Source organism: Uloborus diversus, chromosome 2 (assembly GCF_026930045.1).
Source record: "Uloborus diversus isolate 005 chromosome 2, Udiv.v.3.1, whole genome shotgun sequence".
Lineage (NCBI taxonomy): Eukaryota > Metazoa > Arthropoda > Arachnida > Araneae > Uloboridae > Uloborus > Uloborus diversus.
In genome coordinates this window covers 215,604,668-215,743,239 of record NC_072732.1, presented here as the reverse complement: position 1 = coordinate 215,743,239, position 138,572 = coordinate 215,604,668, and the positions used below count along the sequence as shown (strand labels likewise).

The window sequence follows — 138,572 nt, the reverse complement described above, 5'->3', positions numbered from 1 at the left end:
CAGTAAGTTACCGCCCTATAGCCAGGGCTAAGGCAGAATTACATAAATTACACCCCCAGCTCAGTCATTCCATCCGAGGACTGCAGTTTTGTGTTTGTCAGCACTCAACAGCCCGGAATAGGAAGTGACTGAGCAGTCTTCGGATGGAATGACTGAGCTGGCGGTGTATTTTATATAATATAATATTCCTTCTTTTATTTTATATTCATAAAATTATTAGTAATGTAACAATTTTAATTCATATTGAAAGCGCCTAGTTAAATAATAAATGTTGGTCTGAAAAAAAGAAAATGTCTTATGACTTTGCACCATCTAATGCATATCTTTCATTTCTGAATCATTTAACTGTGTATGTAAAACTAGGTAACAAGAAAAATGAGTAAAACAGCTAATGCTAAACTAACTCCATTAAAATTGATAAAAATGTTAAATGAAGTTTTGGATGTAAATAATGAAGGAAACCTTGATTTTAAGTCTACGAATTGAAATAACAATATAAGAAAACATAAGGAGTGATTTGAGGATGCATTCACTATTTTTAAGACTTTAGTTTGTGCTGATTGAAAATATGCGATATATATATATATATATCAAAATATCCAAAATATATCAAACTATAGGATATTTCCAAAAATCCCTGATATTATTAAAATTATATATTCTTTTTTGCATATTCTTGTAGATAACAATGAATAAAGCCCCCTCTGCAAAATCTTATGCTGTAGAGGTCCTTGAATGGTGAAGGAACATCCAGGAGACATACATAATGACAAGCCCACAGAAAGTATAACATTCTATTACAAATGGCTAAGCTAGGATTGCCAGGTGAAAATTTAGGTAAATAGCCAATCTGCTTTGAAATTGGCCAAAAATAGTCAACCTGTAGGAAAATCACTCTCCGCTCTAGATATGGTTGAAATCGTCCACTTCAACCATACTGAAATACTTAAAAGGCATTAATTTCCTGCGTTTTAATGTGCAAGATTTATTGATTCTATTTTTCTATGCTTAAATCTTTTTCTTACAATGTTTAAAAAAATAATTCTTTTAATCGTGTTTTTTAAATCTACTGATCAATAAATTTTAAATTTCTATGGTCTAATTGTATAATGTGTCTATGATAAATATTAAATGAAGTGTAGACTAGTTTGGCTAATTTTTTTTGAATTTTAGCCAAGTCTTATCAGAAGTTGCCTAAATGTGTGATAATAGCCAAACATGGCAACCCTGGGCTAAGCAAATAGTTGGGAAAGGGGACCAGTGCCAGTAGTCTTTGGGCGAACTAAAGGATGTCCCACAGAAGTCTTGCAGGTAAACTAAAACTTAACGATTAACTTTCTCTGTTAACAATAAACCAGGGATGCAGAAAATATCCCAAGCTTAAAGTTTTCCCAAAACGTAAAAGTTTTCCAAAAAATTGCCTCCGAGTGTATTTGCATTGCATTTTATGGCATGGCAGCAGCTTAGCAATCTGATATATTATTCAGCATCAATGTGTTTGATATACCTAATCAATGTCAGTTGCTGAATATCGCATATAAATGCCAACATACAAAAATTAAAAGACTAAACTGGTTATTAAAAAGCAAAAAAATTAATTTCATAGGTTCTATGTTTAAATAAATAAATAAATAAATAAATAGTTAATTAAAGAAATTAATAAAAAGTAATGACATTGGATAATTTATATATTTTCTGTAGAAATTTTCTCTTCAGTGCAAAAGTTTCCCCGGAACCTAGTTCAGGCTGTATGATTACATATTGCTGGGGAGTGATTTTGCTGCTCCTGAGATAAGTGATTTTTTACTGTAATTGTTTATTTTACTACTTTAGTTTCAGTATTTTTATTGTATTTTATCATATAATTAAGTATTCTTGTGCTTTTAAGTCTTTTTTTGATTTACTTGCTTTCTTAAAGAGTTTTTCTATTCTGTGTAGCTAAGCCTAAATTGTGCTGATTTCTTGTTAAGCCTGACTGCTCTGTTTAGGGTGTAACTTGTTTATTTTAATTTACTGCTTGTCTTAGGATTTAGTAATATTTGTATCTTTTACTTCCAATGCTTTCTAATTCTAATAATTAGCATTATTTCTCCAATTTTGTATTTTTGTATTGACTTTTTAAGTGTACCATTTTGAGCTAGAATGGGAATTATATGCATAATGAAGGAGGTTAAAAGTGGTAAAGGGGACAAGTGGATTTCTTGTGACCTATGTCAGATGTTCTGCTTGTTTAAGGGGAAGGATGAGTCTGAGAAGGATTTCATTTGCACAAATTGTGTTGAACTCTCAGAAATCAGAGTTAGGATGCTTACTTTGGAGGGTGAGTTAGCATTAGGCTGTAGGCGTGTAGACGGGGTAAACACTCCAGAGGGAAAGGGGGAAGTTAGCAAAAAGGAGGTTGGCATTAGCTGTGTGTTAGATAGTGGGAATATTCCAGAATTAAAGGAGGAAGTTAGTAAAAAGGATGTGGGATTATGCACCCCCTAGCTCATTACCACCTCTTCCGGTAAGCTGTTCCAAGTGCCCACAACCCTACAAAAGTGGTAGTTTTTCCTTATTTCCAGGTTAGCCTGAGATTTGAATAGCTTAAAACAATGACCCCTTGTCCTGCTTTCCCTGCAAAAATTTAATCCATTAACATCATTCATTTTGATAAATTTGAACAATTGAATCATGTCCCCTCTGATTCTCTTTTTCTCCAGGCTATACGTATTAAACCTATTAAGTCTGGTATCATAATCTAAATCTGAAAGTCCCCTTACTAGTCTAGTTACCCTTCTTTGAACCCTTTCCAATACACAAATATCTTTCCTCAGATAAGGCGATCAAAACTGCGCAGCATACTCCAAACGGGTTCTTTTAATTATGCCTCTTTCTCTTCTCATTAGATGTAGATTGGCACTGGCTCAAATTTTACAATTCGGTAAAATTCAGAACTTCATTCAGTACTCAGAATTCCCCCCCCCCCCCCACCCTCCTGAAAATTTAAGTTCAGGGCACCTTTGACCACTTTGCTAAAGAAAAAGATAAAATCATTGATGATGATTTTAAATGTCCATTAGTTTTGAAGTGTAATTTTAAATGAATAAAAAGTAAGTGAGTGCTGAGGATTAGAAACAAGTCGTGAGAAAAACAAAAAACATGACCTCTTGATTTAGTTGACGATTAATTTTAAACTCATTTGGATTTAAAAAAATATGCATAAAAAAATCAAGAATTGGTAAAAATGAACTGCTTTGTTTCAGTAACTGAATTTTCAAGAGCAGTAAGCTGTTTTCAAAATCGTGTTTGTAAATTAGAGGTTCGTAAAATTAAGAATCAAACTCTTATGATTTTGTTGTTGTTAATTTTTTACATGAAAACTATTTAATTTATTGTAATACATCTTTGTAGCTGTAATATTCTATCTATCAGCCTAGTTTTTTTTTCTTCTCAAGCATAAGGGAGACTAGAGACAGTGGATCCCCTTTTTTTTAGAGCTTATAACTTTTTTTAAAATCAATCAGACTAAAGTTTCACGTTACATATTTAAAGCAGTCTTGAGCTCATCAAAAGGCTATGCCGTTTTTCGAATTTATAACTTAGAATCAAATTTTTTAAAGAAAAGCAAACTATTCAAAAATGATCACGAGTCCTTCATTCAGGGAGCCTTGATCCTGAGGAAGTGTCCTTATAAGTGTTTTAAATACAAATCAAGCATTTACTATTGCTATCTGTTGATTATTTATTCTGTAAAAAACCAAAATCGTTAAAATCAATTTAAAATAAAATGAAACAGGAGCAATAGCTATAAAAATTATGCATTTAAAACAAGCAAAATCATCTCTAAATGAAACATTACATACTAACATTGATAAAAAAAAAAGTTTATCATCAGTCTTGATCAAATGTTCAGTGAAAGGTAAGAAGTAAATTTTTGAAAGACATTGAAATCTTAAAGTATGTGCTATTAGTGACAATTAAAACTTGTGTTTTCACGTCATAAATTACGCAAATATTTTGAAATTGGCACTAATAATGAGCTGAAATTAATAATTTTCAGAAAAGAAATAAAAAATCATTTTCAAAATTTAACAACCAATTAGTTATTCACTTGATAAGCTGACTAGTAGATTCAAAAGTTGGTGTGGATATTTTTTTTAATATGATAACAGAACACTTTACCTATGTCTACTTTTTTAAAGGTTTTGCTATTAAAAGGTGTTTTACTTTATCTGTAGACTTTTTTGTAATGCAACAGCATTTCTGTAAAATAATGAATAGAATAAATAACATATACTAAGGTGTATAATCATATTGAAGGACATTTGATCCCAGGTCAAGTCTCTTTGGTTCAAAATTTTTTCTTATTTCCAAGAATGCTTTTCAAAAATATTTAAAAATCACAGCAAAAGATGCCTCAAATTGATATTTTTCACATTTGTAGCACGTTTTTGAATTTCCTACCATGCCATAAAAACAATGTATGTACTACTTAGTTCTTTCAAAAGAGCTAGTAAACTTTTTAGAATACAATCCATCTTTAGAATTTTAATCTGCAAATTAAAACTATAATTAACATACGCACACACACACAGCTAAGTACAACATAATCCTGATTTAACAATGGGGTTGTTTCCTTCAGTCAAAAGTAGTACTTTTTGTCACTAAAATTGATGGAATAAGCAAAAAAAAAAAAAAAAAAAGAAAAACATGGACTCAGAAAATACTTTCATTTTCCCAACAGTTATTTTTTAATTAATTTTTTAAAATGTCCAATGACGTCACAAATGATGCTCTTTGGAGCATTTTTCTGTCGCGTTTCCACGTTATGATAATCAAGCAGCGAATTAAAATTGTGCTTTATGCTTGCTATCGACCATATCATTGCCATATCATATCATTTGTAATGTCATTGGCAGAAGCATAAACAATGAAAGTGCACCAATTTAAGTAATTTTTTAAGAATATTAAACTTAAACAAATTGTTTAAAAAAGTCAGATCCTATGTTTTTAAGCATGTTCTTTCAGAAGAAAATACTTTTAAAATTTTGGAAACGACCCCATTGTCAAGGGTCTGGAAAAAGTTATTGTTAAATTAAGGATTAAGTTGAATCGAGGAGCATGTACTTTCAACACAGTCAAATCCAGACCAGTGAAATGTATCATTAAACTGAGGAAATTGTTAAAGCAGGCATCATTAAATAGAAGTTATAGTGTACAGTATAACTCAATGCAGTTTAGTCAAGACCAGTGAAATGTATCATAAATTGAGTGAATTATTAAATCGGGTATTTTTAAATCGAAGTCATTTTATGATACCTGGTTTAACGATTTCCTCAATTTATCGTTACATTTCACTAGTCCAAATTTGACTGCATTGAATGTTTATGCTCCTCGGTTTAATGATATCCTTGATTTAACGATGACTTTTTCTAGTCCCTTGACAATCATTAAATCAGGGTTATACTGTATTTGTGTATATTGAAGTAAATCTTATTCTTTTTTTTGCATAAAATTGTTCACTATTATATTTTACTGATCGGTTAATATTTATTCGTAGATACTTGCAAATTTTAAGTAGCTACTCATTGAAATAAATATTTGACCTTTTAAAGGTATGAAATATATTTTTGACTAAACCATTAATGAATAATATCTAGCAATGTAGTTAGAAAAAATACTCAAGGAGATTTTTCTGGGAAATTTGTTTCAAAATTCTGGTAACAAAAATTCTTTAGTTTGCTGCACTTTAATATATTTTCATAATTTTGTAAAAAGTATTATTTTTTGTACAAACTTATTCTGGAATCACCTTAATCAGTATATTCTGAACGATGACTTTGCTAAAACTATTAAATAGAAATCTTTTATAGTTGGTCTTTGTTACAGAACTTATTTTTAGTCTGCATTAGTGAAAAAAAAAAAAAAAACTAGTTTTTTAAAATTATTTTTAGCATGCTCACATTTTGTTTGAGTTAGTATTTAGCCCTTCTATTTGCAATGTGCAAAAATAATGAGTTTTCTTTAAATTTCAACAGTATACATTTGTGAATGTGGTGCAGCTTCGTTTATCTGGACTGGAAGACCAAAGGCAATCCCAACGGTTGAAAATCTGGAAAATGTAAGTAGTATGTGCAGAGTTCAACCCCCCCCCCCATTTTTTTTAAATGAAAAACCCGAACTTTTTCGTTTTTTTTTTTTCAAAAACTATTTTAATTTCAATCTCAATTTGTACCAAACTACTGCTTTACTACTTTTACATTTCATAGAGCTACATATAAATTTCAGCCATGCATCTTTTTTTTACTCAAAAAAAAAAAAAAAAAAACTAAAAAATGTCAAAATTGAAGAAAAAAAATTAATTTAAAAACAGCTCATTACATTTATGCAAAATTCTATCAAAATTCTTTTTCTTGAGTATGGGTAATGAGCAAAACAAATCCTTAAATAAGCAAACTAACTGTTCATTACGTTAAGAAGCTGTGTTTTGTAAGAAAATTACATACAACTGTTCACAAGACATTAAAAAATATCAAAATGTTTTACATCGTTTCTTAACAAAAGATTGGTCTACTACCTGAAATGTATGGGTTTTGAGAAAAAAAACTTGATCACACAAATGGATGATTAATCGCACAAATGCATGATTAATCACACAAATGCATGATATTATTAATAGACCAAACCAGAAAAATTTTTTGCTGTGCATTCTTGCTATTATACTTCAAAATTATCTAAGTGTTCTTAAATTTTTTAAAAGGGCTACAAATTCGTTAGATGAACCAGATAAATGATGTTCTACAGCACTTCAGTTTTTAAAACAGACATTTCTTTCTCAAATAAGAGAAGGACTGAAACTTAAAAAAAAAGATATTGAAGTTTTGTTTCATGAAATCTAAATTTCATTTTACATAAAAAGTTCAATATTATATACAGTTACCATACAATAGTAATACAACATGCTTTTTTTTTGTTTTTTTTTTTTTGTTTTTCCATGTAAGATTGGGTATTTTAAAGTTCAGTTGTTTTTCTTGAAAATGAATGATGTCTATAAAATCACTTTTTGTATTTTTTTTTATACTTTTATGCAAAAAACTTTTAAATAGAAATTTATACTCATTATTTAAAATGTACTGCTGTTTTAAATAAAGAGATCCAGCATTTAAACAGAGTTTGTGATTTTTTTTTATTTAAATCAGATTTTTTTTTTTTTTGAAAAAAAAATCTTCTAAAATTTGTAGATGTTAGTTACTTTATATTTATAAGCATAATATATTTCTTACAATAGATGAATCCATTCAGCTTATTTTTAAAATTAAGATAAGTTCTCTAACTATTCAATACATTTTTAAATATTTATAAATGCGTTAAAATGCTTAGATAAGATGTGATTTTGTTTTATGCTTTGCTTAAAGATAAGGTTTCTATCATCGTGTATGTTTTTAGTGTAAAATAATATGTTGAACAATTACTTTTCTTAACTATATTAGCCATGGTGTATAAGAAAAGCTGCAACTTGCTATTTTGTTCTGAACTGTAATTTTGGAGTAAAAGCAACATTGCAAGAGTGAAAATCTGTTACACGCACAGAAAGAGGGACCTATGTAGTTTTGCCTGTTGAAGTTGGGATAGTATAATGCAGTGTAGTTAAATTTAGAGCAATACATTCAAAAAATGCAAAATTAATTCATAAAAATAGAATCAACTGATTTTAATTAATGATTTTCTTAAAAAAATCACTTAATTCAAATCAATGATTTTTTTTTTTTTTTTTGTAAAATCACTTAATTTAAATCATGATTTTAATCAAGCTGATTTAAATCAATAAACCCTGCAATGTAAACAATTTTCTTTTAAGTGAATGATAATGTTACTCATTCACATCATGTCAATCTTGTAAAAATTTTTATGCTTCCCAGTTTTGCTATATTATTATTTTTTTCCATTTTTCTAACATTTTTTGGTCTTTAGTTTCAGTTGTGATTTATTCGATCCATCATGGCTGTTGATAGCATTCATTGACTGGTTGGTGAAGTGAAGCAGAGAAAACTAATTTGAATAAAGATAGCGGAAGCGATGGAAGTTCATTTGTTTAGCTTTTCCATTTTCTACCCTGCATTATGACAAGAAGAAAAATTGAAAAAGGTCAAATAATTGCATTTTAGCATCTAAGTCTAGTAACAAGCAATATGTGAGTATTATAAAAACTTTTGTTTGCTTTTTTGTGTTTGTGAATAGTTACCCATGAAGACAATGTCAAAAGTGTGTGCTTCAAATGATTTCAAATTAAATAGCAGTTGGCTAAGCTTATTTAACTTCATTTTATTTTCTTGAATGTTATGTATGGTTCTCAAAGAAACGATCATTTTCATGTCCTTGTTATAAGTTACGAGTGTTTTATGACTCAAACATATTTTAAGGGGTTTAAATACTTTTCAGAATATAGTTTAAAAAGATAAATAAAGTGAAATTTTTATATTTCATTTTAACTATAATTTTTGTTAGTCTAAATTACCAAAATGTCAATTCCCTCACTTGCCTATTGTTAGTAAAATTTAACCAAGCAAAAATTACTTCTAAGTAACTGAACAATAAGTTCACATTGTTGTCTTTTTTATTTCAAAATGTTAGTAAAAAAATTTCTTTTAAAACTAAATTTTCGCTAAAAATTAGCTCAGGCAGTAACTTTTGAGTTTTTCGCAGCGGGAAGTGTCATTCCCTCCCAACAGTCAATTTCCATCCTGAAATTGAGACCAATTATTTTGTATAATTAAAAACTGAGCGTAATGTACTTATGTATGTATGTCCGAGTTACTTCTCCCGAACGCCAGTGAACTGACCATCGAACCAGATATCGATGGATTTGTAATCTTCCCGTTTTTATGTTTGGCTATTTAACATAATCCTCCAATAATAATTAGCAGAGATATCAATTTAAAACTATTTATATATTATGACACATAGATTGCGACATAAAATCCCAATTTTTTGAAGACTTCCCCCACTTAAATTATTATTCAGTGCTTCATCTCAACGCTCAGTGCTTATTAAAAGTGGCACACGAGGACTAAATGAAAAATGTTAAAAATTGAAAAATGGTTTATTAACTTTTCTTTGCAGTTTCTGAGGCTATCTAGCACAAGTCCTAATTTTTCCCACTTTTTAGCTGCCATTTCTTTTTGGAAGACGATCGTAAAAGGCTCAATCAAAATGATTGAGCTTTTTACGATGTTCATGTCTTGCAGTTTTGACTATTTATTAAAAAAAGAAAGAAATTGTTGTAATTGTTTTAGTATATATGTGGCCTTTACGGCAACAAAGAAACATTTTTCCTTCTGATTCTTCTTTTGCGACCAAATACCTACTTTATGCATCAGCCAGACATACAATCTATCAGCAGAATTTTATGTAAAAAATGAACGGAGATTTCTTATGTTATTCTTATGCTAATTAGTGTTTATACCTAAATTAGAAATTCTGCCAAGAGAGCAAGTCACTATAATGTGGCAGCTGTGGTGTGTAAAATGTTGTAATATTCCGAAGACATTAAATTATAGTAGTTATTGATCCTACATCACATCCAAGTGTAAGAAAAATACTGAACAATATTTTATGATGGCTGCAATGAACTGATTGCATATGTCAGAAAAATTGAAAGTGGGCAGGAATATAAATTTAATTCTGCAGATAGTGATTCTCTTCCCAAAACATTTATCCAATCCTGGTCAATAGTGACCTGTTACACAAGTAGGTCTAGCGTGGCCATATTTCAGAAAATTATTTTTATGGTTCAAATTCCTTCTGAAATTTTTCAAACCTATTCTAAAAAATACTTTTTATTACCCTTTTTTTTCTGAAAAATATATTACAGTAAAACCTGTCTACAACGATACTGTTGGGACTAAAAAAAATATTGATACAAATTCTGTAAATGTTAGTTATTTTTGTGATTAATTTGTCGTAATCTAGCTAAATTTGGCGTTTATTAAATTATCAGTCATCTAAAATTATTGTAGTAACGTAACCTGTAAATAGTTTCCTGTAATGAATATACAGCCCCTGTACATTCGATTGAAGTATAGGGTCCCCCTATTTTTCATTGATAAGATTCGTCAATGAATAAAAAGAAGCTATGAGAAATGTGTAGAACTTAGTAGGATTTTTTAGAGATTTCTTCGTTCGGTATAAAGCGCCGGGCATCTTGTGAATGAGTCAGTTTCGATTGGGAATTTGTACTGAGAGTGTATTAGCTCTGTTTATTGCGAGGCATTTCGCTGTGTTGTTTTTCGTATTTGGAAGTAAATACGTGTGTAACCGTTGAGTTTACGGTGTTGAGTGATATTTGCTTAATTGCTGATGATTAATTTAGCAGTTGTTGACGATCTTTCCTGTACATAGTGTAAATAAAGCTCCTGTGTTTTTCTCAAAAGCTGTGTCGTCCTTTCAAGAAAGTGGAAGTCACACCGGATCCGTTACAACATTGTTATAGACTGTTTGATTATTCATGCTGATGCTGGAACCAAAGAAAATGTTGTTATAGACAGGTTTATCGTTGTAGGCAGTATCGTTATACACAGGTTTCACTGTTTTTACTATTTTATTTTATTTTTCATATTCTCTTGAAAGGTGATATTATTATCATCAAAGAAGTGTTCAAACTCAGTGCTTTATCTGCAGTATTAATTTTAATTGTAGTTATTGCAAACATCTTTCCTTAAAAAACAATGCCATGTTTTCCTTCAAATTTTGAATACCTGGCAGTAACAAAAACATCAAAATTCTTCAAATTTGAAAGTGTCAAACTCTATGTTATACATATCTTATAACTATCAAAAATATGAATTTAAAAAGCAATGGAATGCATGTGTATGAGTACACACTTTTATTCCTTTGAATTGTTAAAAAGACATTAAATATATAACAGGGGTGAAGTTATGTAATCTATACATCAGATTTGTTTCCTTCATTTAGTAGATCCTTCATTTTTTTGGTTTTCACTTGTTAATGGTACCTCCACATTTAGATAACCTATTGCAACAAAAATCAAATCAAATCAAGTTTTATTGATCACATAAATTTAAAGAAAAATGTATTTGGGTAAAATTTTCCCCAAAAAATAAGTCTGGTTATGGCCTTGGATCAAGTATCATTAATTTAGAAAGTTCCCAAAATGTTGTATCAATTCATTACTTTTTTCTGCGTCACTTTGATAACCATAAGTTTGATCAATTTAAAAGAATTTCGCTGTATTGCTTTACTTATATTCGATGTATATCATGTAAAAAGGTTTAGTTTTCACAAGTTTTTAAGCATCCTGAAATTGATATCTTCCTATGTTTATAAAATTATCTTTTTCATAAGTTTGTTATATGTCAGGAATTAGAGCTGCCGTTGCTGTCCTAAAAGATCTAACTTTTTAAAACTCTTAAAGTATCCTAGATTTTAATTTTTCTCCTAACTATCATAAAATTTTCATTATTTCGTTTCAAAATTTAAAAATGAAATCAGTTTTACTCTACTTTGAGTACTGACTTCATTGTATGTAGTACATTTAACTTATAAATTTTAAAAAAAGTCATTTTTTTTGCTTGAAATTTTTTCTGCATTTGCCTTATTAATCAGTGTTACACACTAGACCAAAACTATTAATCACTTTATTGTTTCGTAATTATTTAAATTTTGATCCGACACAAACCAGCAAATGATTAATGGAAATGCTCTGCGTATAGAGCTCCTTAAAAATTGATACGTTTCTAATTGTATGCAAGGAGGAATATTTATTTTTCAAATGAACAGTAAATTATAAGTAGATTACAAGCTGTATTTGCACTGCTGTAATTTTAGGATTTTCTCTTTAGTTTAAAGTATAACCAGCTGCATTGCCCAGCTTTGCACGGTGTACCTCGAAAATAATAGTTATGTCTAGTGACGCGTGTTCAACACTCAGTCTTGAACCAAAAAAATAAATAAAGAAATAAATAAATAAAATTTAGCGGCAGATTACAGAAAAATAACCACAACGTAAACATTTTAAATCCCCCGATGACAGGAAAAGCCTTTAGAATAAAAGCATCAATTTTATTTGTTCATATTCGAGAATTATTGGCAACAGTTCTTTGGTCTCAATGGTTTTCTTCACACTACAAATTTTAATAAAAGCGTTGTTACGGGCAGTTGAGATGAAGCACTGAATAATAATTTGAATGGAGGAAGGCCTTCAAAAAATAGGGATTTTAAGTTGAAATCTAAGTTATAATTAATAGCTGTTAATTGATATCTCTGCTAATTATTATCGGAGGACTACGTCAAATAGTCAAACATGTAAACGGGAAAATTAGGGATCTACAGTGGCTCCCTAAAGTTTTCGTACACCTACGACTTTCAGCGAAATAGGATCCCAATCCATTGGTTAGAATTAATATTTCGGAATAGGTATTTAATTATAAGATCTATGATCATTTTTTAACAAGACTACATGAAAAATTTTTAAAAAATATTAAAACTAAATTTTTTAAAAATCAAAAACCAAAAAGTGCCGGAAATTTTATCTCTCAAAAGTCTTCGTACACTTTATAAAATGTTTATATATTATTGAATAATCTAACTTTTGATTAAGTTATTAATTAGTAGAATATCATATAGTATTCATAACACCTTTTAAACGTCTAGGAATAGATTTCTCCTTTTTTTTTTCTTTTTTTGCGTAATTTCTGAATAAGTGCTCAACCACCACTTCGAGTCTTACTGTTTCTAGCTCTATTTTCGTTTTAAAGCCCTATTTTCATAATGTAGCCTCCAGATCTCTCTAAATACGTTACATTAAGTTAAAATCTGGAGATTGAGGTGATATTTTCTAAACTTTAGGAGAATTTTCGAGGCACTAGACGCAAACGTTGAAAACCGTGTGCTTCTTATCATTGTCTTGATAAAAAACAAAGTTGTTTCCAATAACCAAATTTTTCACTAAGAGTTCAAAATTGGTTTTTAAAATATTTAAAGGAACAGCATGATTCATTATTTTATCAAAAATTCCTAACTACCAAGTCCTGATGCTCATATGCACCCTCACACTAGAACACCTCCATCGTCCTGATTATCTGATCCAAATAAGTTCTTAAGATTAAGTTCCTAATTTTTTTTCTTCTACTTAAAGTTATACAACAATTTAACCAAAAATGTTGAATTATTTTTTATCTGTAAGTAAGACGTGATTCTAAAACGTTTTTAGCTTATTTATCATTGATTTTGCGACGAAAAGCGTAAGCTTTCTGTTTTTCGCACGACCAAGAAAATTTCTGCTTTAAGAGGACCCATGTAATTCAGCTAATCAGATAGCTTGACAAACAATTTTAGGTGAAAATTAAATGTAAAATGTTTCATTTAACTCTGCAGAAACTTTTACAGCACTCAAATGTGTATTTTTCATAAATTTTTTAGCTTGAAATCTCCGATCACGTTTTGTCAACTTTGCCGGTTGACCTTTTCTTACCTTGTTTTAGGTGCAATTCCTTTCTTTAAAGCATTTTATCAAGCACTTTACAATAGAATGAAATAAATTAACTAATTTAGAGACATTTCAAACCAATTTACCACTACTGTGGGAAAAAAATTCAATTTTTGAATGGTGTTTGCGTTTTTTTACGAATACCAGCCATTTTACAGTAATAAGCACAATATTAAGGAATAAATAAACAAAATACTAAAGCCAAATGACTTATAAGGGTCAACACAATGCAAAAATATAAATAAAACGGCATATGATAATTTTAATCATGAACTTATTCGAAAATATTTGAGTGTACGATGACTTTTGTGGCGTGTTATTTCTCTGTCTCTTCGTTTTCTGACCCATTTCAAAAATAAGATCCATCAATATTTTGAAAAAATCAATGGGTTGTATTTAGAATGACATAGGAATCATGTGAAAAAATATTGGACTTCATATTCGAATTCAGTTTCGAGTTGTTTTGGTTTTACTAAAAAATTTCAAAGTGTACGAACACTTTTGGGAGCCACTGTATCAATACCTGGCTCGATGGTCAGTTCACTGGCATTCGGGAGAAATAACTTGGACATACGTACATGCATAGATACATACACTGAGTTTTTAATTATATAAGATAAGAAATGGTGTTTTTATCTAATGCATTTGAGACAGAGAGAAGCAAAAGGATGTAAGTCCCAAAATTAAAAAATCAGAAATAACCAGTGCAAATGGTTGGTGAACCTCTCCTCTGGTTTGGAGCAAGAGATAGTACTAGTAGCCCTAGTAAGTGCTGCCATTCAGCATGATTTAGAAAAATAATCCAATGAAAGCCAACCTATGACCGGAACTGTAAACTTATTTTACTCAAAACTTGAAAATGTGCTCTTACATCCCTTTGCTTCTCACTGACTCATTTTTTGATTTAAAGGGATATTTTAGAAGAATGTAGATATTACAATTTATATAAATAATATTTTTATTCCTTTTTATGACATATTTTCTACTCACAGTACAAAAAGAACACACATGCAGTACATATCGTTGTGCAAATATTGTGAAAATTAATTTGCTTGAATCATTTATGTACATATGAAAAATAATTGCGCAGATAATCAGGGGTTCAGTTTATTTGTATTTAAATAATAATTTTGTTTAAGCATAAACATTTATGTGACAGTGTATGATATGTATACATGATGAATGAAACATTTTAATGTAAACTTAACTGATTTTGAAAGTAAATACCCAAAGTCAGCTTCCTATCAAGTTCAGCAGTGTGCGAATTGATGTGAACACGACAAAAATTACACAATTTTGTTTTTGTCTCGTAATTGGCTACACTTTTAAGTCAATACAGCCGCCATTTTGTTTTTTCAATGTGTCAGTCAGTTAGTGATACGACATGTCACGCTACGGACGCTGTGCATTTTTTTTTGTGCAAACTATTGGTTTTTGTGACATTAATCTTCACAGATGCATTATAACTTACTTTTGAAAATGGATATTGCTCCAAAAAAGCGTACTAAGATCGTTACTTTGCATGAACTTACATCCATGACTCAAAGAGACATTGCCAAGGAGTGTAATGTGAGTTTGGGAGCCGTCAATAAAATTTTAATGCAAAAAAAAGATATTGGGACGATTGAGGTGAACAGAAAAGGAAAATGTGGGAGAAATAGAAAAACAACAGCAAGAAATGAAGCTTTTTTGATAAGGGAAAGTAAATTAAACCCTAAGAAAACCAGCCAGGAACTTCAAGATTTAGCACGATTGAGGTTAACAGAAAAGGAAAATGTGGGAGAAATAGAAAAACAACAGCAAGAAATGAAGCTTTTTTGATAAGGGAAAGTAAATTAAACCCTAAGAAAACCAGCCAGGAACTTCAGCAAGATTTAGCACACGCTAGAGTTGTTTTTCACGATTCAACCATAAGAAAACGTCTCATTGAAGGTGGAAGAATATCAATTAGACCTTAAGATAAGCAGTTATTGGCAGCTGCTATGATGAAAAAGCGATTTGCTTGGGTAAAAAAATATGTTAGCTGGACTGTTGACGACTGGAGGAAAGTTTTATTTTCAGATGAGAGCAATTTTTTGGCACAAGGGCAATGATCTTGTTACGTCAGAAGTGTCAACGAAGAACTCACAGCGGCACATGTTGATCAAACAGTTAAACATCCGTCAAAGATGTTTTGGGGCTGTTTTTCTTTTAAAGGTACCGGATGCCTTGTGCAAATCGAAGGTATGATGATTTCCCAAAAATATAGAGACTTGTTAGACCAGAGATAGAAATTGGAACTCGAAAAAGTTGATGTAAGCAATGAAGCAATTTTTCAGCAAGACTCGGCTCTGTGTCACGTGTCCTAGATCATGCGGAAATTTTTCAAGGAGAAAAAAATTTCATGCCTAGAATGGCCAGGAAATTCACTGGATATTAATCCTATAGAAAATTTGTGGGCTATAGTGAAAGCTAGGCTTTGCAAAATTGATTGCACCCTCACAAACAAAAGTGATAGAAGCTGTTATCCAGATATGATTTCGAGATCAGCAAATATCAGAAAACTGCAAGAAATTTGTTGATTCCATGCCAAAACGTGTTTAAGATATTATTAAAGTCAAGGGAGGACACATTTCATACTAAAATAATAAATATGTAATATTTTTTGATTAAAGAAATATATAAACAATAAATGCGTTTTTTCATTTGTGTTCACAATAATTCGCACTCTACTGTATCATAAAGATTTTGGTTTTACCTCAAAGAAAATGTGCCCTTAATAAACATTTTAAGTTAAAATTTTCAGTTGATGTTTTCAAAAGTATTACCACTACATTACACATGATTATTACTACATTACAAAGGATTGCCACTACATTACACATGTAGTGGCTACAAATTTCCACTACATTGCACATGATTTTAGAGTTGAATCAGCTGCTCATTTAGCCCTTTAAATACTATGGGACATATTTGTGTCCCCTGAGCTCAGAACTGATTTTATAATTTTTTGGATACACATCCATGTTATTAAACTATCTTAATCCTACTATATTTGCAAAAAAAAAAAAAAATGGATATCGGTTTAAAAACATACTGTTTTTTTTTTTTTCTGTAAAGAGATATAACAATTGAAATACATTACATCTGCATTCATACTGCTACTTCTACTCGTTACTTAGTACTTAGATTACTTCTTAGTTGAAGATTAAATGTAGATAATGTTATTAATTATCCACACCTTCCTGAGCTATATAATAAAATAATGAAACTTTGAAAAATATTTGTAGCTTTGCTTTTCTAATGAACCATACGATACAGACAGACTTGTCTCATCAATTTGCCCAAAATCTACTGAACCAACTTTCATGTGGTGAATGAGCATGACATACACGTTGTTTACTAGCCCCTTAATTGTTTTTGTGACAGAAAAGTTGCCACAGTCTACCACAAAGCTTATGGGCCTTAAAAGATTTAATTGGATTGCTAATCTTGAAAAATTCTGTCCCCTATTCTTCCATTTGGTTATTACTGTCCTTTACATGGGCTCTGATGTAGATTGTATTGTCTGCTGCTTCTCCTTCTCCCTCGTTATCCGTGCCCTCTGGACACACTGTGGGGTCCGTGATCTTCCATCCGATGAACTAATTCCGATTCTGTTCCTTGAGCCACTTGTAGAGTGGCTCAAAGTACTCAAGCAGAGGACCTGCGCTCAGCTCGTCTGTCTCACCCTTCGTCACTATGGCCAGGGCCTCTGTCCAGGGCACCGAGCTCCCCAGGCTCAACATTTTGCTGGAACGAAATAAGTCACGATCAGTACAACCTCAGTAATCCGGAATTTTAAGGCACAGGAATTTCTAAAATACGAATATGTTTCTTTTTTCTGTGTTTCTTTTGAAACAAAAGGTAGAGAGGAAATCTGCAAATATTTATTTTGAAATTTATGAAAATGAAATAATTTTCAAAGAGAAAAGTATATTTCTCGTAATAATCCTATGTAATAGTCGTTCATTTGTGTGATCGTGATAATTATGACTGATAAGTTTTGCGATTTCAATATTTGTTAGTTGTTACTTCTATTTTCAAATCTGAAGTAATAATGACAAAATGGGTTCTTTAGTTTTAATAGTCTTATCACATTGAATATTTTTTAATGTGACCTAATTTTCACACGCTCAGAAATCTTTCAGATTCGCATGTGACAGAATTCTATGTGATTCGCGCATTTTCAAAGCAGTAGAGCTTTTGCTGTATTGCGTCCAACATGATTGCTAAAAGAATGGACGATGTCAAAGAACAAATGAAGCAGTGAGAAGCAAAGGGGTGTAAGTGGCAAAATTGAAAATTTGGAGATAATCAGTGCAAATGGTAGGAGAACCTCTCTGTCTTGGGGCAAGCGATGGTACTAGTAGCTCTGGTGGGTGCTGCTATACAGCTTGATGCAGAAAGAAAATTCAATGAAACTCTACCAAGGAACTAAACTTTAAATGTGTTTTACTTCAAAGTCCACTTACATTTCTTTGCTTCTCAATGCCTCAAACGGTTCAACTACGAACAAGAACCGCAACCAAAGGGAGGTGCACTTGTGCACAGTTAGACGTTTTACTGTCTGACCACGGATTGTATGGAAAGACAAATATCCGTTTTACAGCCGGAAATGGATGAATCTATTATTTTTTGGGGGTGTCAGCGTTTGCAGAAGCAAAGTCTCATTCAAATGAACGGAATATGCGCATCAAATTTTTACTTTTCCCCCTCATTCAGATAGATTCGTCTTATCTGGACGTTTGAAAATTCCATGCAATCCGTGGTTGGAGGGTACAGGTCTTACTAACGAAAGGTCAAATTCGTTTTTGAGATAAAAGGTACATATTGTAAGTATACACTACATACTTTTGGATGTCACTACAAAACTTCTCAAAGTTGAGTCGGAGATGGACAGATTGAAAAAAAAAAAAAAAAACTGGTGACCATTAATTCACGGGTGATTAAAATTTAATTATAGATTGATGTTTTAGTGGCTAAACCTTTTGTAGATTCAATGCTTCCTTTACTTTGTACAAAGTAGTGAAAATAATGGTTGAAGAGGTGCAGAAAAAATATTTTGAAAGCGCTTCACTTTTCAGTATTGAAAAGTAACTTGCTGAATTTCGTCTTTTTTACTTGGAAGGGCACATTTAAGGCTAAATGCCAAGGGCGGTTTCAGAAATGTTTCAAGGAGAATGCCGTTGAATTTAATTAAGTACCTTTACTATGTATCTGATTTAGACATGCATGAAGGCTCCCACAGCCTTTTTTAAAATCAAATAAATGGAGTGATGTAGCAAAGAAAGGGGGGGGGGGAAGGAGAGTTCCTCTACCACATTGTCTCTCTTTTCAACATCTACTAAAGTATTCGAAAATTGCGTTTTAAAACTTCAATTTAAGAAAAATTCCAGGGAAGTGTTCCGAAATCCCCTTACCCTAATACCATCGAGGATCGTCTAAAATTTCATTTTAAAACTAGTTTCGAAAAATTATTGGAGGTACACGTTCCTGGAACAGATTCTTTTCCCTAACTTAAGTTAAACAGGTCTAAATTTGCATCTGTGCGACTACAAAATTTGAAAAATATCCAGAGGATGGCCTCCAAACGTCTCTTCCTCCTGACATCACCAAAAGCCGTCTGAAATAGTCTATTTGAGAATTCAATATCGAAAAATATCCGAGAGGAGTTTCCGAAACCCATTTCTTCCTCTAATCTCATCAAAGAAGGAATCTTGTTGTGTTTTTGGATTTCATATCCGAAACATTGCCGGTACAGAGTCACTCAAGGGAGAGGCGATCGTCCCCCCCCCCGCATTGCCCCTCCCTTCTGCGCTTGTTCGATGCAAAATAACTCAATTTCATCATCTGACTTGGAAATTAGTGACGTATGTCAAAACGTATCTCAAGGCTCTGCGGGATAGAAATTAGTTTGATGTCAATAGTTTTATGCGATTGACTGCGTAATATATGTGAAAAAAAAAGAAAAGAACTTGGAGAGTACCTGAACAACTTGCCAGCCTTCTTGCTTTGGTAGATATCGCACGTGTGCAGGGGTCCTTGGTGTCCTGCCTCCTTGCACAAAGCCTTATGGAACTGAAACTGAAGCAAAAAACCCCAAAAGTACCTGAAGAAGAAACGAATATCGGATCAAACTAAAAGTACTTCTTTACATCCCTTATATATAAATGGTACTACGATTCTTGTACTGAAAGAAAACTATTTTACTGAGGTTTTTGGCTGCACCAGAAAGAGCTTGAATTTTATTTTTAAACGTCGCGCTTTGAGGCTTTGTGTACTTTGAAAGTCAATGTTGTTTTTGAAAATATTTGAAGTTTAACTTTCAATAGGTTGGACATGTTGCGATTTCCAAAGAAAGCTACGTGTCAGGATTTCCTATAACACATTTTGACTAAAATCACCACCTTTGATTAAAACTTCGAAAAAAAAAATAAGTAAATAAAAATAAAATAAACATTGAAAAAAGAGTTATTTTATTAAACAAAATATTTTTTTTTATAAAATTGTTCGAGCTTACGGCGCTATTTCTTCACCCCATCTTGAAAAAAAAAAAAAACCGTCAGAGCATATTTTGCTGGGAAAATGCTTGCGAAAGTACTACGTACCTGACATATGCCGCATCGGTGGGCACATGATACTTAGCAAGCGGATCCAAATCATCATCTGTCCTTCTGACTGGTGGGCAGAGGCCTTCGTATTCACTCCTGTAAAAGTTATTAGTCTGTAAAATGTTTGTTAATTTTAATGTCATTTGGCGAATTAAGATTTTTGCTGAAAGCACAAATGCTTTATTTTCAAAATTGTATTTTTTTTTTTAACGGTAGCCAAAGAATGTGACATGTATAGAATTTGATAGAACAACTGCTGCATTAGTAAACTTGACTTTTCAAATATTCGTTTTAATATAGCAAAAAATATTGCAGTGGCATATCATTAGCGGAAGCAGAATGTTTTTCGGTGGTCTGCGACGGAGATATAAAAAACCCGAAAGTAGTCTGCAAGGTAGACGAGAATTTGATTAGTCAAAACACTTACCAAATCAGCAAAATGGGATGATGGAAAATCAAGTGCTGAATAAAAAAGTTATCAGTAAAACGAAGACTGAAGACCTTCAAAATAGAATCGAAAACTGAGGCACAGGTGACTTTGGGGTCAAGTTCCTTTGACCTCTTAATATTCAGGACTCCTAAACTGATTTAGTGGCTTTTTTTATGTTTTAACTTTTTTTCCTATTTCACTTTGGACTATATTATGTCTGCCATAAATCTGAGAAATTTGCTCTAAAAGCGAAGAAAAAATAATCTTTTTAAGTCAGAAATAGTCTGCAGACATTTTCAAAAGTATGTGAGGGGCGGCACAGCGTTACGCTGTTTTTGCTGCCGGAGCGGACGACAAAAATAAATTTTACCAAGAAAGGCAACGAGCCACGGAGAGCTGGCGATGAACTAGAAGCAGAAACAGAGCACTTTATTTTGTAATAGGTAAGATCAGTGAGAACACCCGAACAGTAAAAACGTTCCTTTTTGCTCATGTTTGCTGAGCCTACCTATTACAAAATGAAAGGGTCTATTTCCTCTTCCAGCTAATCCACCTACTTTCCGTGGTGATGCCTTAGAAATGAGCTGAGATATCGTTAAATATTAGGAGAATTATCTTCAAGGGAAGAAAATAAAAAAAAGGCTAAAATTTTTTTTTTATTATCGAATAGTTTCGTTAGAGCAGGAGTTAAAATGGAGAAAGCAAGTCGAATCATTGGCTTAACAAAAGCTGAACCAAAGACCACAAGTCACATGATTCAACAACGAGGAATGGTTAGCATGTTTTGCGTGAAACAAGCAAAAGAAACCTGATTTCTTCCAATGCTTTGCTTTAAAACCTATCACGTGACTTGGTTTCATGAATGAAAGTCTTCACTCCCTCCAATGATAGTAATGCATCATATTTATTTAAGGATCCAACTGAACATGCATCAGTCACATAGTGGTTCAGACCGAGATTCAAAAAATTAACTCATAAATACCTCATCTTCCACCAGTGCGTGTTCATCTCTTTTTGGGGAATTTCTCCGCTGAATATTTTCCATCGCCACAAGTCATAAATGTAGGACGATGGCACAAAAACGACTTTATCGAGCGCCATCTTCAGGAGAAAAATGACGTCTGAATCTAAGAGGAATAGAAAATATAATGAGAATGTTATTGGAACTTACTCTAAAACTAGTTTGTGATTTTTTTTTCATCATTCTGTTGCACTATTCTCTTTAACTGTGATTTCACGTTGGCCTAATTTCCCTTCGTCTTTAAGATTTTCTCTTTTGTTTAGTAAAGACATTTTTTTGTATTATTCATCAGTGATGTATCCTTTTTCATTAGAAATGTTTACTTAGATTTTTAGGATTTTTTTTTACTGAATGAACTATAAGCATTGAATCACTCATTAAAATTAAAATTTTTGTTCCTAGAATTTTTAAAAAAAAATTCCTGATAACTGTATTATTAGTCACAAGCACTATAGCACAACCAGAATATAACTACTCGGTAAAAGGGGGGGGGGAGGGTTTAGTCATATCCATTCTTGCATGTATTTAACTACCGTACTGGGATTGGCATTGTGTGTGAAAACACCAAGGGGGTACTCGAACCACCGTCAGTGAACACGGGAGGGAACGATTAAGGTGACGATACGGTTTTGGTTTTGGCTATTTTCAAAACTTTTCAAATATAAATACAAATGTGACAACCAGCAACAGGCTCTTGGCCCAGCTAGGTGGCTCCTAGTCAGTTTATTAGTCCCCAATGAAGATCAATGGCCCTCTTAAAGTTATCCACCCCCTTGCTCATTACCGCCTCTTCCGGTAAGCTGTTCCAAGTGTCCACAACCCTACTAAAGTAGTAGTTTTTCCTTATTTCCAGGTTAGCCTGAGATTTGAATAGCTCAAAACAATGACCCCTCGTCCAGCTTTCGGTGCACAAATTTAATCCATTAACCTATTCATTTTGATAAATTTAAACAACTGAATCATGTCCTTTCTGATACTCCATTGCTCCACGCTATACATATTAAATCTATTAAAGTCTGGTATCATAATCTAACTCTGAAAGTCCCCTTACTACTATAGTTACCCTTCTTTGAACCCTTTCCAATACACAAATATCTTTCCTCAGATAAGGCGATCAAAACCGCACAGCATCTGACAACCCTGGTCTGAGAGACGGAAATCGAAAACTAAGTCTTCTTAAATGTGTCTAATTGAAATCTAAGGTACCATTCTTCTTTTTAATCAGTTCATTTACTTTATAAAAGCACAGACACAAAATAAAAGTTTTTTTTTTTTTATTGATAAATATTAAGCATGCTTTGCCAAAAATTCTAAAGCGTCCCGTTTTGAAAAAGAAAATTTCTGGTCACTTTAGGTATGATACAAAATTTTCTAGTCAGTGAACAGGAGGGTTTTGATTTTAAACCAAAGTTTCAAAGAGCTTCTTAATATTCTGTATGTTTTTTTAAGTACTGTATAACTTCTATTTAACGTGATACGCGATATAACGATTTCCTCAATTTAATGATTCATTTCCCTGGTCTGGATTTGAATGCACTGAATATATTTGCTCCTCGATTTAACGATAACCTTTTCCAGTCTCTTGACAATTGTTAAATCGAGGTTATACTATATATTCCTTTTTATTTTATATACTGCGCATATTACTGTCGTGTGCGGATAAACGGCAGTATCTGCAGAAATGAGTTTTCGAGGTATATGAAGAAATGTACGTAGGATTCAATGTTAACCATCTTGAAATTACACGTTTTTTTCGCGCATTTTTTACAGCGGAAACCAAATAAGCAAGCTTGTACAATAAATTTAACGTACAATAGATGGCAAAAATGCAAAAAAATTAATAACGAAAAATTTGCAGTTACTGCCCTTTACCTGCACACGGCAGATTACCCTTCGCTTGTTTTCATTTCTTTGTGCATGGTTATTTTTTGTTCACTGCACTTGTTAAATGCTTTTTTTTTTTTTCTGTGTGATGGATTCTATCTCTTTACTATTTTAAGTTTTTTTTTTAGAGTTGCATAGAACGATATTTGTGTTGCCCGTTCAGCTGAAAAAACTTTTGAAACCTAATTTTTTAACCAAAATGATTAACTTTTTTCACTAGGGTGTGTTTATTTTCTGGTTTTACTACCCTAAACTAAGTAATATTTATAAGTCCTCAGATGCTATTGGGATTGTTTTAACATTAGAATTTAACAAAAAGGTAAATAAACCAAGATTTTGCGAGTTCTATAAAGTTCAATGGTAAGCAAGCAGGAAAGTAAGAAAAGGTACTGTCTTACTAGAATCGTTTGGAAAATTCTTGAGAAGTTTGAGTTTTTCCAAATGCGTAGGTGTGGAAACTGATAAAGCCATGGCGTCTCCAACAGCTTCGTGGAAACCTGAAAAGGACAGATCACTGAGAACAAAAATCACACTTGAATCGACGACTTTAAAAATTGCTTAGTTATGATGATCTAATTGAACTTCCACCTTTCTTAATACATAAATTCGCTTAGGGTATATTAAGCTCTCAAAATCGACAGATCTGCTAAAATGTAATTTGATTTTTATTATTAGCTTAAAGTTTCTTCAGCTCAAAACTTTATAATGTCTGAGACATTATGGCAATGGCCGATTGCACATAGATAGTTTGAGCCAGTGGTGCTCAATCTAAGGTCCGCATCACTGATTAATGTGGCCAGTTGTTATCATTCTCAATGTAACCAACGGAAAACTATGTTATGTAACCCTCGAAAACGACCGGTTTTCTTAATCCAGAAATTGCATTCTGGGACCAAAAAAGTTCCTTACAAGCAGGTGGAAACTTCGTGTAATGATAACAATAATATTTGGTTTGAAATTTTCTTTAATTTTCCAGCAGACGTCAAAACAATTCAGCTCAGTTAGCTTGTAATTAAAAATAAAAATCTTATATTACGTATTTTGCACTTCGTTGTTGTTTTTAATAGCTGATTAGTACTTTTTAGAACTTATTTTTTCACTGGCACATTTTGAGTTACTTCTGATTATTGAACTGAAACAATGCTGACTGAGAAGAGTTTAACTAAAATCGTGTTGGTCTGAACATGTTGTTGAAGGAGTGTAAAAATATTCTTTGATTTATTTTTATTTATTTTCATTGTAAAACTTTCGTAAGCAGAAATATTTATTTTGCATAATGCTCACCATAATGTGGAGCTCGCAATAATCCTAATAGCATTTAAATGTCTGTAGCATGTTTGGTTATGCTACACAAGACCTGTTCGCTTAATAGGACTAGCCGGTTATTAGAACCAAAATGATCTCGTCCCTATTTGGTCTGATTGATGTGAATCAACTGTACATAACTTTTATATGTGTTCTGGATCTTCATTTTAATATAAAATGCGGCCCACTGATTAAATTAGGTTGTGCACAGCTACTGTCTTACACATTTGGTTGATGGCAAAAACTCACCAGGATTAGCTCCTTGTTGAAATACCGCCGGCAAATGCGAGTACTGCAGATAGTACTGGATGTGCCCCATCTCGTGATGAACAGTGACAAATTCCCTCATGTTCACCTGAGTACACATCTTTATCCTGCAAGAGAAACAGGACATGCATTAACTCTTTGACTGCTAGCTGTTCGGAATGTTCAAGCTATTCGAGTGATCGGCATGTGATGACCGACAGTACGATCGTTGAGGACTGAATACTTTTTCGCGCAATATAGATTTTGTTTCAGTAAAGATGGGCTTCCATCATTGCTATCTAAATTCCTTTAAGGAACTTAGGGGATCCTTTACTTCTACGGCACTACAGCCTAGGGCAGGCCAAGATCGTCTCAATCAGTTTCCTCCATCCCGCCCTGTCAGAAACAGATTTCCTCCATCCACTGAGGCCAACAGTTTTTAAGTCTTTTTCGGCACAATCGAGCCATCTGGTTGGTGGGCGGCCCCTCTTGCGCGCACCATCTGGAATTGTGAAGGTGACTTTATGGGTTGGGTCCCTACTACCTAGTCTAAAGAGGTGCCCCTGCCATCAGATGCGATTGGCTTTAATAAAGTGGATAATATCTGGCTGTTTATAGATTTTTTTTTATATCTCAAAATTATAGAGAGTGCGCCATCTGTTGTTTTCCTGGGCAGCACCAAAAATTCTTCTTAAAATTTTCCTTTCGAAAACCATCAATCTCTCTTCTTCTGCTTTAGTTAAAGCCCAACACTCACTTCCCTAAGTTAGGACTGGTCTTAACAGGGTCTTGTATAAGTGTCATCACTAGAAACAATGATATTAGCGTTGAAATCAATTGCCGCCTAACTATTGCAAACAAATGCTACTTTGGTTTGAAAAGCCAATTAAAAAGTAAACTTCTTCGCCAAAGTGGATCCTTTAAGGAATTGAAAAAAACCTAAATTCCTTTAAAGAATCTAGATTCCTTTAAAGAATCTAGGTAACTTTCAAAGTCTAGGACGCAATGCTGCAGCTTCATCAATGGAGCGAAATAGTTGTCCATGTTGTTTGGAAATGAAGTGCTTTTAAAAAGAAATCCTTGAGTTTTTCTCGGGTGAAATACCGGCCATGGGACGAAGGTAGGAAATCCAACTGCCTTAAAATAAAGAAAAGGAAATCAATACCGCGTGCCGCTTTCATAATTTCAAAACGTATTTGCAATCCTTGATTGCAGAAATTTTAATTCGTAAAAAAAACAAATGAAGTGCTTTTTTTTTGAACAATTTACGAGTAGGTCAATATTTTCTGCTTTATTTAGATTAACTGGAAAATGAACTGAGATATTTAACCTGATTTAGGTTAACTAACTGTGTACCTGAAATCTTTTCCGTCGTAGAAGTTCCAAGCCGAAGCGTGGCACACCATTTCCTTGTTCTTTGGCTTCTCGATGACGCTGTTCTGCCAGAAGAGTTTCGTCATCGGGTGCATTCCCAAGGAAATGAAGAATTCCTCAGCTATTTTAAACATTTCGATTGGTTTCATTTTCTTGATAGACGGAGAACATGAAAAAAAAAAAGATGATTATAAACATTTTCTTCGTAAAGTTCTTCCTCATTAAAGGATTAATTTCAAGTTAACAGAACTATATTTAAGCGATTACAAACACCAAAAGATATTTTACCAATTTGATCCTGTTTCTTGGCAAAATGAAGAAAGCTAATTAAAATTAAAAGAAATTGCAAATACGATAAAAGTTGTCAATGTGACGTGTAAAAGAGGTGTTAAGTGTGGGGAAGAATTTAACCACCAGTTTGCCAAAGATGTCAAAAAAGTGATTGATCTTTTATACTGTGCAAGATCATCGGAAGAAATATCGAAGACATAATTGAGAGACTCTTAGAAAAAACTAACGTACAGTTTCCAAAGTCTTATTCTATTATTATTTGATGCAACTTTTTTAGGATATAAAGTTGTTAACAAGTTCGGTTTTAATTTTAAATATCTTTATTGCTTTGAATTAGTGATAAATATGTTTTTCAAAAAAAAAAAAAAAAAAACTTTTCATCATCTCTGCTGAAATGCTACTGTTTGATAATAGTGGATTGATCGAATATTTCTGCTACAATTGAATTCATATATAGCTAACCATGCTAGTGTAGATCGTTACAAAGTAACTCGAAAATCTCTTTAAGACATAGGCTTCAAAAGTGGGAAAATGTGCACTTGAAAGAATGAAAAGTATTTTTGACCTAGAACCACCCTTCTTTTATGTCCAAGAACAAACAAACGAAACAATAAATAATAATAAACACCGACCGGTTAAGAGTGAAACTGATGTGCACACATCATTATTTTAATTACAGTTCCATTGGAATTAGTACATGTAAGTGCTTTAAAAATAAATTCTTTCAAAAATAAAGAGTTTTAAGAAGCTTCCTAAATAGTTTCAGGTACACTGTAAAAACGATTTAGAAACGTTCCTGGAAAATAATAGGCAGCTGATGTGCCCAATTTCTACCAGTAACATGTCTCGCAAAAAACAGGAACGTGTCCTGCTAAAATTCAGTAACCTTCCTGAAAAATCCTGAAATCTTCCCGTTTAAAAACAGTCGTGTCTCTGGAACTTGAGTAATCTTAAGTAGGGATAATATAACAGCTTGGCACCTTCCTGATTTATCAAAACATTTCTAAACGAAGTATTGCAAAAACATGGCCAAAGCTAAGCCAGAATTTCAAGTAAGTATCAAGCGTCTCACTTGATTGCAATTCTTGCAAAGCTACATAGTCCAGACTTATTTGCTCCCTTTGGGAGTTTAATCAGCATGGACGAGCCTTAGTTGATCTGAAGCCGATACACCTTATAAATACTCTTAGTTCATCTTTAAACTGGGTGCTAAAAATATTTCTTACATAAGAGAGGTATTTGCATTCGGAAAACTTGTCGCGATTCAGGAAACTTTTTGACAATGATACTTGATATTTCCAAGAAGTGGATAAAAACCATTTTAATCCTGAAACGTTACATGGGAATACTCAGTAACGTTTTGGAATTTTTTTAGAGTGTACAAGACTTTTATTTACCTATGGCCAGTGAGTTTTTCTTCCTTTTATAAGTAAATTCTCATGTTTATATAAGCGACCAGAGCCGACTACAGCCCATGTCAGCCTAGTCGGAAAGTAGGGGCCCGGTCCTAGGGAGGGCCTGACTCGGAATCGGAGTCGTATAAATTTAATTAGTTTTATGGAAGGAGTGGCCCCGGCGACAATACCGACAAGGAGCCCGCCTTAGCTCTCGACGTGTCTATAGGTGACGCAATTATCTTGAAAAGTGAAAATAATAATGTGGTTTGTTGTTATTGAGTCAGTTGGAAGATCCAAACGACTTTTTGCGTGTCGAGTAGGTACTACACAGAAGGAAGTGGCTTCTGTCAAAGAAAAGTTCAATTTTGGCAGACGGCAGCACCGGCCAACTCAATGTATGCAGAATTCTGAAGGGGAAGGAAAAATGTCACCCGTCATTTAACAACTAACTACATTTATAATGTCGCAACCGTCAAATTAAATTCAGAGTTTGGTTGACATGGCAGTACCACTCACCCTTCTCTGCAGTTCTGCAGTCACATCGGGAGAAGGTGTCTCAGGAAAAGGATTCAGAATATCGAATATCTGGGTCCACGATTGAGAAAACATGTGACCTAGATTAAAAAAAAAAAAGAAAACAAATTACTACATACTGCGATAGGTTGACAACTGTGACCTTTTGCATTCCATGTCATAAAATAAGCAACAAACAATAAAGTTACCGTACCTCGTGAAGGAGAATGGTTACAGCAACAAAACTTGCATCTGCAGCTTGCAGTGAACTGCAATAAATAGTTCCCCAACAAGTTAGATTTCGTATTTTTTAGCGACTTTTCTTTTTAGCTTCAAACTTTTCTTATCCTAATTCAGCACCTCATTTTGACCATTTTTGAAACCGGGCGTATGTACGAGGGCAAATCAAATACAACCGGAATTTGAGTCTTTGGCTGTTGTTAGTAATCAATCTGAGGTGGCATCAATATGTTGGTGAGGATGTCTCAAGAAGGGTTTTTGTGTTCGAGCACACATTGGAGATCTGGGCTGCTTCAGTATGCCATGAATGTATGTTGCCCAACGCATCATAACTAAATTTCTCGCAAAAGAGGATGCAAAACCCTCTGAAATTTTGAGCCAGCTTCACGCAGTTTGCCGAAGAAACATTTCGCACAGTAGAGTGCTTAAGCATTTTACAAAAAAATAAGGCAGGAAGAGAATTTGTAGGAAACTAACCTGATGAAAGGAGACCTCTGACAACCATAACTGTAGACCACATTGTTGCCATTCGTGACATCATTGAAGAAGGACAACTAATGAAGGCTTTTACTGTTACCTTTCGGATGAAGCACAAGCTAAGGCTCCTATAGTGGGGGAGCCGACGCATCCGCTATTTTGGAGCAAACTTGATCCAGTGCTTCGCAGCGGTAACATTGCTGCTGATGTTTACGTATTTTTAGCATGTGTTAAGTTGAGTCAAGAGGGTGGCTGTTCGGATGTTAATTGTGCAAACAGTTCCAAGAAAGGATCTCAGCTCTTCTGATTTCCAGCAGATGCAAAAGGAAAAAAGAAATGAATAATTAATAGCCGACGAAGTGACTGGCAGCCTGAAAATGGAGCTCGCTTGTGTGAGGTTAATATCAATTTATTTCTCATGATTCTATCATCATTACGTTATAAATGCTCTGTAATTTTTACTATTATGTTGCAGTGTTCTACGGAATGTCTTTCATTCTGTATTTCCCTGTCGTGCGATAAGTACGCTTGCTCCCGCTTGCTCCAACATGGCGGATGCTTCGGCCTCTCCAGTTATAGGGGTTCTAGCACAAGCCGCTTGCCGCAACACGTGACGTCACTCTTCTTCATGAAAATGCAAGGCCACATACTGCCGTTTTAAAGCGGGAAAAATTGGAGGAATTTCATTGGACACCTCTAGAAATCCCACCCTGCAGTCCAGATTTATTGCCCTGTGATTACCATTTGTTTGGAACACTCAAAAAAGACCTAGGAGGATAACAATTTGATGATGAGGCAAGTGTCGCAATCGGCTCTGCACATGTACCTCTTCTTTCCATCACGATGGCGATGGCATCAACAACTAGGTATTCTGGTAGATGAAATGTGTATTGAAAAAATAACACTATTTAGAAGAGGATCACTTATGCATTTTTTTTTTTTTTTTTGTTGACTCAAATATATATATTTTTTAAATTTGGGTTATATTTGATCTACCCTCGTTTCTAGGAGTAACAGTTCCAAAAATAGAGGTCTTGCTGGTTAAACATGGTTGACCTGCAGATTGGGTTAGCTGGCAGGTTAAACGGCATCTTATTAGTGTATTGTTGTATTTTATGGTTGAAACTACGTATAATAAAAAACATTTACTTAAAAATTCAGTTCAGTAGGGGTCAAAAAGTTAAACGTATCAAGACCACTTGCCTAGTATGTGCGCTGGAATGGGTCCATCTGGTCTGATATATTTCGAGCCGTACTGTTGAATCAGCCTTCGCCGTGTGAACGCGTGAATCTGCTTGAAGAGGGGTTTCACTTGTTCCCATAGTCTTTCGAAGTCATCTTCCATGTTCTTTACTCCCTCCTGTGTTTGCAGCATGTCACCATAATCTTCGAAACCTGACCGAAAAAAAAAATGTTTTTCGGAGTTTCCTTTTAGGTGATGAACACTTAAGTAGAAATCACGTAAAGAAAACTTAAAGAACGTTCTTAGGAATCCGGAAAATCGTTGCAAAATTATTACTCTTTTCTAAGTTCTATTGTCTGGTTTTTTTCGTTATGAAACTTTATTAATTTTTCTTTCTTTTTCTTCTTCTTCTTCTTCTTCTTCTTCAAAAAAAAAGGGGGGGGGAAAGGAAAAAAAATTAAAAAAAAAACAAAAAAACTTTGTACTCTATGTCATTTTTCTCTTCTTTTCAATTTATTTTTTATTTATTTGCTTATTAATTATTTTTGAAATTATATTTATTTTTTTTAAAAGTTTTTTTGAAGAATACCTCTTTTAATTACAAAATTCTTTTCCTATTCCAGTGGGCTAGTGCCTGATAACCTGATAACCTCATTTATCGACTTGTTTCAGATTATTTGTAAACTTGCTTTTATCGTCTTATCGTTTACTATTCTGGTCTAGCAGAACACCGATATAGATCTATATATTGCACTTAAAATTGCATTACATGATAGTGGTAAGTTCAGTGGCAGTGGTAGTCAGTGGGAGCAGTAGCGGGACCACCGTGACAAAGCGCGCGCTCCATTCGTCGCCGCGCGTTCTTTTTACCCGGGCCCGGAACACAGTTGAGTGAGTCACGCTAAGCGATCGAACGTTTTGCTTCGTTCGCTGACAATATACTCGATTGCAAGCTTTTTTTCATTGAAAGAGCAAATTAAATTTTCTTAAAATGTGTTTACCCATGAATTGTTTTCCACAGATTAAAGTAAAAAGAAAAAAATAACAACAAATAATTTTGAAGCAAAATATTTTCTCAACAAAAAGTAAAATGGTGAAAATCTTTAAAATAAATTTTCTTGAAAACGTTGCTAAAAGCCTGATGATCCAAAAAAAAAAAAAAAATTTTCAACAGAAACAAATTATTAATTGCATATCATACATGACAATACTATGAAAATGTGTTTACCAATAAATAGACAAGGTATTTTTTTATTGTTATCATTATTATCTTGTAATTTAAAAATCAATATACATTCCATCAAACGTTTAAGATAATATCGATACGTTTTCGAGCCTTTTAGTGGCAACTCTTAATTTCATTAAAATATGTAATATAAAATTAAAAAACAGAAACAAAGAAAAGTTGAAAATGATGTCATTTTTTGATAGGTCTTAAGATAAAAATATTTCTGTGTACAATTATTTTGCACTGAAAACAAATCCCAACTAAGCAAGATTGAGTTGAATGGTTTTTCAAGAATATATATACTAAAGCATATTTATAAATTCAATAGATAGGTCAAATTTAGAGTTAAGACTTCCTTTTGAAAGACACATGAAAGATTCTCATATATCTTTCTCTATAACACAGTACTTATTAGAACAATTATTATTGTAAAATAACCACCATTAGTTCAAAAAGTAAAAATAGTAGGTTAAATAGAGAAAAACATAGAAAACGTTATATACTCATGCATATAACCAAAATAAATAAATTAAATAATTGAATATTTTACTAAGGAAATAAGAGAAAAATTTAGCACTTTAAATTCATTCTCCTATAATTTAAACCAAATGTGCAGCTAAACTTTTAAAAAATATTTTTTTTTCTAAATATTCATTAAACATTGATAATCAATTGCAGATGCACCGAATATTCAGTTGATATTTGGATTGGTATTACATTTTTACTTCCAAAATACCAATTAAATATTTTAAACTTATGAAATTACTTTTATTCACTTGTTTATCCATTCTAGAAAGATGGCATTTTAGAAAGTAATTAACATTAAAGTTATTCATGTAAAACTGAAAGATATTTGATGTTGTAGGTATAGCACTAGATTGTAAATTGAAGACACTATATAACTTGCAATATGCTGTCTGAGATTCAGCAATCGAATTCTTAACTTTCCTTTTAAATCGTTGCACAGATTTTTTAACTTAATAAAAACAATGATAATCTGAACGTTTTTACTAATCTTTAATGCAAGTGCAAATCTGAATTTAAAAGATCGGAAGGATTCCTTTAAAAAAGCAATAGAGAGACTAACAACAAATTCAACCTGTAAGAAGTGTGAAACAACTGTCTTACGCAAACATTAAAACATAACCTTAATAAAGGTTACTAAATCATTTGAAGTAACATTTCAGATCACTTACCTTTATTTCTGTTAATCATCAATTCATTGCTTACAGAAAGGTGAAAGGTCAAGCATTTTCAGTAACGGTCGTTGGAAAACGTAAAGCAAAACATTGGATTGTTGATTTGAATCTCAATCGCTTAGACTGTAGCACCACCTAGGTTTTTCTAAGTTGTTCCGGGCCCGGAAGGACCGAAGAAAGCGCGCATTTTTGTCACGGTGGTCCCGGCAGTAGGCTTTACGTTGTACTGCCTCGGGGCCCCAAACAACGAATAGACCACAAAACTTTTTAAAAAACAAATGTGGTCAAATGAAGACTACGGGATTTAAGACGAAAAACATCGCTGGCAAGCCAAAGCATGTAGTATGCTCTTAAGAGTTGTGAAAAAATATTAATAAATTTTGTGGTACAAATTTAAGGATTCCAGATGCATTTTAAGTTGGTCTCACGACCACTACACTGGTCAGAAATTCCGGTTTTTGCCTTGACTGTTAAAAAATGAGTGACGCGGTTCGCCCACATAGTCCTCGCTTTAGATGTCTCTTTAACGCAATGGCTGGATTACCCTCTATTGACTTTAAAAAAAAAAAAGAATCATGAGGACTTGTTTGTCCAGCAAATAGTTATGAATGAAAAAAGGGAAAAATAATCAAGTGGCATGAACATGCGAATTCGAGCTTGATGTTTTCGAAAAATTTATCTTTTTGTTAAAACAAAAATATTTTTAGAATAGATACGTTAGAGAAGATGTTATGACTTTGATGTTATTTCGATGTTGACGTTCCATAATTAAACCAAAAATACCATTAGGAAATTGATTATGTTTATAAAATATAGTTATAATGAAAGCTACTTCATTAATTAGTGTTTGTCACTTCCATCCCATTGGAAATTTCCATCTAGTTAGCTGTCTAAAGCAGTAGACTTATGTTAGAAATGTTAGCAATCGTTTTATCCAGCTCACTGTTAATTGCAATATTGAGCGTTACTTCCCTCAGTATATATATAAACTTTTATGTCCTCCAATATTTTTTTGATGTCAATACTTAAATTCTAATTTGACATGAAATACGTGGCATAATTAAAGATAAAATTACAGCATTAAAATGCACACATTAAGAGAAAACTACAGGCCCGTGTTTTGGAGTCACAATGAAACCCCTTTACAATGCAGGAAAAGTGAGATTAAGCATCAAAAAACATCAGACTGAAGTGACTTTTGTCGGATATATTTTCATTCATCAACTCTTTTCTTTTGCATTGAAAAAGGTGTACTTTTTAAGCCCGAAACACATGCCGGTAGTTTCCTGTAAATTTGAGCATTTTATCGTTGTACTGTCTGACCACGGATTGTATGGAAAGACAAACATCCGTTTTACAGCCGGAAATAGACGAATCTATTATTTTTTAGGGATGTAAGCTTTTGCGGAAGCAAAGTCTCATTCAAATGAGCGGAATACACGCATCAAATTTTTACTTTCCCCCCTCATTCAGATAGATTTGTCTTATCTGGGCGTTTGTCTTCCATACAATTCGTGGTTAGACAGTATTTTTATAGTTTACTCTGTTGCACAATGTTTATTTTTGTAAGATAGTGATAGAGATAGAGGTCTCTTACCGTCACTCCGGGCCATTTCATTGCTGAGCTTCATGTATTGAAGGTACATTTTTTTCAATTTCCTGTTTGTGGCGTTCCTCCATTCTCTCCAAATGTATTTCAGTTCATCGTAGTTACGAGAGGTGTACAAGACCTTCGCCAGATCTGGAATTTCACACATAAGCTGTAAGACATTTATTTACCTGTGTGCTCCAGCTTTATATCAAATGTATCACTTTTAAAGTGTAAATTTTTAGTAGAGGAGTGTGGGGCAAAGTAAAATAGCGGGGCAAAGGGAAATTGTAAAATATTGACTCTGATTTTAGTGCCACCTTTCTAGCAATATTTTGACTATCTAATAACGCATATAGTCTGCTCCAGTCAAGAAAAAAATACTTTTAAAAATCAAAGAATATGATAATACAAGCAATTTTCAAAAATTGATACTCATGCCATTTTAATGGAACATATTCCCCAAAATGCAATGTGGGGGAATTAGGGACCGTGTAGAAAGTTAATTTTTGTATTTTGTTCACTTATTTTTCGTTTTCGCTCTATACTTTCAATATCTTAACTCTGCACCTTCTTTTGAAAATTTTTGCAACTGGAGGCATCTATCTAGGTCGCGAAAATAGAGCTCTTGCAGGTTAAACGCTAACGCGCTGTATATTTACATATTTACTGTTTATACGCGCAATTACAGGATATGTTTTACAGTTTGCTTTTAAATATTACACTGCATTTGATAGCTGTTTCAAAAAAAGCTTTTTTTTTTTTTTTTAATTTATAATATCACGCTTTAAATGTTTTTAGAAAATAAATATTTTGTAATTTCGAACAACCGAAGTACAAGAACCAGTAAGGGTTTTTACTTGAATTTTATTTTAGATTTCTTTTGAGGAGAGATAGCAACAAAACTATTTTCAAATTACCTGTTTCATATCCCAAGTCACATTTCTTCTTAGATCTATACGCACATATTTTGGCTTTGCTGTATGTTAATTCCATATCCGATTTTATTTTATTTAACTAGAGGAAGGGAAAAAAATACATTTATTAGTAGGCAGTTTTTTTTACCAAAGAAGAACCGTTCCGTAAACCGGGGTTACTTTAGACTGACGGGGTAACTTTATAAAAACCTGTTTTTTATTTTTGAACCGTTCTGGCGGGCTTAATGTTACAATTGGCGACCCCCTGCTGGTCTCAGGGTTTCAAGAAACGCTTTTCAGAGTGCGCTGACATCGCCAATTGATTGAAACAGTAAAATGGTTTCGGCAACACTGATTTATGTGGGGATGGGGTAACTTTATTACAAACCACCGAAACAGTCGTTTTAGATGGAGAAAACACGTTGTTACAAAGTAACCCCGGATGATGGGGTAACATTAATTAAAAAAATGACCCCCCTCCCTCCTTATTCAATATATCGAAGAATTTCAAACGGAAATTTAAAGCTAAGATGGTAAGCTATCGTTTGGTTCAAGAATTATTGAAATATCTTGAAAAATTAGGGTGCTACAATACAAAATATGCGAAACCTGTATCAAAGTAACCCCGGTTTACGGTAGTCAAATGTGTAAAACGACTATGGAGTGTTTGACATCTTTTGAAGTTGTGCCATAATTCTAAAAAGCCTTATTACTTAAAAATTTCCCAAAACCATTAGGGCAATTCCACGGTGTCGGACGTAAAAAATGAAGAAAAATTTCTCAGTTTTAATTCCATTTACCAAATATAAACTGTTCCAAAATGATCAAATTTATTTACAAGATACTTACTACATCCCACTGAATAAAAAAAATCATGTTAGTTTTTCAAAATGGATCCCTAAAGTATAAATTAAAAAAATTTAAAGAGTTGGTATCGAACATAAACATACAAATACTAAAATTGATGGTTTACTTAAAAAGTATTAAAAGTCTGTGAATTGGCTTACATTTTAATTTTAGAAGCAGCATAATTCTAAAGTATACTTATGATTGAAGCATATTTCACAGTTTTTAAGTGATACTATAAGGAATAAAATTATTTAAAAAATATTTTTAGCTTGGTGTCGGACGTAAATTTTCGGTGTCGGACGTAAATCGTTCAAATTGGGTGTAAACTATTCTCTTAAATGTAAATACATAACAATAATTACAGTTATAAATATGTAAATTATAGGTTACATATACTGAAACAAAATTTACCAAGTAAAATCAAAAGTAGGGTTGATTGGGGGAAGTGGGACACTGGGGTAAGTGGGTCACTCCAAAAAACTGAAATATCCATATGGTTTTTATACTTTTTTACATTGATCATGTCATGGTTCATCACAGTGATAAGTTTTGCATATATTTGGGTTATGTGGAATTTTTTTTTTTTTCTAGGTGGTCAGAGAACTTAGTCAAAAAAAAAAAAAAAATCCGAAAAATATTTTTTGACGACTTTAAGCAGCATTTTTCAAAGTTGTGTTTCCCGGTTAGCATTTATTTTTTTTTTATGATCATTAAACATTCAAGTACAGTTTAACTTAAAGTGCATACTGCAATCAGAATTTTTGAGTAGAATATTATTAAAAACTTTTAGAGGAGGGGCCCCACTTACCACGCAAAATTACGCTATAAGAAGACCCCACACTATGGAGTAAGTGGTTCCCCCCATAACAGTGATGATTTGAAAATCAAAAGCAACTCTGATGAAATATTTGTATTAGTGAAATACAAGACAACTATGATGACTTAGTAGAAATTGATAGTTCAGCTACAAAAGCTGGTGATTAGTTATTTGTGAAACTTACCTGAAAGAAAACCATCAAGATTTATATGGGGTAAATGTTGATAATGGTTCTTCCTTAGCCCAACTTTACATAGACGCAGTTATTTAGTGTTTCCAATTTCTTTTTCCACTTATAGTTTTGGCAAATTTGCCAAAATTGATCTTAATCAACTGTATTACGTTCATTCAACACACCTTTTCTCAAAAGGGGTCCTACTTACCCCTATCAACCCTAAATGTATATACAATAAATTCATTAAGTTGTTTTTTATGCATATTTCACTTTAACTTTGAAATTAAAGGCAAAAATAGGAGAAACACAGTTAAAAACACATGCTGTTTAAAGGAATGTAACAGTGTCGGACGTAAATGGTGTCGGACGTAAAAAATTTTTTACGTCCGACGCCTAGATTTTAATAAAAAATATTCTCTTGTTACAAAATTAAAATAGGTTACATCAATGAGATTGAAAATCTTGCTTTGTACCCAAAAATACATGTATGTAGCTTTAAAATTATTGGCTCAGCATAATTAATTGTACATTTTGGTGTCGGACGTAAAGCACTTAATGTACCCAGAGGAATTCTTTTACAAATAAAAATGAATTATATTTTAATACATTTTTGCAACATCACCAGTAACACATTGTATCTTTAAATGGTTATTCAACTCAATTCGTAATATTAATATATATTTTTAGGAAAAAACAGAACTTCTTTGAGAGTCACCAAATATGGTTTGAAAATACTCAAGATGTTGACCTTAGTTTAACCTCCTGTAACTTATTTATAACTGAAGTGATCAAATTTTAGACAGGCATTTCAAAATATACAACTCTTTACCTTTAAAATGACATCTCATTTGTTTAGAAATTTTAATTTTGAAAATTTGATCATCTGGTTGACCTTATCATGGAATTGCCCATTAGTAAAGTATGGCGAATTCATAATTTCGTAAGAACCTCGTTTCTCCAAAGTTAGCTGAAAATTTGGAAACAAATCTTGTAGAGTCCCCCTTCCCCCAGTAAAGTAAACGTTGTTGCTATATATTTGCTTAAATAAGCCTTCCAAACCTCGAGAAAATTGTCACAGCATGTACAGTTCTAATTGGTGTGAGTATTTTGCTCATGGCGCGAGTTCTAGAGGGTTAAAGACAAGCTTTGCAAAAACATCTCACGTACCTCTTCTAACTTTTCAGACGGGAACGCGCTTGATCCCGACTTGGAGAGTGTTCTGAACCAAGCGAAGATGAAATCGTTCTTGTCCTCAAATTCTTTCCAGTTGAATTCGTTCGCTTTCTTCGTCGTCTCTTTCATGAACTCAGAAAACTCCTTTTTCATTTTTAGCTGTTACGAAAGTAGATATACGTATTAAACGAGATTATCACAATTTCTTTATTCTATAAAACAACATTCTCATTTGCATCGAAAATTACATTCACTGTTAATTAAAACATCGTTAGACATACCTGAGAACCTCTCTTTACAAAAATGTGAAGGATTTTACAAAAGGTGCTGATAAAACAGTAAGTAACAAATGTCGGGGTTTTCTTTTTTTTTTTTTTTTTTTTTTTTTTTTTTTTCACGGAAAAAAAGTAAACACTCAAGCCAATGGCATATAATAAACAGTAAGCCATTCGGCAAAATGGTTTAGCTTCTGCAAGCGACGGAAGATGGCCCTTGCAAGCAGTCTAAAAGACTTAGCCATGGCGGTTTTGTTTTTGCTTCTCTTGTAAAATTTACGTCTTGTGACTTACTGTCTTCCCCATGTAAGCTCCTCTCACCAAGCAACCACTTCACTTTGAAAAGTTACCCGCCAAACAAGATAAACAATTTAAAAATCTATCCATATTTCTGAGGAGTTGAAGGTGGGAAGAGGTTCTAATGGAAGTAGCTGTGATGAGAAAGGAGGAGAGGGAGGATGATTGTTTGGCAGATACTTGGCGGGCAAACTAGATATCATAATTTTTTATGGCTGATGGTTTTTGGGTTTAATATGCAGGTTTTCTTTTTTGTGCGGAAAAGTTAAAGGTTTTCTTGGTGGGGAAATTTTTACAACAGGGTTGTTTTTGTTGAGATACTGGAGGTTGACATCATAATGACCAAGTTTGGCTAATATTCGCTAATTTGACAATTTTTGATGGCACTTGACTTGAAAAAATTCAAAAGCACTAGCAAAATCGATGTCCGTCTGCTTTTCAGTTAAACCGTTGATTGACTTTTTAACCATTAATTGTTTTTACAAATAGGTTCATGTAATTTTTAAAGCGAGCATCTATATTTTACCTAATGTTCAACATACATGGGAAAATTAACGCCCCAAAATCAAATAAAAATGGTCAAATTAAAGCCTCAAATTTTGAACCATTTACTTTAGGAGTTGCCTAATGAAGCTGGTTTTCAAAGTGTATACTGAGTTGTTTAAGATGCCAGAGTTAATTGCTTATTGGCGAGATTCTTCATATTGGGAAAAAGTTTCACAACTCTGAAATCAAAATTCTCTCACAAGCAAAATATCGAAAGTCATACATTTTGCTCTTTGCTTTTAATTTTCATAGTTTTGTTCCTTTATGCTCTTATGAGTTTTATTAAGCTTAGTAATATGAAAAAGAGTATTATTCTCCGAAAAATTCCAAAGTATCTAGAAGAGAGGGTAAATTTTGTACAAGTAAACTATTTTTGGCTAATTTCACGATGCTGTTTGGATATTTTCCTGAATTTTCCCCTGGTAAACCTGGTCGACAGGCCGCACTCTGATTACTTAATTTAAAAAGTATTACTTCTAACGCGTACATCAGTAAACTCAACCATTATTTTGAGTTCAAACTTACATTAGTTATACTTGGTCTTCAAAGAAGTATGGGGGGATATTTCGATAATTGGGAATCTGGCGCGGTCGTTTCATTTTTTCGCGTAAATAATTTTTTTTGGTAACCCTGCTGATTTACAGTAACCCTATGTGAATGTCTCTTTGTTTAGATTTGCGAAGAAAAATAACTCTCGTGCAGGCGCTAGAGCCAAAAATTGACGCCAATAAGGAAAAGTCGCCAGATTCCCAATTATCGAAATATCCCCAAGTATGGGGTCCACCTAGACATCATTTTGTTTTTGCTTAAAATGCCACTTACAACTTTTTCACCATGTTGAGTGACCAAGTCACTACTCTCTACTTATCGTGAGAACTACTTAAAATCCTTATATATTATTTCTGTAGCCTGTTTTTGGTTTCTACGCGAGATTTTCCTCAATTCTTGATCGATTTCTTTGATTTACACCTTATTTTATAACTTATCGTGCAGGCTACTGACGAAAAATAGACCCACGGTCTAAAAATTGTTTTTTCGGGAAAAAAAACCAGTTTTAAAGAACCAGAATGAGGTTTTCGGTTAAATTTATAACTTTAACTTGCAGTGTTACCGACAGAGCTGAATAGCTTGATCGGCAGAGCGTTCGACTGGTAACCAGGAGAATGCGTGTTCGGGCCCGCGTCCGGACAATCTGCATCAAAAAATTAGAAAAATATCGCGCATTACAAGAACAATGAATAACAAATATGAGGGAATACATGAGATAGAAACGCTCCTAGCTGTTATGAAAACTTGATGCAACACAGAGCTAAATTGATACTCAATTGTAAGGGTTTTTTTTTTTTTTTTTTAAAGCTTTGGCTCCGATAAGAAAATTAAAGCATAATGTAAGCGAAAATATAAGTATCAGATTTAAGATTTCAGACTACAATGGAATTATTTTTTGTTCAGTAAAATATAATAAATCGTATGTTGAAATATAGATTCTTCTAATGAGTTATTGACTCTTTGTACAAATAAAAAAAATACTACCTCAATTAAAAGGGCAATATATATATTTTTCTTCTTTTTGCAAAAAAAAAAAAAAATAGCGTATCACATTTTTACTACATTTGAAAAGCTACGTTTTAAAAAGAACTTAGTTCAAATTATTTTGTATTTTAACCAGGGGCGGCATTTCAGCATTTCGTTTGGGGGGGTCGAGTTTCTTGAACATGAATTTCCTCAGAACGGTATAAAATACATATTGGTTACCAAGAACTGATAATTAAATGGTTTTAATGTTAAGAATAATTAGGTTTGTAAAGAACAATTAAAATTTTTTCGACCGAAGCTTTAAATTTATTTTGTTATAATTTATCTCACAAAATATCTCGGTACTAGTTTTTATTTTTTAGTAAAGTTTTAATCTGCTATTTTTGGAGTCAGGAAGAACAGAAAATTTTGTAACTATAGTTAATCAATATCCAATGACTTAATTTATTGCCAGTATAGCTAAAGTGAAAGGTCTTGCTTTGCCTCATTGCGCTTCGAAGGCAATTCTCTAACCTCCTGAGACACGAAAGTCAAAATTGGTTGACGTTCAGTTCTCCTACAACTTTCTGGTTGTGTGCGTAGTTTTTTACACCGATGAAGAGGCTCCATTATTGTAGCCTTGAAATAGCTATATGCTGTATTTTCGTGTAAATTTGTGCTTTATTTACGTCGGTTTTTCAATTTAATCACGAGAGTCATCTTTCAAATGACTGACCTGATTGAAAGTCAAAAAACAATGGAAGCAAGAAAGTTATGTCAAAAAAAGCACATTTCCTTTAGATTCCTCTCTTTAAAATAACCAAGAAAGCTTTTTAAATAGGCTAGTATTTATTTTGTGTCATTAAAAAGTATAGTCACAATTCACAAAACAATTCCTCTTTCCTCATGCTATTACTTATAAGTGTAATATTTTCTTTTTCGCTTTCTATAACAGACCTACATAATATTGAAGTTAAGACCAATACTAAATATATCTCATTAAATCCTGTCTCACTTTCTTGAGAAACTGAATTGATCAGTTTATTCAAAATATTGATTTAATATTTTGACTAAAACTATCTGGGTTTTGTCACCTCTTCCACATTGGCATACATTAAAAACTGTTACGAAAAGTTCTGTCACAAAGTTCCACACGTGGTTCAAGTATGCATTAATGCGAAAATTACTAAGAGTTTTAATTGTCAATCCAAGAATTAAGATTAGCGAATTAAAATTTTTATGATAGAGTGTAGCATTTATCAAAAAAAAAAAACGCTCCGCAGTATAAATAAAGTAAACAAAAAATTCAGACAAAGGCATACATATTAAAATGACATCAAATTTTTTATCAATGAAAAGGTCGCTTTCCAGTAATTCTTACATGGGGCTTTTATAACTCTTGAAGACCATATTTTGTCACTCAGAGATTGTCAAGTAAAGAGCCTCAAGATACATTTGTTGATGTGAAAGTATTTTTTGATGTGAGATGTTTTTCAAAAATAGCATATCTTTACAAAAAGTTTCCATGAAAGCATATGATACACCGAGTCGCTAAAATGTGTTTCTAGTACACTCAATGAACACTTACTAGCTGAACATAAAGTTATGATATGAACATAAAAATTTATGTAAAATGACATGGAATTTACGCGTAAAAATTGCACTGTCTCTACACTGTACGGGTATCTCATACAAGATGCACCATCATAACATAGATTACTCAATTTTGAAATATTTAACTCATATGAGGAGATTACTTCTTTAGTTAAGGCAAACACTTATCCTCATCAGTTTTTTCTGTTCTGAAAATTCAGGCAAATGATTTTCTAAGTTATCTAAATTGAATTTTACCATTTTATATTATTCTTAGTGAAAAATTTGGGGGTGCAACCGCCCCCTCTCGCACCCCCTATTTGCCGCCCCTGATTTTAACAGTGCTGTTAAATGATGAACACGTGCTGCCATCTAAGCCATAACGGTTCAAACAGCCTTCGATAACAGATTGTAAAAATTTTCAGAAATAAAAACACTTCTAGGCAAGAAAAAAAATTTTAAATTAACCTGTGGGGTTTTTTTTTCCGGTAGAGCGTTCGGCTATAAACCGTCTGAACTTTGGGCCAGTTCGGGCTGTCCGACATAATAGCAAATTTACATTAATATTACGCATTATATGTACTCATAACATACAACAGATAACACACGTAATAAAATAAATGCAGTGGGAATGCTATTTGGTGTTTCGACTCCTTTATGCAGGCTACAGTTATCATTCAGATAAGTTGACTGCTAATCGAAGGGTGTCCTTTCCTTTTTTGAATCCGTCCAGACCACTGAGCATAATGTAAGCATAAAAAAGAGTAGATATACCTCAAGGGAATCCTTTTTGTGCAGAAAAACATTTTCATTGTATGCTGAAATGTAGATTTTTCTAATAGCAGTGTTTGAAATTTGTACAAATGAAAAAATACTACGCCAAATTAAAACTACGAGTTTCATAATCTTTAATTATTTATTCGAATACGATAGAAAACATTAAAATTATTATCAACTTCATTAGTAAGAAATCATTTTCTACTCCTCTGCTTTCGGCTGAAAAAAAAAGCATTTTGTCTACGTTCGAAAAATTACACTTAAAAAACGGACTCAGTTCAACTGGTTTTGGTTTTGAATTTTAAGTGTTCGATTAAAAGAAAAACAAGTGCAGGCATTTAAGCCGTATAGGTTAAAGAAGCCTGCTATGGGAAATAGTTGAATGTTCAAAAATAAAAACACTTATTTTTTCAATCGAATTTATTACTTCTCTAGAATGTTTGTTTCAATCGCTACGTGAGATCTTCCTCATTCTTTAATAAAATTCCATGTTTTCCGAATAATTTTAAAATCGTGTCATGCTGGCTAATGACAAAAAATAGACGCATGATCTTATATTTTTTTCGGCAAAAAGCTTTTTTTACTGTGTTTTATTACGCATTCCTTCAATGAATAGCATTCGAAAAGGAAGGCGCAGTTGCTAGATTTGTTGGAGCGTCGTACTGTTAATCAGAATGGCACCAGTTCGAATCCGTGCCATTAAATATCTCTTTAATGTTTCTTTTTTTTTTTCCGTCGGATGCTTACATGGGCAGGACTATATTTGCCACAACCTGTTTTTTTACATGCAAAATTACTGATTTTTCACGTGTCACTCAGCCACACTTTTAATGATATTTATATTTGCATTGAAAATACGTACAACCAAAAGGGGAGCGATGATCATATTATCACAAGGTTGTATTTAACGAGGTTTTGTTACTGATGTCTTCAAATTACATGCCTTCTCTTGTGCGCTTACTTTTTTCGGTTTTTCTTCATAATATTCTTTCTTTGAAATTTTTAAAGAGCGAAATGCCTTATGAAACGATTCGAAGTACAGTGCGGAGTTCCACACGGGTAGACTAGTTAGTCTTACTAGAGCTTAATTATCTTACTAGAGCTTGCCTGTTTTCCTCCGTCAGATCCGTCTGATATTTAAAATCCTGCGATTGAGCATAGTGTAGCCAACGTCGATATCTGCAGTTATGCAGCCTCAGGTACCTCTTGGCGTCGCTCAAGCTATTTGGGTCGTAGTTAGGGTTTTTCTCCGGACACTTCCGCTCGATTATGGTCTTCATGTCTTCTCTTTCGCCATTCGCTGAACAAAAACTCAACCCCAGAACCACCAGCCACGCTGCAATCACTATATTTGATGGGATGTTCTTCATTACCTGAGGTTTTCCAATGTTCACGCACTGCAAAAGAAAAAAAAAAGATTCAGAATTAATGTTCTTTCTTTCCAAAGAGGCTGTTCAACTTCCTCAAGCTCAAGACTAACTTTGAACGTTTGAAACGTTCTGGATTAATCGTAACGAATTCTCATCCAATATCTCTTGATGTTTGTTTTTTGGAGCAAGCTCTGTCGATTCATATTTGTTGTTATTTGACGTGCAGTAAGTCGTGAAGTTTTTAAATCAATCATTTTCCTTTTCTCAAATGCTCTAAGTTTAGTATCTAGCGGCATGACTAAAAATTGAATGTGACGCTCCCAATCGCTTTCTAAGCAATTATGTTGTTATGTAATGCAGTGTGCAGAGCAAAAAAGCAAGTAAATTTTGCTTTTTTGAACACACAAATCTTATTGTCCTTATAACTTTGTCCATTTTTACAGGGATGTTTAAATTCAAACTTCATTCAATAGAAACAAAATTCCTACGTATTTTCAATAAAAGTAGTTAAAATGTTCCTTTTACCATTACTTTCCAGTCATTTAATTTGCATAACTCTCCAACCAAATGCAGTCAAGATTTTGGGTAATTTTCTTTTGTCCTTGTAATTTTGGCAACCACTGTAGTATCGTTTCTAGCCAATACTTCCTCATTTATAGTTCAGTAGCAGCAATGTCGAACTGACACTCAAAAGTATGCCCTGCTGATTATGTCAGATTAGTAGGATAATTTTTTGTACATTCTATGCAGGAGTTATACGTTTAATAATAAAAATTAAAAAAAAACATATATTTGGCGTATTCATACTTCTGCTCTTGTTGTCATTATTAAAACTTTTATTTAAGTAACCTATCTTTCTTTACTGTAAAAAATTTTATCCGGATAAACCGGAGATCCGGATAAAAGGGAAACAAACAAACGAGGTTCTACTGTAATTTCCTATTTTTTTTTATTTTTTTTTCAGAAAATGCTCTATTAATTTCCTTATGGACAAACTATGAGTAAAATGTCAATGAAATACCCTTTTTTCAGTACTGTCATGTATCAACAAGAAAATAACCAATACTGAATCGATACATTACATTTGCCTTTTTTTGTAAGTGTTGTTTAGTGTTTCCTCCAGGTGTCGCAGGTATTGAGGAGGTTATGGTTCATCGCCTTTTGCACTCCTATAGTCCAGGATCTGAAGGGGGTTGAGCATGCATGGAAAGGCTGACGCAATATTATTTCTGATTATTGTTACAGGCACGATGGTGATTATGAAACCACATGTCGTCGCCCCCCTGGGTGGTCGACAACCCCGGGAGAGGGGGGAAAGCAGTTGGGGAGCCGTTTTCTAAAACACTCATAACTCGCGAACTATTTGAGATAAAACACTGAAAAATGTGGCAATCGACGCAACAAAACAAGGGCTTCATAAAAGCTAAATATGATTATGGACCTATCTTTGTTGGTTTCTGAGTAAAATTCCATTTTTCGCAAACAAGCAAAATTTTCGAATAAAATGCGCAAAACAAACTTTTTTTTGACCAAAATAAATTCCAAATCAAAATTGTTTGATTTTTTTTCAAATAAAGTCCAAAATATCATTATTCAGTTTGTTAAAATCATTTAAGTACTGTTAACGCGTTGAAAAACAAAATGACAGTAGCAAGCTCGTACACGATTTGCATTATAGTTCAGGATCTGAAGGGGTATTTTGAGCATGCATGGAAGACCTGACGCAAAATTATTTCTGATTAATGTCACAGGCACTATATTGATTATGAAACCACATGTCTTCGCCCCCCTGGATGGTCGACAACCCCAGGGGAGGGGGAAAGCAGTAGGGGGGGAGCCGTTTGCTAAAACACTCATAATTCGCGAACTATTTGAAATAAAACACGGGAAAAAGTGGCAAAAGATGCAACAGAACAAGGGCTTGAAAAACCTAAACATGTTTATCGTCCTATCTTTGTTGGTTTTTAATTAAAATTCCTTTTTTAGCAGCCATGCAAAAATTTTGAATAGAATACGAAAAAGCTTTTTTTTTTTTGAAAGATAAGTTCTTTTTTAAAATTATTTAACCGTTTAGGGAATCAATAAAACCTGAAACTTCATTATTCAGTTTGTTTAAAACTACTTAATTATTACCAACGTGAGCGTTAAAAAGCGGAATAGAAAATGCAAGCACTTGCCTAAGATAGCGCATTGAATAAAACGGTAGTATGCTAAGGAGAAAAAAAAAGCCTTATTATCCTTATGACGAACTATTCATTCTTCAGTTTACAAACTTATTCTAATTGCAAAGTATTCAAAATTTTGTTATATACTGTTTTAAATTTGAGAGGAACTAGGGAACCAGACCCAGAGTAGTTTTAATTCAAATATAATTTTAATTTATATCTATTAATTTATGTTTTCAATTTACACAAAAGAATATTGCGGGTATTGTTTTGCGGATATTGCTTTTTATAATTTACTCAACAAAGGACAATGATACAAGAAATAATATGTACTAAATAAATATAAAAAATGAGAAGCTTGAGTTTTTATGAAAAAGAATATAAATATAAAATTATACACTAGAGTTCTAAAAAAACTAATTAAATAAAATTAGTAAAATAATGCGTATTAAAAAATAATTGTAGAACATCAATATGCATACATAAAGCATTAATATATCAGAAATTCTGAAAGCTGGATCATACTCTTTTTTGTTGACTTATAATTGTTCTATTGAATCGTTCTCTTTGTATTTTGTAGTTTATGGGTTTTTGCTTTAGTCTTAAAAGCACAGTATTTACAGCAAGATGAATTATTAATAAAAAAATTACCAGATTATTTACAGTTCTTGCCTGCGCAGGGTGGAATTAAACTCTCAGGTAACATTGACTGCATCCTAAGGTGCGGGGCTTTATTGTTTTATTTTCATTCAAGTGAAACCCAAACTTGGTTACATCTAACGGCACTGCTAAGGTACAGGGGAATTGATTCAATAGTAGAGTTGAGCAATACTTCTTAGCACATGTTGGAAAGAATTCCAGAAGCATGGTAAAGAGCTGATATTATATTTATTTCTGATGGAAATGACAAGAAATTATTGTGTGTGTGTGTAATGTACTTTTCGGAACTTCTGGTTTTCAAGTTATGAAAACGACAGTGAGATGTACCGATCGTGTTTAAGGTCCACTCTTGTAGTTTGACTATTGGAGAGAAAATTTTATTATTTTTTATTTGGAGACCTGCAAAATCTTTGCTACATTTGAAAGTAGTGTTTGGGACATTATGGACCAGAGTCATTCCATCGATAACTTGAACTTCGTTCTTAAAATAGGGTGCTTCTTCCAGAGTTTTGCTGCAAGAAGTATCATTTTCAATTACTTTCACGAAATCGGACCTAGCGCTTTGCTTCGTGAACCATTCTGATGAACCTAACCTACCATTGGACTTATTGTATGGGAGTGATTTTTAGATGTACTAACATCACTTTTGAGCTAACGTTTCCCAGGTTAAATGTTTTTCTTTAGTTTTCTTTTGCTGTTTTGCAGTCGCTATTGAAGACATTGCCATTGCATGACTTCTCTGGATAAGAGACTATTCACATTTTCTTTAACGTTCCACTGAAATTTTGATGCTGCTTATGTGGCAATAGCCTCGCTCACTATGTTTCATAACTCAGGTGTAAAACCTGCAAAAGGGTTATCCTGATCATTTATCCTTTCCGTAATTACTTCGTACTTGCAAACTTGAATGTTTTAATTTTTAAAAAAGTGCCATTGTGACCCATACTAAGTAGCTAAAATGCGTTAAAGGTTAAGTAATTACTTAACTGGGACATTGTTTTGATAATATTACGAAATAAAACCGCCAAAACAGGAGAGCCACAAAATTTACTTTGGTTTACGTCGAGTCTTCAAGGTACATTCCGCAAACTTGTTTTTTTTTTTTTTTTTCCTTTTGTGAATTACCTCAAATGCTTTTTGAGCTTGCTTTTATTTCACTTTTCAACGCTTTGATAATATTCAAGTAATTTTAAACTAACTGGATAGTGATATTTCAGATTTTATTGGTTCCTTAAAGAGTTAAATAATTTTGATAGTTTGAAAAAAAAAACAATGCGTATTTTATTCAAATTTTTTGCTTGTTTGCGAAAAATAGAATTTTACTCAGAAACCAACAAAGATAGGTCCATAATCATATTTATCTTTTATGAAGCCCTTGTTTTGTTGCGTCGATTGCCACATTTTTCGATGTTTTATTTCAAATAGTTCGCGAGTTATGGGTGTTTTAGCAAACGGCTCCCCCACCCACTGCTTTCCCCCTCCCCCGGGGTTGTCGACCATCCAGGGGGGCGAAGACATGTGGTTTTATAATCACTATAGTGCCTGTGACATTAATCAGAAATAATTTTGCGTCAGGTCTTCCATGCATACTCAAAATACCCCTTCAGATCCTGAACTATAATGCAAATCGTGTTCGAGCTTGCTACTGTCATTTTGTTTTTCAATCCATTAGCAGTACTTAAATGATTTTAACAAACTGAATAATGATATTTTGGACTTTATTTGAAAAAAAATCAAACAATTTTGATTTGGAATTTATTTTGGTCAAAAAAGTTTGTTTTGCGCATTTTATTCAAAAATTTTGCTTGTTTGCGAAAAATGGAATTTTTCTCAGAAACCAACAAAGATAGGTACATAATCATATTTAGCTTTTATGAAGCCCTTGTTTTGTTTCGTCGTTTCCCTTTTTTTTCAATGCTTTATCTCAAATAGTTCGCGAGTTATGAGTGTTTTAGAAAACGGCTCCCCCACTGCTTTCCCCCCTCCCCCGGGGTTGTCGACCAGCCAGGGGGGCGACGACATGTGGTTTCATAATCACCATCGTGCCTGTGACAATAATCAGAAATAATATTGCGTCAGCCTTTCCATGCATGCTCAACCCCCTTCAGATCCCGGTCTACTAGTACGAGCCCCCGATTGGGTATCCGGTATTTCATGTGCCACCATTTAGCCACGGTAGTCAATGGCACTAGATATTTTTGGTGCCACGCTCTTACGATGCGAAATCACGCTAGGTATTTATTTTGACCTAGTGTGTCTTCTTTACTAATAATAAAGCTGATAGTCTCTCTGTCTGGATCTCTCTGACGCGCATAGCACCTAGACCGTTCTGCCGATTTCAATGAAATTTGAGACAAAGTTAGTTTATAGCTTGGGAGTGGGCACCTCGAAGCGTTTTTTCGAAAATTCGATTTTGTTCTTTTTCTATTCCAATTTCAAGAACATTTTTCCAATTTCAAGAGCAAAATTATCATAAGATGGACGAGTAAATTACCAAGTTATCACAACGTGGGACCATAACATGGGCAAGCCAGGTGGCGAGAAATTCACCATACATTATTTGTAAATATACAGGCGAACCAAAAGACCTTTTAATTTTCTACTACGAGCAAAGCCGTGCGTATACCACTAGTCTCTAAATAAACATAAATTAATTTCTTGTCCTGTTTATAAAGAGGAGCTGGCTATGATAATCTTTTGGCAGTCATTAAGAATTTTTCTCTGTAATTCTTGCAGAACATTAACGCATCCTTGTTCACTTGAGTCACTTCTATTATAGAATCTTCCTTCACTAACAAATCAGAAGGATCATTTCTATTGTCTAGGAATGACTCAAAATTTTAATGTAAACGTTTTTGGTTGTTCGTCACCGACGTCGGTATCCTCGTTGGTTTTGGCCTCCTTTGTCACTCCTAAAAAGCTCTTCTTCCAGTGAGTTCTGAATTGTGTGAGTTTAATAACTTTACTTCTGAAAAAAGCTCTGGAACCAATTGCTTAAAATGTCTCCAGTGGCCAAAGCTCGATTATTAGCACGCCAAAATGCAGTTGATTACGCGTAATCTGCAATCTTTAGGAGTATGGATTTTGAAAGAGGAGAAAATTTTATCTGTTTGCCTTGCCGCATCCGCGTAAAACCGAAACTCATCCGCGTAAAATAAAATAAAGGAATCAAATCTTAAACCGCGTATAAGCGAAACCGAGTAAAATAAACCCGCGTAAAACGAGGGTCTACTGTATTATGGAGGGGGGGGGGGGGGGCGTACGAAACTGAAACGAACTGCAAGTTCACTGGGGTGTGCCTGTTTTCTTGTGGATATATTCACGAATTAGCATTATCTTTAGCTGTTGTATTTGCCATGTACAAAGCATTCATCATTTGAATTAAAATTTGTAGTGCAGTGATACCTGTGTATGACAATATTATCTATAACAATAAACCTGTCTATAACGACGTTCTCTTTTGGTTTGGACAAAATTATCATTCACCTAATATGTTTTCAACCTGTCTATAGCAATAATCACATTTCAGGTGCATCTGTCTATAACAATAATATGCACCTGTTTTTAAAACTAATTATCTAATTATCACTGCTTTTTCTATATTAATGTAATAATATCATCTAATGGGGTTGTTTCCTTCAGTCAAAAGTAGTATTTTTTTGTCACTGAACTTGATAGAATAAGCGAAAAAAAAAACATGGACCCAGAAAATACTTTCATTTTCCCAACAGTTATTTTTTAATAATTTTTTTAAAATGTCCGATTTTTGAAACAAGGCGTGATCTTGATGACATCACAAATGATGCACTTTGCCGTCATCTTTCTACCGCGATTCCACGTTATGATAATCGAGCGAAGCGTAGAGCGAATTACAATTGCGCTCTACGCTTGCTATCAACCCTATCGTAGCCAATACACGTGAGTAAAGATGCGAACTAAATATTTTGCTCTGTGAATCGCAACGGTGAATGGCATTTCATCATTTGTGACGTCATCGGACAGAAGCATAAACATTGAAAGCGCGTCGATTTAAGTAATTTTTTAAAAATATTAAACCTATACAAATTATTTTAAAAATGGTCAAATCCTATGTCTTTAAGCATGCTCTTTCAGATAAAAATACTTTTAAAATTTTAGAAACTACCCCATTGATAAAGGACCAAAGCAAGTAAATACAGATGAAAATTTGAGAATTTTTTTCTAAACCATAGGTACACTCTCTTTTTGAAAAAGAAAAAATAGAAGTAGGAAAAAGTAAAGTGTGTGGACACCAAACCAAACGAAAGCAACTGAAAGGTGCCACTAGTGGCAACGTTAACCTAATTTTCATTGCGTAAAGATATTGCTAATGCTGATAGTAACGAAAATATCTTTGTCTAGTATGTAAACACATTTTCAAATTTTATTCATATTAGTCAGGAAAAAAAAATTACTAAAAGATTAAATTACTTATTATTAGATTATTTGAAGCTGTATTTAAATAAAATTAATATTATATATGCACATTAGGGTGGTTCAAAAATACATGTAAAAAAAAAAAAAAATTCTCCCAGATACCAGGACAACCCTCAATATTTTTAGACTTGTGTACAGCAATATACTGGAAGAATTTTAGCTTCCTGTTTCAACTGAAACAGGGTGCTCAACCCCCTCTTCCAAATTTCATTAGTATGGGGAGGGGGGTTAAAAAATACTTCGAAATTTAAAAAAAAACGCTACATATTAAAATATACACGAGTATTATGCATATACATTGCAATAAAATAATCATTTACAAAAAAAGAAAAAAAAAACAGCTGGGGAAATTAAATGTTTCTAAATTAGTGATTTTCTATGATACGGCTAATGTTAAATTGAGGGGTCATTGAGCACCCTCTTTAAATTTAAGTAAGAAGCTAAAACTTTTACAGCACAATAATATTAGTAAGTCTAAAAAAATTAGGGCGTGTCCTGGACTCTAGCTGAAAAAAAGTTTTTTTGAACCATCCTAATGCACATGACATGTAAGGGGTGAAAATATCTAAAGGGCTAATCAATAACCTGTCCATAAAATTTTTTGTTTAGGTCGCAACAGTATCATTGTAGACAAGTTTTACTGTACCAAAATCGTAAAACTTACCTGTTATTGGCATGAAATCATCCACGATCATTATCGAGTATGAATTTCTGAAAACAATCCAGGCAGAAAACATTTCGAGAGAACATCCTTTTCCCCAAGGAATTGCTTTCGTCAGTGTTTGTTATTGATTTTCAGGAAGTATTCGAGTGATTTAAAATCACCAAATCGCCATTGCGTCATTTACTGGAAAAATACAGGTACACAAATTTTGTTTTTAACAGTGAGTTATTAATATCGAAATAATGTAACACTTTTCGTGTGTTTTTTTTTTTTTTTTTTTTTTTTTTTTTTTTTTTTTTTTTTGGCGTTATTTTTATGATTCTACTGCAAGGCGATCAGACGTTTTTTTTTCTTCTTTGGAATCATTTTTTTAAATTCTTCGAGTTTATTTTATGGATACAATAATACGAAAGGATTTTAATATTTTAACCTCTATGAAATATATTCACCTACCGTCGCTTCTTTTCAGTTTAAGAAGCCAAATACTTCTTTGAGTACTAGCTCCTTAAATAAAAGGGAAAGATCTCCTCAAGCACTGGTAGAGTTCGAACTTTGGGGGAAAATGACCGACTCCAATGAAAGATACAAAAAGATAAATCGAAAAAAAATGAAGAAAATCCCTAATAAATAAATACATAAATAAAGTACAAATTAATAAATAATAAAAACGAAAAAAGGAAAAAGTTGCGCCAATATTGAACTGGGCGGATTTCAGAAAGTCACCTTGAATAAGGACATTTTTGTGTATCCGTTAAAATCAGGTTTTTCTTACTTTCCTACAACGCAATTCTCTAATAAATTTTTAAAATTATTAAATGCTCTTTAAATGTCTTGTAACTACGTCATTATTAATTCTTTTATTTTTTTCCTTTTAGGTACTTCAAATAAGAAGACATGAAACGACTCCAGACAAAGTTCCCTATCGAATAACTTGATTGTTGTATTTCATAAAGCTTTCTATAAAGATGATTTTTAAATTTTCTCGATGGATATGGTCTCCTTTTTTTTTTTTTTTTTTGGTGTTGATACAGTGGTTGCACAAGGACAGGCTGATTGTGTAATAAATCCTCTATGACTAAATCTATGTTTAAAATCTGAGAAGAAGATAAATTAAAACCGTAGCACTATGAAAACTGAAATAGGGAGAAAAATGAAATAAAAAATAGTGTCATTCTTTTGATAAGAAAATGAAAAAAAAAAATGAACGAAATTGAACTTATTTATTTATTTATTTTAATTAATACATGGATTTTGCCTTGCTTCACATCGAGTATTACACAGAAAAAATAGCACAAGTTAGACTGGAATTTACATCTCAAAGAGAAGGAAGTATTGTCCGACCATCGATTACATGGAAAGGCTAATATCCGGTTCATAGGCGGAAATGGACGTATCTATTAGTTTATAGGGGTGTTAGTTGGTTTGTTACAGATGTGCACTTTTGCCTCTTTATTATTTAGCCTTAGTTTCGTAAAAATGAAAATTTGCTCTCATTAACATTTTTTTTAAAATCTGAAGTCTATTCAATCATATTCTTACGACAAAAATTAATTGATTTATTTATTCACAACAAAGTTTTGAGCTTACCATTTTGCTTTTACGTTCCTGAACGAAATGAAAATATTTTTTTTTATTTTTGTTGTTTCCATGGTAACTATTTTAGTCTTCCCTTATTTTATTTTAGAGAATGCAATAAATGAGTAAGGCACTAGTGACATTATAAATCGCGTGCATCAAAAGCCCATCGTTATTTTCCCATCTCACCTGCTAGATTAATTCAGATGGAATAGTCTTTACTTGGCAGATTGCCAAATTACATACAATCCGCGGTCAAACAACAACAATCGGGTCACTGAACCAATGGCGTTCTTTTCTGCTCGCAAGCAGCTGTCAGAGCTAGATCGTAGAGCATTAATTTAAATGGAGGGAGTAAGTCCAATCATTGACTTAGCAAAAATTGACCCATAGACCCCAAATCACGTGACTCAACAAACGACGAATGGTTGGCACGTTTTGCGTGAAACTAGCGAAAGAAACCCGATTTCTTCCAATGCTTTGTTTTAAAATCTATCACGTGACGTGGGGTCTTGGTTTCACGAATGAAAATCTTGACTCTTTATATTTTATCTCTTCTCAATGAGTTAGATCTTTTGCGGTTCCTCCACGTAGGCCCCTAACTTTATTTTAAAGCAGAAATTCGCAAAAATATTTCAGACACGTGTTTTGAGATCACAACAAACCCATTTATCAATGCATAAAGATTCAAATGATTTTCACCTGTAAAACAGTTGATACCTTTATGCTGAAGATCTGAAACAAATGTTCGCAACGTTGTTTTGTTTTTGTGCTTGAAAGTAAAGCTGTTTTAAATCTATTTTTGCTTAATTGTCCCCGCAAAAAGGACTTTATGACCGTATACCTGGATAGAGAGGGCAGATAGTTTTTGTGTTAAAGAAATATCCCAACATGCTCTTTCGTTTGCAACCGATTTCAACTTTTTATTTTTGCAGTATTCGTGTGATTCTCTGCTTAGAAAGAACTTTACTGTTTGAAATGAGATGAAAGGATATAGGTTCCAAGGCAAATATATAACTTGCGCGGAAGAGGTCTCAGTGGCCGAGAGGACAGCGATTAGTTGGCCTACATTAGGGGATAGGTTCGACTCCTGTGCTTGCTCTAAAATGTGATTTCCCTCTTTGTTCTGTGAATTCTTTCCTGTATTTTTTTAGTATTTTATATAAGACACTTCACCATTCTCCACATTGAGTACTACAAGGTTTAGGTAGTGTAAGTCTGAGGGAAATTTTCATCACAAAAAGAATTATTAACACTAATGGTGAAGACTGGGTTTGAAACCGCGATCTTCTTTTCTGCGCGCAGGCAGATGTCTGATATGTTGCTTCTGACCTCTCGGTCACGATGGCCCTAGTTCCTGTATTATCTGCAATGTATTTTATTGAATGAAATGGCGAAACAAAAATTGTGGTCCTCATCAAAAAAAAAAAAAAGAAACCGCAGCAGTTAGTTCTTAGAAGAACAAACAAAGCAGCATTGTTTAACTCATTTTAACAAAAATTGAGAAAAGATGAATTAAGAATGTTTATAATTGTTAGCCACTTAATTTCGCTTCAGATTTACAAATTTATTTTGCAGTTTATAATAAGTTTATCCAAAAAATCCCGATCGCGATATGCAGTTATTAAGGCACTTTGAAAGAAATGGTTCCAAGTTAAAAATGATTTGAAGTGAAGCAAAACTCATGTATACATCGCCGACTGAGAAGAGACTCGTTCAAAGGGACCTAGAACTATTTTTTTTTACTACCAGGCGCTTCCATGGTTTTCTCGAGTCTGAAGGCTCAATGAATATTGACGTAGAAACCTAGAATTCGGAAAAACATATTATCCTTCGAAGATTTTAAATTTTAGTCTGCTTTTCAAGCAAACCGGCTGCGACACTAAATGTTTGAATAATTATATAGTAGTAATAATTGTGCAATGTTGTTGCATAGATGAACTCCGGTGGCTTCACGTATTATGTTATCAAATGAATAAGTTAACTCAATTAGACTGAACTTCCTTTGTGAACTCGCCCCCCCCCCCCAGTCTTAATCATCAACTGTTTATTTACCTGCATATGTACCTTAATAGAAAAATCAAAGTGGACTCAGGTAAGTGGATGTCTCTAATGCATCGGATTCAATAGATTTGTCATAGTTTTTAATTAACATGATGGTTTTCTTTTTTATTTAAAATTGCACGAGAAAATATATGTTACATTGTAAAACTTCTGTTATTTCTGGTTATTTTCTACGATACTTAGTGTACCATGTATAGATGTATGAAGTTTAGCTTTTGGTGATTTTGAAATCCTGAAGTTCATCATTGAATTGCTTATACTCTCCAATTATGACATTGAAAAGAAAGATTCTTTGGTTCACGATATGTTTCTTTCATAATTTCATCAAGTCTTTCCATAAAAAATATTATAAACTGTGTATGTGTAATACATATGTATGAAAGAGTTTTACCAATTATTTCATATTTAGATTTTTAAAAAAAATTCCCATTCACTTTTTGCATTTTTTTTTTTTTTTGTAAAATACCCTGTTTTTGGGTATTTACCCAGGCCTTGAGTACCAAAAAAATATTTACCTACCCGCTGGGTATTTACCTGATCCATATCACTAGTTGTGACAGTGAAAATTTTCAGAGCTTTGGAAAGTGATTCAGTATATTTATTTTAAATTATATATATGTCAATAAATAACATTAAGAAATTCGATATTTAAAAAAATCGAAGTTGCAAATCAGTAAATCCCACTTTAAATGAGCTGTTGATTCTGTGAAAGAATAGTTTATTTTAATTAAATCGCTTATCCCTAAAACATTGTCTGCTTTCAACCGTTTGGTTATATTATTCCCTGATATGGACTTTGATATAGATGGGTTCATCTTCCGTATCTTCTCTTCTTTGACTTCTACCTTTACGTTCCGAACTTTTACCCTTCAAGCTTCTATCTTCTGGACTTGTTCTCTCCGGACTTGTACACTCCAAGCTTCCACCTACCGGACTGGTACCTCTGCCCTCCGGACCTTCATCCGTGCCCTTCGGACACACCGTGGGGTCTGAGGTCTTCCATCCGATGTACTCGTTTCGGTTCTGTTCCTTGAGCCAGTTGTGAAGTGGTTCGAAGTACTCCAACAGGGGTGTTGCGCTCAGCTGTTTGAACTCACCGTTCGTTACGATGGACAAGGCCTCCTCCCAGGGCACTGTTTTCCCCAGGCGCAACATTTTCCTAGAACAAAAAGGGTGATGATCGCTATAGTTGGCTTGCTGGCAACAAAATGGGCTCGATTAAAAAAAAAAAAAAAAAAAAAACAGAAACTATTGCATATATTATAGCAAGTCATATGACCCAAGTCAGTGGTGCGCAACCTACGGTCCTAGGACTACATAAAGCCCAAGTCAGTGGTGCGACCTACGAACCTAGGAACATATAGGGCCCAAGTCAGTTTTGTGCGACCTACGGTCCTAGGACCATATAAGACCCAAGTCAGTGGTGCGCAATCTACGGTCCTGGGACTATATAAGGCCCAAATTAGTGGTGCGCAGCCTACGGTCCTAGGACCATATAAGGCCCAAGTCAGTGGTTTCAAACCTACCGTCCTAGGACCATATAAGGTCCAAGTTAATCGTGCGCAACCTACAATGCTAGGACTATATAAATACCGTGAAGCTGATCAATGCGGCTTGTTATATTGTTCAATGTTGCAAATTAAAGCACTGATCTGTAACCTTCCAAAACAAGATTCTCTTCATTTAGTAATTGCCATTCGGGGGCTAAATAGTGAAAAATTAGTTCCTAAAAAGCAAGGGGAAACTTCGTATCAATAAAATAAGCTTCCAATAATGCTAACAACATGTCTTGGTTAGAAAACTTCTTTCTTTTTACGTGTTTTCCCATGCTATGTAGAAATTTTTTAGCATATTTAACTTTTATATGCGTTCTGAACTGCAAGATTCATCTAAAAACGAGATGCGGCCCTCCATGTAAAAATTAAGGGTGAAAGCACTGCAATAAGTGATACATGGATGTAAGGAAAAACAGGGTAAGGCAAACTGCAACAGACATTCATAAGTTTGGATTTAAATAATAAGCCTTTTTGGGGGGTAAAACTGATGTTGCTGTGGCTCATAAACACGGTGAAACCATCTAGTGTTTATCAGAGTGAATTTTATGGACCATCTAGTATTTACAACGCACTGGTGGAAGGTTATGAACAGACACCACGAGGTCAGTTGGTGTTGTATGTTCATTTGAATTTAAAAAAGCTTAAGTTCTAAAAATAAAGAAGTGTTGCACATTTTGAAGAGAAAAAAGGAATTTTTTCCATTACTCATCTTTCCCCATCCGATCTGTTATTGGGTATCATCAGATTTTTCGGCGTCCGTTACTGGGGGGGGGGGGGGGGGGGGTCGGACTTTTTTTCGAAATTGGGCACATAAAAATAGAACAAATTAATTCGGAGGATCCAGAAGCAGCCAAACATTAGATGGGATGCAGTTGCATGAGAGAAAAATAGTTTAAAAAGTACAAATACATTAAAAGGTACACAAAATTGAGATAACCTGAGAGCGATGTCTTAAGCGTGGCTGTGATTGGTGGTGTTACCCTACAGGAAGTTTTCTTTTGTCATTTACAAATGTTTTATATGCGAGCCTTTCGTTATACTACAAGCAACAAATAGTCGTCTGAATGTGCGGTTTAGGGTCATTACACCTCACAGGTTGGAGAATTTTTTATGACATCGTAAAAAAAAGAAAGGGAAAAAAATAGAAAGAAGCACAATGGGGTTGTTTCCTTCAGTGAAAAGTACTAGTTTTAGTCCTGAAAATGATAGAATAAGCAAAAAAAAAAAAAAAAAAAAAAAAACATGGACCCAGAAACTACTTTTATTTTCCCAACAGTTATTTTTCAATTAATTTTTTAAAGTGTCCGATTTTGCAAGCATGGCGTGGTCTTTATGACGTCACAAATGATGCAATTTGGCGCATATGTCTACCGCATTTCCACGTTATGATAATCAACATGCGAATGAAATATTGCGTTCTACGGCTTGTAATTAACCATATCGTTGCTAGTACTCGTGAGTAAAGATGCGAATTAAATATTATGCTCTGTGAATGGCAACACTGAACGGCATTTCATCATTTGTGATGTCATCGGCCGAAGTGTCGTAAACAATGAAAGCGCACCGCTTGAAGTAATTTTTTTAAAAATATTAAACTTAGTCAAACTATTTTTAAAATAGTCAGATTCTATCTTTTTAAACGTACTCTTTCAGAAAAAAATACTTTTTAAATTTTGGAAACGACCCCATTATGTAATCGCTGTATCGTCACAGTAAGAAAAACAAACGTCACGTGAGGTTTTTAATCATTTTAATAAATACAAAGTATACAATAACTTTCATTGCCAGAGTTCAATGTGTGCACCGTTTATGTGTGAGAACCTCATATAAACGGTGCATTGAACTATGGTAATGAAAGTTATTGATTTCTATTTAGAGACTACTTTTAGTCACTAAAATTGATAAAATAAGCAAAAAAAAAAAAGAAAGAAAACAAACATAAAGTCAGAAAAAACTTATGTTCCCAACAGTTTTTTTATCTATTTTTTTTTAATGTCCAATTTTGGAAGCAAAGCGAGGTCTTTATGAAGTCACGAGTGATGTACTTTGGCACGCTACTCCATTGCCGCATTAAATGTTTACGCTTTTCTGTCAACCGCGTTGCCAGGTTAGGAAAATTCGCGCTGTGCGCTAATGGTATCAGTGAATGGCAATTCAACACTTGTGATGTCAAGCGCAGATGCGTAAAAAATAAATTTTAATCTGCGCATCAAATGAAAAAATTGCTAAAAAAATATTAAACTTTGTCAAAATATTTTTGAAATGATTAAATCTGTTTTTAAGCAAGCTTCAGAAAAAAATACTTTTAAAATTCCGGAAACAAACCCATTGTACGTAGGCTGTTCAGTAAATAATAAGACTAATTTTACTGCCGCGAAACCGCTCACCGGAATGTTAATTTCTGTGGCGTTAAAAATGTTTGTTGTCTGCATTAACAAAAACTACCGATAGTTGGCGCGTGCGGACTCATGTTCCTGAGTATCACTTGATTGAATTGAAGCATGTTGGTGAGCGCCTACAAGACACAGCCAGTTTTCAAAACGGAAGCGTCGTTGGAACAAAGTTATGCGATTAAAGTTTGTTTTCGCTTGCAAAAATCAGCATCGGAGATCTTTGATATGATACGTGATGTTTTCAACGATGAAGCAAAGTTTAGCGTCAGTACTTTTTGCTGGCATAAAGCTTTTAGGGAAGGCAAGCAAAATGTGGAAGATATTAAACGTGAGGGACAACCTTCAACGTCCATCACAGAGATAACACTGCTGCTATTATCATCAATGGGAATCAGATTTCTTTTTAAATTATTTTACATCAGTGGTTTCTGGCTGTTTCCTCAAGTTAAGAAACCATTACGACGCAAACATTTTGAAAGTAACAAATCATGTCTAAACTTTGTGGAGGCGGTTTTAAAAAAAACTCTCTCACAAACTTAACGTTTACAAGTTTTTAATAAGTGAACAGAGCGTTGGAATAAATGCATTTAGTCCCGCAAAAGTTATTCTTTTAAAAAAAAGAAAAAACACATAAATTATGAAGATTAAAGCTTTTTTGTATTTGTTATAAATTTAGTCTTATTACTTATTGAACTGCCCTCGTATGAAAATCATTTTGTGCAAGCATATTTAGATGCCCTTCTCCTCCTGTATGTTTAGTTGTCTCTTTCCCTGCGCATTAATAAAATGGAGGTTACCTGAACAAGCTGCCCGCCTTCTTATTTTGGTAGATATCGCACGTGTGCAGCGGTCCTTCGTGTCCTGCTTCTTTGCACAAACCCTTATGGAACTGAAACTGTAGCAAAAAGCCCCAAAAATATCTGAGGAAGAAAGGAATATTAAAACAAAAATTTTAATTTTTACTGTACATCTTGGGCTACCAAGTATGGAAGTACTCGTTTAAATGGAGTTGAAGGGCTCCGGGCAGAAATGTGACAAGCCACAAGGAGTGACTCTTCGATCAAAGTTTCAGTTTCTCATAACTAAAATTGTAATAAACATGACAATGGGTTACGTCATTTGGAGAGAACTGTATCTGGTTTTAGTATTGCAGAATATAGACTGTATAATGCCTTTGAAAAATTCTACAAATATTTTTTATCAGTTGGAAATTGGCCTACTGAAAAATTCACATCGTGTGGCATATATCATTCTTGCCCCGAGTCCTTCAAATCCTTTTGTAAAACATACAAGTATGTTGTTTTAAAATAAGAAATAGTGCTTTATTCAAAATATATTTCGTGGCTAGTTATACATTTCTTCTATCTTTCGTGAAATTTGTAAATACCATGCTAGTAAAAATCTTTATTTTGCTGTGGGGAGAGTGTGCATAAACAGGGCCGGATTAGCAATAGGCAATGTAGGCAGTAGCCTAGGGATCCCGAGATCTTGAGGAGCCCCGGAGAAATATCAAAGTTGCAAATACAGAAAAAAAAGTTATATTTTCTTCAAAAAAAAAAGGGTTGGGGACACTTTTCTTATTTGTACTCAATAAAAATATATGTGCTTGCGCGTTGGATGTGAAAAATTTAGACGCTACAGACCCACGCCCCTGTTTTCTGACCTCGTGATGGCTCTAGGGGGCCCCATCACTTCTAATACCTAAGGGCCTCCGACTCCTTGATCCGGCCCTGTGCATAAACTAACGCCGGGTTCAAAGGGGGAACACAGAGCGAGAAAAGTTGAGAACCCTTGATTTACAGTTCATAGCATCTATCCTATTTTCATAAAACGAATTGTCTCCTTCATCCGACTGCAAGTTAAGTGACCTATTTCTTATGGTTGGTCAAAGCAGTACTAAGGGGCTATTCATTAATTACGGAAGGATCCCGAGGCGGATTCAAAAAATCTCTACATACCCTTACTTCAAGGGGGGGGGGGCAAACCCCTTTCTTACGTAATGTTTTCCAAGTCGATATTTTATATTAGAAATTGCGTGGTCAAGTGGTTTGCAGGGATCATCTTTCATTTGCATCTGGGTGGTAAACAAACGTATTAGTATGAGCTGTTTTTTACTTGTTTTACAAAGAATGAATAGTGTATAATATAATAAAATGATTGGGCTATGTATGATATGTTTTATTATTAATTAGTCTCGCATCATATAATATATTTGAATATAAAAATCTTTGATTTACATCAAACTGGGAGTTTCAGTGTAACTGATGCGTTTCTAACAACATTTTATTATTTTGAAAAACGAAATGGAATCTTACATAATAATAGGGGGGATGGATTTGAAAAATCTTACGTACCCTTACGTGGGAGTAAAGGGGGGGGGGATCGAAAATTGCCAAAATCATCCGTGCGTAATTAATGTAAGATCCTCTGTCTCGCTTGCAAGTTTATAAGTAGCTACCCAAGTAGGTTTTCGCATGTCCTTCTCCTTGATTTAGAGCTGAAATTAATTTTTGAAGAAACAGAATATTTTGCTGAGAAACTGCATGCAGAAATACCAGGGCTGTGGAGTCGGAGTCGGACTGATTTTGGGGTAAAGGAAAAATACACTTAAAATTAATTTTAAAAAATCCGGAGTCGGAGTCGGGTGTTTCAAAATCCAGGAGTCGGGGTCGGAGTCGGCCCTTTTCCTTCCGATTCCGCAGCCCTGAGAAATACTACGTACCTCATGTATGACGTATCTGTAGCCACGTGGTACTTGGCAAGAGGATCCAGGTCTTCCTCTGTCCTTTTGACTGGTGGGCAGAGACCCTCGTACTCATTTCTGTAAAAGTTGTTGGTGTTTAGTTAGTTTAGTTAGTTGGTGAGGTGGGATGCCTTGCACCTCGGAACTGGACTATGAATTTCAAACGTTTAGTAATATTTACATACATGATTTTCTATGTATACAGGTTGTTCCGTTTTAACCTGCGTGACCTTTTTTTTTTTACAATCGTTAGTCCTAGAGTCCTCCAGTTGCAAAAATGTTCATAATCAGATGAAGAGCTAAGATATCGAAAGTTTCAAGTGAAATTAAAAATAAGTCAAAAAATACAAAATTAAACTGTTTAAACGGGTCAAAGGTTCCCTAACTCATACTTAGGGAAATAATCTCTATTGAAAAATAATTTCAACACAAAAAGTTTGAAATAAGTACGACCAATATTAACCGAGATATGAAACGCAACGTTTTGTGACTTACATCATTTTTCACTCGCCGTCAGTAATACCTTTTGGGGGAATATATAATTGTAACAAGAGTTTAAAGTTATTTGTGTGCATAGAGTGGTTTTTCAAATTGATCGAGGTTTTGTAGTGTGCTTTTGCGTATCACGTCATAACATTTGCATTTATTTTTGAATAGCAATGAAAAATGTAAATACTTGGTTTGTTTTTTTTTTACTTCGACAACCTATCATACTTTTAAAAGGGTGATAAGTTCCAATCTCATCTTCCGTATGGTCTCTTAAAACTTTGAACTCGAATATCTCCTTAAGCTTTGGTAGCACAACTGTCTAGTTTTTTGTGTTACTACTATTTTTCAATGAAGATTATTTCTCTAAATATTAATAAGGGGACCTAGGACCCGCATAAAAAGTTAAATTTTGAATTTTTTGACTCATTTTTGTTTTTGTTTCTAACTTTTAACATCTTAACTCTGCATCTGATTTTGAAAATTTTTGTAATTGGGACTAACGGTTGCGAAAATAGATGTCTTGCAAGTTAAACCGAAACACCATGTATATGAAGCTTGCTGAAAATACGTTGACTGACGTCATAAAACAAAATTTACTTTACTTAGAAGTTACATGTCCGGTTGCCGTTCCAAAGTATTCTCCTCCCTGACTCATACACCTACACTAATGGTTTTCAGACTTTTGAAAACAGCTTTTTGAGCTTTTTTGGTGATGCTCTTCAGCTCTTTCATCGCATTTGCCTAAATCTCGGAAAACGTCTCTAATACAAGTGTTAAATAATACGAATGATAAAGTGTGGATCATTGAGAAGAGGTAAAATGGAGGGAGTAAAGACTTTCATTCATGAAAGGAAGATCACAAGTCACGTGATAGATTAAAAAGAAAAGCATTGGAAGAAATCAGGGTTCCTTCGCTAGTTTCACGCAAACCGTGTCAACCATTCGTCGTTGTCGAGTCACGTGACTTGAGCTCTTTGCCCAAGCTTTTGCTTAGCCAATGATTGGACTAGCTCCCTCTATTTTTTTAATTTCTGCTCTGAGGTGTGGATAGCGCAAAAAATCCTATATTTTGTTTCGAAGCATTGTTTTTAAACACTTATATTATACTTGGCATGTTTTTCAAGGAAATTCTGAGACCTACTTTTGCTTACATCTCAGCAACTAGACCACTTAGACTTTTTGCAATTTCACTAAATGATTTGTTTAATCGGTACAACTTAACGCTAAAAAATTTAATTCGAAAATAGAACTGAATCCGTCATTTTGAAAGGAGGTCAACTCCACTTTTTAAACATTCTCAGGTTAAGAAAAAAGTATATTCACCCTATTTTTACTTTCTTCTATATATAATATATAGAAGAAAGTATTGGATTCGTGCAAATTTTCGAATTTCGAATTTTGACGGATTCGAACGTTTTGAGGTGTGCTGAGTCCATTTCGACTATTTTTGGAAAATGTCTGTCTGTCTGTGTGTGTGTGTGTGTATGTGTGTATGTATGTGTGTGTGTGTGTGTATGTGTGTATGTATGTGTGTGTGTGTGTATGTGTGTGTGTGTGTATGTGTGTCACGTCTGTGTGTGACCAGTTTTTTGTGGCCACTCTACAGCAAAAACTACCGCATGAAATCGAACGAAACTTGGTACACATATGCGTCCCTATGTGAACTTGTGCCCATTGGTTTTTGGCGCGAATTCCTCCAAGGGGGGTGGAGCAATGGGACGTTTTTTGAGTTACGCGTGATTGCTATTCCTCAGGAAGTAACTGGCGGAATCAAACAAAATTTGGTCCATATGTTGCCATTAACAGGAGCAGGTGCTGATTCAATTTTGGTGTCAATAACTCAAACGGGGGTTGAGCTATAGAACGTTTTTTGTCGTCAATTGTGACTGCTGTATCTCAAGAAATAATGAACGGAATGAAAGAAAAATTTATCGGCAAGTAGCCCTTAGTAGGTATAAGAGCTGATTTTATTTTGATGTCAACAGCTAAAAAGGGGGTAGTGCAATCGCCCGTTCTTTTTTTCCATTGTGAGTGCCTTATCTCAAGAAGTAATGCTACGTTCTGGTTGAAATTTGGAATATATGTGAATCCATATGTAAACAGGCTTTGGTTCAATTTTGGCACCAATCGCGCCAAGAGGTGCTGATTTATTTTTATTATTATTATTTTTTAGCGAATAAAAATAGTTTTATTAATGCAACAATAAGAAAGATAAATCGTAATAGATTGTCGTCTGCGTATTTCTCGTGATTTTATTTGTATGGAAATGATCGGAAATATTATCTCAATGATTTAAAATTTTTAACTGTTGCCATCTTATGTTTGTTAACAAATAAAATATTTGTAATTAATTCAAGCAAGGCTTTTAAAATAACTTTCAATTTTCGCTCTTTGCTTTGCTTTTGCAATAATTCAGACATTGGGATGGTGGTCAAGTTTTTGCATGTGTAATTTCGTTTTTGTTGGGAATATTGCTTCCTCGTCAAAGCATGGGGAGGGATCAGAAAAAAAAAGAAAAATATAGAAGAAAGTTTCGTGATGGCCACAACATACTAGTTTAAATTTAATTTAACTTTTTTTTCTTTTAAGGCGTGATGAAATTTATATATATTTGAAATAAAAACAATCTCGAAATTTGGAGGTAATAATTGTCTAAAATCGTGTAATTTTTTAACGAGAGATGTCTCGTTTTCAAAATGAACATAGGTTTTTCAAACCAACTGTTACTGCAAAATATTTAACATTGTTTATTCTTACAAAATATTGAATTTTAATGTGAATACTGAAAAGAGAGATTTAAATGACAAAAAAAAAAAAAAAATAATAATAATAATAATAATTAAAATTCTTCAGCTGCTTCTTCGGTTGATGTAGTTTGCCAATTGTAAATTTCCTGGTAGAATTTTTTTTTTTTATGATAGTCTGGTACATATTGATGTAGTTATTTTAAATCCATTTTTTTTTTTTTTCGTTTATTGGAATTTTTCTTCATAAGCGGGATCGTTTGCTGGGTCTGGGATAAAAAGCTTTGACGTTTCTACATTTTTTTTTAATAGTCAAAACCATTCTTCTACTAAGCAATCATTGATGGTTTAGTCCGTGCAACACCAGGCTCAAGATTTGTGAACAAAAGCTCGTAAAAGTGGTTTACAGCAAAAAAAAAACTTTTTGCTCCATGGAAACCCCTTTTCCGTAACTTCTACTCGACAGGACTTTCTTTTTAAAATAATCTGGCCACTAATTGTTATCATCTGCTATAACCAGATGTGTTACGTTCTCTACATTGAACTTTTTAGAATTTGAGGAGGATACGATAAAGTCTTCGTACTGTTGAGGTGTGTAAATTCGATCCTCATGGTTAATTTTCCTTTTAACCGTAGCAAAGTCACGATCACAATCATTAAACGAGTGACCTCATTGAGACAAATGAATTGAAAATTGTTTAAATCGTTTAGTTATTGTGAGCGCAAGTTAAAAGTCGTAACAGCGTATTATTACGGCTCCGGCCTAGGCAACCATCACAGAAAAGATGAAGCTGTTTCAAATCGTTTGTAATGTTTTTTTTTTTTTTTTTTTTTAATATAATCGTTTAAAAAAGAGCATACTTCATTAGACTCTTTGTGGCATACCATTCCTTGATAAGAATAAATTGTAGATTTTTCGGTAATAAAATTATCTTTATACAAAAATCATTGACCCACAGCTGACGGTAACCAGCAAAGACATCGGTAACCAGTTTCTCTGGAAACCACAATGATGGAAAAACGTGGAGAAGTTCATTGTGAAAAAGGGGCATCTCCCAAAGATGATTCCTTTTCAAAATGGCCGCTGGTGGGGGTCTTACACCGAACTACTTCAGAAAAAAAGATTTGAGTCGTTTTCGCTTTGAACCGATGTATTGAAATTAAAGGAGTGGGAAATCGCCATAATGTGAGTTTTGAAAACATATGGAGTTGACCCCTCTTCAAAATGACCGATTCAATTATTCCTTCGGTTAGGATGGAAAACAGTAAATTTCATGTAATTTCTCCATTAAATGATTAAATCTAAAACCCATTGTTAAAAAAAAATTCGTTCTTACAATTCGCAACTCCAACGAACTATAGGGGGCACTGCAGTCACTGTCTAGTGGCCGACTTAAAAACTAAAGCAAACGCATGTGTAACGAAGAAAATGCTAAAAGTGTTGTGATTTTTGTTCGTATGCATGATATTTTTCGCTTTATTCTTTTTAAATTAATTTTCAAAGTCTTGTGGATATTCTGGCCCACGTAGAAAGAAATGAGAATTCAAGAAGCATTACTAAACGTCAAAGATTAATGCAAACTACGTAGTTCGTAGTTCTAAGCAGCTATTTCCACGATGTTGAATTCGATATTTATCAATTCTTGATAAAACTAAATAATAATTGTGGCCTGACAAGAACAGCAATTAATGCTAGAAAATTCAATGTGACATTACAAATTATTATCGAAAGAAGATGATACTTCTTTGCCTTGCTTGGCTAGCGCTTATTGTTTTGCATTTGTTGCTGAGTTATTTCTCTCGAATTCCCGAATCGGTTAATTTAAAATTTTTCTGTTTCGATTTTTCTAATTTCTGAGTTACGATTTAATTATGTCAAGTTATGCAAATCATCTACAGAATTCTTACGGATATATGGTGGTAGTTTTCTTTTCAGTTGATTGACCATTATTTCTTTTTATTTATCGAATTCTGTAATCTTACTACCATTTTATTCCACTCATGATAAAAATTAAAAATGGTTTAACTAAAAACGCGAAATCTCGCCAAGGCTACTTTGCTCGCATAATACTAAAACTATAACCCTAAACAAATTTGGCGAAACCTTTCAGCTGAGAATAAAAGGAATAAAGTAAATTCTTTCTCGGTGAAACATTTTTCATTTTGTTCTACGATAATATATTCAAGAAAATATTTTGCATACCGTCCATTCCAACTAAATGCTGCTGTAAAAGATGGTTAGTTAAATTAATTTAAGAATAAAAAAACTCCTATTCTTACAAATTCATACAAAACAATAAAAAATTTTTACCTTGTATAACGTTATCCAAGTTTGTTAATCCAGTTTTCGCTTTCACCATTTTCAATCAACTCATATTTTAGAAGGAAATAAGGAAAACTAACATTATTTTGAGAAGCTCGAGAATACTACTAAGGGACGAATTAATTTCTGTAGCTGAAAGCAAACTAAGACTCATCGATTGCGTTAATAAATACTCAGAACCAACTGCCTGTGTTTACGTCAACAGACACACGTGGAACGCAACGTGGCAATGTTTTAGTTTCATCGGCAGTTTTGTAAATTACCGCAAGGTAGCGTATTCGAGCGCTGGAGTTCCGAATAGCAATAGTAATAGCAATCACACTGATAATTTTGAATCAAGGCTCCTCTGGAGCAAGCATGAAATTTATCTATATCATTGCACTTGAAGGATATTTATCCTCATTAACCGATTTCAAAAAAGGAGGTTATGATTTCGTATTGCGGCTTTTTATGTGTGTTTTCGAATTATTCCAACACTACTGGACCGATTTGAAAAAAAAATTTTTTTGTTTGTTTGGAAGGGTGTACTTCCCAGATGGTCCCATTGTAATTTGGTCTGGATCTGATAAGGGGTCTGGGAGAAATCCAAGAAACTTTAAATTTCATACGTCATGGTCACGTGGTGTTGCTGTGATCGGTGTATTTTCACACCTTAGTTTTGGCTTTCTCTTGAACGATATTTAATTCTCGCGGCACATGGATGATTAATTTTCTCAACACTGCGCCGCGTGGAAATTTTTTTATTATAGGTGTTATTAAAGTATTTATTACTGCGTAGCAAAGCAGTAAATTAAATATGTTTTGCTACTTTAATAGTTGAATCAATTACCTTAATATTTTATTTACTAATAAATAACTTTATTTAGGCACTAAAATATAAAATTCTTTATTTAATGTTCCAATTTTTAAATATATTTAGTGTTCAATTGAGGAGGAGTTGAATACAGAACACCCCTTCCCCACGATTTAATTTATATTCTTTAATAATAATTATTATAACTGTGTATGATTTCTGAAATTTGACCAATATTCTGGATTTATTATTTCACGATGCCGCCAGTTCAATTTGAAATTAGGGTTATATTAATTAGCAGACTTCAAAAAAAAAGGAGGAGGTTCTGAACTCGTCGGATTTGTTTTACCTTTGTACAATGTTCCATAAATACTCGAAGACACCTTTACACAGGGGTGTGCACACGGAGAGGGGAGGGACACATGTTGACCCGTGCCCGAGCCTGGAGGGGCCCAATGTTTTTGTAACTAACGGTTAAAATATAGGGGTAAACAATATGGAGAGGGGGCCGGAAAAGTAATTTGATGGGCTCCAAAATTTCTGTGCACGCCCCTGCCTGTACCGATAAGGAAAAGTCTTTTTTTGTTTGAAACAGTATAGTTCCTCTGCGGTCTAATGTTAATCAACTTCAGGTTTGATGAAATTGAGGGAACTCTTCAAATATCATATTCACATTTAAATCGATTTATACTTTATTAACTTTGTATATCGTCTTACTTAGTGAACCGGTTTTTATGCTCTTTTTTGTTTAGTCGTGGTTTTGTTTTGGGGTGGTCTAACTTAGGTTTCAAATCTTTGATTTACCCTATTTGTTCTTTAGGGAAAAGTTAAGGGTAAAACAATAAATTTCATGCAATTTTCCTCACAAACGATTAAATATAAAACCCATTGATAAACAAAGGCCGTAAAACAAAGGTTTATACTTTCTTTACCTATAGTTAAAGAAAATACTAAAAATATATATTAAGGATTCTCTGAAGCAAACATAAAATACATTCTAGTGGATTTTTTTTTTTTTTTTTAGTGACTCGTGCATTTGCTTTCGGAAAGCAAACTTTGATCAAGTTGAACAAATGATGAAGACAATTTCTTTTTGTACATAGTTACGCATTTGAAAAAGCCTTTCTTCACAGTCGTCGGAAGTCTCCGAGACGCTCGCCGTGTTATTTACACCACTAAAAAGCAAAAAATAAATTACTTTTAAATAAAAAAAAACCGCCTTCAAAAAATACCCAGGAACTAAAAAGCAAAAAATAACTGCTGAATGAATAGCACTTACATTCTATTTCCTACCCAAACATAGAAATGAAATTTATTTTACAATTCCAGTACAAAAATCAACTAAACTAAACACCGAATCATAAAATAAACACTGATTTAAATTACTATACGGTGAATTATTTTACATACCTAACTAATTATATACGATCTCTTAATTTTTAATAACCTTTTGAAGTCGGGGCCTCCTATAAACTACTACCTAATGTAACGGAGTAGGTTTAGTTTTAAAGACTAATTTCCCGTATAGTTAAATTAGTGTTTAATTCAGGATTCGGTGGGTTGTCAGTTACGTTATGTAGTAGTTTATAGGAGGCCCCGACTTCAAAAGGTTATTAAAAATTAAGAGATCGTATATAATTAGTTAGGTATGTAAAATAATTCACCGTATAGTAATTTAAATCAGTGTTTATTTTATAATTCGGTGTTTAGTTTAGTTGATTTTTGTACTGGAATTGTAAAATAATTTCATTTCTATGTTTGGGTAGGAAATAGAATGTAAGTGTAATCAGTTATTTTTTGCTTTTTAGTTCCTGGGTATTTTTTGAAGGCGTTTTTTTTTTTAATTTAAAAGTAATTTATTTATACCAGTAATAGATAATGGGGATAAGTAAAGAGACATAGCATCTCCATCACGAGTAACGTACATGTTGTTTACCATAAATAAGTTTGAGAAATCTTTAATACTGGAAAATCACCCGTCAAGATATAACCGGTGAAAATTGCTTCTACATTTGAACGAGGCCATTGCCTGTTTCAGGATATTTTGATGGTATGAATTTTAACCTAAACTCCAGTGGATTAAGACATAATTCCAGTAGATAGCGTTCATTGTTGACCAATTTTTCGTTTCTTCATTCTCTTGAAACGAGTCTTACCAGTAAAAAAAAAAAAAAAATGTTACTGGATCGAAATCAGCCTTGTCACAATAAAGCTTTACCCTGCATTTTAAACATTACCAAAACATATTACGAAACTATCATGCAGTGGCGCGAGTTTCATTGTTGATGACTTCAGGAACGTTACTCGATCATTGGCTATTATATGTATGAGGATTTAAATGGTTACAATTAAATTAGCACACAAATAAATCCTGGAGAAAAACGAGGATTAACTTTTAGAGCCAATTGCTTAAAGTTTAGGCACTTATATAGTTTTAGTATGCAGCATTTATATAAAAAAATAAAGTTTTGTGCTGCTAACATCACATTATTTCTGAAATATATTAACAGATTTTTTAAAAAAACACTAAGCACTTTTCAAAATACACTCGAAAGGCAAAATAAGTTTTCTGGGGCAGAAAGGACATTTTAAGTACTCCTGTAGTTTTCTGTTATTCCAAGAAAATGACACCTCAAACGAAGAAAAGTGCGGCTCAGGTCATGTGGAGGATTTCTTATCATTATCTAGCTTTCAATGAAACATTTGAGTGTTGAAACATGAAGATTTTTCTAAGAAAGTTTGCTTTGAAATGACTTGAGCCGTAGTTTTCTTTGTTTGTGGTGTTATTTTCTTGGAACAACTGATGATACAGAAATACTTAAATTGTCAATTCTGCCCCAGAAGAGTTATTTGCTCCTTTTGAGTGCATTTTGAAAAGTGCTTAGTACAAAATTTTTTTTTAAATTGCTGTAAGAAATTAAACGTCTGCGAATTTAAGGATATGTCTTTATTAGTTTTCATGCTACCGGGGTTTTCCGGATTTTTTTTTCGTACGGAATAACTTTGGTCTTGGTTATCCCGGATAATTGAATTTCTACTGTATATTATACTAGTAGCACCCGCACGGCTTTGCCCGTAGTAGAAAATTAAAAGGTATTTTGGTTCGCCTGTACATTTACAAATAACGTATGATGAATTTCTCGTCAATTGGCTTGCCCATGTTACGGTTTCACGTTATGATAACTTGGTCATTTACTCTTCCATCTAATGATAATTTTGCTCGGGGAAATGTTCTTAAAATTGGAACAGAAAAAGAACAAAATCAAATTTTCGAAAAATCACTTCGAGGTGCACACCCCCATGCTACAAACTAACCTTGTGCCAAATTTCATGAAAATCGGCCGAACCGTCTTGGCGCTTTGCGCGCCACAGACATCCAGATATCCAGATAGAGACTTTCAGCTTTATTATTAGTAAAGATAAAGATTACATAGCTAAAAATATTGTTTGAAAATGTCATTATGATTATATACAGGTTGTCTCAGTAAACTGTTTCAGATCTCCTAAGAGGGAAACGATGAATCCTGATGAATCGAAATAATATAGCAATGCGGAGTCGGAAATACTTTCTCTCGAACCGAGAAATTTGAGATATATTTTGGGAGCTTTCCGAACTGTTCGGAGTGCCATGCCCCTAGGATATGAGGTTTGTATTGTAACCTGTTGAAAAAACACTTACTTAGACCCATGTACCTAAAAAGATTCCTGAATTACGGTCTGTTTTCCTGATAGTGTTTCTATGTGCATCACCGCTTCAGGCAAACATTTCCAACCCCGCATTGTTTTATGATGCAGTGAGAAGCAAAGGGATGCAAGTGGACATTTTCGAGTTTTGAGTAAAACGCGTATAAAGATTACGTCCTTGATAGGCTTTCATTGATTTTTTTTCTAAATCATGCTGTACAGCAGCGCCTACCAGGGCTACTAGTACTATCTCTTGCCCCAAGACAGAGGAGGAGTTCACCTACCGTTTGTACGGGTTATCTCCAAATTTTTAATTTTGCCACTTGCATCCCTTTGCTTCAGGTTACCTCACGGGATTTCCAAGTCGTCAGGATGAACCTTACCCTTATTTGAAGTTTTGAACCGTTTAACTGAGCTTTGAATGTTTACTTTTTTTGGGGGGGTAAAAGGGAAGGATAATTGGCGTTAAGATGAGTTTAGTTACTTTCCTCGTAGTTATGCAAAGGTATTCAAACTCAAATCCACTTAAGTTACGCATTACTTTTTCTCCGAGCTCGACAAAAAGAGGTAAACTTAATTAAAGTCATAGCTCAACTTATCAGAGTCACACTATACTATGCATTCTAGTTTTATTATTGTTTTTCTTCGTAAATAAACTTGTTTAAAAGTGGGGCTATATACAGTAGCGTCACTGCAGAGGGTGGTCTGTCCCTGGTGTTACCTATCTAAAAGGGTGACACCATTGAGAAGAGATAAAATGGAGGGAGTGAGGACTTTCATTCGCAAAGCCGCCCGCCCCCCCCCCCAAGTCACGTGATAGATTCTAAAGCAAAGCATTCGAAGAAATTGGGTTCCTATCTCTTGTTTCACGCAAAACGTGCCAACCATTCTTTGTTGTTGTGTCACGGGACTTGCGATCTTTGGGTCAGATTTTGCTAAGCTAATGGTTGTGCCTACTCCCTCCATTTACTAATTCCTGCTCTAAGATAAATACCTCATCTTCCACCAGTGCTTGTTCATCTCTTCTTGGGGAATTTCTCCGCTGAATACTTTCCATCTCCACAAGTCGTAAATGTAGGACGACGGCAGGTACACGACTTTCTCGAGTGCCAATCTCAGTAGGAAGAGGATGTCGGAATCTAACAGGAATGGAGACATAGGGTAAATAATACAGGGTGTCACAAACGGGGGGAGGGTGGATACAAGGAGAGTGATAGTGGTTAGATCCCGCCTAAACCTTTACAATCTATAATATTAAATCCTGTGCACGTTCGTCTGTGTGTGTCTGTAAAGGGCTGTTCACTTAACGGCCGTCCGTCCCGTCCATCCAGTTTTTTGACGTGACGGACTGCAGTAGCACTCACATCGGTCACGTACATCAATCACGTGGCTGAGTTCACCCACTAGAGAGAAGAGCTCGCTGCTTAGCGGAAACCAATGAAATGCTGTTCTACTTTTGACGGCCGTTAGATATCACAATTCTTTTGATCGAAATAGGTCTTGTCTAAAGATGGCTTGCTGTCATGGCACCCAGCGAAGAAAATCTGTTTCGGGCGGAAAAAATCGGGGCGGACGTGACGGCCGGCCGATAACTGAACAACCCTTAATCCTATATCCTCCGGACTGGAAATAATCTACCAGGTCAATACTGGTAAAGTTGAGTACAAGGGAAGCGGTTCCACTCTGTCTCATTCCCTCTAAACATTAACGAGTCGGACATCCAGTGCTGAGGATGTCCTGACACACAGAAAAGCATTAAAATCATCAATGGGGTCGTTTCCAAAATTTTAAAAGTATTTTTTTTTCTGAAAGAGCATGCTTAAAATATAGGATCTGACCATTTTTTAAATAATTTATTTAAGTTTAATATTTTTGAAAAAATACTTAAATCGATGCGCTGTCACTGTTTACACTTCTGTCGTGTAACATCACAAATGATGAAATGCCATTCAATGTTGCCATTCACAGAACAAAATATTTAATTTGCATCTTTACTCACGCGTATTGGCCACGACATGATTGATAGCAAGCGTAGAGCGCAATTTTAATTCGCTGCTTGACTATCATAACTTGGAAATGCGGAAGAAAGATGCGCCAAATTGCATCATTTGTGATGTCATAAAGACCACGCCTTGTTTGAAAAACCGGACATTTTAAAAAATTAATTAAAAAAAAAACTGTTGGGAAAATGAAAGTATTTTCTGGATCCATGTAATTTTTTTGCTCATTCTATCCATTTCAATGACTAAAAGTAGTACTTTTGACTAAAGGAAACCACCCCATTATCACCAGCCGTGAGCCACGAAGGTGGCGATTGAACCGAGCAGGAGGTCGAGCCCCCAAGTGTCGAAGAAATTCTGTCGTAAGGTTTATCGTATCTGAGCAGATAATGCATGGATGCCAGTAGGGTCATATGCAGTGGTACTATTGCATGTAAATCTAAAATAATATAAATATTTTTTAGTTTGTTTTTGTTTTATTATTAATTCTTTGTTTTTTTTTTTAAAAAACTTTGTTTAACTTTTTTTTTGTTTATTGAGCAATCACGAATTGTTTATTATCTTCACTCGACCAAAATTGATGTTGTTCTGACTTTTCAGTTTACCACACGACGGTTGTTTTTAATATTTATTTAGAGAGCGAAATTTTCATTGTCATAGTTACAAACTGTCTGCGGTTTGATTTTATACATATTTTTTTAAGGGATTAAATTGCAGATTTTACACTAAAAATGGTTTTTTTGGGGGGGGGGGGTGAAATTATGTTTTTTCCGGAGAAAACACCAATATAGATGATCTTAAACAGCAAAGCTACATCTAGCTACAAAATTCCCAAATTATTTATGCTAATGGGTCACAAAACTATCTTTATTACCGCATCCTAATCACCATTTCTTCTTTTATAGAAATGTTTCATGTTGCCTATTGTTAAAAATCACCAGTCATATTATGTCGAGAGCAAATTTCGTGGCCATTTGCATTCCATTTGTAGAAATAAGAAGCCTAACCAGTAGGGCCCTATCTCAATTCGTGATTGCGAAAAACAGAACTCGAATTCAAGGCTTCAAAAATCAAATGATTTTTCGATATTTTAATTTTATTATCATTTTTAATCAAGTTTTATTTGTTTATTTATAGTTTATTTTTTACTATTTTGTTTGCCGTAATTAATTTTATTTTTGAAAGCCAAGTGGTTGAAAGTGCACCCTCTGAAGATCGCTTTTGAGCAGAAACATGAGGTTAATAATTTTCTTGATGTATTTTGTAGTTTTAAAAGTATTTTGTAGCTTTTTCCTTTTTAGTTATTTTAAAGTCCAAAAGTAGGGGGGAGGGTGAAAGTGCACCCCAATGCCGGAACTCCTGAACATAAAATGAACATGAGATGACTATTTTCCGATATGCACTTTGTTGTTTTCGTTGCGTGTTTGGCACTTTGTCCTTTGTTTAAAATCAATTTAGTTTTATTTATTTACGGGACTCCACTCCTTGTTTGCTAAAAATCCCCAACCCCCGAAAATTGCTGCGCAACCTTGTTTGGGTCGTTAAGGTTTTTTCGTCTTTTTGGGGGATTAGATTAAAACACATGCTACGATTAAAACAAATTGAAAATCCCACTGTTCCCCCTCGCTTAAAAAGGCCGGACTTAGCCCCGTATGACTTTTACCTATTCCCAGCAGTTAAAAAACTTTCTCAGGGTCTCCGCTTTCATCCATCAGATGAAGTTAAAGCTGCATTGCAGGAAGCCTTACAGGAAGTTGCAAAAAATGGCTTCCAAGAGTGCTTCCAAAAGTTATACGAACATTGGCGGAAGTTCATAGTCGCTCAAGGTGACTATTTTGAAGGTGGATGTGCTTCGTGATGTGAACTATTCATGGTAAGTTTTATACAACTTGTCCTGGATCGTACTACCCTACATATGGTACGTTTACGTGTTTCCCTAACATTGTCTGATGCAAATTAAACGACAGTTAAAGGTTCTTCACGTAAACAGGAAAAATTAAATGCAATAAAAACCTAAACAAACCAGGATTTTGAGAGGTTCATAAATTTCAATGCAAGGTGATAGGGGAAAAAAAAAAGGATAATCTTACTGGAATTGTTTGGATAATTCTCGAGAAGTTTGATTTTTTTCAAGTGCGTGGGAGTACCCACTGATAGAGCCATCGTGTCCCCAACAGCTTCGTGGAAACCTGAAAGAATGGATCATTAAAAACATAAATCACACAAATGTTCAGAAAAGTGTTTATTGTGGACGTGGCAATGATCGATTGCAAATGCAGTTGGTTGACGGCACACAACATTGTTAGCTCCTTGTTGAAACACCACCGGAAGATACAAGTACTCCATTAAAATACTCAGTGTGCCCGATCTTTTGGACATATAGTTGGTTGGCGGCAAATACTCACCAGGGTTTGCTCTTTGTTAAAATGCCACCAGCAGATACGAGTACTCTATAAAGTACTCGATGTGCCCGACCCATTGCATAAACAGTTGGTTAACAGCAAATACTCACCAGGGTTAACCCTTTGTTAAAATGCCACTGGAAAATACGAGTACTCCATTAAGTACTCAATGTGCCCGATCTAGTGCATAAATTTGGTTGATGAAAAATTCTCGCCATTATTAGCTCCTTGTTGAAACGCCACCGGCAGATACAAGTACTCCATTAAAATAATCAATGTGCCCGATCTTTTGCACATAGAGTTGTTTGGCGGGAAATACTCACCAGGGTTTGCTGCTTGTTCAAATGCCGCCAGTAGATGCGAATACTCTATTAAAGTACTCAATGAAGCAGACCTTTTCCACATGCAGTTAATTGATGGGAAATACTCACCAGGATTTGCTCCTTGTTAAAATGCCACCGGCAATTGATCATAAACCACTAGAAGTGAAAGATCTATTGCATCAACTGTTGGTTAATGGAAAATACTCATTAGGGTTAGCTACTTGGTGAAACGAGACCAGCAAATGTGAGTACTCTATAAAGTACTCGATATGCCCGATCTGTTTCATAAACAGTTGGTCCACGACTGATACTCACCAGGGTTAGCTCCTTCTTGAAAAATCACTGGCAAATGCGCGGACTCTTGATAGTATTCAATGTGCCCCATCTCGTGATGAACGGTGACAAATTCCTTCATGTTTATCTGAGTACACATCTTTATCCTGAAAGAGAGACAGGACATTTGAGGCAGTGAGAAGCAAAGGGATGCAAGTGCAACAATTAAAATTTTGTAGTTAACGATAATGAATAGTAGGAGAACCTCTCCTCTGTTTTGGGGCAAGAGGTGGTACTAGTAGCCCTGGTAGGCAGGGCCTGATTAAACTTTTGAATTAGGAAAAGCTTGGTCTAATTTTGAGGCCCCCCGCATTTTGTTTGAGGAAAATTTTCTAAACATTCTATGCACATTGATACAACACTGACTAATGCTAAGTGGCCCAGCAAAATTCAGATTTACGTTAATTCCACCTTATCGACTATGAGAACTTTTGTTTATTATACACATATGTTGCACTTGAATTCTCAGCGAATATGGGAAGACCATGTTGAACTATATTTGACACTTTGCAAGGAAATAAAATGTCATAAAAGTGCATTGTAACTGTTAAATCAAATCCCATATTTGAAAATCCAGCTCGTGGAATCATATTATATAATTACTAGCATTCCCGTACCCAGCATTGTTCGGGTAATGGAATTAGCAGGGGTTAACAGTGCTTGGTTCACCTAGTTTCGAAAATCCCCTATAATAATTACTTATTATCTACTTATAATTTTTTCTAATTTTGGGAGGATCCCGATGCCCCTGGGCTCTTTATATATATGCCCTTCTCCTTAACCGATCTTTAACTGTTATTAACGATCCTTTTAAAGTATTGATTATCTTTGCAAACACAGGCCATCCACATTTTATTGTTATACCTATGTTTAAGCAAGAACTTCTTTGCATAAAACATTTTTAGTTTTTTTTTTTCTGGTGCTAAAATTATTAAGCTGCTTGATGCTACATAAAATTGGTCTTGTGAAAAAAAGTCTTCTCTTAAATAGATCCCAGCTACTTTTAATGTCTGTCCTTGTGACTTATTAACGGTTATTGCAAAGCAAACTTTTACAGGAAACTACTCTTCTAAATTCAAAAGAATAGTCCGCCTGTGATGATGTTCTTAAAAACTTCGTTTCTAGTTTTGAAAAAGTGAGAGCAAAAGACAGAAACATTATGATTTGACTTGAGAAAAGCCTCGAAGAATCACGTGAGAAACAAAAACAATATCAAGTTTAAAATTCGCTATCGACCAAAAGTTGAGATGAAGTACTGAATAATGATTTGAATGGAGGAAAGCCTCCGAAAATAAGGGATTTGAATTTCAATGACAGGTTTTAATTTCACTGAAATTAAAGGGTTTTAATTAATTTCTCCTGAACTAATTGATATTTCGAAAAATCCTTTCTTAGTGGATACTTTCGTAATCATGTGGACATGCCTACCAAATTTAAAGTCTGAGGCTTCAGTGGTATTGGCTGTGCGTTGATATATATATATATATATATCTTAATATATAAAAATCAATGTCCTGAGATAACATATATATATACATATATACATATATATATATATATATATCAACGCACAGCCGAAACCGCTGATACCTCAGACTTGAAATTTGGCAGGCATGTCCGCATGATTACAAAAGTAACCATTAAGAAAGGATTTTTCGAAATCTCAATTAGTTCGGGAGGAATTAATTAAAACCCGTTAATTTCTGCGAAATTAAAACCTGTCATTGAAATTTAAATCCCCATTTGAGAGGCTTTCCTCCATTCAAATCAATATTCAGTACTTCATCTCAACTTTTGGTCGATAGCGAATTTTAAATTTGATATTGTTTTTATTTCTCACGTGATTCTTCGAGGCTTTTCTCAAGTCAAATAATGATGTTTCTGTCTTTTGCTTTCATTTTTTCAAAACTAGAAACGAAGTTTTTAAGAACATCATCATAGGCGGACTATCCTTTTGAATTTAGAAGAGTGCAGTTTCCTGTAAAAGTTTGCTTTGCAATAACCGTTAATAAGTTACAAGGACAGACATTAAAAGTAGCAGGGATCAATTTAAAGAACACTTTTTTTTTTCACATGGCCAATTTTATGTAGCTTGCTCCAAAGTCTGTTCATCAAGCAGCTTAATAATTTTAGCACCAGAAAAAAAACAACCTAAAAATGTGCTTTACAAAGAAGTTCTTGCTTAAACTTAGGTATAACAATAAAATGTGAATGGCCTGTGTTTGCAAAGATAATCAATACTTTAAAAGGATCGTTAATAACAGTTAAAGATCCGTTAAGTACAAGGGCATATACATAAGGAGTCCAGGGGCCCCGGGATCCTCCCAAAATTAGAAAAAATATAGGTAATAAGTAATTATTACAGGGGATTTTCGAAACTAGGTGCCCCAAACACTGTTAACCCTTGCTAATTCCATTACCCGAGCAATGCCGCGTACGGGAATGCTAGTATATATATATATATATATGTTATCTCAGGACATTGATTTTTATATATTAAGATTTAATTCTTTCCTTTAAAAAAATGCAATTAAAAGTAGAAGCTGGAATTGCTAAGCAATTTTAGTGATATTTGGTCCCCTAAAAATTCAGAAGGGAAGCTCAAGCATCCCGAACCTTTTGAGTAATCAGGCCCTGCTAGTAGGTCCCCGTAGATCATACACAGTATGATTTAGAAACTTTTTGCAATGAAAGCCTACTATGGATCTGAAATTAAACGCGTTTTACTGGGAACTTGAAAAAGCCCACTAACATCCCTTTGCTTCTCTCTCATTTGTTTAGTTCACTTGTATCACCAGCGACCTCCCCAACTTCCAAACTCAATATTCAACTTACCACTGAGCGGTGAAAACGCCGGTTATGAACTTATGCATTGAAAATGCAACCATCATCTTATGGCTTTTGCACAATTCGTAAGTTTTTCTATTAACTATAGAGGAGTCGCGGCTCGCTCAAACTTGGACACGTTGGACCGGTCTTAATGATTTTAACACTATTAGCATTATATTTTAGTTTAGTGGACAAGCAACACCTATATTCCTACAAACCTCATAACGTAATCACAGTTCCCTGGTTAGATCAAGTGAACACACCTGTAGTCTTTTCCGTCGTACAAGTTCCAAGCCGAGGGGTGGCACACCATTTCTTTGTCCTTTGGCTTCTCGATGACGCTCTTCTGCCAGAAATCTTCCGTCATTGGCTTCATTCCAATTGAAGTGAAGAATTCTTCTGCAATTTTAAACATGTCGATTGGTTTCATTTTCTAAATAAGACAAAGAATTCGAGTTAGTGCAATGAAGGCAATGGACCTGAGAAATAATTCAAAAATATGTATTGGAAAACGTGAGTTTTAGATTACAATAAAACGGGCACGCCACAGAAAAGCAGACATTGCGTGTGAGTTCTATTGTCAAAGTGAATATGCAGAAATATCAATAGCTTTAAAGATTCAAAAAGTGAAACCAACATTTCATTTTCTCAACATTTGGCTCATTTGCATATTTGGAACGTTAATATTTGTTCTTAGTGAGATAGTGGAACTTAGTCAGATAGTGGGACTCAAAACCAAATAAGTAAGTAATGTGTGGTTGCAAACTGAAGTCGAAGTTTACCCCCTTGCAATCAGTTAAGTATAATGTTCGTATCATACGCGAGATAGTTAAACTGACCCTTCGACTCCCACGCTTGTAATCAGAGAAAAATACACGATTCGTGTAAAAGCTAAACTTATCTATAGTGCAGCTCTGGTTAGTTGAGCTGCGTCCTTGACTATGTTTACCCGTTTTAGGGGAGTTTAGTGAAAAATAAACGTGTTATTGGCTCAGACTTTAGTTGGAATATTTTTGAAAAACTACTAAGAAAGTTTCTCAACTCAACTTAGCACCAATTACCCTTCCCTATTTACTGAAACAGAGGTAAACATTGTCAGAGTCGGAGCTCATTTTCTCAGAGCCTCACAATATCTGTTGCGTTGTTGCGTCATATACGAGCCTTGATTATTTAGTGAACTATAGAAATCGCCTGCGAGACTACGCAGAACAACTCAATTCAGAATAAGAATACAGCGTTGTTTACTTTTAGTTCCTTGTTCGACGACTTGCTTGGAGATTAGTAGTTTGATTTTGGTAGAGCTCCCGTACCAGAGCATTGCTGTCTTAGAAAAGGGTATTGATCCCTTAATTTTAAACAGCGCTATTAGTTAGCTCACACTGATTATTGGAATCATCTTGTATAAATTGTGTAAATACTGTATGAAGAATTTTTCTAAATGCAAACTAGTCTTCATTGAAATCAAAATACAGTCCGCGTAGAATATCGCCGAATCAGTATCGGAACAAGGGACGAAAGTCCCAAATCCCTGAAGTATAAAAGATTCATAACCACATCAAGAGATATATCGAAATTTAGAATTGAAAATCAATCGAAGCAGAACCTGACTTTGGCAAGATCTGAAAGATAAGGAGCGTGGTGTGTTCTGTTCACTTTAATCCAAATGTCGCCTAATTTTTTGACACCAAAAAAATTCTTACTGATGTTTAACGACTTTACCTTCAGATAGAATAAGAGCTCCGATTCTATATGAGTCGACTAAAACAAACTGTGCTGTTCTAATTCAAATCCTACACTTATTCCTGATTTATGTTGCGTACTCTTTTTTTCTTTTCCTTTTATATCTATTCAACCTTTACTTATACTTACAAACAACCTGAACTAAGCAAGTGAGTTTTTTACCCTAATGCTTCAGGTACCGACTGGCTACCTGAATTGGTCGCCAAACTCTTCAATAACGCGAGTGAAGCCACGGATTAAAGCTAGTTTTGTTAAATTTTGGTGTGTAGTTGCGGATATATATGTTTGACCAAACTGTAGTGAAATGTGATCCATCATTATTACTCGACGTTAAATCCCGGTTATCACAAATTTGCCATTTCAACTGCGCTTGCGCACGGACTTTGATTTTTGGGCTTTCTGTTTTAAGATTTCGTGTTGCTTGTTTATATTTAGGTTGTGCTAGAGTCCCAACAAATTAATGAATGCGATTAGAGTATTTTCACAGCGATTTCGGGATACATTATATGAAACTACGGATATTAATAACTGATAGTCTTTATAAAGAAAAGAGAAAAATTACACTTAAATATTGATTGGTTTGGAAATATTTATTTAACCTAAACTTAAAACACGTAATGTACTTCAAAAATGATCGGAATATTACAAATATTCGTCTTTTGCGGATATTTTACGTTAGGCGTAAACAGCTTAGTATTATACATTTGTATTTAGGTTGAGGGTTTCGCTTTGTATTGGAAGTGATGCTGCAGATCGAGTACGCTCTTCTGAGGTTAAAAATTTGGCCCTGAAAAGGGCCTTTGTTTGATAGAAAAATCAGGCTCCGAATCCATTAATAATTAAGACGCCAAACACAATCTTTACAGAGGCGTAAAAACTAAATCAAAGACAGCTTTGTAATTTCTAATTTTTATCTGTTCTTATCTCATATTAACAAATTTAAATGTTTTTCATTAGTTTGAGCAAAAGTTTCGAAATCAGCAAAGTCCGCGCGCAAGCGCAGTTGAAATGGCAAATTTGTGATAACCGGGATTTAACGTCGAGTTCATTATTAGCCAATAACATCATCTTTTGGTGTGCTGGTACCCACCAAAAATGAGTGCGTGACTCACAATTTAATTCACGCAAGTGTATCACTCACCCTTCTCTGCAGCTCTGCAGTAATATCCGGAGATGGTGAATCGGGGAAAGGGTTCAGAATGTCAAATATCTGAGCCCAATTTTGAGAAAACATGTGACCTAGAGAACAAAAATGAAAAAAATTACTATATACAAACTGCGCCACATTTTTTATTTTCATAATTTTCTATCATTGGAATTGACAAATGAAAGTTTTCTCTCAATTTTATACTCGACTCAACATATACATTTGGTGGATTGAAGTTTGGTCTGTCAACAGGCCATCATTCTCTCATAGCAGACTAAAACACAGCATTGCTAACGTTTTCTTTTCTGGATACTTTTAGATAATTTCTTTTTCAGTATTTTTGGGACATAAATTATTATAATTTTGATCGCTGTCGTTACTCATTAGGATTATCAGTTTGCCGTTTATATTTTTGACAATTATTGAAGCTTGTCTTTCTTAATGGGTTCATACAACGGTTTATTTTTCATGATTGAAGAACACTTTCTTACACATGTTTCGAGGACGCAAAAAACTCTTTTATAGTCACGTAATAATATGAACTTCTGAAAGACTATGATTTGAGTAAAGCAACGAGAAAAATACAGATGTAAGCTACATCTTTAACAAAATGGTTGTCTGGACAGCTTATAGAAGGTGTAGGGGGAAATGAACCAATAAGGATCAATGAACAAGCTGGCTCTTCAAGCTGGTTCAACTTATGCTCCACCTACATGATTTTAATCAAAAATTCCACATCGTTATGAATTATGCCATTCCTTAGAATTTTGAAACGCTTGAACGCAGTTTTGTTAGCGGGATTTTGTTATATACAACATTTTTTCCTACATTAACTTTTAACACCGCAATAAGAATTAATTTCGTATTCAGCTGCTAGTCGTTTAGGTTTGTAAGACTGAAATTAGTGGTTAAGAATTCTCCCTCATGCTCCCTTTCTCCCTCCCTTTGCGATTTCTCATTATGTTCTGTAACTTAATTAGTGGTCAAGATTTCTCCTTCATGCTTCCTTTCCCCCCTGCTCTTGCGATTGCTCATTATGCCTTGAAACTTAAGATTTGTGGTTAAGACTATTTCTCATTGCGTCAGGTGACTTAGATTAGTGCTTAAGATTTCTCCCCCATAATCCTTTTAACTACTCCCGTTCCAATTTCTTATTATATCCTGTGACCTAGATTAGTGGTTAAAATTTCTTTTTCATGCTTTCTTTACCTACTTCCATTGCGATTTATCATTATGCCCTGTGACTTAGATTCAGGGGCGCCGACTTGGAAAAATTATTGGGGGGGCCGGATGTCACCGGGGTCTAGGGAGTATCTTAAAGCACGGAGCCCCCCCCCCCACCCGAAAAAAATTCAGATTTTTGTGCCTTGAAAATGCCAACTTACATATTTTCGGTGTGTATAATTTATACAAACAAACATATGTGACAGGGCGTTTTCAAAGTAAAACAATCTAAAAAATTGGTACACAAATTTTCTGCTTCAATTAGATCATGTCACTTGCCTTAAGTGAGGGATAATTTTACAGTTCCATTTTGTAGGGAGACGTGCAGTACCATAGCTAGGCTACGCCACTATACAAGGTAGTGCACTTGAATTGCATGGAAAGGCACTCCCAGTGGCACCGATTCAAAACAACTATTGGGGGGAGGGTACCATAACGGGAGCCTTGCCAGGGTAAATTTTCTAAATTTGAGATAAAAAATAGTGAGTTTTATAGTTTTTTTAGCATTTTAGAGTCATATGATCAACATTAGAACCCCAAAAACTCGACTCTCGGTAAATCGACACTCTGAGAAATTCGACAAGCCGACACATTTCTTGGCTTTGGAAAAAAAAAAGAAAAAATGGTATTTTTGTGAAAAGCTAATTTAATTTACACTAATAATTATACTTTTAGTCTATTAACAGTGAATATATAGCTCTGAAAAGATTGAAATGATATTTAATCAAATCTAAACTATCATTAAAAGAATAAAGCAAAAAAGATTGATGTCGCACTTTGATTACTAAAAGTGAAATAACTAATTTAAGCTTGCTTTGAATAAGGCCCAGAGTTCATTAAATAAAAATAATGTCTTAAAATTAATGCTTTAATAGTGTTAAAAAAGTTAATAAACAGATTACTTCATAAACTCTAATAATTAAAGAAAACTATCACGCCTTCCATTAAATGTATACAAATCAAACCCTGTTATATTCTTCCAGATCAGCAACACTTAGATGAGAGCTCCGCCAGCGAGACTTCATCCGAAGGTTTGCGCACTGGGACAAATTCTATGAGTGCTCTCAGCACCGTAACACTATCCTTATTCACACCACTCGTTTTCAATTAACCTTCTTACTACAGCAATAGTTATTTGTTTTAATTCATTACTAAATGTATTTTACAATGTAACTATCTTCAAACAAGGAAAGTAAAAAATACCAACATAATTTTGTGATTTTAGAAACCATAATATGACAAATTATGTTCTTAAATTATTGAGGGGGCTCTGCCCCCCAAAACAAACTATTGAGGGGGCTCGAGCCCCCTCAAGCCCCATGGAGTCGGCGCCACTGCTTAGATTTGTGGTGAAGATTTCTCCTTCATGCTCCTTTTACCTTCTCCTATTCTAGTTTCTTATTATGTCCTGTGACCTAAATTAGTGGTTAAGATTTTTCCTTCATGCTCCCGTTACCACATTTCATTGCAATTTAACATTTTGCCCTGTGACTTAGATCAGTGGTGAAGATTTCTGCCACATTATCCTTTTATCTCCTCCCATTCCAATTTCTTATGTCCTGTGACCTAGATTAGTGGTTAAAATTTCTTCTTCATGCTCTTTACCTACTTCCATTGCGATTTATCACTATGTCCTGTGACTTAGATTTGTGGTGAAGATTTCTCCTTCATGTTCCTTTTACCTTCTCCTATTATAATTTCTTATTATGTCCTGGGACCAAAATTAGTGGTTAAGACTTCTCCTTCATGCTCCCTTTACCTCCTTCCATTGCGATTTATCATTTTGCCCAGTGACAGATCAATGGTGATGATTTCTCCTTCATACTCCTTTTACCTTCTCCTATTCAAATTTAGTTAGATCCTAGATTTTGTCTGTCCATTATTTATCCGTCTCAATGTTTTTTGTCTTGCACCCACGTCCAAAATTGGTCTTAAACCTTTTCTATTATCTCTAAATTTTCTCGTGATTCACACGTGTGACGTGAACTCAGTTTGCGCTACTTAATCACTTCCAACAATTTCGATTTTGAGCTCAAAATTTAAATTTAAGTTTAAAACGGAAGGGTGAAAGCCTATTAAGTTTAATTTTACGTCTAACTTTTTGCAGTCATTTAATTAATTATAAAAACTAACGGGATAAAATGATTCTTCGTTACTCCAAAGTCTACAGCGCCTTCTATCGGTATTTTTTTAACTTTAAATTTAAAATTTATTTTCAAGAAAATATTGACATAAAGAATAATTTTAGTGAAACAGCGAAAGAATTGACCAAATTTTTCTGTTTCTTATAATAATTTGAAATTTAGAACCCTAAACTGTAATGGCGCCTAGCTCCTTTGGAAGACGTTTGGGGTCTTAAGGTTTTATTTAATATTGTTTGCCTTGATGTGTACTATCGCCAGGGTGTCCCACCTAGGCAGGGGGGGGGGGTTGTGGCGTAGACGGCGCCATTGAAATTTTTAGGGTGTGTCTGTTTTGAGGGGTAATTTTCTCATTTTTAAGGGGGCTCTTGCTTTTGGTGGGTCTTCGTGATATTAGGGGAGGGTGCGCCCTTGATCTTGGGGAGGGGGTCACCCCTACTATCGCCCCCATGAAACCAAGAGTGTTAATTTACTTTGTATATGTTATAATAGTTACAGACATATAAACATACTTGCATACATTTTAAGTATATTATTTCATTTTATAGATAAAAATACGTTAAATAAAAACTTGCAGAACAAATAAAGTTCAGTTAGGAATGAAAGAGGTAACAGTGTCGAAATTACTTGCCTAGTATGTGCGCTGGTATAGGTCCATCCGGCCTGATGTATTTCGAGCCATACTGTTGAATAAGCTTCCTTCGCGTGAAGGCGTGAATCTGCAGGAAGAGAGGCTTCACTTGCTTCCACAGTTTTTCGAGTTCCTCTTCCATGCCTTGTACGGCTTCCTGTGACTTCATCTGATCGCCATAGTCTTTAAACTCTGAGCCGTAAAACAAAAAAATTTCAGTAATCTTTTAGGCTTTGTAGATGAACACGTGTAAGGGAGATTTCAGAAAATCATTTTTGAAATGGAGTTGAGTTCGAATATTCACATAGAGAAAATGATGAGAAAGCTTGACCACGGGGGGAGGTTGCGGGTGAACCGGAAACGAAAACGAACCGCTTTGTTTTGTAGCAGGTAGAATCAAAGAGAACACTCATTCAGTCAAGTCTCACAGATCCGACCTATTACAAAATGAAGTGGTCCGTTTCCGCTGCGAGTACAGTTGTCATTTCTCCGTGATCAAGCTTTTTACTGTCTGTCTTCGTTTTCGGTTGAATTGATAAGCAGACAGCAAGATAAAACTATCTGAATATAGGAGAAGAATAAAATTTTGATGAACTTATTTCGTTCATTTCAATGTGGTGGTGCTATATTCAGAGGCTATAACGCACACTTGCAAAAGCTGGCATTCCTGCAAACTAATAGATGCGTCCGTTTCTACCTGTAAACCGAATGTTCGCCTTCCCATCGTATCGTTGATCAGTCATCGATCGAATCGCGAAGGGTCGTTAGCAAGTTTGCAACATTTGCTAGCAATCGCTCAGTGTGATTCAGGATAAAATCAGAGCATTTGCGAACAATCCCTCACTGTTCGTCACCTATCCAAGAGTTATCGAAATTCGGCTCATTAAGATCGCTGATTCATTAGAAGCCCGAAGAAAAACTGCATACTTTAAGCAGAATACAAAGCTGTATAAGGATCTTTAAGAACATTATTAAGTCAGCCACGCAAACACATTACGACACCTGTAGCGAAAATGAAAACATTGGAGGAAAGGTACATAGTGACATCAAGCCAATCACGTTGCGTTTTTGCATCACGTGATATTTCGTTCATTTTTTTCTCTGCTTTTAAAATTAAATATTAATTCAGAGAAAGCTTTTTTTTTACACGCAAAACCACGTTTTCATTCAGAGTGAATCGGAATTTATCCAAATTATATTAAATATTGCGTTTTCCTGACATGTGCAAATAGCTCATTAGCATACCTCAATAATAGCAATTTAACTCCTGATTGCGATATCTATTGGTAGATTTCGGAACTACATTTTTCCTCTTGCAAAATAAATTCTCATGGCCTCACGACTGTTTAGCTAAACCATCTGATCATTTAGTTTTTGAATTAGAGCATTTCGAAATCGAGTCTTTAGTTCATCACCGTGTACTTTCTTACTACTATTATATATGCGAAAGTTTGTCTGTATGGATGTATGGATGTTTGTTACTGTTTCACGCAAAAAGTACTGAACGGATTTTGATAAAACTTTACAATAATATAGCTTATGCATCAGAATAACACATAGAGTAGTTTTCGTTCCGTTATGGGGGGCAAACCCCCTTAGGGGGCAATTAAATACAATTTTCGTATAAATTCTCTAATATAGGGATGAAAAAATACTTGCATATTTACGTTATATGTCCATCGAAAGCTCTGATTTTTCTGCTGAAGATGGCACCTATTCCAAATTTCTAAGTAGAATAAAAAACGAGTTATGAGCTTTTTAGTTCCATGTTCGAAGGCTTTCCTCAACTCAATACAGTATTTAGTGTATCATCTCAACTCCCTGTCGATAGCGGCAATTGTTGTAGTGTTGACTATCTTTGCTTTCGTGACTGTTCAAGGCTTTTCTCATTTAAATCTTGAAGTAAGATTTTTGCACAAGATTGGTAAATAATACATGATTTCGCTGATCATTTTCTATTCAAACAGAACTTTAATGTAATTAATATTTTTTATTATTATTTATGCTGATTGAACACTTATTCATTATCCAATCAACCAGCAGATCGCCAAAATTTTTGCAGAAAGATTTCCATAGCTGGTGCAGTTGGCAGTTTTTTTCAACGTCTGCCCAAAACGATTCCAGCAAGTTCGGTAAAATCGCACCAAGAGCCCACAATGATTGAAATTTCCCAAAATAACTAAAGCAAGTTCTAGGGGATTACGAGCGCAGCTATATATTTTTTTTAAAAACTTCGTACTTCAATAGCCATAAAGAGAAGGTTTTATACTCCATGTTAAAAAAGAAAGTATCAAGAGATTAATCTTTTTAAACATGAGAATATTAATTTCATGTTTTGGAAATTTGTATATGCTTAAATATAGTGCTTTCGTTTCTAAATCAATACTATTTTGTTATTTGTACTTATTGCTATTTTAGTTTTATGGGTAAGGAAGAAACTCGATTTTTAATCACGTCAAAAAGATGTGTTTTAAATTTTTTCACTTAAAACAGAAAGCAAAAGCAAGTAACGGTTTTTTCTCATAATTATTACTGACCCAGGCAACGCCGGGTATTTTTGCTAGTAAACATATAACATACTCAGTAAATTACCTCCCAATAACCAGGGCTAAAGCAGAAATACATGAAATACACCGCCAGCTCAGTCATTTCCAGCCGAGAACTGCTATATTAGCTACCAGTTTGTTTGGCACTCTTGGCTTCCTTAATAGGTTTCCATCTCCATCTCAGTCACTTTCCTATGCCGGGCTAATAAGAACAAAACTACAGTCCTCTGACTGAGCTGGCGGTGTATTTCATGTATATAACATACTGTTAGAGATTTAGACAGTTTAAGATCTCTTACTGTTCTGCTTGGCCATTTCATTGCTGAGCTGAGCGTAGCTAAGAAACATTTCTCTCATCGGTCTAGCAGAGGCGTCTCTCCATGCTTTCCAAAGGTGAAGAAGTTCGTCCCAGTCGTGAGAGGTGAAAAGTAACGGAGCCAGATCTGAAATTTCACACGACAGTTATTTTTTGCCAGTGTGTTGTTGCACTTTGGAATCAAATCAAACACATTTAAGATAAAGGAGTAGTCCGAAAATAGGCGTACCCCTCTTTTATTTTAAAAACCATGTTAGTTAATACATGAAATACACCGCCAACTCAGTCATTTCCAGCCGAGGACTGCAGTTTCGTGCTTATTAGCACTCATCAGCCCGGCATAGGAAAGTGACTGAGCTGGAGATGGAAAACCTCTTAAGGAAGCCAAAAGTGCCAAACAAACTGGTAGCTAACACAGAATTAGCATTGACTAGACGAGTGACCGAAGCAATGGTTCGGTTCAACTCGAAGATTGAAGGCAAAGCATGGTATCTTCAGTAAATTACCACCCATTAATCAGGGCTAAAGCAGAAATACATGAAATACACCGCCAACTCCACCACCAGTGCTAATAAGCACGAAACTGCAGTACTAGACTGTAAATGACTGAGTTGGAGGTGTATTTCATGTATTTCTGCCTTAGCCCTGGCTAATAAGCGGTAATTTACTGAAGATACATGTTAGTTAATGTTTGTAGTTACCTACAGGTCTTAAGAGTCAATAGCATCGGTAGAATACCATCCATGTCATAACACAGGTGAGGTTTGCGCCATGTTATCGCAGATGTTTTGCGCTGAGTTTTGGGGATTCGGAGTTGTTTTGTTGTCGCCAAACATCAACGAGAACTTGAAGCACACTTCACCTGTGTTACGACATGGCTGATGCTCTAACGGTGTTAATGCCTCTTAAAAATTCACACATGTAAATAGTGCACCATGTTCTCAACTAAGTTTTGCAGCAAAACATTTCCGAATACACGAAACTCCGCAAAACATTAGCGAGAACATGGCGCACATTTCTACTGTGTAACGACATGGATGGTGTTCTACCGATTTTAATGAATTTTAAGATTTCAAGGCACCTGGGTGTAACAATACCTCAAGCATAGGTGACGCGATGTTGAAAATAAAAAAGGAGCACGCCTTCTTTTGGACCACTCTTTACAATTTTGATCGTTTTAGTTGTTTTTTTTTTTTTTTTTTTTCAACATGTTAAGCGTGAAAAATAATGTGAAATATCTTTGAGCAGAAGCAATACAGATTTGTTTGTTTCAATGGGGCTGCGTATTGGTTTCGCACCATTAGCAGACCAAGTACATTTCCCAACAGCTGGCCTCCGTTCTTTCAAGTGGCGCTTGTAACGACGGAAAATCATCACCACGAGAACTTTGACGCCCAGTTTTCCCAGCAGATGGAGTTACTTGGGTTCTCTTTGACGCGAAACTTCTCCAGAAATATTGTTTTGCCTGGAGTGTAAAAAACCAAACGAATAGTCAATTGCGTAGTAAGTTACCGCCCTAAAGCCAGAGCTAAGTTAGAAATACTTAAAATACACCGCCAGCTCAGTTATTCCATCCGAGGACTGCAGTTTTGTGCTTTTTAGCACTCATCAGCCCGGAATAGGAATCACATGAGCCTGAGGCGAAAAATCTCTTAAGGGAGCCAAGAGAGCCAAACAAACTGGTAGCTAATGCAGAGTTAGCAAACCAGATGAGCGACCGAAGCAATGGTGCGGTTCAACTCAAAGATTGATGAATAAATACCTTAAGATGATACCTGATGATGATGATTTAATACCTTAGCTTTGCCATCAATCTTTGAGTTGAACCGCACCATTGCTGCGGTCGCTCATCTGGTTTGCTAATTCTGCATTAGCTACGTTTGTTTGGCTCTCTTGGCTCCCTTAAGAGATTTTTCGCCTCCAGCTCATGTGATTCCTATTCCGGGCTGATGAGTGCTAAAAAGCACAAAACTGCAGTCCTCGGATGGAATAACTGAGTTGGCGGTGTATTTTAAGAATTGTCAATTGATTTTTCCACCTTACGTAGAATCACACGATACATCACACTATCAATGTGAATTATTGAAAATGAACTGACTGTAACCAGGTTTGAGCTTGGTCATCTGGGCGTAAGAAGCTAAAGCAATAACATCTTTATTTCATAACTTTAGGAGATAATCGGGCTTCTGATTCCCGTGTTTCCAGTGTATACAATGAATATTCAGTTTTGAAAATTTTGAGTTTCCAGGCACTGATCAGCAGTCAAAGCATCTGATGTATGATATGAAAATGTTTTTTTTTAATTGTGAAACTCATTTCTTTTGTTGCTTCGAAGACGTGAATGTCATGTTTTGCAGAATTGGGATGCCCTAAAATTTAATTTACCATAACTGTTTCGACAAAAAAGTCAGGAAAACTTTGAATTCTTGCTTACATACGTTCTTTGATTAGATCTTATCAAAAGGCACGTTGAGAACTGCAGGTGCTACATTTAAAACATCGGCACTACTATATGCTGCGTAACTGAAGTTAAAAGGATAGTCGATTTTTGCTTACAATACGTTCTCTGATTAGAGTTTATAAAATTATTAAAGGCATATTGTCAACAGCAGGCACTACATATAACGCATCGGCACTAAAATGCTATTATGTTAATTAGGTTTAAAAATTCGTGTAATTTTCAGGAAACAACTACATTTGTGTCAGAATGAAATGTTAAGTGGGCTAATGTACAAACGACAAATAAAAATGTAGCCCCCCGGAAAATTTTCAAATTTGTAATCTTAAAAATGTATTTTAGCTTCAAAACTTCCAAAAACTTGCAATTCCACTTTGCGTGTCACCCCCCCCCAGATGGGTGACACCCGGAGGGGGGGGGGAGAGCGCCCTCCCACACCTGTAGTGAAGCCACTGTATACAGAAATAGTATTTAGAAATAGCTAAGGTTCACACTAAAAGGGTTTGAATTTTTGACTTCGCGATATTAACAGAAAAAAAAAACCCGTATTTCTGGATTTTTATTTTAAAAATTATTTTTAAAGAAAACTTCAAAAATAAGGAGGCAAAACAAACACTGCTTGACAAAATGTGACCATACACACTCGCCTAAAAAAAGTGTGATTCTGCATAAAGAGCATACTTTGAAAAATAATTCAGTTTTGCAGTAATGTCTGAGATAAATTTCGTTTTGTAGATTTCTTCTAGTTACTTAAAATGCTGATGTTGTACTGATAGTTGTTAAACAAACCAAAATATTAAGAACACGTTATAGATATAACTTTAATCAGAACAGTACTCAATGAAAGCAATGCACAGTAATCTGAATCAAGAAAATGAATATTTAAGCAATTTGGAACAACCAAAGTATAAGCACTACTAAGTATTATTACTTGAAAGTTCTCGATTTTCTTTTGAGGAGTAGTGGAAATATAATTTTGTGCTACTAAATTACCTGTTTCAAGTCCCAAGTTACATTTCTTCTTGGATCTATAGGCACAGATTTTGGTTTTGCTGTATCTGAGTTCCATATTCGATTTGATTTTATTTAACTAGAGGAAGAAAAAGAAAACATTTACTGACAGACAAAAAGGTTACTTTTTATTTAAGTTTTAATCCGTCAACCATTCGTAACTAATGAAATGTTGTTATAATTAAAAAAAAAAAACTCGTCACTCAATGTTTCCTAAAATCCGCAGATAAAGTATGGAGAGTTGCGAAATCACGCCAAGAACCTCTAGTACCAAAAGTATAAGAATGAAGGTTTTCACTGCCGGTGTTAATATTGTTGTCAGATTCCGGCTGTTGGTTAATACTGTTGTAAGAATCCGGCTGTTGTGCCGTGGTCTGAGTGTTGTTACCCCAACCGTTTCGACCGCATCTACGGCGGTCATCTTCAGTGTTAACGTGGTCGAAGCTTAAACGCAAGAGACTTCCTAGCAACTGATACAGATTTCGAAGCGTTGTCCATATTTATGTGAAAAGAGCTAGCTCTCCCTTCGTTTTGGTCCAGGACTGTCTGATGAACGCTCGTCCTTGTTTTTGATTGGCTGAATGAAGAGAGCTGTACTTGCCCCAAAACGAACGAAGAGCAAGCTCTTCTCACACAACCATGGACAACACTGCGATGTCTGCATCAGTTGCTAGGAAGTCACTTTCCTGGAAGTTTCGATCACGTTAACACTGAAAATGACCGGCGCAGATGCGGTAGAAACGTTTGGGGCAACAACACTCAGACCATTGAATAACAGCCCGGAATCTTACAACATTATCTCTTCCCAAATTTCCGCAAAAATGGCTATGAATAGTGTATTGAAATCAGAAATAGCTCCAAAAACCCCGTTATGAGCAGTGGCGGATGCAGCCGGCGGGCAACCGGGCATTTGCCCGATGGACCGGTGATGCTTCGGGCCAATCAATAACAGCAAAGTCTTTCAGGCCTGTCAACTAACAGCAAAATGTAAATTTTGCGCGCATGTGTTTAGAATAACGCTAATTCGCAAAACCCAGCCCCAGCTCCTCCTCACGCATGGACTTAAGCTTGCGGGTGGAGGGAAGCAGGGCCGTCACCAAGAGGAGGGAGGGGGGAATTTCTGAAATGGGGCTGCCCAGGGCCTGATTACCACACAGGCTGACTAGGCCTAGGCCTGGGGCCCCATATTTTTCATAGCATTGAAACGATATGAAAAATACATGTATTTTTAAAAAAATTAAAAAATATGACTTATTAATAGGAACAAAACTTCTTTAAAGGGGAATTTTTTAATCATGCTGCCAGTAACGAATTTACTTGGTCACGATTATGAGGGGGCCCAAAGGGGATTCATAATGGCCCATAAGTGCATTCGTGCTTTAAAAATGTAAATCAAACACTGCATAGTCTTCAGGAGGCCTCCAAATTAATGTGGGCCTAGGGCCTCACTTTTAGATGGTCGGGCCCTGGGGCTGCCAATATATTTTTAGTGGTATAATAAAAAATAAATGAATAAATTTAAAAAAAAGAGGGAAACCTTAGCGGCCGTTAAAAGTTGAAATACTTTTGATATCATTGACCCATTTATTTATTAGTTGACAACTCACAATTGCTGCAAAATGCAACTTACAACAAGGGCCGACGTGAGGTCATATCAGCTTAGTTGGAGAATAGGATTTGCATTGATACATGCAAAAAAATAAGGGACTGCCAAACTCGTACCCTACCCCTCCCACCAGGTTTTTTGACCTCGCATCGAGTCTGGGGGTCGTCAGGGTATGTAAAAAAGGGAAGGGGGCAGTATAAAAAAGGGAATGTTTGTGTCGAGGGACTCATCAGAATCTAAGATGGTCCTAATCTTTCACCATTGAACAACGCTAGATCAGTTTCATATAACAGGGCAATTAAGTTACTTATTATGACTGCAGGAAAGGATATACTAGCCAAGCAGTGTTATCATTATGGAAATATTCAATCAAGTTCCGGGCATTGTAAAAATATTTAAATGGACAATTACAATCACAATTTTCCCCAAAAATATTGTTTAGATAATACTGTATCAATTTGTTCACCATTAAAGCGCAGAAGTGTTCCTATCTGTTAAATTTTGTTTAAATAAAACATATTTAGTTGTTAGGTATCATTTCAAAATATTTAAATGATATCCCAATCGTTAGGTAAAATTTAATACCTATAAGAGCTATGGGGTCGCTACATCTCCTAATGCCAGGGCTGATTTTTTCAACCAATCCGATCCGCCACTGATTATGAGGCAGATTTGGCAGGGTTCATGATTAGGAAAACTATTTAACTTTTATTTTCGCAACTATTGCTGTTAGATATATACAGTAGAAATCTTTATGTGTGGGAGTGTTTATTATGGAGGGAGACGGAATTAATGCGTAAGTGCTTCCCGAAACCGTCAAAATGTGTTCAGAATACCGGGGTGTTCACATTTTTGAGTGTTTAGATATAGAGAGCCCGTTGTATTTCCAATTGCAAAAATTATCAAAATGAGATGAAGAATTAAGATCTATGAAGTTTGAAGCAAAAAAAAAAAAATTTGATTGCAAAAAAAAAAAAAAAAAAATCTAATTTTTTATATGGTCGTTAAGTCTTCCCATTCGTGTTCAGGAAAATCACAAGCTTGAAAAAAAAAAAAAAAAAACAGTTTGAACACACAGAAAATTTAATAGTAGTAAAACCCAATATTCCTCGAAGTATTTCAGTTCAAAATTCTGAGGGACCGTACTAAAAATGAGATTTGAACATGCAGTCGAATTCGCTTCTAAGGAGGGAGAAAGGACCACAATATTTGCACGTTATAAGCTAGTGCTCGTAAAAAACAGATCCTTGAGAAAATATTTAAATTCTTATACACTTGCTTTCTTGTTTTCAATTACTCTATAATGCCAAAGAATTTGGTTAATTGGTTAATTTCTTTGAACTCTATTGTCTCTTTCTTGCGTTCATGATGTTTTTTGAGGAATATTCATTGGCCAAAACATCGTCATTTTCACCTTTGACTTGAAGTTTTTTTGCACCTCAAAAGACATTGAGTATGTTGATAGCACACAGTTCATATTCAAATGTTTCACATTTTTTGTTATCGTTGTCGCTTTCATTGACTGAAGTTTTGCTAAGGTTTTAACTCTCTTTTAATTGCTTTTATTTGCACTTAATATACGTTGTGTCATTTTACTTATTCCACAGTACGAAGTTTTCATCTGTTTTTTACTTCCTTTTACAAAAAAGGAAGTTGTATTCGCGAAAAAAATTTCACTCAAATTTCAGCCTTAATTTCCATTTTGCTCACCCCCGAATGAATGTTGAGTTTATTTTTCAACCCGACCACACGTGAATTGCCTAGGAACGTACATACACCCGAAATATCCAGTTTGACGATGCTCAAGTTAATTACAACGAGTTTTCTCGTGACGTCTGTATGTACGTATGTGTGTATGTATGTCGCATATCTCACAAGAACGGAATGTCCTAGAAAGTTGAAATTTGGTATTTAGACTCCTAGTGGGGTCTAGTTATGCACCTCCCTTTTTGGATGCATTCGGATGCTCTAAAGGGGGTCTTTTGTCCCTTTTGGGGGGGGGGGAATCATTGTTAATTTCGATGCAAACTCAAGTAGTGTTATAATTTAGCGGACACTTGGCGATATATCGCCTATCTTTTGGTCGCCAAGTTTTGTTGCTAACTTGGCGACAAATTTCGAGTTTTTTTTTTTTTTAATTTTTTTTTAAAATCTGGTTTCAATTTGGCCACTGTTGATGATATTTAGGGAGCAAACTATTGAATCACATTAAAACTGCCAATAATGAGCAAATCACATTAAATTGGAATAAAAGGAAGTCATATGGTGCACACATCAGCTCGTTTACGATTTACCATTTAAATCTACTTTTTACAAATTTTGGGAAACCTATTGGACAGTTTAGAGAATTTCGTTGTTGTAGAATGGAATGGTCTCGGGTTTCCAGGGATTGTTGTTGATGTAAAAGAAGGGCGAGCTGTTATTGATTGCGTGGATGCCATCATCAAGTTTTGGAAGTTTGACCAACAATTGAGGGTCTTCAATTTGACAAACGGGTTTTAACGAAATTATTTATCATTCAAAACTATGAAATGGTGACTGTCCTCTGTCGGTAATTTCTGATGCAATAACTAGACATTACTACTAACACATTAAAAACACTTCACTTTTCTTAAAAACAATTATGTGTGACTCAATTTTCCTATAAAATGCATTTTTCTACAAAATTGCTAGATTTTCGTATGAACATAGATCTTTCTTTGGCTCTAGTTAGTTATACGATGATTTTAAGGGAAAACCGCCCATGGTCAAAGTAACCCGAACGCAAGGGTAACATGGGCCAAAATAAAAGAACAAAAAGAGTAATAACATTTTGAAAAAGAGTGATTACTCATAAAAAATTTAATTAAAACTACCCTAGATGTGAAAAGAAAGTTTCCGCTGCTCAGAAAGAAGAATAGTTTCAAAGGTACTGAGAAAAGATGAACCAAGTTCCAAAGTGTGGGCCAAAGTATCCCGTATTCACGGCACTTAGAAACAGGCACTTATGGATAGCCCTCTCGCCATAAAAAATCTTTATAATACAGTGGTGGACAAAATTATAGACTCATTTTTTTTTCTTTTGTTTCAATTATAACATGACTCAGTTTAAATTATTTTCACTGAAGTGAATATGAATAGTTGAAGAATTAGTTCTAAAATTAGTACATCTTATCAATTAAATTAAAAAATTCATGAAATTAGAAATTTTGCAAATTTAATATTTCATCATTACGTGAAACCTGGACAAAAGTAGAAACTCAAAGGTAAAAAATCCAGGATTACGAGAAAGTTTCGTTCGAAAATGTTCTATTCTATTCTATTCAAGAGTCACAACTGACTACAACTGTATTTATGTCGAGGTCTGCATACTAGTGCCTTGCCTCCTTCGAAAATGTTAATTTAACGCCATAGAATGAATAAATGTTGCCATCAGTGATTGCTAAAAGTTTTGTTTTTGGAAATTAATGAGAAACATATAAATGCACCGCTGGACAAAATTATAAACTCAATTTTTTTTTCCATTTTTTCAATCATAATTTAACTCGGTTATTTTTTTTTTTTCAGTCAAGATAAATAACTGACTAAATAGTCCTGAATTCAGTATAACTCATAAACTTCATAAAATAAATAATTTAATTAAAAAAATTCTCAACTTTAATATCTTAATTCGCAACTCCAATAAACAATAGGGGCGCTGCAGTCACTGTCTAATGGCGGATGAAAAAGGTAAAACAAACAGATGCCGTAATTTATAACTTGCTTTGAAGCTTAATGAATGACAGTAATATTTCATCGTGCTTGTGGGAAATTTTCTTTTCGATTCCTCTGAAATTACATTACACCATAAACTGATAAGATGTACTAATTTTAGAACTATTTCGTCAACTATTCATCTTAAATTCAATAAAAATAATTTAAACTGAGTCATGTTATAATTGAAACAAAAGAAAAAAAAATGAGTCTATAATTTTGTCCACCACTGTAGTACAAAATATCATAACGAGAATCATACATAAACTACACAAGGACATACAGGGCCTGTTCGATAAGTATCGGGACTGGTTCGCTGTATCCTCAACGGAACGATAGAGGGCACTCCGACCGGTTGGCATCGGTAGAGAAATCCTCCACCCCTCAGGTACACTTATTTCAGTCGCCTGCGGGCATGAGTTGAGACAGGAGGTGGATTTTTGTGACGTGTGGATTTTTTATGGTGTCATCGCGCCATCTTGGAACGCTGTGAAAGTTTGCTTTAAACTCGAAGAATCCCAATTCTGAGACCCTTGAGCTCATTAAACACGGTTGTAGGGATGATGCTTTAAGCTGCACAAGAGTTTTTAAGTGGCACAAAATGTTTAAAGGAATACTGGGAACTCGTCGAAGACGATCATCGAGTCACTCAAGGTGGCCAAAGTGAAAAGAGTTTTGGACTCTGACAGGCGATTAACCATCATCACCCTTATTAGTGAGGAGACCTTACTAATAAGGGCGACTGGTTTTTCAGTCGGAACCGTCCACACCATTGTAACAAAGGATCTTGCAATGAGGAAAGTGTGCGCAATTCTGGTGCCGAAAGTCTTGAGCGAGAAACAAAAACTGTCGCGGGTGGAAATTTCTCAAGAAATTATGGACAACACAGACCTGCCCCCTACAGCCCAGACATGACTCAACCAGGCTGTTTCTTGTTTCCGTGAATGAAAATGGAACTCAAACGGCATCGGTTCGACTCCATCGAGACGGTTCAAGAGGTGACGACAAAAGTTCTCAACAGTTTTCCGGAAACCGACTTCCAGCGAGCTTTTGACGAATGGCAAACACGCCATACAATCACGCCATAGTATCAATGCAGGAGGAATGTATTTTGAAGATCATTAAGTAATTGTAATGATATCTGCTATAAATTTTGATTTTTGGTACCAGTCCCGATACTTATCGAACATACCCTGTATACAATAAAAAAAAGCGGCAACACTGGTAATTACTCCATTACAGATCACTTTCTCACTTGTTTACATTAATTTTCACAATGATGCATTTCAAAGAGTAACTCACATACCTCGGCTATATTTTCAGGTGAGTTTTCACCTGGTCCTAATTCGGAGAGTGCTTCGAACCACCGGAAGATGGTTTCATTCTTGCTCTTGAATTCTTTCCAGTTGAATTCGCCCGTCCTCTTTGCCGTCTCTTTCTCGAACGCTGATAGTTCGTCTTTCGCTTTCAGCTGTTACGGAGAAAAAATACATATCAAACAAAACGGAACTTCCCGCAAGTTCTTTTTACTTCCTTTTCCAAAAAAGGAAGTATTGTACTCGCGAAAAAATTTTCACTCAAAATTCGCCCTAATTTCCATTTTGCTCACCCGCGAATTAATGTTGAGTTTTTTTTTTTCCCAACCCGACTACACGCGGATAAGTGCCTAAGAACGTATAAACACCCGAAATATCCATTTTGACATTCCCCTAGTTAATTGCAACGACTTTTCTCGTGACGTATGCACGTATGTATGTATGTGCGTATGTATGTCGCATAACTCAAGAACGGTGTGTCCTAGAAAGTTAAAATTTGGTACGTAGACTCTTAGTGGGGTCTAGTTGTGTCCCTCTCCTTTTGGTTGCATTCGGGTGTTTCTAAAGGGGTCTTTCGCCCCTTTTTGGGGGGAAATCATTGTTAATTTCGATGTATACTCAAGTGGTGTTATAATTTGGCGGACACTTGGCGATATATCGCCAGTAATTTGGTCGCCAAGTTTTGTCGCCAACTTGGCGGCAAATTTGGCGATTTTTTTTTTAAATTTGGTTTCAATTTGGCCACTGGTGGTGATATTTAGAGAGTAAACAATTGAATCACATTAAAATTGCCAATAATGGGAAAATTACATTGAAATTGGAGTAAAAGGAAGTTATGTGATGCTCACATCAGCTCGTTTTTTTTTTTAATAACCATCATCACTTAGGATTCTATAATGCCTAAATTTGGTGCATTGGTACTGGCTATATTGACCTTTTCCCGCCTTAAACAGAAGTAAAAAGGTTCTCTATACATCTATATAAAAACATTTGTAAAACGCCTACCAGTTCTGAATGCTCCGAAAGAATCGAAAATATTAATAATAAGCAAATCAAGAGTAGTTATCAAAAATTGGCTTCAAATGTTCAGGCGCCATCGGATGGCAGTGTTTTGTCTAACGGATAGTAAATGCAATAAAACAAGAAAAAAAATGTTTTTTCTGGTGTTGATATGTGATGAACTTCTTTTTAACTCTTCCTAGAGTAAATGTAATTTAAAATATGTTGAAATATCAGAGCTTATATTTTTCAGAAAACTTTTAAATACATTTTGGATGTCACTCTCTAAAGGATTATCACTCGACACCCCCCCCCCCCCCCCACTCGTACTGATGCTAATGCGTTTGATAGATGATATATAATGTAAAATACATCAGAATTTCAATATTCATATTTTTTAGAAACTCTTTACTGCATTTTGAGTGTCATCCCCCGGAAGGTTGTCAGCTTACGCAAATGCCACCCCCTAGTGATATTACTCTGTGGGCAGGATTAAATATTTTTAAACGTTGGGAAAACTTTTTAGAACTCAAGTATCTATATTTCTCATGACCTCTTAAATCGAATTTAGTATCAGTCACCTTCCAGAGAGTGTCTCCCAATGCAAGCCTACCTCTCCCCGTGGTGATGCAACTGCGTTTGATAGATAAAATATAATTTAAAACTAGCTGCGTTGCCCGGTCTATTTTGAAAACAGAAATTGTGTCAATTGACGTATATTCAACAATCAGACATAAATAAAAGAAAAAAAATCATCATGCAAAATTTTAAATCCAAACAATGACGACTGATATTAAAATACTTTTAAGAAATTAAAATAAAATGAGAAAGATGGATTTAAAAAGCGTAACCATGGAAACACAAAATAAAATAAGTTTCAGAATTGAAAATGAGAAAGTTGAAAATAATATTTTAAAAAAGCGTTACCGTGGAAACGCAAAATAAAATGGTTAAAAACTTGAATAGAGAACAGATTTTTGAACTTCATTTAATTCGCTTGTAACTTTTTTTCTAATAGAGATAGAGGGTTAAACTTCCGACCATAGGTCGAGTTAGATCTGGAGTAAAAAAGGTAGCTCTTTCAATGGTGTCAAAAAGAAAACTGTAGGACAATTCCTTCACTTTTTATTAATAAATTTAATGAAGAAAGTAGTGCCGAAATTTCAGCTAAGCCTAAACTAATTCGAGCTAAAAACGTAAATAACTCCCTCCGCAATTAGGTTAGAGCGTTGGAACAAATTGCGTAGAACGCGGAAAATTCTTCTCTTTCCAACGATATATAATATTACTAATTGCGAGTAATTTTTCACCCCCGTATTCGGGAATTATGTGAAAATTGGGCCTAAATTGAAATAAAAAAGGAACTATTCATCTAATTGTTTTCGAACTGGTCTGCAAACCTTCTCAAGACTTAAAGGAATTGTGAAAATTTCAGTGAAATCGGCCGGGTAGTTCTCGAGTTTTGTGAGTTCAAACACACAGACGCTTTTTGGAGACTTCATTTTATACTATGTAGAGATACGTATTGTTGAGTAGCATTTATTGAATTGAAGTATTTTTATTTTTCAAAAACTTGCACTTTGGGTGTTAACCCCCAGACGGGTGACACCGGGGGCGGACCACCCCCTCCGCCCATCTGTAGCGACGCCACTGCTATTATTGTAATGAAAGATGTCTTACTAGTGACTGTCGGTTCTCCTCCGTCAAGTCCGTTTGATATCCCAACTCTTTGCTTTGGAAATTGTGCATCCAGAGGCGATATCTGCAGTTGTTGATCCTCAGGAACCTCTTAGCGTCGTTCAAGCAGTCCGGTTTGTAATTGGTGTTCTTTTCCGGACAACTTCGCTCGATGTCGGACTTCATATCGGCTGCTTCGACCCCCATTGGGCAGGACGTCAACTCCAGAACAACCAGACACACAGCAATCACCACGTTGATATTATTCATCATGTGAGTTTTATGAATATTTATTGGCTGAAAAAGAAACAAAATACACATTAAGCGTAATTCAGACATCCGCCGCACATCACGTTCGCCACGTTAAGCGGACAGACGTACGTTTTCCGAAAAGGGAGAAGCATTCATATATTGCGAACGCGAGTAAAGCGCATGTCCAATACTCTCACCCAATAGCGAGAGCGCGCTCATCTCGTGGAGACCAATGAAATGCGACTCCTAACTCTACGGACGTCAGATATCTAGCTTCTCGTCACGGTGATGGGTCCCGTACACTATACTTTGCACACTTTCTTTTGCACACTTGCATAAGTGTCGAAAAATTTGGTTTATCGAAAAAAAAAAAAAAAAACTCCTGCAGACAAATTGAAATTTTTAATGAAGATTTGAATTTCTACATAACTAGATTAAAATCAGCTGTATATATAAGTTACATACAAATTTATACTTGAATGTTCACATTGAATAAATATATTAAACTATCAGTACCCGCACAGCGGTGCCCGTGCTAAAAATTTAATGGAAGTCCGTTGAATAAAAAAAAATGACGCCCCCTCCTGCTCTGTAAAATGATCATTTTTCTTTGTATAAAATGCGTACACACCTTTTCAAAGAAAAGAAAAAAAATTCTTTTAAAGTTTCTTTGGAATTTAAAACTTTTCGTCAAATCATTAAATTAGATTTACAGTTGCTTTAAAACTCTATTTAGCGAGTGAAGCAGTTTTTACTGCAATTTAAAATATTTCGCCAAATAAACAAAAAAAGACATCAAATAATATCTTTCAAATGTAAAAAAATAGTTCCGCAACTCTATTGTTTATCGCCAAACTCGCCCAGCAACCACGCTCTCATAATCCATCCGTCTAACGAAAAAAAAAAACATCCAGTTGAACATTTAAAAATTATCGTCCGAAAAAAAGAAGAAAATGTCGTACATTTCACTCGGATAAAAACAAATCAAAAGTTTCTTTTCTTCCAAAACAAATCCCCGAAACAATGAATTACATTTACGGTTGCTTTAAAGCAATAATCCTAGACTGAACTTAACTGCTCAGTGCTAACGCGCCAAACGACCACGCTACCGGAACCCAGCCCTTTTGCAAGTGAAGTTTTCTTTGGCAAAGAAAAATGTAAACTATATCACTCATCATGCCTCATTCATTATGCGCTGGGGGGCTTTGTGATAGAAACTCCGCTTCAAATGCTGGTAAACGATGCTCTGAGTGATGTATTTTTTTTCCTTACGCTGAAAATCGTTCTGATAATGTCTTATGTGTGAATAAATAAAGAAGTCCAAAATTTCGAGGCAATGGCTCTTAATGATTCCATGATTATTAATTATGGACGTACGTGGACACGTAAACAACAACAGTAGTGTCATATAAGTTAAAGGCAACAATTTTTAACTTAATTAAAAATATGTTTTTTTTATATTAATGAATGGACTTTAAATGCCACTCCACCGCAGTCATTCCGTCAAAACGCATAAACTTGAATTTGTCAACCAAGTGCACGAAGAATTTTTTAAATTAAGTTTCTTATTGTTACTTCTCTATCAAGAAAGAATTCGTCAGTTAAAAGATTGAATTAATACGCAATTTCACAAAAATATCGTTTTGTTCTAAGAAGGCCAAAAACTTGGTTCAGAAAAGTGTCATTTCATCACGGAGCAGAAAATAGCACGAACATTGAGGAAAAAGAAATAGAATCTTCTTTTTTTTTCTCTGTCTTGTTTTTCATATTTTAACGATGAAGTAAAGAGAAAAAAAAAAGTCATCTGAAATGAAAATAATTTCACTATAATCGCTTAAACCTTAAGAAAAAAAAATCTTTCTGTTACACATGGAATTGCTCTGAACTAAAAGGCATTATTTTCTCTATTGTAATTAAAAGAGCAGGGCTGTGGACATTACCGAACGCTGTGGATCGCTGTAAAATAAAATCCCAACAAAACATAAATGTAAAGAGGAGCCAAGTTCGAGCAAAATGAGGCCCTGGGTAGACGGTGTCACCGATAAAATAGTTCAGATCTAAACGGGTACAAAGTTCCATAGCTGTTCCTCATAGAAGTTGCATTGTCCCATGTTTTTCAATTCATTCAGAAAACATTTTTTTTTATTTTCTTTGATTCTGGATTTTAAACTTGCGGCAAGTTTTGGTCGTCAATAAACAATTTCCAAAACATGTGCCTGCTCCAATTATACAATAGTTTTCCAAGTTTAAATCCGGGATTAAAGAAAGTAAAAAACTGTTTTCAAATTGAATCGAAGAACACGGGGCAGTCCAATTTCTATGAGGAACTGCTATGGAACTTGTTATCCGTTGAGATCTGAATCTTGTCGATGACACCGTCTACCCAGAACCTCATTTCGATCGAACTTGGCTACTTTTCACACTGATATTTCGTTTGGATATCATTAACTTTTGAAAGCTAAATCATAGTAATGTTCTTCTTTAGAATTAAATGTAAAAGCGCTTACAAATTTAACTTCCATCCCCCTGCTTTTACGATGCACTGGTTTCTTTTCATTAGTAATTTCGAAGATATTTCGATAACTGGGAGTTGACCGCTATCGTCAATTATAGGCTATAATCGTTTGCCACTATCAGCAAGGCTATGGCCGAAGTACATTAGCTCTTGGTCTTTGGCGTCCACAATTTTAGTGACAATTGGGAAAATTGCTAAGACTCCTAGTTTTCAAACTCTTCCCGCAACTTCTACATTGTCCGGGAGAATTATCATAACGTAGATCGTAAAATATGCAGAATTGGCGAAAACATTTCCCCATTGCTTATGATTCCGTGGCGCCAAGTTTGTGGACCTTTTAAGAAACTAAAATGAAGCGAAAATAACAGACGTAACCATGGCAATGCGAAACAAAACATCAGTAATTTTAATGGGAATTAGATTTATTCAATCTTGATTTTTAACGGCTTGTAACTTTTTTTCCTTTATTTTTCGACCATAGGTCGAGTTGTTTTTGGAGTAAAAAATGCCGCTTTTTCCAACGGTGTCAAAGAAAAAAAAACTGTGGGACAATTCCTTCACTTTTCATTGGTAGATTTAATGAAGAAAGTAGTGCCTAAATTTCAGCTAAGCCTAAAAAAGTTGGAGCTAAAAACGCAAATTACTCCCGTCGTAATGAAGTTAGATCATCGAAACAAATTGCTTAGAACGCGGAGAATTATACCTTTTTCAACGATATATAATATTAGTATGTGCAAGAACTTTTTCACCCCTTTAATAGCCAATAACAGGCAATTTAGTTGAAATTTGGGCCTAAATTGGAATAAAAAAAACTATTTATCGGATTTTTTTCGAGTTATAGCCTATGTTACGCAGTAAGAAGGCACCTTTCATACAGTGAAAGAATATTTCAAATATTTGCAATGGTTCCAGAAATAACCTCGAACATATAAACACACAAAAATTCGTGCTCTCTCTCTTTATAATATTATAGTATACTAGCTGCGTTGCCCGGCTTCGCCCGGTCTATTTTGAAAACAAAAATTGTGTCAAGTGACGTATATTCAACGATCAGGCATAAATAAAAGAAAAAAAAATCATCATGCAAAATTTTAAATCCAAACAATGACGACTGATATTAAAATACTTTTAAGAAATTAAAAAAAAAATGAGAAAGATGGATTTAAAAAGCGTAACTATGGAAACACAAAATAAAATAAGTTTCAGAGTTGAAAATGAGAAAGATAGAAACAATGGTTCAAAAAGCGTTACCGTGGAAACGCAAAATAAAATGGTTAAAAACTTGAATAGAGAACAGATTTTTGAACTTCATTTAATTCGCTTGTAACTTTTTTTCTAATGGAGGTAGAGGATTAAACTTCCGACCAAAGGTCGAGTTAGATCTGAAGTAAAAAAGGTAGCTCTTTTCAATGGTGTCAAAACGAAAACTGTAGGACAATTCCTTCACTTTTTATTGATGGATTTAATGAAGAAAGTATTGCCTAAATTTCAGCTAAGCCTAAACAAATTCGAGCTAAAAACGTAAATAACTCCCGCCACAATTAAGTCAGAGCGTTGAAACAAATTGCGTAGAACGCGGAAAATTCTACCCTTTCCAACGATGTGTAATATTACTAATTGCGAGTAATTTTTTACACCCATATTCGGGAATTTATGTGAAAATTTGGCCTAAATTGGAATAAAAAAAGAACTATTCATCGAATTTTTTTCGAAGTGGTCTGCAAACCTTCTCAGGAGTTAAAGGAACAAACTGTGAAACTTTCAACGGAATTGCCCTGGTAGTTCTCGAGTTTTGCGAGTTCAAACAAACAGACGCTTTTGGGGGACTTTATTTTATACTATGTAGAGATATTATTTTCGCGCTTTCGAATTTGTGCGCCTTTTTTCCTTTCTTTTGTGCTCTCAAACCGATGCTCCGCTATTTTCTCTCCGTTTTTTGCTCTCAAACTCGTGCGTCTTTTGGGACTCAAGGTTGGCGCCCTCTTGGAGGACCCATTCCGCCCCTGACTGTTAGCAGAGTCCAGTTGCCCGATATGATATCCTGGGACTGCGGTTTCGTCCTTGTCAGTCAGTCTGGAATAGCCAATAGCCGAACTGGTGGCAGCTGTCTTCCCATTGCAGCTCATATTACAAAGAAACTGGTAGTTGAAGTCAGTTCAGCAAGCAAGCGAGAGTCCGCAAACAATGGGGCGGTTCAACTCAAAAAATAAGGGAAAACGAAGTACAAATCAATATGTTTGAAGTGTGATGTAATTTCAGTTTTAATGAGAGGACATTTGCCTTCAGTTCGGTTATTGACTATTCCAGATTGATGAGTCTATAACAAGTACGAAACTGCAGTCTCTGAATGTCACCCGAGCTTTCGGTATTTTCTTGAAAAAAAAAAAAAAAAAAGTTATTACATTTGTATGTGAGCACTTTTAACCGCAAAACTTCAGGATTTTTTTACCAAATGCGTAAAACTTAACTTACCTGTTAGTACAAAATATTTAAAGATCATATTCGTCTATGAATTCCTGAAACTATCCAGGCAGAGAACGTTTTGAGGGAATATTTTTTATTGAAAGCCCCTTGCAATTAACTTGATTCTTTATGACGCAGTTCTTAAACTAAAACCAAATTTTTGCACAACCCAAAGGACGTACGGATAAACCGCAAGCCGAAAAAACCGCGCACGGTTTATCAAGAGTATACTATAGTAAAATAACAGTTTAAAAAACTAAAAAAACACGCTTTCGTAGTAAAATGAACTAAAAAGTGAAAAATAATCTTTGGATGATAGTAGTTGACCAATCACTTAATTTTAATGTAATACAAAAAAAAAGCGTGGGGTGCTGTCTATTTACGTTTTTGCATGGACAACAAATGGAAGAAATTCAAGACAACTGATAAGAAGCCCCCCACGCTTTTTTGTATTACATTAAAATTAAGTGATTGCTCAACTACTATCATCCAAAGATTATTTTTCACTTTTTACTTCATTTTGCTACGAAAGCGTGTTTTTTTAGTTTTTTAAACTGTTGTTTTATTTTCTTCTTTTTAGTTTAACTTGTTTTACGAAAAAATATTCATTTCAACATTGTTCAAAATCTTTTATATTCATGAAATTTGCCCAAAAAAAGCGACTAAAGGTCTCGGGTGGCATTCGAAACGTGGTCTCTCGAACTCCAAAAAGAGCAAACTCTACCCCTTAAAGTGTAATAGCCGAGCTTTAAAAATATTCAACTTCGCTGATTAATTGCCTGTGGAGTAATTGTCTAATCCAGCTAATCCATCTCAGGCATCGATGTGTGCGGAAATCATATCTACATTACTTTGAAAATTTTAGATACATTTGAATAAAAGTTTTGTTCAACAATGGTCTGATCAGCAATGAAAATCCGATTGAAGGCTCACCTAAATTTTGGCATGAAATTAGTTAAAAACAATTATATTTCATGTTTTAATTACCTTGGAACATTGGAACAAATTGTGTATGATGCAGGAAAATTAAAGGTTTTTGTAGATGTTTTTAAAGAATTTTTGAGAGCATTTTTTAATGTATTTTTTTTAGTTTATCCTTTTTCACATTGTTGGATTTATGCCAAAATATTGATTAAGATTGGAGGAAACTAACAATTAAAAGAATTAATTAATTTGATTATAGAATATTGCACTGTCATCGGGTTTGAGGTCGCGTGCCAAATTTCAAAAGAATCCGATCTCAGGAAGTGGGCGAAATTTGAGCTGCAAGATTCCGTTACAAGATACATACATACATACATACATACAGGTGAAGCTAATAAAAGCGTGTTAATAAAAACACAGCCAAACGACCTTACCTGTGCTGCGATACGTGACTTGTGACTTCGCAACGCTTTTTCTCCCTCTCACACTTTGCAAGCTATGGAGGCTTCATGATCGTTTGTTTTATTCTATCAGTAGTATTTCAACCTGTTCAGTTATTCGAACCTGTTCAGTTATTCCTCGTTCAGTTAGGGCAAGGTTCAAAACCTGATAGGAGTTGAAATTTCGTGTCAAATCCAGTTTGAAATTCGGACAGAAGCTCGATGGGTCTTAATATATAGGGCAATAGATGTTGCAATTGCATTATAAAAATACACGATGCAAAATGAGGAGGATGATGTAAGATATAATAAGAGCATGGAAGGAGAATAGTTGTCGAGGGTATAAATTGGTTTGTTTGTGTTGAATGGTTTTTAGTTGAGTGTTGTAACAAATAAAAAATATTTCGGACTCCATCATACTTCAAGGTCTTTCTAACTGAATTGTTCAACTCGTAATAGCAATACGTCAACAGAAAGTTAGGTGACTTTAATGTGGTTTCTATTTTGTAAGAGATATTTTTTTTGTTACAACTTTTTTATGCAATCAAAATGCTCTTTCTTTCAGCTGTAGAATGTAAAATATCACACGAAATTGAATTCATTTTTCATATTTTTTCATTCTCCAATTGTTATTGACAGTTCAATTGAGATATGAATGGAATTTCATGTGTCATCATAATGTGTCGATTCAAATGCCTATGTGTGTTTTTTTTTTGGGGGGGGGGGTAGATATATAGATCATTATTTAAGCGCTATTCGTAATAACCTACTTTTATGAAGAAATAAATAAAGTAAATCCATTTTTATTGTTTCCTTAATTTTCTTTAAAAGTGATCAATTGTATTTTCGTAAACTTTGAGTGCATAATATTAGCATGTTTATTGCATTTTGCGTAATGAAAGAATACAAAGGCTTGCAATACTTTTTATTATTTCAAGGACTATTAAAAAATGTAAAAAAGTTTACTTTGCAAATTTAAGAGGTGAAATTGTTTAAAGTACAAATTGTCTATTCCTAATAAAGTTTCCGGACTTGTTTTAGTTTACTTCTTATCAAAAAGGAAAATGTAGCGCAGCACTTTCAAAAGTAGAGAAATATTGGGCAGAGTGAAATAACGGGACAACGTGAAATGGTGAAATATTTACTGTTTTTCGCGTCACCTTTCTGTTAATAAAAGAGTAATTTAATTAATTTGTTAATTTATGAAAGAAAATACACGAACGAACAAACTACCGAATGAATAAGAAAATAGGTGAGCGAATGAAAAAATGAGTTATTAATTGAAAGTATGTAAATGAATTAATAAATGAAAGCAAGAGTGATTTAATAAATGATTGAATGTGTAAACGAAATAAAGTACTTCTGTTTGCTCCATCCATTTTGACCAGCATGTACTTGACTAATTGTTCAAAACATTTAAAATAAAAATAAACTAAATATTAAACTAGGGGGCGCCGCCTTCTGCTCGCCAGCCTCTTTCGCCAACCGCAGTGGCTCAATGTCCCCTGTGATAGGGGGACAATGTGGTCTTTTCCGAAATTTTAAGGGTTTTTTTTTTTTTTTCTGAAACAGTATGTTTTAAAACATAGGATTTGACCATCTTAAAAATAATTTGACAAAGTTTAACATCTTTAAAAAATATTTTAATCGGTGCGCAGATTCATTTTTTTACCCTTCTGCGCATGACATCACAAGTATTGAAATGCCATTCGCTGATGCCACTATCGCAGAGCGCAATATTTAATCCGTTTCTTTACCCACATGAACTGGCAACGATATGGTTGATATCAAGCGTAAAGTGCAATATTTAATTCGCTTCTTCTGGAAAGGCGGTATACAGCAAATGTAAGCATTCAGTTCACCAGTGGAGTTGCGCGCCAAAGTTCATCCCTTGTGACGTCATAAAGACCACGCCTTAGTTGAAAAGTCTGACATTAAAAAAAGTAATTAAAAATTTAAAAGTTTTGAAAACTAAAGATTTACTTCACTCCACGTTATTTATTTATTTTGCTTATTCTACCAACTTCAGTGACTAAAAGTAGTACTTTTGACTGATGGAAACGACCCAATTGCGTTAAAATCGCATAAAATTTGAAATTTATGTGTTTAATATACAATAATACATACATATTACATACAGTCGGACCCCGATTTAACGAACCTCTGTTTAACGAATTTCGCGAATCAGCGAATTTTTATTTTTTCCCGACTAAAATGAAGGTAAACACCCCTATTCACCGAATAATAGACCCAGAATTAACGAATATTTTAACATCCGGAAAAAAAAATTTTTTTTGTTTATTTGAGTTAGAAAATACTGGATTGTTTTCCAAATCTTTACTAATAATAAAGCTGAAAGTCTCTCTGTCTGGAAGTCTGGATGTCTAGGTGTCTGCATGTCTGTGACGTGCATAGCGCCTAGACCGTTCGGCCGATTTTCATGAAATTTGGCAAAGTTAGTTTGTAGCATGGGGGTGTGCATCTCGAAGCGATTTTTCGAAAATTCGATGTGGTTCTTTTTTTATTCCAATTTTAAGAAAAAAACTATCATAAATTACGAAATTATCATAACGTGGAACCGTAACATGGGCACAAGCCAATTGGCGAGATACGAAATTATCATAACGTGGAACTGTAACGTCGGTACAAGCCAATTGGCGAGAAAATTCACCATACATTATTTGTAAATATACAGGCAAAACAAAAGACCTTTAATTTTTCTATTACGGGCGAAGCCGTGCGGGTGCCACTAGTGATTTTATATAATTAAAAACTGAGCGTATGTACCTATGTATGTATGTCCAAGTTACATCTCCCGAACGACAGTGCACTGACCATCGAACCAAGTATCGATGGATTCGTCATCTTCCCGTCTTTATGTTTGGCTATGTAACATAACCCTCCGATAATAATTAGCAGATATATCAATTAAAAACTATTAATTAAGACACTTAGATTTCGACATAAAAATCCCTATTTTTCTCCATTCAATGCTTCATTTCAACTTTCCGCAACAATGCTTTTGTTAAAATTAATAGCGTGAAGAAAAACTCGACGTTAAATCCCGGTTATCACAAATTTGCCATTTCAACTGCGCTTGCGCGCGGACTTAGCTTTTTGGGCTTTCTGTTTTAAGATTTCGTGTTGCTTGTTTAAATTTAGGCTGAGCGAGAGTCCAACCAAATTAATGAATGCGTTAGAATATTTTCACGGCGATTTCGTGATATATTATATGAAACTACGGAAATGAATAACTGATAATCTTAATAGAAAAGTGACACTTCAATATTTATTAGTTCGGAAATATTTATTTAACATAAATGTAAAACACGTTGTGTACTTCAAAAATGATTGGAATATTAGTACAGAAATCCGTCTTTTGACAATATTTTACGTTAGGCGTAAACAGCTTAGTATTATACATTTTTATTTAGGTTGAGGGTTCGGCTTTGTATTAGAAGTTATGCTGAAATTCTAGTACGCTCTTCTGAGGTTAAAAATTTGGTCCTGAAAAGGGACAGAAAAATCAGACACCGAATCCATTAATAATTAAGAAGCAAAATTCAATCTTTACCGAGGCCTAAAAACTGAATCAGAGAAAACTTTGTGATTTCTAATTTTATTTGTTGCCATCTCATGTTTATTACCAAACATAAAATATTTGTAATTAATTTTAGCAAGATTTTTGAAATCAGCTAAGTCCGCGCCCAAGCGCAGTTGAAATGGCAAATTTGTGATAACCGAGATTTAACGTCAAGTTGAAGAAAATCCTTGAGACGAAATATCTGTTGCTATTTTTTTCTCTCGATTATGAACAAGTAAAATATCTCTATTTGTTTTGAAGGCTTTTCCTGTAATCGGTGGATTTCAAATGCTTACTTTTTGGTTATTTTTCCGCAATCTGCCGCAAAATTTTACTGATTTTTTTTTTTTTTTTTTTTGTTCAAGCAGGAATGTTGACCACGCGTCACTTGGCATAACTTTTATTTTCTAGGTAGACCGAGCAAAGCCAGGCGACGCAGCTAGTGTATGCATATTGTCCGAAGCAGAAAAAAGAACTTTTCTTGGAAGCCATTTTTGGCGGGCGAGGGGGCAACAAATGCATAGTGATTCTGATGCAGAAAGCGATAATAAAACTCCCATCAAGGGGACACTGGACGTTCAAAAAAAAAAAGAAATTTTTGTCTAATTTTTGGGCATTTTTGAAATTTTTATTTTTTGAATATTTTTGAATATGAGGACAATTTTGTGAGTTTTGTTTTATTTATTATAGTATAAAGAATGACTTAAAATAAGTTTCAGTGTTGTGAAATCAAAATAATTACGCAAGAGACTTTTCAAAGTTTTGTTAATTATCGTTAAGGTTATTTACATTTTTTTAAAATAATAGTTCTTCTAATTAAAATTTTTTAATGAAATTTTATAATTAAGCTTGTACCAGTGTTTTAAGTATATGGTTAAAATTTCATGCAAATCCATTAATAATTAAAAAAGTTTGTTTTCAAGGTCCAGTGTCCCTTTAAAAATTACTTTTACAAATGCTTTACATGACTTGGAAACTAAAAACGTATCTCATGCAGAGGCTGTAAATTACACAGTATTTTATTCGCTCCATAAAGTCGATAGAGAACTATTTAGAGTCAAGTATCAAGAAAATTTTAAACATATTACGATTTACTCAGTACTTTTCAAATTAATTTGTGTGTAATAAGTCGCGGAAGGCTGAATAAAAAATGCACACTTTCTAATTATGGATATTTTTGCGTGATTGCTTATTAGAACGATTATATTTTAGGGTTTTGGAACGCGTGACAGCATTTGCATCATTTGCCGGTACCTGATATCGTTAAGAATATTTTCAATTCTCAATATTTTAAAATGTATCAATCTTCCTTCAGATGCTCTGATGCTTGAGAAAGCGCTGCAGTTGATAGTTTATTAGAGTTTTTAGATAAGATAAGTGCAATTTTTTAAATTTTTTTTTCGCACCCCGATATTACGAATAACCACGATTTAACGTATAAAAGTATCGATCCCGATGAATTCGTTAAATCCGGGTCCGGCTGTATTTACGTTTCAAAAGCATTTTGAAAACTCTTTTGAAGTTGAAAGTTTTGAAAGGTTGTTGAATATAATCTTTTATTTCAGCATCCTAAAAATCCGTCTTAGAAATGGTAACTCTGTTTCCACATCACCACAGGGGTAAGAGTTCCGATGCGTTTTTGTTAAGGGGGTATCGCCAGTAGCCCTAGTCCCCCGCCAAGACTATTCGTCTTAACCATAGAACTATTAGGTGAACTATTAGTTGTTGGAAGGTATGACTGCATTTGCTTTCTTTGGAGGGCCCTTATAGTTTTCAAAATGATTGCAAATCTCAATATTTTCAAATGTATCAAAATCTTTCTAGGTGCGGTCGACTGTTTCTTTTTTTTCTGTTTTCTACGAAGCCAGAACAGTTGTTTGACGTATTTTACAACAAGCTGTAACTTCATTAAGTGTTATCATAAGTTCTATTAAAAGCAGGTGATATATTTTAGGGTTTTGGACAATAAAGCCTTTCCCTGCATGTTAATTATTACCAAAACATATTATCAAAATGATCATGCCGTGGTGCGAGTTTCATTGTTGATGACGCCAGGAGCGTTACTCGATCATTGGCTGTTATATATATATATATATATATATATATATATATATATATATATATATATATATATATATATATATAATATATATATAGGGGGGACATGATTCAGTTGTTTAAATTTATTAAAATGAAAGATGTTACGCGGCTGAAGTTTAGCACTGAAAACAGGACAAGGGGTCATTGTTTCAAGCTATTTAAATCTCAGGCTAGCATGGATATTAGGAAAAATTATTATTTCAGCAGGGTAGTGGAACCTTGGGACAGCTTACCGGAAGAGGTGGTAATGAGCAAGGGAGTAGATAGTTTTAAGAGGGCCATTGATCTTCACTGGGGATTATAAATTGACTAGGACCAGTCTAGCTGAGCCCAGAGCCTGTTGCTGGTCGTCACTTTTGTATTTGTATATATCACATGAGGATGTTCGTGAAAACACTAGCACGACTGGACATTTCCCTCTCCAGGGAGAAGAATCGATCGTAACATACCAGAATTTTTTTTTTTCTTGGTTGATTGCTAGTCATTACAATATGTATATCGCTCACCCACAGTAAAGGCATATCCCAAGAAACTGCACCGCAGAAAATGAAGGTTTTACGTAATACTATTTTTTAATCTTTCACCCTATTTAAGAACTACTATGACATTTGAAACTACTGAAATAAGACTTCCGAGTTGCAGTTTAAGTGTTAGCAATTTTTGTTGAATTGAAAATGTTTCAGCTTTGTCGATTGATTAAAAAAAGAAAAAAGTTTTTCCTGTATGATGCAATATTTATCCAGATAGACGATATGAACAGGAGTAGCTATATATAAATCTTAGTCTGAAATTTTTAAGCTGGTTACGAGTATCCCGTTTCATGAACGTTGTAGTTTTTCTATAGTCGTGGCTAGAGATAGGAATGGTCGAGAAACCTGGAAGTTTTGGAAAAATTGAAAATTCTTGAAATTTCGGGTACAAATTTATGTTTTTTGAAATTTATAATGTGGAGGGGGGACTTTTTTTTTGAGAAAATATTTTTTATGTGCAGTATTCCACATTAAAATATTAACTTTACTAATGCAAGTTCTAAGATAACTCATTTTCCCTGTACACCGAAGTATTATTTACTACTTTTCTCAAAAAACCTAAATGTATACACAGAGCAGAAATAGTACCTTCATATGTACAATTACCAAAATCACTGATCTAGTAACGCTCTGAAATCAACAAGAATGAAAATCGTGATAAAATGTATGTACTGATGTCTGTCAACTTTTATCTTATTACGAAACCAAAGGTTATAAATGATTATTTCATTGTTGGAGCACCTAAAATTCGGAAATTTTCTTTTTAAGCGGTAGTATCCCTAAAAACGTCCGTTTAGATCCGTCCGTCCTAGATGCATCCGTTTCCGCTTATAAACCAGATATTAGCCTTCTCATGTCATTGGTGGTCTGAATGTCTGTATAGATTCCTATTTCGCGTTAATCCAGAATAATATAATTTTGTGAAAAGAAAACTTTAAATTTACTGACCAGTTGCATAAGAGCGCTAGTCCCAACCTTCGTATGATGTAAACAGACGTTTTAACGCTCCTCTGAAAAGTAGTGAAAATGTGGGTTACATTAGTCTGACATTGAGGTACAGATATTTATTGGGACTCGACAAATTTAAGGGCCAATCGCTCAAACAAAAAGGCAATTGGCCCCCGCCATATCATGACCGGTTATTTTCTAGTAATTTATAATATTAGTTAGTTGAAATGTTTAGGCACAAAGTTTAATGTATTTTCATTTAATATATGTCTAGGTTAAAAGGGGGCACATGTGTGTACGGGGCAGATGTGTGCTTACTAGGATAACTTCAAGCAAAAATATCTTAAAAAATTATCAAGTTATGGCCGTACCAGTACTACTTCTTGGCTAAACTCTTAGAGCAATGAGCCACGTTATGTTCTTGTGATGCGCAGACTTGTATTAGTAGACGCTGGTATAATTTTATCTCCCTCTTCTTCCCATAAAAACATATTTTAAACTAACTACTAAGCTAAAATTAGTTACTGCAATCCATTATGTAAACATTAAAGTAAATTTATGTCACTGTTTATTATTTTTTTAAAATTAAATTAAGAACTCTTTATTTTTAAAAATTAGTTCTAAGATAGATGACGGAGCATTTCTGAGCACAACATGTTGGGAGACAGTTCCCATATCCTCTCCACAATATAATATTAGTTTAATGTTATTATAAGTTAAAACGAGCTGATGTGTGCATCACATGACATGCTTTTACTCCGATTTAATGTCATTTTCTCATTATTGGCAGTTTTAATATGATTCAATAGTTTGCTCTCTAAATATCAACAACAGTAGCCAAATTAAAACCAAATTAAAAAAAATAAAATAAATCGCCAAATTTGTCGCCAGGTTGGCGACAAAACTTGGCGACCAAAAGACTGGCGATATATTGCCAAGTGTCCGCCAAATTATAACACCACTTGAGTTTACGTCAAAATTGAAAATGATTGCCCACCAAAAAGGGGAGAAAGACCCCCTTTGGAGCATTCAAATGCAACCAAAAAGGAAGGTGCAGAACTAAACCCCACTAGGAGTCTACGTACCAAATTTCAACTTTCTAGGACATTCTGTTCTTGAGTTACGCGACATACATACACACATACATACGTACATACAGACGTCACGAGAAAACTCGTTGTAATTAACTCGGGGATCTTCAAAATGGATATTTTGGGTGTCTGTACGTTCCTAGGCACATATCCACGTGTAGTCGGGTTGAAAAAAAAAAAACTTAACATTCATTCGGGGGTGAGTAAAATGGAAATTAAGGCCGATTTTTGGGTGAAAATTATTTCGCGAATACAACACTTCCTTTTTTGTAAAAGGAAGTAAAAAAATGTAAAGTTATGTACGAAAAAAAACCTTTAACTAAAAACTGAAGTTTGAAATATTTTTACTTCCTTTTACAAAAAAGGAAGTATTGTATTCGCGAAAAAATTTTCACTCAAAAATGGGCCATAATTTCCATTTTGCTCACCCCCGAATGGATGTTAAGGTTATTTTTCAACCCGACCACACGTGGATATATGTCTAGGAACGTACAGACACCAGAAATATCCATTTTGACAACCCCCGAGTTAATTACAACTAGTTTTCTCGTGACGTCTGTATGTACGTATGTATGTGCGTATGTGTGTATGTATGTCGCATAACTCAAGACCGGAATGTCTTAAAAAGTTGAAATTTGGTACGTAGACTCCTAGTGGGGTCTAGTTGTGCACCTTCCCTTTTGGTTCCATTCGGGTGTTTCTAAAGGTGTCTTTTGCTCCTTTTTGGGGGGAAATCATTGTTAATTTCGATGTAAACACAAGTGGTGTTATAATTTGGCGGACACTTGGCGATATATCACCCGTCTTTTGGTCGCCAAGTTTTGTCGCCAGCTTGGCAACACATTTGGCGATTTTTTTATTTTATTTTTTTTTTTTTTTAATCTGATTTCAATTTCGCCACTGTTGGTGATATTTAGAGAGTAAACAATTGAATCACATTAAAACTGCCAAAAATGAGAAATGACATTAAATTAGAGTAAAAGGAAGTCAGGTGATGCACACATCAGCTCGTTTAAATTCAGAAGCGTAGCTAAGGGGGAGGGTTGGGGGACAACCCCCCTCCCGAAATGTTTGTCCCAAAAAAAAAGGAGAGAGAGAGAGAAAGAAAGAAAAGAGAAGAGAAAGAAAAGAGAAGAGAAAAAAAGGAGAAGAGAAAAGAAAAAGAAAAGAAAAAAAAATCAAAAAATTTTTTTCTGAATAACAGTGGTCAAAAATTCACTTCGCTCTCCCCCCCCCCCCTCCAGTGCCATTGAAAATCAGCTCAATGAGTGACCCTCAAGCGTAAAGACGCCTCACTCCTCACTGTGCTGCAACATTTTTTTGATAATTGAGTGAAATTTCACTCTTCTCTTTAGAAATGAGATTAATTTGTTAAATCTACGAATATGTAGCCTTTTTTTGTCATAGATTCTGAAAATTGTTAAGTATGTTTAATTTTATGAGCGGCGCAGTGGGAATATTACATACAGTTGAATCTGTATGTTTCGAATTTCACAGGAAGGAAAAAAATCGAGATAAAGAGGTTTTAAGATACGGGAGCTTTAAAAAAACTTTATAGAAATTTGGAATATGATAGTGAAAATTTGAAATCGATACTATAGAGAACATGGACTCTTGATCAAAATTCCTCTGTATTAGTTTTGTTAGGTCTTTGTTCTATTATTACATTATTATGTGCTTTATTGCCAGTTTAAAGAAACTTTGAGCATATCTTTTTGAAAAAAAAACGTCTTTTATTGCTTTTTGGTGCCTGATTTTTTCTTTCTCTTGTTTTTTGATTAATTATTTACCCTCTTGAGGTTAGCAATTGCTGCAAATCTAACCTGGCCAATATTCTAGGATTTTCCTTTTTTCTTTACTTGAAAAAATCTTAAACTTCCCTCCTATCATCTTGGTTTTCTTTAAGGAATCATAATTTTAAGAAAGAGAGCGATCACAGAACAGTACTAAACCAGATAACAGAGCAAAATGGCTTTTAACTTGAATGACCTTTAACCATGAACTTGAAATACTCATCCATAATGCAACTAATACTCAACCTGTGAATTTCACCCCTTTACTCTTCTTCCAAGAAAGTGCTCGAAACGACTGTCCTTTCGTTAATTTTCCTAAAAAACCTATTCGTGGAACGCATTTCTCCTTTTTTTGCCCCCTCAGCCCTTTCTTTTTCTAGTTGAAGAAAATGCGTTTGCTTGCTACTTTGAAGATCATTGGGCTTCGAATCCGAAAATGATAGCATAGCCGGAATTCGAGACATAAGGTTTTGTTGGCGTTGTGCTGTGATAGTCAAAACGGCCTTTGCTAACCAGAAAATCCACCGCAATCACATCGATTTGTCGAAAATGTCAGCCAGTAATTACTGCGTATTCTTTTAAAAACGTTTAGTCTGAACTATTTAGAATAGTATATTCTAAGTGAACGTTGTTGTATAATGAAGAGAGCAAAACCGATAACAAGCTTTTTAACCCCCCCCCCCCCCCCCCCCAAAAAAAAAATGTAAATGACGAAAATGGTTGCTCTAAAAAGAGAAAGTTAACGTCCTCTGAAGAAAACGAAGTACAGTCTGCTGAAGCAGCATTAATTCTATCGAACCCTTCTGAAGGAAATTTTATTTTAATTTAAAAGAAAAACTGCATAGCATTACAGGAATAAAATGTTTAAAAACGAAATTAATCTAGACTGTTCTGTACTATTTCTGTTAGCTTGGTTCGCATTAAAAAGTAGAAAATAAACAAGACTTCTGTTTATAACACTCGAAAATTGCTGTTGCTCTCTCAAATAGATATTTATATAAATTCTAAAGCAGGTAATAAAATTAAAAATAAAAACTTGAAAGGAGAACAGATGGTATGCAGCTTTGTGCAAATAACTTTCTACCGCCTATATTTCTTCCCTCTTTTTTAATTCAAATTTTATTAACTGCTTTAGAACTAGCATAAATGTAAATACATATAAAAAGCAACATATAAATATAACGATATGAAAAGTCATTTCATTTTTTGCAGGTTATAATCAAGAAGTCTTTTTTTATTTTATTTCATGCTTTTAGTGCGAACCAAGTTAGTAAAAATAGTCTGACCACTGATGAGATTGAAAGTCAAACATCCAGTTTACAGGCGGAAATGGATCCATCTATTAGCTTTCAGGGATGCCAGCTTTTGTAGATGTGTGTTAGCCTCTAAATTAAGCAGTCACACTGAAATGAACGGAACACGCTCATCAGATATTTGATTTTCCCCCTGATTTGGATAGACTGGTTTTGACTAGACCTGTTGCCAGAAAATTTCACTTTAAATTAAATGGAGAAAAAGGAAGAAAAAGTTAAATTTTCCAAAACATTACAAAAAATAAATTAAAAAAAAATCTTTGATTTTGTTTTGTTTGACACAAGTATCGAACTTGGGGCACCCCATTCCAAAGTATGTAAAAGTTCACACACACACACACACACATATATATATATATATATATATATATATATATATATATATATATATATATATATATATATATATATATAAAATAAAAAAAGTAACCCCCCCCCCCCCCGAAAGTCGGGTCTAGCTACGCCTCTGTTTAAATTCATCATCATATCCTGTTTAAAGCTTAAAAGCATTAAATAACAACAGCAAAAATAAACTATTCACAATAATTTATCCATTGCATTGTTTAGTCTCATACGTTTTTTCATGCCATTCCAGTGATTTATGTTTAAAAGAAAAAAGTTACATGGAATGCATGTGTTTTTTACGGCTTCATCATTTTTTTTTTACGTTTCCTAAAGAAATATAGCTATTAAATGCTTTTTCATTCGCAAAAAAATCAAATGTTCCATTTTTTTCAGAAAAACCTCGGATTTTTTTCCCCACTCCCTCAAAATTTCCGTCAATTTTACATCTGTTGGTGGAGACGAACTAACTTGGCAGCGTAGTAATTCTGTGATTACTATCTGCGTAATTATTAAACGCAGTTAGCGCAGCTATCTGGAGAAGTTTGAAATAGAGAAATTACCGGCTCAGGGTCACCCTGACTGCTCTGCTCTTAGAAATTAAAAGTAAAATGAGAGAAATAAAAAAGTGAAATAAGTTATTTTATGCGAGACAATGTAAGATGTAGATAAATAGTTTTGAAGAATGCAAATACTACAATTTGAATAGATTTCATTCAATTTTTATTACGTATGCAGAAAAATATAAGCAGTTCACAGTAGGGGAGACCGGGGCAAGATGACGAGCCGGGCAAGATGACGAATGCTTCAATTTTTCCGTTCTAAACTAGGTAACGGTATCAACTGCATGCTACTGGCTCTCCTATCCGATGTTCGTTCAGCAATAGTATAGAGACGCTGAAATCGCCATATTTGTGTTAGTTCTGAAGCTCTGATTGTTTACCGTTGCCACGGTATAACTTTTATGCATGTGTAAATAAGCTCTACTGCATTTACATATAGTATATATCGTGTCTCTTGAGTATTTATGAGTAACTTAGTTTAAATACTACCTATTACCATGAATAAATGTCAATTTATCGCCTTTTTTATGGCAGTGGTGAAGAATCCGTTCAAATAGGCAGTCTGGGGCAAGATGACGGGCAGCAACGCGGGACAAGATGACGAGCTTGCCTATTGCCCGTGTTTCGAAATTTATTAAACTAACTATATTGTCCACTTTATTAAATTCCTGTAAACGCTGTGTATTTGTCCACGCGACCTTGCGCTTCTCCTCTGGGGCTGAAGGACGCAATTGAATCAAGGGAGGTATTAGTACAGTAAAAATAGGGGTCGGACCCAAACATCCAAAAAAAAAAAGCTAAACCTGGTGCAAATTGTTTATTACCCTCCCAATAAGAACAGGTAAAAAGTCCCACCCCATTGTGCGTCGGGTTTTGGAATGGGGGGCATCTAAAAATTGCTGTTTTGGGTATTTTTCCTTAATTTTTAGAGCAAATTTAAAGTGAGAATATTATGTTTTACTAAATTTAAAAGCATGAAATTAGAGGTGTTTGACTCCCAAGAAGGATGACAAAACCCACCAATGCTACAGAGCCCCCCTATCCCCGTAAAGCGAAACAGTACCCCCGAACCCCCCTCCATACATTTCATATGGAAACATTATTTTATGCTAAGTTAAAGTTAGAAATCGAGTGTGTCCATCTTCCAAGACCGATGGTGCACCTCCTCTTAAAGCTACAGCATCCCCCCCCCTCCGCCAAATAAAATAAATCCTCCCCCCCCCTTTATTTCAAGTGGAAGTATTATTTCATGCAAATCAAAAATGCATTAAATCGGGACTGTCCACCCCATAAGAACAGTAGCTCACCTCCCAAAACGAAATTATGTACTAAAATATTATCTTTCCCCCTCACCCCCTCTAATGGTGCACATTTGATTAAATGGCGAGAAAATTTACGCTGAACTGTTTTTTGCTTTCAAATGATTTCTCCTAAGCTTCTAACAAAAAGTTTTCGTTATCAAGATGTTTTTTTGAATCTAGATCCTCAGCAAAAATCGTTATTGTTGCAGCTATGTCTAACACAGTTTGTGCACATAATTGAGCACTTCAGTCCACTTTCAGACTTTTCAAACATTCACAACATCCAATGAGCTCCTCAGAGCAAGCACAAGATTTGAGACGCAGAAAGTCTTCTAGAGCAGAAGGCTTGGCTGTTTTAATAGGACGCAGATTATATTTCTGTGGTGCTTTCTTTGCACCCATCAAAAATGACACTAGCTTTCCCATACTTACAAATTACCTATACACTGAATTGCTGACATATTTCCTTGAAGCTTACAGATCATTACCAAAAATATGATCAAGCAGGTATCTTCCATCTATTACATATGAGGCAGTGAGAAACAAAGGGATGCAAGTGGCAAAATTAAAAATTTGAAGATAACCAGTACAAATGGTTGGTGAACCTCTCCTCTATTTTGAGGCAAGAGATGGTACTAGTAGACCTGGTAGTTGCTTCTGTACAGCGTGATTTAGAAAAGAAAATTGATGAAAGCCTACCTAGGATCTTATCTTTAAACGCGTTTTATTCAAAGCTTGAAAATGTTCACTTACATCCCTTTGCTTCTCACTGCCTCATCTATGACACCAGCTGCTCGTTCTGTGATGGTGGATGAACCTTGTTTCAGATAATAGCACTTTAACGATACAAGATTTCTTTCCTTCTGAAACCAGATTCATCGAATACTGATGGAGGATCAGCGCATAACTCGTACCAGAAGTTTTTAACAATTTGTTATTCCATCTTTACTGTTCATACCATTAGGTGTAAAAGATGGTTTGGGCTTACACATCTTTACAGATAGTAACTACTCTCGTAACAGAAGCTAAAGACATAACTGCTTACCTCCTTTACAAAGAAATGCCACAAAATTGTTTGCCTTTCAATATCCTTTGATGTTACTACCCGAACGTTAAAGGTCTCATCGCAACTCACCTTATCATCAGCGAGCAATACCACTACCAACTTAAGAGGGAAGAAACTTCTGGGGGCTTTAGAAACGGATTGGGATTTCCAAACTGAGAGACAAAAAGGTGTAAATATTTAGCATTCTATTGTTGTATTGCTCATTGCTCTCATCAAGACTTGTTGTATCGTTGAATCACTACAGGTTCTAGACCACCTGAATTTGTCACTGCGTTAGATCGTTGGATAGCTGATGTTTTAGCTGATGTCATCAAATTTTTTTATCGCATAATGTACTCAAAAATTTGAGATAGTGTTGAAAGTATATGTCTGCATATTTAGCATAATTCACATAACCAGCTGCGTAAAAGAGAGGTATCTCGGTGTTTGCAAATGAGAACCCCCACCGACTTAGAGGGTGCAGAATTGCAGCAATGCCCGTTTCACTGTTGGCAATTTCGGTTTGTCCCCCCTTACGGTGATGGCAAAAGATTGTAGAATAGTTGAAGTTTGTTAATCAAGAAGTCGGGAAACTTTGGTCAATTTGGACTTTTTTTTATGCTGCACAGGAATTTTGTTTTCCAGCGCTCTAAACAGTTTAATAACGCCAGTCACAAATAGTCATTTGGTTACTGAGCTCGCTTAGATCTTTTAGAATTATCATTCTGATATTACCATATCATTGTGTGGCATTTTGTACTTCGAAAAAGTTTAAATCAGGGAAACTTTTTCGTGAACTTCACTGCAATTGTTGATTTTAGAATGTAAATTCAGGGTCCCCCCCCCCAAAAAAAAAGCGATGGCGCACCCCTTAAGTGTGACGGAGTATCCATCCAGAATAAAAGCCCTCAAAAAAGAAAGGAATACCCCTTCGAAAAACTGCCTTAAAAATTCAAATGACGCAAAGCTGCTCCATGAACCCCCCCCCCATCCCCCCGGCCTGTGCACCCCTGTTAATTAGAATTTTTTTTTTTTTTTTTTTTTTTTTTGAGGGTTTATTATTTTACTATTATAGAGTGGTTTCTGCGAGGTTTGAGAATTTTTAAGTAATAGAAATTATTTTTACTTAAACAGAGGATTATTTCGTCCCCCCCCCCTTCCCCCCAAAACCCGACGCGCAAAGTGCTGGGACTTTTTACCCCTTCTTGCTGGAAGGGTAAGAAGTAATTTGCAACAGGTTTCATCTTTTTTTTGGATGTTTGGGTTTGGCCATTTTTTGGCCTAATTTTACTGTACTATATCATTCGAAAGCGGATGACCAGAGGCTATTTATAAACTAGTTGACCAAATGACCAGTTGAATGAATTAAACCAAGCAAAGAACCTCCTGCTCTGCTGACTATTGACAATCATAAATCTCACATAGTTTTGCAGGCTATCTTATATTGCAGTGAAAAAACATTATCATGGTTGGTTGCCATTTCAAACATCGCATCGTCTCTAGCTCCTGATGCGTCATTTTTCTGCCTATTAAAAACCTGCTATAGCCAAGCATGTAATAACTTTATGGTCATTCATCAAGGACAAACTATCACAGAAAAAAAATATTGGTGAACTTTTGAGCACCGCTTACTTCAAAGCAGCTACAATTGGAAATGCATACATAAAGGATTTAAAGAATGAAGTATCGAGTCTCATAATTTTCTTGTTTTTAGCGGACTATGACGTTGTTGGCTCTGAAATGAGAATAATAGGCCCTATTCCTCATACCTTGGGAGTAGAAAACCAACATATAAACACTCCAGACGAAGCAGAAGTTATGGCAAATGCTGATTCCGATACACCAAAGAAGCATGTTAGTGTTTTTGATTTCAATGCATTGCCTAAAGCAACACAATGCGAGAAAACAAAAACTGAAGCTCAAACATTCTTACAAGCACACCCATCAAAGAAATGTCAGAACATGTAGTAAAGCGGAAGAAAAAAAAAAGAATTATTTAAAAAACAGGGAAAATAAGCTCGTGAAGCTAAAAAAGGAGTAAAAAAAACTCAAAGTTCCTGTAAACCCAAGTCTATTTCTGTGGGCCCGTATTCATGCCAAGCAACAAGCAATGCAGTTGCATCAAATTCAAAGAATTATGTTCTAAGATGCCTTGCTTGGGAAAGTGGAATTTTGTGACCCTCCAACAGAAGAATGGATCTAGAGCTGTAAAAGCCAAGAGTGGTGGCATGATAAATGTTCCAATTATGAAAATGGCATTTTTATTTGTGTCTATTGTTAGCTGCACAACTTAACACTTGAACGTTACGCTACAATATATTACGCTTAATTTGATACTTAGTAAGATGTAAAAACACAGTTATCATTTGTAAAACTAGGTAAAATATTCAAAACATAAAATATGTTCAACCTTTTTCAACTTTGTCATCTTGCCCCAATGGTAATATATTTAACACTACAAAGGACTACTCTGACGGTTCACGTAAAATTAATTTTACTACCCTTAAAAATAAGTTAATAAACTACGAAAGTTGTTAGCATGGTCGTCTTGCCCCGGTCTCCCCTACTTTATACAAGGAGTATATGTACAGAACATATTTCTACGAAAATATGAAAATTAATTAGCACTGGTAAAATCAGGGGTACCCCTTATAGTGATAGTTTTATTTTGTTTGAAAATCTTTATATGTTAATACGTGAGGGGTTTCTATCGGTACCATTTTCTCCTCTGTCTGACGATTTTCTTCATTTTTTTTCAGGAGCTATTGCTGAGTTTTAGTGTCAAGCAATAAACTTTTTTGAAATTAGACACTAATTAACGGTGATATTAATTTAAAACGCACTTTTGCTCTAAATGGCTCTTTCTGCGCGATTGGATCGTACGATTTTTTAGAGTTTTGTGCGGTTGAAAAGCTCTTAGAAAATACTCCAAACGAAGTTTTTCACAAAGCGTTGAAGGTCCAGTAACCTAGTCTCAAGAGTCGGAGAGTCGGCCTTTTTCCCTCAAACTCCGTAGCCCTAGGCTCCGCAATACTAGCGTCACGCCTGACTTTTGTTTTCACTGCGAACTAAGTCATATGGTTAAGAAAACTGTTTTACAGAAAACGACGGAACGAAGATTAACTTCGTTCGGATTAGAAATTCTTAGCTTTAAAAACACGCTCTACGGAAAATGATAATAATACAGAATAATTATAATAAAAACTTAAGTTCGTTTTTGACGAATTAAAATTTTTGCAGTCGAGAATTTCAGTCAGGTGGTTTCTTCGTATTTTTAAAACTTGTAATTTTGCTGAAATTTTTGCTTACCATTTTAGCTTTTTTTAATTTCACTTCAGGTTAAACACTTTATCAGGTCCTGAATTGTCAGAAGCCTTTATATATTTTTCACAAAAGTTTATCACGTTAATGTGACGCAATCGATTTACTCGCGTGATTTATAGGTGCCTTAGTGTGATTCGTATTCTTGGGGAAAAAAGAAACGATATTACTGTATATTCGCAACTCCAGAGCTCGAATATGCTACCTTGCGGCGATTAACAATACTACCGAAAGAGGTAAAACAGTCTATTCCACGTGTTTTCTTTGGGGTAAACAACAGGCTTCAGACAGTTTGTGGTGTAATGTAATTTCAGTAGAACAGAAAAGAAAGCTTCCCACAAACACGATAAAAAATTACTGTCATTCACAAAGCGTCAAAGCAAGTTATAAGTTACGGCATTTGTTTGTTTTACCTTTTTCATCCGCCATTAGACAGTGGTTGCAGCGCCCCTTATAATTTATTGGAGTTGCGAATATTAATACGTGAAGGGAATTATTTCAGCAACTCTTTCTCCTCTGTTCGTCAGGCGATTTCCTTCGTTCTATTTTTGTTCAGTAGATGTCACCGAGTTTTAGTGGTATCAATAAACATTTTTGTAAAAAGACGCTAATCAACAAGATATTATTTAAAAACGCATCTTCGCTCAAAAGGGCTCTTTCTACGCGAATATTTTCGAGTTTGATATGGCAGGAAAATCTTTAAACAAAACCCCCCTTTTTAGTTTTTTAATAAAGCGTCAACAGTTCAACAACCCAAATTCACTGGGAAAAAGTTATAAGCTTTTCTTACTTAGCGAAGTTCTTAATTTTCAAATTTGATTATTTTTATTGTTTACTTGAGCTATAAGTAGCGTGAAAATTTATAATTTAACTGATTTTTTAAATTGTTCTTTCTACACGAAAAAATCGTTCTAGTTCTTTTTAAGTAACCACGGGCGTTTAAAGTACTTCCGTTTTGATTTTTCTTTGTGAATTCATTATCATTATTATTATTTTTTGTGTGTGGAGGGAGGACTTTTACTTTCAATTAGGTTAAAGACAAGTAATAACTACATTTGCTGTTTCAATAAAAAAAAAACAACAAGGTTAAACTTGTGATGAAATCGGCGGATTATTGCGATGTCTAGGTGCTTTCATATAAAAAACTATATGTTGCTGCAAGTTGAGTTCGTTCTTTTGATCAAATGATTATTATGCTTCTAATTGTAAAAGCAAAGCCATCTTAGTCAATGATAGTTGACTTTTGACAAAGAATATTGTTTGTACATAAGTTTTACGTATAATCTGATTTTTACTTCCTTTTACAAAAGGAAGTACTGTATTCGCGAAAAAATTTTCCCTCAAAAATCGGCCTTAATTTCCATTTTTCTCACCCCCGAATGAATGTTGAGTTTTTTTTCGACCCGATCACACGTGGATATATGCCTAGGAGCGTACAGACACCCGAAATATCCATTTTGATGACCCCAGGGTTAATTACAACGAATTCTCTCGTGACGTCCGTATGTACGTATGTATGTGCGCATGTGTGTATGTATCTCACATAACTCAAAAACGGTATGTCATAGAAAGTTGAAATTTGGTACGTAGACTCCTAGTGGGATCTAGTTGTGCACCTTTCCTTTGGTTGCATTCGGATGTTCTTAAGGGGGGTCTTTTGCCCCTTTTAAGGGGGAAATTATTGTTAATTTCGATGTAAACTCAAGTTGTGTTATAATTTGTCGGATACTTGGCGATATACCGCCAATCTTTTGGTCGCGAAGTTTTGTCGCCAACTTGGCGACAAATTTAGCGATTTATTTATTTTTTTAATTTGATTTCAATTTGTCTACTGTTGGTGATATTTAGAGAGTCAACAGTTGAATCACATTAAAATTGCCAATAATGAGGAAATGACATTAAATTGGAGTAAAAGGAAGTCATGTGATGCACACATCATTTCGTTTTGCTTTATCATTCCAGTAGGGAAGATTTTGAAAATTACGAAATTGGTGATCTTTATCCATTGGTGTCAAATATTTAACACTAATGCTTGCGTGAGAAATGTTTTTCTTTTGTATACTTAAAAAAGAGTCTGGAAATATCCATTTGCATTGGGTTACCACAAAGCAACAGGGTTATAAAAATAAAAATATTCGTTCTAACAAATTGACGACTGCATCAGTTTATTAATTATCGAAATTCCCCCTTACGTTCATTTTGAGAATTACTTAAAAAAGCAAACTTGTGATAAATCATTAGTTTTGTATTGCAAGTACATATAAAGTTATATGTTCCCAGAAGTGCAATGAACAAATGTAATAATATTAAAAACAAAAATCAATGGAAAGAGGAAAATTTATATATGTTTTATTCAAATTTTCTGTAATGATAGTGGCCTAATTTCGATCACTAAGCGAACACCAGTAAATAATAATGAAACAATATATCGTCGCCTCAGAGCAAAAAATCCCAAGAATAACAGTAAGATATCGTACCGTTTCTCTGAGGCGACGATATGTAATATATATACATGAGAAACTTACACCTAGAGTATTCTCGATTTCGGAAGCAAATGATTAAAATCGTCTTCTTCTAATTAACTCTTATCATATGGATTTTGATTTTCCCTTAAAGAACACAACAGGTGTTCTTGGATGGTTCAAAAATACATGTAAAAAAAAAAGTTTCTCCTAGATACCGGTACACCCCTCAATATTTTTAGACTTGTAGATAGCAATATACTGAAAGAGTTTTAGCTTCCTATTTCAACTGAAAGAAGGTGCTCAACCCTTCTCCTCCAAACTTCATCAGTGTGGGGAGAGGGGTTAAAAAATACATCGAACTGAAAAAAAAAATGCTGCATATTATAATATACACTAGAAATATGCATATACATTGCAACAAAATAATTATTTGCAGAATACAGCTGGGGAAATTAAATATTTCTCAAATTGTAGCATTTCTATGATACGGCTAATATTAAATGAAGGGGTCATTGAGCACTGTCTTAAAAATTAAGTAACAAGTCAAAACTTCAACAGCATAATACTATAAGTAAGTGTAAAAAAAAAAAAAAATAGGAGGTGTCCTGGACTTTAGCTGAAAAACCATTTTTTTTTTTTTTTTGATCCACCCTAAGGTGTTCTGTGCAATAAACAACTCAAGTTGTTAATGTTCAGAAGTCATTTTCTCCCTTAATTTGATATTTTTACTACGCGATTTGGGGGAATATTCATCTCGATTGTGTTCGATTCGATCAAATTCTGTTTACCAGTAAAGCAGCAAGAAATTTCCTTCTGGGTGGTGCAAAGGTAATTTTTGATGGTTGACATTGGTAGACAGAATTAGATAAAATTGAATTCAAATAATAGTGCTAGTGTTGAATATGCCTCTTGAAGCGCAATCAGCTTATACAGGTAAAAAACTGCTTCAAAAAAAGTTTTCTATAAAAAAAACTCAGCTCGTGTTTTTTTTTTTTTTGTCTTTCTTGTAAAATTTTAAATGTAGGTTAATCTGGTTTTAATAATAAACGCTTTACATCTAATGAATAAATTTTAGTTGGTGCAACTCAAAGGACTTGAAAATGGCATCTAGGGTCACACAAGACCTTAAAAACGCTTACTGAGTACCATGACACCATAGGTTTTTGAATTTAAGAGCATTTCAAATTCTGAATTTTCAGATGTTGTTTCCAAAACTATTAAGTTACAAAATTCGTTTCTGTTTTACATGATTTCAGATTTAAATCAGAGACTTCAATCTTTCGTGATGGGTTTCAGCCGTGACAAAGAAAATTTTCATTAGTTGTGGAATTGTTTTGTTTTGAATTCCACATACATTTTTTAGTTTAAGTTATGTATTTCCTAAATTGAATGGCATTGAGAAATCCCATATAAAGTAATCCGAATCAGGAAACCAACAAATCCCAATTTAAATGAGCTGTTGGTTCAATGGATCAATTTCTCATTTTAATTGAATTCTTTTTCTTGAAACACTTCATTCCGCTATTCATCGGTTTGGTCATCTTCTTCCTCGATATTGGCTTTGATATATATCGGTTCGTCTGCTGAACCTTCCGCGTCGAACTCTTCTTCTGCCGTATCTCCTGCATCGAATTCCTCTTCTTTACCATCACTCTCCAGTTTTCTACTTCTACCCACCGGACCTCCACCCTCTGGACTTCTTCCTCTGCCCTCTTGACCCGTGGCCTTCGGGCACACCGTGGGGTCCGAGTTCTTCCATCCAATGTACTCGTTCCGGTTCTGTTCCTTGAGCCACTTGTGTAGTGGCTCGAAGTATTCGAGCAGGGGTGTTGCGCTCAGCTGTTTTGACTCGCCCTTCGTTATGACGGACAGGGCCTCCTCCCAGGGCACTGATCTCCCTAGGCGCAGCATTTTTCTGGAACAAAAAGAGTGATGATCGTTATAAAATAAGAAATAACAACGTCAAAAGCACAAATTGCCGATTACTGCAGACTAGGGGTGCCACGTCGATGTTTTAAAAACATCGATGTTTTTAACATCGATGTTTTACCTTCGATGTTTTTGGACCATCGATGTTTTGGTTTCGCTGTTGATGCTTTTACATTTTAATTGAAAATTATCATAAATGTACTTCAATTTTCTCGCCAGGTAATTAAGTTTACTTATGGAGTTGCCAAAAAAAAAATCATTTTTTTGCACCCATTTTATAAGATCAATTTTTCTGTGTAGAGAATGATTTTTGGGAAGATCACTACAAGATAGTAGATTAACTAGAGAGTGAGGAAGAGGTCAAAGCTATTGGAAGAACCTGACACTAGTAGTCTAGTGCCAGAACTTGCAGTCTATTTCAAGGCTCCAGTTCTTAATCTAAAGGAAAATCCTATACGTTACTACGGTGAATATTATAACTTTAAAAATTTAGAGCTGGTAAAAGTTGCTTTAAAGTATTTGATAGTGATGGCAACTTCTGTTCCATCCGAAAGAGATGTTTCTCTGACTGGTGGGAAAGTCTGCGAAAGCAGAAATGTGCTTCTGGGGAAACAAAGTAAACAAACTTCTTTTTCTCCAAACTGTCAACACCAATAGTCGGGGTTACTAATCGACTTCCCCCAACATGTCGTCCCTCTATTACTTACAATTTGTGTTTAATTATTAACTAAGAGTTCAACTCAAATTTCTTGCTCTTAAAAATAATTGCTAGAACTAATTTTGTATTTTTAAAATAATTAGCACATCTTTTTCTCATCATTCAACTGACGGTAAGTGCTATGATACATTTTTTCTTAGATTCTTTGCTGATGTAAATTTACTTTTAGTTTTATTTTGTTTGAAAATATTTCCTTGTGACTATAACTTGTTTGTATTAATCGGTGCTTGTCTTGTTATCAATTTTTGTCGTACTATAATACTAAGATGTTGCGAAATTATTCTTATTAAATTATATTCATGATTTGAGGTTCAGTATTTTCAATACATTCGTCGGGTACGTATTCTTTTGCATTGTTTAAATTAGTGTAGTACATTCAAAAATGTATGTTATACATTGACCAAAAGATCGATATTCTAAAACATCGATGCTTTTTGGTCGATGTATCAGTACCATCGATGTTTTAATTTCTAACATCGATGTTTTGGCATCGATGTCGCACCTCTACTGCAGACACGTGTTTCGGCGTTACAAGGAACGTCTTTTTCATTCATCCATAAGATCATTTCTTTTGCATCGAAAAAGGCGTTTCTTGTATCGCCGAAACACGAGTCTGCATTAATCTGCAGTAAGTGCTTTTTGATGCTGTTATTTCTTATTTTACTTTAGAGCAGAATGGTATTTTTTCAACTTAATGATCGTTATAGCTGGCCAGTTAATACAATTGGTACCACCAAATGATATAGGCGCAAATGCAAATTTCTGTAATTTTTTAAGGATCACACAGGAGCACTGTGCTCCCTCTTCCACCCAAAGAAAGTTCTTAAATATGCTTCTTGCACTATTCTTGCTGTTTCTTACATAAAACGGCCCAGTGATTCCAAATATAGTCACCTTTTACCCCCCCCCCCATCACACCCTACTTGTTAGAGATTGCTAATTTTATTTATTTATTTTTTCAGTTTTTTACAACTTCTTAAAGCGGAAAACCATTATTTGTAACAAGAATACCATGTACCGTTTGTCGCAAATACACCCAAACCTGTTTTTATGCGGTGTATAGGGACCGCATAAAAAAATCGCATAAAATAAATTGTTCGAAACTTCACGAGTGGCTATAAAAAGTTGTTTTCGCAACACAGTTTAAAAGGTTTTTTTTCTTTTTTTTTTCATGCGGTGAATAGGGACCGCATAAAAAAATTCTCACGTAGAAAATATCCCAAAATGTTATATTAAAGCGAAATCAAAATAAATGAAATGATGATAATTTTACCGACTCCCGAAAAATTTCCCGAATGAGGAAATTTTTGAGAAGTCACGGTGACTTCCCATCACGATGCCCCTGTCGTCACTTGAAGAAACTTCCTCACACTCGTTTTATAAATGATTTCAGCTCGTTTTAGAAATAATTTTCATATACCGCACAAAAAAGAAAAAAAAATCGCACAAAAAAAGACCGCACAGAAACAGGTTTGGGTGTACTTTATCATTCACAGCTCAGCTGCATTGTTGTCGGACTGAAATTCCAAAATACGCTATGTTGTTTGTTAAATTAGCATAACACTTTATTGTATGTTCTACACAGGAATGCGTACGTTGACCTAAAACAAAAACCGAATATTTGGAATAATATTTATGGTTACATTCTTAAATCACAATTTTAAATTATAATTTAAGCAAATATAATTTACTTTTTAAATCCTCAATTCTGATCTGGATAAATCGCAGACTCGGATAAACGAGCGCCGGTAAACAAGGTTCCATTGTACAGCTCAGCCACAAGACAATTTTAAGAAAAACCTTCTCAACCAGGCCAAAATCTGCCATTGAAGTCCCATTTTACTTAATCAACTAGAAGTACCAGTACGGCTTTGCCCGTAGTTGAAAATTAAAAAGGCATTTGGTTCGTCTGTATATTTACAAATAATGGATGACGAATTTTTCGTCAACTTGCTATGTTCATTTGCTCGCTCATGTTACGGTTTCAAGTTATGATAATATCGTAATTTACTCTTCCACGTTGTGATATTTTGCTAGGTACAATTTTCTTAAAAATAGAACAGAAAAAGAACAGAATCGAATTTTTGAAAAATCGCTTCAAGGTGCACACCCCCGTGCTACAAACAAACTTTGTAATAAATTTCATGGAAATCGGAAGAACGGTTTAGGTGCGCATCACAGAGATCCAGACAGAAAGACTTTGAGCTTTATCATTAGTAAATATTAATTAAAATCAATCCATACTTTTACCATACAATACATTTACAAAACAAAAATGAAGTCGTACACCAAATGTTTTTCAAACGAAAAAAAAAATCTTTTGAGAAATTGAAATGGACAGGAGATAAAATGTTTTTTGTCTCTTCTGTTAAATTGGTAAAAACCGACTGAGCTAGTTCTCATTCTATAGTTGCAGGAAACTTAACCTGGAAGAATTGTGGAGGCTACGCAATCCTAATTTCGCCAGATTAAGTTTCCCCAACTATAAACGTATATGTAGCAGAGAAGAAAATAAAAGTTTTGAGTACCTGAGCAATCTGCCAGCCTTCTTATTTTGGTAGATGTCGCACCTGTGCAGAGGTCCTCGGTGTCCTGACTCCTTGCACAAAGCCTTATGGAATTGAAACTGCAGCAAAAAGCCCCAGAAATATCTAAGGAACAAACGAATGTTAGAATAAAATTAAAATACAGTGGAGCCTTGCTATCCGTACAGAAATCGTTCCAGAAAGTAGTTTGACTGGAGAGTCGCAACTCCACAAACTATAGTGGACGCTGCAGTCACTGTCTAATGGCGGATGAAAAAACTAAAACAAACGCACACCGTAACGTATAAATTGCTTCTAAACTTAGGAAATGACAGAAATTTTTGTTCGCATGTATGGTTTTTTGTTCTTTATTCATTTGAAAAGATTTTTCAAAGTCTTTTGGTTATTCTGACCCATGTAGAAAAAGATTAGAAATCAAAAAGTATTACGAAATTAAAAAATTAATGCAGAACACACAGTAAGTTGTTCTGAAGCAGCCATTTTCCCGATGTTGAATTCGGTATTCATAAATTTTTGGTTCGCTCCGAAAGGCATTTTCATTTTGTACTGTTTTTTCTATACATTAGTACATATTATGTCCAATTTCGTGACATTTCCGGCATTTGTTGACATTTTTGTCACATAGTGCACATGCCTGACAGATCGTCAAGAGTAACATTTAACGCTATATAATTTATTTCAATGACCATATAATTGGACATCAAAAGAAATCATCATGCATTTAATTCATTCGTCATGGAAATGATTTAACTCATACGCGAAATCTCGTCAAGATACATTCATTCGTTATGGAAATGATTTAACTGATATGCGAAATCTTGTCAAGATACATTATTCTTTCACACAATACTAAAACCATAACCCTATAAGCAGTTTTTTTGGCGAAACTCTTCTACCGATAATGACAGCTTTTGCAAAACAATAAAATAAAGTTCGCGTGATATTTTAGTGATTAAAAATTCCAAGATTTTATTTTTTATTGTTCAAATTCTTAACGTTCTTTTTGGATTTTTCAATCTGTTCTGCGATAAATATTTTCAAGAAAATTTATTTACATACTGTCCATTTCAGTTGGATGCTATAGTAACAAAGTTATTTAAATCATTTATGTGGAATTAGGTTAAGGAAAAGCAGTAATTGTTCAGCATCGCCCTAGTGTCCAGTCAATCTTGCTAAGTCCGCTTTCTTTCATCGAATTGAAAAACTGATATTTATTCAAATTCACTCAGAATAAGATAAATAAAATGTGTACTCACAGTTTATATCAAATATTTTTGATGTTACGCTGTTGCGAATGATGGTTTCAAATGATGAATTACGCAAATAAAAAAAAAATACACAAAACAAATTGTTTGTTTTGCCCAAAATGAACACGTGGAACGCAATGTTTTAGTTTTTTCGGCAGTTTTGTAAATCACCGCAAGGTAGCGTATTCGAGCTCTGGAGAGGCGAATTAAATCATTTTTGCGTTTAGATACAATTGAAATTGGATTAATCTGCTCCACACCACCGATGATTGCTTGTTTAAACCTTTGAAAAACAATAAATGTACAGTACTGTGCATGAAACACTTAAAAATAACATAAGTGGAATGTGAAGAGGTAGAAAAAGACGTTCATATTAGGGTAGACCGGGGCACATTTACGAGGATTTTTTTCAATGAATTTTTATGATTGAACTTAGGAAACTTTAAAAACTGTGGTCTTAGGAAGCAATTAATGAAGTAAAAATTTGTATATTCAGTTGTTGCTCAGCTTGTGTTTTTAACCGTATTTTTTTTTTTTTTTAAGTCCAAGTCGGTTGCGTAAACTTGACCCGAACACGGTGCAAGTTTACGCATCGAGTGGAGCAAGTTCACGCGTATTAAAAATGATACCAAATAGTAAGAGGAATAGATATTTAACCTAATTTAAATATTTTATTTCTTTTAAAACACTTAAAAAAAAAAAAGAAAATTACAAATAAATACTTAAAGATTATAGACTAAACTAAGATCATAGGACTTATTGCTAATTAAAAACAGAAACTATTTAGTCTTCTTATTCATCACTGTTAGATTTGACTAACAAAAAATAAGTATTTCTTTTCGCATACTGGTCAAGGACTGCGCTTTCACATCTTAGACGTTGAACCCTGTCTTGTCCTCTTTTTCGATTGGTTGTGTGATTTTAAACAATAGATGCAAGCGCAATTCTCTACTTCGTAAACAGAATCGTTCACTGATTTCCTTTTTACAGAATGTACTAACTTTTCGTTGTCGCAGGTTTCAGTTTCATACTTTTTTCTTTGATGTCTTCTATTTTTGCTTCAATAGAAACTTGTAAATTTTAAAGTTGATTCTCATTTTTGTTTTGTTCTGCTCATTTTGTTTCTTTTCTTTCTAGCTTGTAACTACTCTTGTCTGAGGGCTTCTTTAATCGGAGTAACGGTTAAGATTGTGAGCATCCTCTTTTTTTTCCTTTCCTGGTTCCTGAGCTTTGATCCTACTTTTTCAAATGGTCTCTGTTGGAGTAGTCCATATGTGATGATGTGGAAGGCTTACTGGGAAAAATACCTGGATAATTGATAAGCCTTTTCATTATTTTGACGTCTAACGTAGTTCTGTTAGAACATAATGTCTTACCATCTTAAAAATAAAGAAAATATATCAGAGGCTGAATAGTGTATAAAGATAAAGCTGAATAAGCATGTAGACACAACTCAATGATTGGAAGCTATAAGATACGAATCTTTTACTTGGTTTAAAATGAATGGTTATTTCTAAAATTAAATAACCTGAAAATACTAAAGGTTTTAAACAGTACAGAGCGAAAAAAAGCATCCGAGGTCCGTTTAGAAGTAAGACAAATTAAG

General features: G+C 34.4%; 2 protein-coding genes across 2 annotated transcripts; both read right to left on the bottom strand.

Moving 5' to 3' along the window:
* Positions 1–17,109: 17,109 nt before the first annotated feature.
* LOC129216800 (angiotensin-converting enzyme-like) lies at positions 17,110–56,924 on the bottom strand. Its single transcript, XM_054851015.1, has 12 exons — positions 56,916–56,924; positions 44,526–44,825; positions 38,420–38,584; positions 34,504–34,666; positions 30,500–30,691; positions 28,583–28,680; positions 26,361–26,530; positions 25,008–25,132; positions 23,852–23,950; positions 21,531–21,675; positions 20,116–20,214; positions 17,110–17,257 (listed from the first exon to the last, which is right to left on the bottom strand). Exons 1-12 carry the CDS (start codon positions 56,922–56,924, stop codon positions 17,110–17,112), a joined length of 1,713 nt encoding a protein of 570 aa, XP_054706990.1.
* Positions 56,925–57,158: 234 nt separating this feature from the next.
* LOC129216798 (angiotensin-converting enzyme-like) lies at positions 57,159–103,744 on the bottom strand. Its single transcript, XM_054851014.1, has 12 exons — positions 103,541–103,744; positions 100,852–101,016; positions 94,190–94,286; positions 90,722–90,865; positions 83,875–83,972; positions 81,257–81,426; positions 78,147–78,271; positions 77,197–77,295; positions 74,101–74,245; positions 63,053–63,151; positions 61,128–61,250; positions 57,159–57,540 (listed from the first exon to the last, which is right to left on the bottom strand). Exons 1-12 carry the CDS (start codon positions 103,742–103,744, stop codon positions 57,159–57,161), a joined length of 1,851 nt encoding a protein of 616 aa, XP_054706989.1.
* Positions 103,745–138,572: the final 34,828 nt, after the last annotated feature.

Excerpts from the sequence above, each read along its gene's own strand:
- LOC129216800 (XM_054851015.1), bottom strand. Across the intron at positions 34,667-38,419 it reads CGTCTGAAAAGTTAGAAGAG|CTTATGTGTGAAATTCCAGA; the intron begins GTACGTGAGATG and ends AATGTCTTACAG. Across the intron at positions 23,951-25,007 it reads TCAACAAGGAGCTAATCCTG|GTTTCCACGAAGCTGTTGGA; the intron begins GTGAGTTTTTGC and ends TGTCCTTTTCAG.
- LOC129216798 (XM_054851014.1), bottom strand. The coding sequence starts at position 103,744 with ATGGGGGTCGAAGCAGCCGATATGAAGTCCGACATCGAGCGAAGTTGT. Across the intron at positions 83,973-90,721 it reads TGAAATGGCCAAGCAGAACA|GTCACATGTTTTCTCAAAAT; the intron begins GTAAGAGATCTT and ends TTTGTTCTCTAG. Across the intron at positions 74,246-77,196 it reads GAATTATCCAAACAATTCCA|ATTCCGACATCCTCTTCCTA; the intron begins GTAAGATTATCC and ends CATTCCTGTTAG.